Consider the following 121,635-nt stretch of genomic DNA (forward strand, 5'->3'; position numbering starts at 1 on the left):
ATTTTTTAAATGTAAATAATTAAATAAAAAGTTCATACAAAATAGACGCGTCAAAAATCATATTTCTACTGTAATAATAGACATATTTGATTAAATGAAAAACATCTACGATAGAATTATTTTCCCTGATTATCTTATCTGAATATAACTAATAACATAATTATCTGAAATTAATACGAGCAAAATTAAATTACAACAATCTCCTAGATTTTTTTGGCCTTTTGATTTTGTGACTTGACAAAATTAAATATTGGAATCAAATTAATTTTTTAAAGACAGTATTGTTTTTTTTTTAATATATGGCTTAACTCAGTCTCGATTGGCTAGTTTTAACAAAATATTTACAATTATTTACAAAATTGAAATTATATGTCACAAAAGTAGTAAATTTGTGATGGATAAAAGAATGGAAATAAGCCAAAAATGTTTAACAACATTGCTATTTTTTTTTTTATTTAAAATCCTATTTATAGTCATAACTTTTAAATTATTTTTTCATTTATAAATTTATTTGTGTAATAACTTTGAGTAACCTGTACATGTAATCAAACTTGCTATAAATAAAGAGTTAAATATTGTTTTCAAAATTACAGAATAATTTGACTACTGTTATGATGAAATTTACACCAAAGAAAGTGATTTGAAAAAAAAAAAAATGTTACTTTGTTTCCATGTACATTAATTAAATGTTTATCATTATATTTGTTGAGATAATTAATACTTAGTTAACATTACACATCACAATGGCAGACCACCATAGTATCAAAACAGGGTAGTATTTTTTTTTCCTAAATACACCTTTTTTAATTTATAAAAGTAATTTATAACAAAAGTTTATGAGATTCAAAATAAAGTGCATAGAGAATTTAAATTTCCAACGGTGATAACAACTTTATAAAACTTCAATAATATAGATAAAATTCTCTAATTTTTTTTACAACAGCAGAGGCAAACAAGTGGCGGGAACACAGAGGTGATCATCAGCCATAAACATTGGCAACACCTGAGGAACTTTAAATGGTTGCTGATCTTTTAGATGAAGATATTCTCTAATTATATTGTATATTTGACTACATCTATTATATTTATGACCTAGTCACCCCTAACTTAGGGTGGACTCCGAGCCTCTCAGTGGGCTGATGATGATGATGAACATATTTATATCCTCAAAAACACAAATTCTTCACTCATCAAACCCTAACTAGTATGTGGCTAAACTTGATGATAAAACTATCACTGTGACTGTGTGATAATATTTGTATGCAATTTTTCAAGTACAGTAGAATCCGTTTATTATGACTCCGCCTATATTGACCTACCGATTATTATGACGTAATTGCACTAGGAAGTTTGTTTTCCATATAAAATTCTTATAATCAAGTCGGATATTATGACTTTCCTTACAGTGACATGTCGCTTATTATGTCCGGTTGTCCATTATAAAATGGCCGACATAATTCTTTACACCTTCGGTAATGTTCACTGATTCCCAATGATATTCGGCACGTGGCTCATTTTTGTTTTGAATCTCAGTTTCTCAGTGAGTAATTGACACTTGAAGGTCACGCAGAGTGAAAAAAAATTCATCTAAACGGCGCGGCGTAAAGCATTTACGATTGAGGAGAAAGGTGCAATGCAGATTAGAAAATGGAGAATCAAACTCGTCTCTCGCAAATAAATTTGGCGTGGGTCATTCGACAATCTCAATGATTTTTAAAAACAAGAACCGCATTAAGCAATCCTTCAATTCAAATGTTTTGAAACCGAAGAGGCTTCGAAAATTGCGACAAGAAAATGTTGATCAAGCATTAATTCAGTAGTTTAAAATCATAAGAAACAAAGGAATACCTATCAGCTGCCCTGGGTTACATAAAAACGGTTTTTTTTCCATAAAATGCTTTGTATGACGTCCGCTTATTATGACGTGTTTGTCAATTCCTTTCGATGTCATAATAAACGAATTCTACTGTATATTTAATTTTTTACTTAACTATGTTATTTCATCTAACTATTGTAAAAAACTTAACCAACGATAAAGCTCTCCACTTGTGACTATTGTGACGTAACTATTAACATAGCCAGAAAAAAAATTTGATATTTTATGTTGATTATATCAATGGTAAATACCGGGCAAGTCTACCATGATGAACGGCAAGGTTGACACCTGCTGATGGAATGGCTATCACCGAGAACAACTGAGTCCTGATCTGGAGGTGGCCCTTCACTCTTGTCATGTTGTCTCTGAAAATAACATAACATAGCAGTTTTGATAGTTACAAGAAAGCACAGTGGGTAAGCCAATCACAAGATGGACCAACACATTGAATACTACCAACTTGCTTTGGAACTCCCAAAGCAAGTAGAAGCAAATTATAGTGGCATTGAATGTGTTAAAGACACCAGTGGCACACTTTATGAGAGTAGCATATAATATGATGACCAATATTATAGCAAATATTGTGAGAAAGCTTCCAAATATTTTAATTGTTAAGAGTGTTCCAACGGTAATTGTACATCATCAGAGCAACTTGTGTAAGGACCAAATAATTTTATAGTTAAAAGTTTTATATATTTATATGTTTCTAATATGTATAATAATAAATAAACAACTAACTGCATATATAAAAAATACTCTATTTAGTGTTTTAATAAAATAAAAAAAATATTTATTGCCTTAAGCCCATCTGGATTGTCATTTGGTTACATATCTAGTATGTATGTTATAAATAACAATAAAGATAAATTATCAGTTATTAACATTTATAACAATAAAAATTGTTATGAGTCATAACATTGCTGCACATGACCGCCTTATTGGGAACATATGTAAAGAATTGTATTTCACTAAATCATTTATTTATTTAATAAACAATAGTTACAAATTTCTTTCCTATGGTTTCCTAATTCACTGAAGAGATATTGATGGAATTTCAGTGAAGTATCTTAGACACCAGAAAATGTTTGTACCCGAAAATAATAATTTGATGTTTTGTGGTTTTTTTAGTGTAACATATATAGGTTTGTTATAAATTATTTATGAGATGTAATGAGAAATAATTACCTTTAACTCTGTAGCCAAACTGCGGAATGTATCTTCAACATTAGTGTTATCTTTAGCAGATGTTTCCATCACAAACATAATCTCTGGTACATATCGACAGAAGGATTTTGGTTCATCTGGTTCTACTTCACGCTGGTCTGTCAGATCACATTTGTTGCCAATCAGTGAGACAATAACATTGGATGAAGTGTACCTTCTCACTTCTTCAATCCATTTTTGTAATGACAAAAATGTGGACCTCTTTGTTATGTCATACACTGAAAAATGAATATATGTGTCATCAAACTTATTACAAATAAAGTAAATAATAACTGCATAAATTTGAAACAGTTATATAGTTCTTCCAGTGCAATAGTACTTATACTATTTATGTAACAATTTGTAGATGATCTCATGTTACCTAAACCACATAAATTTTACCTATTTATCAATCGCTGTTCAATATGGACTGTTTAATATTTGTCTTATTAGCTCGGAATTTATACGATTATTTCTTTTAGAAACTGCGCAATACTGACCGCAGTAGGGCGCAGTTTTGCCAGATTTGCTAAGATACTAAAACTAAACCATAATTTTTACATAATTATAATAAAAAAATTGTTTATTTCACATACCTATAATTACTCCATTTGCTGAGCGATAATAACTTTGAGTAATTGTACGAAACCGCTCTTGTCCCGCCGTATCCCATATTTGAAGCTGTTTAACATTTATTACATTTAAATATAACTCTCCTTATATTCTAAGTAATATAAACGATTAGTTCACACAAACCTTGACCCTCTTTCCGTCGACAATTAAAGTTTTCATAGAAAAGTCTACGCCTATTGTATTTCCGTGCCTTTCAATAAAATTTCCGGATTTCAATCGTTGCACAATACATGTTTTTCCTGTACCACAATCACCGATGAGTACGATTTTGAAAAGATAATCGAATTGTTCATCCGGAACACTCATTAAAGTATTTGGATTTCGGTTACTCATTATTAAAATTTGATTATTTTTTTCTAAAACTTATGTTTACGTTGTTAGCCTGACAACCATTTTTGATTTTTGACATATTGTTTTCTTGACCAATGAAAAAGTTTATCCCGTGGACACTTACAGCCATTGAAACTGATTGTTTATGAAATTATTTTATTTTAGATAACTGACTAAACAATTTGAAAAATAGGAGAAGTATTAAAACTGAAGTGATAATAGATTATTTGCAATTCTTTGAAAATTAAGCTGACCAAAAGACCAAGTATAAAATATTTGTATGAATATTTTATTGTCTATCTGTTTGACAACGACAGTTTGCCTTTTTGACAGTTAATAGATAATAAAAATTTGTGAAAAGTGATATCTTTTCAATTCAAAACTGTTTTAGTTTTATTTTAAATAAATAACAACAAATAACAAGTATTTCACAGTATTGACAATGAATATATTTTTTCTGCTTCTTTCATTCAAATTGTTGATATATTTTAGTAATGCAGTGGAGGTATACAAAACTTAAAATAAAATTATCTTGTTTAACTTTGTGTAAACTGAAAATCAAATATTTCAGATACCAGAAGAATTCCAAAAATCTAATCATACAAATAACTGGGCAGTACTAGTCGATACATCTCGTTTTTGGTTCAATTACCGTCACGTAGCGAATGTTTTATCAATTTATCGCAGCGTGAAGCGGCTTGGAATACCGGATAGTCAGATTATTTTGATGATTTCCGACGATATGGCTTGTAATCCTCGTAATCCACGGCCTGCGACAATCTTCAACAATGCTCATGGCCAGATCAGTGTCTATGGAGATGATGTAGAAGTGGACTATCGAGGGTATGAAGTAAGTCAATACTTGCCACAGAAAGATTTACTTTGAAGATGTTAACCCTTTAGTTCTATGTGATACTATCACACTTAGAGATGCTAAGTATTTGTTAGTATGAGAAATCTACAAATAAAATCTCTTAGTGACCAACTAACAATTTTGAATTTCATAGTAGTTCATTACAGGCTTATGTATACCTTGCACATTGTACCTATAATTTATGTTTGTGCTTCAGGTGACTGTGGAAAATTTTATTAGATTACTGACAGGTAGAGTTCATCATGACACACCAAGGTCTAAAAGATTGCTTACTGATGAGGGAAGTAATATACTTATATATTTAACTGGTCATGGTGGTGATGGATTTCTGAAATTTCAAGATTCAGAAGAAGTGACTAGTCAAGAACTGGCCGATGCATTGGAACAAATGTACCAGAAAAAAAGGTATGATTGTCATGTTTGGCTATTTATTATGAAATGTTATACAGTAGAAATTGGATAAGTGATACATCTATAAGCGAGAGTAATTCTCTGGTCAACAACCCCCATAAGTGAAAAACTCGGGTAAGAAAGAAACTTCTATAAAAATAATATACTATGGTCCTTTGGACTCTCGTTTATCCAGGTTCAACTGTAAACTTTTGTTATTAAAAAAATGGAAGTCCTTATTTAAAAAAAGTTTTATGTGTCAAATTCATTGCTTAGATTCCTTATCTATATGGGGCACTTAAATTATTGAAACTTTCGTGAGACATTATCATTAACTAATATAGGAAACGGATAAAACACTTAAACTCAAAACTAGTCGGTGCCGGACACTGGACAAATGTATGTCAATATTTTAGCCGTTTCTAATATTAACTATTTTTTTTTTTTTTCAGATATAATGAAATATTTTTTATAATAGATACATGCCAGGCATCGTCTATGTACGAGAAGTTTTATTCACCAAATATTTTAGCTACTGCTAGTAGTTTAGTGGGAGAGGACTCTTTATCTGTAAGTAGACAAAAATAATGTTAGATCCCATATTAAGTGTGTAAAAGAAATTGTTTTAATTTTGGTAGTTACTTAACAAATAAAACAAATTAACTATGAATTTCAATTGCTTTAAAAATCTTGTTATCTGTATGTTTTAAGATACGAAAAGGTTGTCAATATTATTTTTATAGAAGAGTTATGACAGTGGAAACACATCAGTCTTAAAAAAAAAAATAAGGATGTCTTTAAAAAGATCATTAATTTTTTTTTTTTATTATAATAATTTTCTTTTTTTTGCCCAGCATCATGTTGACTATTTGATCGGTGTGTACATAATAGATAGATATACATACTTTGTTCTGGAATTTCTGGAAAATGTACATCCCGACAGCAAGAACACTATGTCAGAGTTTGTAAGTATTTAACTTTCTTTTCTTTCATTAAACTTCCTTCTCTTCTAAATAGGATTTTACTTATAAAAATGATAATCATCTCAGTAGAAAATACATGGTAAAGGATGAAAATAAAAATTATAAAGGATAGATCTAAATTCATACTTTTATATATTTATACACTAGCTTTTACCCGCGACTCCGTCCGCGCGGAATAACAAATAGAAAACGGGGTAAAAATCCTATGTCCGTTTCCTGGTTCTAAGCTACCTGCCCACCAATTTTCAGTCAAATCGATTCAGCCGTTCTTGAGTTATAAATAGTGTAACTAACACGACTTTCTTTTATATATATAGATTTACTGGTAGTTGTGTAAGTATTGAATGTCTCAATAATGTATTTTTTTTAATTGGACAAAATTCAAAAATTAAGACAAAATATTAAGGTGTATAAAACCGTGTGAGTGTTATAAGCCCAGGGAAATCATTTATTTTCTTAAACATGAGAGTCTTGTGATATGTATTTATTACTAGTTTTTACCAGCGACTCAGTCCGCGCGAAATTAAAAAAAACATAATCCTTAAGCACACATAAGTAGCCTATGATGACTTTAAGACTATGATCTATATATACGTCAAATTTCATCAAGATCTGTTGAGTTCTTCCAAAGATACTTTAAAACTAACATCCATCCAAAATTTTATAATATTACTAGCTGTCGCCCGCGACTCCATTCTCGCGGAATTTAAAAAAACCTAATAAGTAGCCTATGTGTTTTTTCAGGCTATGTTCATCTATGCCAAATATCATCAACATCCTATGAGAAACATCCATCCATCCATCTAAATATTAGATTATATATCATTATATCAGTAAGATTAAGATCCTAAGAATTGAATATAAAAAAACTTGAATATGTTTTATAAATTTTTAGTTAGCGGTTTGCCCGCGAAGTGCCTGTCTGTCTACAGTTGGAGTCAGAAAAGATTTGTTTAACCGAGACCCGAGTAAAGTACCAATAACAGACTTCTTTGGGTCAGTAAGACCTGTTGTTATTACAAGAAAGCCAATAGAAATCCTAGAAATACCAAAGAGAAAGCAGAGCCGAGTCCCAGCAGAGTAAGTAATTTTTTTTAGTTTGTGATTTTTATTAAAACATTTAAAAAATCTTGAAAGAGGCAATAGTATTTAATAGTCGAAATTTTTAGAAGACCATGCAATTTTACATAGTTTTTCCCACATTTTCAAATTTTCAGGAACAAAACCCAGATAGAAAAGATGAGCTACCTACCTCAGTTTCCAGTGCATTTAGTACAAACTACTTAATGTAATATAATTATAAATAATAAACTTTTAATTTATTAATAAATTGTTTTCTTTAATTACCTTTAAGTTTTAGCGAACCAAGAAAAAATGTGACAATTTGGTCAAACACCCGAAAAAAAATTTTAAATGAACAAAAAAAAGTGCAGTAATCTAATAATGAGACACATTTTCACAGTATTAAACTTTTTATTTCTCTATAAGTACTAAGAATAAAATTTTCTTTAACATTATTTAAACACAACCGAACATTACAGTTGTTATTTGTAACAGAATGAATATAGCAACAAGTTCACACCGCATTCATATCACGTTCTGATATGAGATCATATTCTACAGGACTATAGCACCATCTCAGTTACTATTATAGGCCATTACTTTTTGGTCTAGTATTCGATTCATAATAACTATTTAGGTACATTTGTATCTCTAAATTTTTCATTTATTAACGATTTCCTACATCAATTGGAATAAAATAGGACACGCCTAATATTTTTACTTAAAAATTTAATAATTATACTATTAATGATTTTTTTTTCATTACTTTTTGTTTATTTGGATTAAATTTGGTTTAAAAATTTATACTCACATTCTTGAGTCATGTTTTAAAGTAATTTGATAAAATTGAATTTAAAAAAACTCAAATTCATTTGATTTCTCAGATTGTCAACTTTTTAAAAGTAAATTTTAGACTAAGATTAGGTAAAACTTTTCTAACACGTAAAACACTTATTTTTGAACTAATTGTCTACAAAGATTTTTTTTGCCATTTATTTTTTCAAGAAAAACAAAACTATTGGAATCGAATACAGTGCCATCCAAACTTTATGGCGGCTCACAATTTCGCACGGGACTTCGTACATCAGAACGTAAAAAGATGTGGGTGGGGTAAGACACGCGTGCTTTTGTGTGCTTGTCACCCACCTTCGAAGGCATATACCCAAAACAAATACGAGCCGCCATAAAGTTTGAATCTTTTAATACTTTAATCCTTTTCCAAAACAATATTCCCTTATACAAATGGTTTGCTCGAAACATTTGATTTTTTTTCAAAGGTGACTTAACCTACAAATGTATTTAAATTAGAAATACTTGATTTAAAACTACGACTAGTTCATAGAACAGTACTAAAACTTTTGTCTTTAACAACTAACCAGCTTTAAATTAATAACATTTAACATTAAGCATAACATTTAACGCGTATTAAATAATTTTCACTAGTGAATTTAAACTACCCTCATACATTCATTACATTCCAGACATACAAATTCATACATCCAATGCATTTTATTGTTTGATAAAGATAAAATTTCTTTCTTTTAGATATTTGGTAAAGTTTTGCAACATTCAAATGTCATAAGTTCCTGTCAACATGAAGGGAACCGTCGTATCGATATTTTGGTAACTTTAATACTCTAAAAAATAACTTTCTAGAGGCATAATTACCAATTTGCCTATTTACTAACACGCAAATATTTACTGTACATACTACATACATAAATATTGTATACCAATTCGTTACAATTTTGTGCGATACATACTTTGACTTAAACATTCATTTACTCGTAAAAATATATATTGGATACTTTGTTTTTACCTATTTTATATTTTGTACTTATGATTAATTGTTTATATTATGTATGAGAGAAGCCACAGATATAAAAAAAATTTAAACAATCACAGCAAAACTATAATTACAAATGACAAGAATTTTCATGAAAAAAATCAGAGATTTTGCCGCATATTTCGTGCCATTTGATGGTTCAAGTTATTTAATTTGAAGCTTTTGATGTGATTTTTTATATATTTACGAAAGCAGTCCCTGTTTTATAAGAAAAAAAACAGGTTTGTAGAATTTATTTAAATAAATGTTGTTGCCAAAATATTTTTAGCCAATAATTTTGTAGAATTCATATAACGTCCAATGATATTATAAGTGGTAACAAATTAAATAGGATTAACAGATAACAGGAACAAAAATATTTTTTAGACTAAAATATGAAAAATCTTAAACTTCTTTCTTGAAATATCTCAAACATTACTTTAATTAAAAAAATATCTTGTTACACATTTAAAAAACCAAGTTCAAAATTTTTGAATAATCCGCTAATTAAAATAACAAATAAATTTCTAAATGTAGAAAAACATCCACCATAAGACAAAAATAAGTCGAGTAAACTACATAGTATATATCAAACTTGCATATTTTATGCGGATACAATAAATTTTAACACGTTCAGTGCTACCGACTTGTCTGGCGAGGCTTCATACAAAATGTAGTGGAATGGAATGCGTTAACGTTTCTATCACAAAATACATAAACTAATCATCATGTTGACGTATGAGTTATCGTATCCAAGCCTTGACGACAGATCAATATGTCATTCACGGTGTCATTTCGGTCTAACAATCAGTCTTTCCTTTACTTATTCAGCTTTGCATCTCGCCTTTTGTTTAATGTTCAATGAAATGTTCAACGTGAAAAATGCAGAGTTCATCTTCATCCGTGGCTGCTGTTGTCGTCAGGTCGAACGATCTCATAGTACTTGTCTATGGTGTAGTTGAAGAGCTGGAAGTCGTATCTGAAACCACAAAATTTATATATTACTAGCTTTTACCCGCGACTCCGTCCGCGCGGAATAAAAAATAGAAAACCGGGTAAAAATTATCCTATGTCCGTTTCCTGGTTCTAAGCTACCTGCCCACCAATTTTCAGTCAAATCGATTCAGCCGTTCTTGAGTTATAAATAGTGTAACTAACACGACTTTCTTTTATATATATAGATTAAATGGCCATTAATAAAAGTACTAGGCTGTCATCTTATTGCTAAATAACACCACTGATAGTAGAACTGTTTGAAGTGACGGTTCTTAACAAAAAGTTCACAATCTATTGATTCAGACTACAGACCATTATTGGTTAATAATTCCAGTGAGGAAGCAATTACTCTCGTATCTATTATCTACAAAGTAGTTGGGTTAAAAATATGGACTTTGTTAAAGACATAGTTTTAAATGAGAGGTGTATATCTGTTTCAAAATAAATGTTTTTAGTATCAGTTCACAATGTTGGTATAAGAAACAAAACAGAAGTTTTACTTGTAAAGATTATAAAGTGCATCGAGCTGCGACTTCTTTAGCCTGGAGTAGAGATGGTTGATGATGTGCAACGTTTGTGAACCCTTGCCGCTGTTGCGCCACTCCGGCTTCACCACTTCCTGCAGCCGCGCCATTTGTATCAGGAACCTTTGGTCTTCCTGTAAAAAACAATTAAAAATATACTTAGTTTTAGAAAGTTCTTAATTATTAACTTATCGGTGGTTCAGTGGTAGAATGCTCGCCTACCACGCGGGCCCAGGTACGATTCCCGGTCATTAAATTTGAGGAGATTTAAGGTTTTATTGTATACTAGCTTTTAACCGCGACTCCGTCCGCGCGGAATAAAAAAAAAAAGAAAAGAAAACGGGGTAAAAATTATCCTATGTCCTATTCCTGGTTCTAAGCTACCTGCCCACCAATTTTCAGTCAAATCGATTCAGCCGTTCTTGAGTTATAAATAGTGTAACTAACACAACTTTCTTTTACATATATAGATATAGATAGATAACAATTTTTATATCGTAGCTCAATAGTCGAGAAAAATATTTCACAGCAACAGAATTTTATCTATATTAACAGCCAGTATATATTAATGCTGATATAAGCAATTTTGAATTTCGATTTCTCTTATATTAGTTAAAACAAAATATGTACACATGTGCACATAAATCGTTTTCATGTGATACGAAGCGAGTTGTATCGATCACATCGCGTGACATGAAAAATTAGTTCAATGCAGTGAGGTAACAATTACCGATGCCACTTTCTATGAAAAAGAAATGCTATGAATAATCAAGATGGTATGTTTTATACAAAGCAAAGTTTTTCATTTTTTATTCATTAAAATTAACCTCTGTTATAAAGACGACTACAAGCAACTTCAAGGCTTTGCACTGAAGTTTAGGTCTTAAGTAAGACAGGGATTGAATATATGAGTAGTGATAAACAAACCATTCTCTTTTAAAATGCAATTCTCTTTTTTAATTTTAATCATCAATTATTTTTTTTATAAAACAGCTCGTTAGTTATAAACCTTTTGTTAAGTTGTGGGACATTTTGAACAAACAATTTATTTTATTTATTACTTTATGAGGTGTCGCATTACAAACAAAAAACTGAATTAGTAGCCTATGTATTCTTCGAGAATATGCTCTACGCCAAACGTCGTGTCTGTATGTAAAAACGAGAAAAAAAACATATTTCGTATACGTGATGTATTTGCATTGCTCAAAATGAATAACCAATTTTTAGAATGTTTGCCTGTGTGTTTTTTTGGCTGTCGCGTTTGTTTCTGGTAATTTTTAGGACAGCTGAACCGATTTTGAAGAACTTTGATGGGAAGGTACGTAGCCTGCGGGTATATTATAGGCTACTTCTTTTATTCTGCGCTGACGAAGTCGCGGGTGACTATTAGTTTAGTTAGACCGTTAGTAAGATATGATTCAAATAACTTCAATCGAAGTACCTTCGAGTAATATATACGATTTTAATCGTAATATTTTAAATATTAAAACTATTCGCCTAAAAGTAAATGAAAATAAACATTCATGAACCTATTGTGTTAGTCGAAGCTAGCCCCGATAGTTATTCAGGGGAAAACATTTATTTTATTGTAAAAATCTTGTTATGTAACGGTCTAATGGTTCGGTTTCGATATGATGAAAAAATGGCACGCTTTCCTTGATTACATATACATATATGTAGTAAGAAGGCATATAAAACATATAGAACATAGCTGGCATTATTAATGAAGATCATAACAATCGATAGAGTCGTTACGTTCGATGACGCTATCATTACAAATGATTTACAATACTTCTATTTCATTATTCATATTCAGCTGTTCTAAGCAAATAATATCAATTACTTAGTAAAACTAGTCATGGGTAAATAAACTAAAATTGGGGACCTGCAGATCAGCTCAATCAGACCTTTATAGAGCTTTAACTTGAGTTTCGAGCTGCGACTGCGTGTCACCAGACAGACAAACCAACGAGACAGTATATCGCGATGAGACGTGAATTTAGCTGTTGATTCGTAGCTCAATAGTTTAAGTCTATTTTATCTGTACTTTTGAACGGGTTTAGAGATATACACGTCTACTAAAAACCATTGATAGGTCACTTAATATAACTATCAAAGTAATCTTAACGCTAGTGGGCCCAAAATTCAATTGATTTGACTCCACTTATTTAATTTCAAATTTGACCAAAACAAATAAACCCTGATTTTTAGAAGAAAGGCATTTAATAATATAAAGCCCTTTCGCCCTGAACTAAACTTTTCTGCAAAACGTACGTTAAACGTATAACATTTAAATCTCTCTGCTCTAGCTCAAGAAGTATTGATTAACTGAATAAAGTAAGATATTATACGTACATCGAGAGTTTCAAACTTGAGTATGACGTCGAAGTTGAACTTGCAGGGGGTGCAGAACGTGGTGTAGGGGGTCCAATGCATGTCGAGCGGCCGCTTAGCGCGCGCTTCGTCTACCACGTATGATACGAACTCCTCAAACATCGGGTAACGTTCCTTCGGCGGTGGCGGCTTCTCCGCTGATATCTGAACCATAAAATGCACAGTTATGATTATCATAAAAAAAAATAGTGAACCCCTTTTTAGAAATTACGCGAACATATGTACATACATGAAATTTAATGACGTTTTAGTTAATTTGGAGAAGTGCATAAAGCTATTTTTAGTAAATAAATCTTCGATTGTGAAAAATTTACACATTACCTCAGAATTATTAATGGATTATGTTTCGGCACTTGTTTTATCTCGAGTGGGTATGTCACGTGGAATATGATTCTTACATTAGAGAAAGGCTGTTGGTTGTTGGGAGGCCACATGGCAGACGTAACTCCTTGCGACATCGACTACGCATTTTATTGCTCGCACACATGAATGGTGGAAAGCGACATTCGATCGATGTTTTGTATTTTTAAATGTACTATTCAAATCATGATTAAATTAAATAATAATTGAAAGCGAAACATATGTTTTCTATATTTCACTTTAATACAACGACAAAATTAAGTAAACGAACATCAAATGACGGCGGCTATTGCGCTATTTTCTGTTATTTTGTAAAAATTGTGAGTGATAAAGTGAAGTGATTATTTAATTTAATTATGTCAGAAAAGATTCTTTTTCAAAAACCTTTTCTAATTTCAAAGTTTTATAAACAGAAAATGTGTAGATTGTCTGAGATAAATTGTTACCTTTCTATATTTTCGTATGATCCTGTGACCCATTTTATCGTGGAATGACTTGGGCCACGCGTGAACAATTTTATCGTTGTAAGCTGACGCCAACCTTTCTAGGGGATGTCGCACAATAAGGAAAGTAATAGAATCTGACTGCGCTTTCTTCAGCATTTCTACCGATGGTCTGACGTACTTCTTTCTTGCCAGTTCTAATGGAACCTCTTTAGTCTTATCCAAGAATGCAGCTGAATAATTCGCCATAAGATTGAAATTGTACATCCACGATGTTGACGCCGCCTTAAATATGTTGCACCTGAGGACAAACAGATGTTCAATATTATTCTAATATATAAAATTCTCGTGTCGCGGTGTTTGTGGTTAAACTCCTCCGAAACAGCTTGACCGATTCTCATGAAATTTTGTGAGCATATTCAGTAGGCCTGAGAATCGGCCAACATCTATTTTTCATACCCCCCCCCCCCATTTAGTTTTTTTTTAACTGCGCGCGGACGGAGTCGCGGGCGACAGCTAGTCAAAGTATAAATATTTAATGCCTAGGGTTTTATTTACTCACTGTAAAATTATTGGTCGTTTATTGGTCAACGATCTATTGTTTCCTGTTCTTTATCTTATCACTTATCTGAAAAGGTGACCCTAACGTAACATTAAAACTAACGGCTTTTTTTAAGTCTTTTACAACTTTTATCTCCCTATGCATACCAACTTGGTCAACTTCAGCCTTGGTCAACAATTTTATCAGTAGATGACGATATATATCTACTTCATTATATACCTAAATGTAAGTTCAAAATTTCTGAACCAATATAAAAAAAAAACTCTTCATAACAGATACATAATTAATAATTTCATCTTAAATTTTTCTAATGGCAAAAGATTTTTTTAATCGATTCAGTAGATTTTGACTTTAATCAAAATACCAATCTCTCCTATTAATAATTAGTATATCAGTAGGAGAATAGATTCGAAATTGAAGTGAACAAAAACTATGTTTTTTAAAATAAAAGTCATTTAATCTACAAAAACGAATTATGCAATATTGAATTAGTCTTATGTAAAACCGGGCACCAGACTAGTATGTAAATATTATTTATAAGTAAATTTAAGTCAGAGGCCATGGCATTATGCAATATGTGTCAAACCACCAAACATGTTTGTATATTAAATTGTTAAATATAATTTGAATAACTCGTTAGAGTTAACGTTGCCTTAACTTGGAACCTAGTTTTCATAACTTCTAATTGAATAAGCTTAAAGCAAAAAAGTAATTATCCCTATTATATTAAACAAAGAATCTTTTACAAGCAAATTGCTAAGACAAAAAAGCTAAAGACGTAGACACTAATTAGTAATTATTATTACAAACAGCAAACTAACTTAACAATGTTTAATATTTTTAACAAGCCACTTGTATCACAATTATGTCTCTTTTCCGTACCGTATATTCGTACCGATATGAGATTTCTATCTTATATCGGTACAAATATCAATATTTCACTACTCTATTTACACGATCCGTTTAATAATCACAGCAACAGTGAAATAACGTACCAATTCAAACATCAAAGAAGTAAACTTCACTGACATTAATTCTGAACAGCTTTCAGTTGTAAATTTTTACACACGTGTTTGCTGATCTATTCAATTGACAGCAATAAGACAATCCAACTGTGTTTACTCAAAGTTAAAATTAGGATTAACAATTCACTGATCAATCGTAAATATTGTTGCATTCCTTATAAAAATAAAAATAAAATAAAAATAATGTAATTGGGTAATTGTAAAACTGGATACATGATTCATTGTTAATTTGAATTAAAAATAACTAATCCGACTAATAGTTTAAAAATATCTTAGTTTCGATAAGTAGATGAATATATGGTTATTTAATACCACGTCACTCAAGAAAGACTGGACTGATCTGTATGAATTTTAAGGCAGAGATACTTTATAATCTGAATCTAAAATAACTATAGGCTTGTAACTCAGATTTTTGTATACAATTCCCGTTATCATCTTACCATATAACATGGTACTGTCTGTTTATGAGGTATTCCCATGAATAAGACTTGTAGCTGGAGCTATCCAGGCCTAGCTTGGAGCACTGGGCCCTGAGGGCGTCGCGGCGGGCTTCCATCCTCGCCCCGACCTCCAGAAACTTCTCTCTCGATAGCAGCTCATCGTGCGTCCCGTTTTCAAATACGTACTGGAACAAGAAAACAAAAGGGAGTAGTTAAATATTTTGATGTAAATAACCATAAGAAACAAAACTTGTTAAATGAGTAACTTGTTTCGTTGTACTCAAAATTATTTGTCAACTTTTCGAATCGTCATACTTCTTTAATTAGATTATTAGGTTATATTGACTACAATCATACCGAATGTTAAGTATTTACGTGGTCCAATTGTCCCCACTGAGGGGCTCAGTGCCTACCCTAAGTTAGGGGTGACCAGGCCATAGTCGATCACGCTAGCCGGTTGGGTGACTTCACACATATCTTTGAATTTCTTCTCAGATATGTGCAAGTTGCATCATGCTTCCTTCACCGTACGAACATCGCATATATGTACCTATACAATATACATATGTAAATCGAAAATTGAAAACACATTGGTACGTGGTGGGATTCGAACCTAGGACCTGCAGATACTAAGTCTAGTGCTTAACCGCTGATCCACTGACGCTTCATATATGTTTATTATTATGTATATCGCTAACAAAAAAAAGACAATACTTATTTTAAAATGCACGCTTGTTAAAAGTGACAGACTTTTCATTGAATAAAGTAACCGCTAATTATAAAATTGCACATAAAAGGTACAGCTAAAAAAAATATGCTTATTATTATGTTAATTAAGAGAATTGCAAATTGTTGATGAGCAATTCTTATGACCGAGTGACCAGAGAAAGTAAACGGTATGTTGAACATTTGCGCGTCGCGTCGTGCCAAGCACTTGAACATACGCGTAGAAAGTTTCGTATTCCAACCGTGAATTTGCATTTAAATCTAAGGAAAGTCCATTACAATTTGTTAAGTTGACATTTTTGTAATGATAATAATACAGATAATTTTGAAATAAATTATCCACTTAAGCCAGCCGGGTAAAGCTTAGACAGTACCGGTTTTAGCTCTACCAGAGCCCAGGGCGGGATTTCTACGGCACTCCCTATTTTAACATGCCTTTAAGAAGGCGAGGCAATGCCTTTGGGAGTGATATTATGTAATTTACCCCTTTTTGTCCAGCACCCTTGGGAGTCGCACAACCGCGCCCTACCCTAACGGCGGTACTGTGGGCCTAGCACGAATATTTGTGGCAAGCACCATCGTAACATCATCGACAAAATTTGTGTTACTTATGGTGCGTAAGTACACCAAAAATCTCACTGATTTTGACGTAATTGACCTCTGACCATAGACATCCGCAATTGCAGGTGCGTCGCCTATCTTTAATCGATGGAGGAGGAGACGCACTGAAAGATAATATTTCCCCTTCATATGCGTCTCATTTTCCATCAAATCCCTTTACCCTACCCATCCTTCCCTTGTGAAGAGAAGAAAGGGAAAAAGGATCAAATTAGGTTTCCGGAACGCAGAATTACTTTCACTTGACGCCTGTCTTCTGTATGGTCGTGGTATTGCACCGAGCGAGCCGGCCAATTTATGCAACAGATGTTGTTGTTGCTGGCATCTACCACTATTTATTTTCCTCCTGACGTCGGAATACAATCATTTTTCTTTCGTAAATGTTTCTTCTTTGCTTTATGTAGGTACAGAAGAGTTTTTTTTTTTGAGTTGTTTCATTTATTGGCGACATTGAAAAGAGAAATAACTTTAGAATGTTCCTAAGTCACTTGTTTTGCATGTTTCTGTCACGTAAGTGCAATGCTTTGAGTAAATAAGCACGCAATGTTATTGTATCAAATAGTCGCATGTCACCGAACAATATGGCTGAAATGAAGCACGAAGGTTAATTCCAGCATATGCATTTGTTACATGACAAAAGGCATTGCATAGCTCACGCTCCCTTTTTGATTTCTAGACAACTGAACAAGTTTCTTTCAATTCATTCTAGACTATTCTAATGTTATGAATCATTGTTTGTTGATAATATAATTTAATCTTTAGTTATGTAAATGTGCCAGCTGAAAACCAGCGCAGGGATAGTTAAGTCTGTCCCTGCTTCGCTGTGTTAGCTTCCTCCTGCCACACTTTTGTATCAAGTATATGTCTTGTGTGTTTTTTGTTCTTTGTGTGGTAATAAATGTTTTTTTTTTCTTTCTTTCTATTTTAAGTATTTTATCAAAACCTAAACCACAAATGAAGATTTTTGTTTGGAAAAGGTTTCGATTATTATCTTACTGGTATTATAAATGCGAATGTTTAGATGGATGGATGTTTTTGAAGGTATCTCCAGAACGGCTCAACGGAACTTGATGAAATTTGGCATAGATGTAGAACATATTCTGGAAGAACACATAGGCTACTTATTACGTTTTTTTTTTCTCTAATTCCGTGCGGACGGAGTTGCGTGTGACAACTAGTCATAAATAATTAGCACTAAACTACACACAAATAAATAATACTAAATCAAATGACCCTATAATCTTTGCAATGGTAACCAACTCTTGTAACTGGAGCAACGTAATTATTTATTACACTTTTTTAAAATAATTGAGACTATAAATAGGGGTCAGTCCTTACAAAGACTTTGTAACCTAGAGCTGTCATAAAATTTAAACTCAATAAAACTTACTGTATCTTCCGATGTTAGCGTGTTTTTTTATAGTTCATTCAATAGACATAGTTCCTTTCTACATTATCGATTGTCGTAGAAATCGCCTTTACTTAATTAACTCGTAGCGAGCGAATCGATTTACTTTCAATAGCTTTTTAACGACCATCCACGTAATTTAGTGTTTTCAAATATTAATGGGTATCGATCAATACTTCGCATACTCGTTATATCGCGTCAAAATTCCACAAATATGATCTACAATTATTTTGCAAGGTTTACCCTTCGGTTTTCATTGCCAGAAAGTACAATGTTCTAACAAAAATCGTTTGCCAGTTGTATGTTAATATCATATATCAATAGCCTATATTTCTGGCAAGGTCTTAATACATTTGGAGGTCCCACATCAATCATAACCCTGAAATGACTCGTAGCCCGATATAGTACTATACAAATTTTATGGCGGCTCGGAATTTCACACGAGCCGCACGTATCCTTAGGGAAAGATGAGATACCGGGGCGGGACACACCCATATAACTTGCTTCACCTGCAGTTAGTCATCCACCTGAACAGAAGTACGCTTGAAGTTATCTCTGAGCCTCTAAAAAGTTTGATTCTTGTTATACAACTCGTATTATTAACAGATATACAATAGCGCCACGCCTTTCATGTTGACAATATCATGCGCAAAGAACGACGGATAAGCTGTCAATGTTAACACTGTTAGCTTTTGGGCACATTACATTATATGTTACCGAGCAAGACTATTTCAATTCAGTAGGTGAGTGTTTAGTGTACATTTTGGGTGGAAAATGATGCCACTCTTTCAGCGTTATCAGTCTGAACACTTACTTAGTAATATAATTTGCAGTTTAAATGCCTATACAAATAAACCTTACAAATAACGTTACTGAACATGTGATCTGTTCGACAATATTGGTTTAATATTGTCGAAGAGATCACTTTATACTCTTTGGTAAACACAATAACTCGTAAAAGCTGTGGTGAAATCTCCATCCATCCAGACATCTTCGTGTATTGTGTATTGTACATAATACGTAAGAAATCGTACATAAGAATTTTCCCGGTTACAAGACACTTGTAAAAAGGAAAGTGGCCGAGCAACTTTACGATGCCAGTAATGAGACGAGAGTTAGAATCTTTAGTAATACTGATGTTTCTTCGGATTTCCGTGAACAAGATTTTTAATATTAATACGATCTTTCTTAGTGTCCACGAGTATAAATAACTAGCAGTCGCCCGCGATTCCGTCTTAAAATTCCGAATTAAAAAAAACTCAAAAAGAAGACAATGTGTTCTTCCAGACTATGTTCTACATAAGTGACAAATTTCATCAAGATCCGTTCAGCCGTTCCGGGGATACCTTATAACATCCATCCATCCATCTAAACATTCCCATCTATCTATCTATATATATAAATGAAAGTCGTGTTAGTTACACTATTTATAACTCAAGAACGGCTGAATCGATTTGACTAAAAATTGGTGGGCAGGTAGCTTAGAACCAGGAAACGGACATAGGATAATTTTTACCCCGTTTTCTATTTTTTGTTCCGCGCGGACGGAGTCGCGGTTAAAAGCTAGTTTATATAATATTAGTAAGATAACCATAATGATATATACATAAATATACTTTATACTTTAGCTAAGACGTAACTACTTTAAAATCACAGATCCTATTAACTGAAAAATGGAAGTTGTTATGAAATTATAATCGTGGAAGAGTTGTAGATAGCACCGATAAACATTGCCAATAAAGGTCGGTCTACTGAGGAACTATCATGAGCTTACAACATACATGAGGCAGGGAAAATCTCTAGTCCTATCTTTCTATTAATTTAGCTTATGTTCCCCACCCTTTAAAAAAATTTAGCAACACATCCATAAATTCGTAATTTGTCGATTTAAAATTTTATACAATCTAGTGACTTCAAACACATTTAACATTCTTAACACGAACAGATAATTGAATTCTGACGTGGTGTTTATGCTAGGTAATCTGTAACCAGGGATCGGTATGGAACGATCTTTCCTCAAACAAAGCCGCTGTCTATGCAGATTTCGTGACCTGAATCTTCAAACACAATGGAAGCATCGATGTCTATCGTACTTTAAAATTGATGTTAATCTTACGTTTTATGCAGAATGTGATGTCAGTTTTTAAAATAACCAGGTCATTTCATTTTACTAGGACACAAATATACTACCAGTCTAGCTTCGCACGGGTTTTTTGATAGGAGAAAATTTCAGACGAGCAGCTGATCTCTTAATCTGCAACACCAAACGCAGTGAACGATTTATTATTCAAACAAGTCAAATACAAATCTGTAATTGAGTGCATCTTTCTGATTACTTTCGCCACAAGCTTACGGAAACGCTTATGTACACTCAAATAATTCATTTGCCACTTAGGATAAAATATCGCACAGCAAACCCTCATCAATAGAATATTTTTTTTATAATTCTGCATTGATCAATGTCCGCCACATTCCGCAACCGCTAATAGCAAATAAAAAATTAAGATTATACGCATATTTTGAAAGTTTTAATTTTAAAACTGTCAACTTTACGAATCCTGTTAATATGTATATTCTACTTTATAAATACGTGGGAACCGGTCGTACACCATTAACCGCGTTTTATATTTGTGGTTTGAAGACATTTATAGAGTTGCCATTTTGGTATCTTTCACCGACGATCAACTTTTAAATAATAAATTGTTGTATATCAAAATGTTAGCTCCTTAAATTTTTTATCCAGCTTGTTTTTATTTTTTGATAACGGACTTATTTAGGGATTTGTACAGATTTATTTTTTCATTAAAATATACCTCTATCTTCACTCGATATTGTACAGATTGATAAAAAAAAAGTTTTATATCAGTTTACTTGAGTTTCACTAGGGCTGCCAATTCTCAGTTCTGTTAAGCATAGTCGGACTACGAGTTTGACATTTATATCTCCGGTTTTGCGAAAGTGTGATTTGATTGAGAAGTCTTTTTTTTTTCGCCGTCAACTAAAGGATGAAGGTTTAAGAAGTATTCACTGGTTATTTTTTTTTCGCTGCCAGTCTTCTAGTCTACTAGATAGTTGACAACCCTAAGTGTAACAGATAACCTAAGGAACCTACAAGCTACGCTAATGACGTAAGCGATGCGCCGGATGCGGGCCGCGTCGCGTTTCCGAGGCGTACGCTACTTCCTCTCCATTGTCGGGACAGTCAATACCGCCAGCACAATGTTTATTACTGTTAGCTCATTGAAATTGAAACCACACCTTTCCCTCACAATGTCACATTCAGCGTTATTTGGAGTAGAATCCAAACATTTAATAAAATGGTTTCCTCATAGTCCCGTAGCCATGGCAATAGATGCTTTTTAATCGGATTATGAAATAACAACAGGAATTATAGGTATAGGGTTACAAATAGGATAGAAAATGATTGTAAATAGCGTAACTTGAGCCAAGATGAGCTCTATACGAATATAGAATGAAATTGAAAACTTTCAGTGTTATCGAGTTCGATGGTTACAATATCGAGATAGCAACATTACTTATATCAGTCGGAATATACTGTGGCCTATTTATCACAAAATCTATCGCAGATAAAAAAAATGTGTTATATTCTAACTGAAATCGTTAAAGTGTAGTGATTTATATTTAAAAAAAACACATTGATTACGTTTTATACTAAATTTTTTATTGAACAATATCATTTTGGTGTGGTTACTTGTAACAATTGAAATAAACAATTACTGTAAACATTTTTGTAAACAGACGAACGTCAAATTCCTAACATGGCGGCTAATTATACTCTATGTTCATTGAAATTGTAATTTGAAGAAATTTTGATAGAGTGAACGATGTCGATACGTTGTTTATGATATTTTGCTTTAGCTTACTTACTGCTGCTTACTTCAAATATTTAAAAGGGTATAAAAAGTTTTTTTTTTTTCAATAATTTATTCTGTTTTCTACATGCACCTATGCACCTGCCATATTTTGAGGTTTTTTGTTTATTGCATTAAAGCATTTTTTTATTGTTAAAAGAGTAAAAGTAAGTGACAAATAAGTTATAAAATAAAATTTGCGTCTGGTAACTTTAAAATCAAGTTACTGGCTTGAAAATCCGTTACGCGTTTACCGCATGTGAACGGTGTCCCTCGGTTCCCAGGTGAATTTTCTTCTTTCCGCGAACATAATTGTTTATCTCGCAACTTTTAAAGTGAATATATTGAAAAGTTTAAAAAACTACTAACGTTGTATTCATTGTTTGATTTGTAGGCTTATAAATGGAACGTAAAATTGTTATTAATTCGTTGAGTTAACAATTTAATATAAGGTTAAATTATGTACTAGCTGTCACCCGCGACTTTGTCACCGCAGAATTTAAACAAAAAGGTAGCTTATAATATTCCCCCCGTCATGAGCTACCTTCCTGTCAAGGTTATAGGTCCGTTATTACATGCCGTTCTGAAGATTACAGGGAACAAACGCTGTTTTACGGACAGACATAGAGAGAGACAAAACTTAAAAAAAATTGTTTTTCGTTAACAGCAGTTCAGCAATTTCGTTATTACATACAGACTCACCAATTTATTTATATATGTATAGATTATAAAAAGAATTCTGTACTAGATGACATGTAAAAACTTCGCTTTGAGTCAGCTCGTTTTCGGTGCATAGACGTGTGGTTCTCTATTGTTTATTTTAGAACGAAAAAGTAATTTTAGTATGTAAGTATTTCTGCTGACCAGTTGAGTCAGTGTGTGATTGCAGAATGTGGCGCACCGCGGTAAATTCCGTCCAAACGACATTGCCATCTTACCATCGATTCACTGCCTATATCTTTGTTTTTCAAAGAGAATTAAAGAGAGATGACAATATTGGTTCTAAAAAAATTTTCGGCAATAAAAACTTACTGTTACGGAGCGAATCTTAATGTTTTAAAACAAAAACTCATTTGCCTCATCATAAAGTCTGGTTGACAACAAGATAAACAAAAATGTTCTTTGGCAGACGAATAAATGGCCAGAGAGTACAAACGATTAAGTAATCGCTCGATTATATTCAGTCGGTTAGTTTTTTTTTGGTGTGACGAACTCGCTTACTGTTCGTTGACTGCTTTTGCAAGTTAAGTTTATTCGTGTCTGTTTATTTATTTTAATGTACTTACGTTTCTGAGATCCCACAGTCAAACTGTTTGCATACCGTTTTGTGAGATAATGTGTTATCCTAAGATTACAATGTATCTTTTGTAATTCTAATAAATATTTTTATTATTATTTTAAGTCAATCATAGCGGTCAGATTTTGTTTGTAGAATACACGTTTAAAAACCTAATACTGTATGGATTATAAGGAGATTAAACATAACTTTAAAAAAAAAATTGTTGGGGTTTTAGTTTTTTAAATCTTCATCGCATTTCTTCAGTAATTTTAAGGGGACTTGGCAATATTGGTTAATAATTTATTCATTTCACAAGTTCATTAATTAACTTATAACTTAGAAAAAATTAATGGGTTAAAAAATGAACGCGCTGCCTATCAATATACGTAAACGTCATAAAGTTATAATGCAATTTTAAAAATACCTTTCTCATCAATATTACTTAATGTAAAATGCATTTATTCTTAGAATAATGAGGATATTAATACTGATTCGAAGCCATAGAACAGTTAGTTATAAGTATAGCACGATCGCAAAAAGCGACTGCGCGGAAATCTCTGAGAATCAAGGCGAGCCGTTATTCATCACAGCCCTGTAATAAGGCATCGGAGGCACCGCTTTTAACTTTATGTCGAGTCATCCGACCCATTGAAACGGCAATCACCTTTATATATCGTAAAAACTAACTATAAAAAATTACAAGGTCAATAAATAAATAGTAAGAAAATTATACTTTCAGTAACATACTGCGTTAGTGCGTTAAATTATACAATAAAATACTTAGGATAAAGTGTATTTCAAATATAAAAAAACCATATTATTCATATTATTTATGTTAAAATTTTTGCCATTGTATTGTAAGATGAATATTATTGTATTATACTTTGAATATTTAGAGCCAAATATCACTCATTTTTTCGTCTCGGATATGAATTTCGGAAAATTCGTAGTATTGACTTAAATACAGCATTTCGAAAGTACCAGTTTTCGTAGCAGTAAATACTCGTATATTAACGATACGAAAATGTACCGTAACATCAAAATACATGATTAAGAGATTTTGTATTTGTAAAAACGAATACAATTACTGAGATGTTAAATATTAAATGCTTCTTACAAATGTTTATTTGGATCAAGGCAAAATGTGGTGAACCGTAGTATTTATGGCCAAGATAAGGTTTTTTTAATGGGACATCAATTTAGAAAAAACTACTTAAACATGTTAGCAAAAATTGGTTACTAGCTGTCGCCCGTGATTCCGTCAGCGGGGAATAAAAAAAACTTAATTAGTAGCCTATGTGTTCTTCCAGACTATATTCTACATCTGTGCCTAATTTAATCAAGATCCATGCAATCGTTCTGGAGATATTTTCTAACAAACATCATTGTTAACTTAGTTAGAAAAAGGACTTTGAATTAATAAACAAAGACTATAAATAGGCCTGATACAGGTTATAAACGCTATCTGCTATCTTTCTTTGCAAATTGAAATTTATGGTTGTAACCAAAAAACGGTACACAATAATTAGATTTCGTTATCGAAATGAAGTAATTTAATTAAAGAAGCGATAATAATGATTTGTTCATTAATCAAAAAACGATAAAGATTTAGGATTAACCGTTTTCGCTTATTAAAGAAAGCTGTTTACACTATTCCTTACTTTTCATACGTTGGGATGACAATATGTTTTAAACGTACATTTTGACCCCATAAACCCAGTCAGTCCAGTGTAAACTTTAATCTAGGGACATTTTTACAGCAACGGAACATTAAGTATGGGATATCATTATTATTTATGTTTCGAAGTAACAAAAGAAAAACCCTTCTATAATCGTTATTGCTTTTAGAATAAAAATATAAAATATGGCAAAAATAACACGATTAATCCTTGGCGAATGTAAACGATCTCGAATCTAGGACATTGCAAAAATGCAAAGAAATTTCACTCTAGTCTACATACATATTTTAACGTTCAAATATCACTATTCTGAAATTATGCCAAGTGTACGAAAACGTCAACTGATATATGTTTCCGAACATAAATATTTACCCTGCGTTGAAATTTCAATGATTGAGGAAGTAATTATAAAGTGCGATTTATTTCAGTAAAACAATTCAAAACATACTCTTTTTACTTTGACTTCAAAGTTTCATCAACGTGTATAATAACCAAAGAGCAAATATTTTTGAAGATAACAGATGACCACAGTCTTAAATTAAAAAAATCTCTTAAAATATTTGAGACTACAATTTAACTAATTTTAGAACAAGCAATTTATTTAAAATACCACGTAATCCAACTGACTGAATTCTTTCTCCGTGACTCTTGAAGGTATATTACTAATTGAGTGCCAAACAACCCCTGAAAAACGATCAAACTGTTTAAACTACAAGAGCTTACAATTGCACAGATGTACAGTCAGGGCACTTCGCTGTGTACCACATTTCTATAGAAAAATTGCTTTATTCCTTACAACTAGACAAACTCTTGTCCCATCTTACAAAATAACCAATTGGGTAGCAGTGATTTGTAGCAAACAACGGCATACGAGTAATAGTAAAAAGAAATTAATCGTATAATACTGACCGACCTTTTTTCGTATAGATATAATTAACAGGTAAGTCTTATTGGTTATTGTTTCTGCGTAATTGTCCTAATACTTTCGAAACGTGCAGACGACTATCGCTTTGAAGTGGAATACTAGCAAAGAATTCAGGCAAGAAAAAAATACAATTTCATGAGCATGTCGAGCTAGATGCAATATGCAAATAGGAAACTGTACAATACGACATAACTGCATGTACCAAAGTAAAAACCACAAAATTGGTATGCAAGCCCCGGCCTTTACTCGGCGTAGTAACGGTATTTTCACTGAACATCGAAATGAAGACAATACATTGCGACCAACCTCACAATTGAATATTTAGAGCCAAATATCAATAGCCATTCAAATCATACAATAAAAAACGCTCACGATATTGTATTAAAATAGCGAGGTAATTTTACCAAGTGCCTAAAGATATTTTCACATGATTATGTGATACGGAATAATGTGGAGCAATCCAATTTAACTGTCATTATTTAATACTGATATATAACTATGAATTTACAGTAAAAAATCCTGGGTAAATTGAAATTAATCGTTCTTTACGGCGTTCTCCAATTTGATAAAGATCATAATTTTGAACTTAGAAGCAATCATTCAATCTATCTGTTGTTATTTTGTTAGTTTTAGTACTAGATTAGGTTAGTAGTTAAGCAAAGTTAATAATTTATTTGCACACTATAGCAACTACCACAGCATCTTTTAATGGTTAAATGTAGATTTTTCCTTCTTCATTCCTCACACTAATCTACTTGTTTAGAATCCCATATTTAAATATGATACCAAGCATTATCTTCATCGTATTTCGTATTCATCGTACGCTTTGCATATAATTCAAGCAAGTACCAATTCATAGACAAATGTTAGTAAATTATTTGATAAAATAAACTTTTTGTTCTCATATCAATTTATCGTGAAGATACCGAGCATAGTTCCACATCTTGAGCTGTGCAAATTTCAAAACAAGTGCCAATTCAAACACTACACATCAAAAGCAAGTCCGTGTTCGGACCGTTTGAAAATAAAATATTAAATTGTGTGCAAAGTCGTCTTTAGACCTTTGTTAGTGTTAGGAAGCACAGGTGCGTTAACATTAGTGACCTATACTCCAATGACATTTACCTGTGTCCTATAAGTAGATGTTGTTATCGTGTACGCGGGGGCGTATAGTGTTCCGTTTATTTTATAGAAGTCGCTCTGCAAAAGAAGAAATTTTGAAATTTAATCTACCTAAGAATGTTTCGATTCATTCGATTACCAGATTCCCAGTTAAGACATAAAATAAAAAGTAAAAAATACAAATCCGCAATCATCAGACCTATAGAACTATATTTGTCAGAGGAAAGGTAAGATAAAGAATAGTATAGGGGGATATTTAGTTTGTTATGTGATTTTATTAGATCATTTTGCCGCCAAAAATAACAAGGTAATGTCTAACAATATTTGAATTAAGATTTTTCTGGCAGAGCTAATCATTTGCAAATACTATTTTAAAGTGCTTGGTTGTAGTTTTAATCTTTAAATAAACAAGAATCTCAAATATAACCGTACTTTGGTTAACTTGTAATTACCAAATAATATCGTATTCTGTAAGCCTTACGAAAGTAAACATTTTATATCAAGCAATTCGTTTTGTTCGTGCTAAAAATACATTCGGTATGTTTAACCGTTGGTTTCTCATACCAAAATCTCTGTATAAAAAAATATCGTCGTAACTTTCATTAAATTAGTTAAAACAGAGATAACAATATTTTTTTGAGTTTTTGATCTCCGAAACCCATGATTCGTCACGTTTATAATTCTCACCTCGAATGAATGCTATAAAAACTACATACGATTTTTTTTTATTACTTTTCGATTTTGAGATTCGCATATGTTATCTAATGGATTGTTTATTTATTATTACTGTTAACACTTTTATATAACAAAAGGTGGTAATTGGCAAATACTATATTATCACGTTAATCATTATAATAAATATCTAACAAAAAGGCAATTATTTTTAAAAGAATTAAATTGTTTAAAAGAATTTGTGTTTTGTTAGTTTGCCTTTTAGTTGTCTTACGTATGAATTACGTAATTACAAACTATGGTGAAAAATATAATTACAATTGGTACGCAAAACAAAAAAAATATTAAAATACATTTGAATATACTCTTACCTCTTGGTAGAAGACACGTTTAGAGTTGTAGGTTAAATTGTATTGCTGGTCAAACACCATCAGGAGTATTGTGAAAGGCAAAAGAAATGCAGCCGCGGCCAGAAACGCAACGCATCTTCCTAACCTCAACATACTCATGTTTCTTCTACCCATTTTATTTTATCGACACCATCACTTTATAAACACACTCAAACACAAGTCACGTTTGAAGGAATACTTAACAGCTTACTGTCTTGCCACCTGGAACAAAATAAAACTGTTAAAGTACTCACAAGATTCGTTGACTATTATTAATAATAACTTTTATATATCTAGCACATAGTTATTATTAAACATAACATGAAATATATAATTTGTCAATCCAATTATTAAAATATAATTTTGCAATCGTATTAATTTTATAAATGCCAAATTTTAGACGGATGGATATTCCGGAACGGCTTAACAGATCTTGATGAAATTTGGCAAAGATGTCGAACATATTCTGGAAGAACACATAGACTATCTTTTAAGTTTTTTTTTTTGTTAATTCCTCGCAGACGGAGTCGCGGGTGACCGCTAATGATGCGTATAAAGAAACACAAATAAAGGCCTATCACCTTACAAAAGACATAAATTAAAATGCAAAAGAATTTCTTCTGCTGTATGTGATATCTAGGATGCTTAATTCTTTTCCTCGACTAGTAGAAGTATGAAAATGTTATCAAATCTTCTACAATTATAATTTTAATTGCAACGTAGGTCTTTGAAAGCAAATACGAATTGGGAGTAAGTGACCCGGTGACTAATATCCTGACATGATAACATGTATCGACACTGACTGTACTCTTCCGTTGCAATGGTCAATATATTCGGTTATTGCTAAGCAAGAAATGGATTTCATTATTGTATGAACCTGGATTAGTATGAACAATAGTGGCAATACTTAACTTTTTAAGTACAAACCGAACAACAGATGACTGTGTATTTATATTCAGCTTTTTTACGTACAAAATCAAAACTATTCCATCAAAAATGCATGGTTAAAGTTCACAATAGACTGACTGACGTGGGTTTCTATGCTCAAAATCTACGTTTAAAATATATTGTTATCTCTATTTTGTCAAAGATAATGACAGGGATGACGATATGTTTTATACATAGATTCTGGTCTCAGAAACCAACGGTTATAGCTTACTCACAGTATTAGGCTTTATTATTTTCCACTGAACATCAGATGGGATCGCTTGTGAGGTCATTTTATATCTCCGTCCGAAGTAGTAACTCTACAACAATGTGTCCTGTTGACAAACGCATAAGAACCGAAAAGGGGACGGAAATTGTCGAATACGATGCAGAGTTACACATAAATATTATTTAATTACGTCACCTATTTATAAACAGAGCCATCTGAAATCTCAGGCTGTGACATACATTGGTTTACATACAGATTACATATAGATGTTGTAACTCAGTACTGCTAAGATTACTTCTTATAAGTGCTATGATTGGTTGCATAACTATAAATGCATTTTTTTTATAATTATTGAAACCCTGTAAACAAATTCACTTGTTTAAATGTTAGTTTTTGAAATGTATCCACTCTTATTGGTATATCGTAACCCTAATTTTACGCTATAACTTTTTTCCGAAATTACATGTGATTAATCAGCATCATTCCCAATAAAACTTTCCATTTGTGACTTTGAAAAGTCTGACTGAGTGACTTAAAATAGTATACTCGTGTTTAGTATGTTTTGTTTTATATAAAACTCAAAAATACAGGTCGAAAATTGCAAGCAGGAAAGTAAGAAAGTACTAAAGAACGAGTAATATGTTAAAACTTTAACTGCAACGATCTATAGAGTACTTAAATATTTAATTCGAAAGCGCTGCTCGTTGTATCCGAGGAAATTGGTTTGCGGAATTGAGCCAGTCCGGTCATCCCACCGGTGAACTCCGCATTCTTACAAACCAGTTTTTGATTGTGATTTATGTATTCATCATTGTTTAAGTATCTATTTAACTTAAATATTGTCGGAAAATAAAATTTTATGAATGAAAAACATTTTTTTTCTTTTTTGTTACATAAAAACTCTATTGCTAATTGTTTAAACTTGAGATAAGATTAAACATTTCTTAATTTGAATTAAACAGTCTCTATTTTGTACAATTTAATATTTATTTTTTTACAATTATAACACATAAAAACTTACTAATGTTATAAATGCGAATTCTTAGATGGATGGATGTTTGTTTGTAAAGTATCTCCAGAACGACTCGACGGATCTGGATGAAATTTTACATGGATGTAGGATATAGCCTGGAAGAACACATAAGCTACATATTAAGTTATTTTTTTAATTCCGCACGGACAGAGTCGCCGGCGATAGCTACTTAAGTACACAATTTTAAAGGGTAAAATGGCTTCGAAAACAGCAATAAATACTAATATTTCAAAACAAATATATTATTAGGTACATCTTCTTTCTTCAGTAGTTATACAAGAATAAGTTAATTACAGCAAAATGCTATGAAATGCTAATTAAGTTTGCAGTTTGATTTAATATGACACTGTTGAGCAGGCTTCATATTCAATCCGAAACGGCGCGGTGTGGGTAGTTTCTTATTACTAACAAGACGATTGCCCCAGTTCATATGTCGTGTGATATTTGATTCGATTAGTCAGGTAGTAGTGATATGTTTAAATACGAATACGAAACGGTTATATCGTACAACTTTAAACTCGAGTGTCTGTTTCTAGAAGTATCCATTACTTGTATGAGCCAGTTCTCGTGGATTCTGCAAGCAGAGGGTCTATCGCGAATATACCTATTCATGCTAGCCCCCCAGAAATACAGACTTTATTAATTCTAAGTTCTACTTCTTGCGAATGGCGCAATTTAGAAAATATGTTTTTAACTTGCAATTGATAAATTACGAATAAGTATTTTTTTTATAAGAGAAGGGGGCAAACGAGCGGCGCGAACACCGAAGTGATCATCGACGCCCATGGACATCCGCAACACTAGAAGAATTGCAGATTTTCAATTAACTGGTGTTTTGTAAACGAAGTGTGTCAGGAAATGAAAAGAAAAATATTTAAGGAAAAATTGGAGCGTGCGCTAAAATGTCGCACATCAAACAGAAACAATATGTCACGTGCAATATGCTATTATTACTCGCTTAAAATTGTTTTACAAAACAATTTCTGTGATAGCAAACACATCTATTAGTATTATGTATTATATGTTTTTCAGTGAGAATCCACGATGAGACGGATTTTCATTTGATATCGAAGTTTTAAAAAACAATTGCGACATTTCGCAGTCCGTTTACTGTTTCGATATTTTTAAACGGAAAAATTAAAAACTTTCTAACAGATACGTCACTTTATTTAATGTTCACTTTATTTTTTTTTTATCATACGGTGGCAAACGTGCAAACATTGCCCATAGACATCCCCAAATGCAGATGCGTTGCCTACCTTTAATAAACAGAGAAGGGGACGCACAGAAAAACGATATTTTCCCTTCCTATGCGTCCCCTCTTTCGCCAAATCCACTTCCCCATCCCCTCCTTTCCTAATAAGAAAAGGGTGGGAAGGGAAAGGGTACTAACATTAGACCTTTACTAATAAATGGAATTATTTATGAGTTTAAATAAGGTAAATAATTAATTGAATTTTACGATAAAGAAAAACCAATCCCCGTGACATTGTGACAGAAATACTTTACTACCTCAAAGATGGGTTGTACCTCAAATATGTTTATATGCCAACTATTAATACATTATGATTCAGTGTCCAAATATTCTAAACGCGACCTTGATTTTATAATAGATCGTTACGTAATGTACGAAGTAACACATCCATCACTATCCGTTTTCTTCTATTCTGGTTCAGTTGGCACGTGCTTAATTGTGATAAGTGGACGCTCCTACGTACTACTGGACGAGTGCCAACCCTCTCTGACACATCACTAAGACCCAACTGAAATGTTCTTACATTTAAAAGAGAACAATTATATCTTCATCAAAAATACGCAGGATAAATTACCAAAAGATGTAGAACACTCTCTTGAAGAACACATACACATTTTTTTTAATTCGGACGGTAAAAGCTGGTTTCATAGTATACCCGAAAACATATTTTTTCGAAATATAAAACATGTTGTAATGGACTAGCAGTTACCCGCGACTTCGTTCGCGCGGTATTAAAGAATCTAGTATTAATAATAGCCTAAGTCACCCGGGGATAGTGTAGCTTTCCAAAAGCGAAACAGATATCAAATCAGTTCAGTTGTTTAGAAACATATCCAATGCAAACAAACAAATCTTTACTCTTTATAATACGAGTATTAGCATATAGATAAACCTTGGCACACATTCTAAAAGCGACACTATTAACTAATAATTACTTATGCATTAGCAAATTATTAATTTATTACAAACATGTTTTGCGAAAGTTTTAGAGGTGTTAAGAAATTATCTTATTACCATTTCACCGGTTTCGTTCGAACACAAACTAAATTAAGAAAGAAGTTATCGTTTGTGTATTTATGCATTTAATGTAATTAAATAATGTCCCGCACGTAATCAAAAGCGATAGGCAAAGGTATATAAGTTCTTTGGTCAAAGTCCTAGTAAACATCTCGTTTGTTCAATACCTATACTTGTATATTATATTCTCACATATATTATGTTACAATTTATTGTATAAATAGCATTACTTTTCACAGTAATATTTTTAACCCATCAATTAGTCAGCTAAAAAAGCATAAGATCGCGTTATTTTGCTCTCACAATGCTACGTAATGATATGGTTATGGTACATTCCGATGTCTTTGTTTTGAGATTAAGTACGTATATTTAATTACGCAGGTTGCATTTCACAAGCTGCTGGGAATTACATTTTTAATCTTTATGTACTTAGGTTTCGACTGCCTTGGAACTTTTAATGTCACATATTTTTATAAACAAGTGTACTGCAATCGAAACTGAATAAAATTCAAGATGGCGGAGGATTAAAGTGATATTAAATCGTCATAAACTTCATCTACTATTTTAGTGAGAGTACGAGTAAGTTTTCACTGACGAAATACATGTATAAAAAAAATATTTTGATTCTTCTCGTTTCCTTTAAAACATACAGAGATAGTTATTTTTGTGTTAGTTTCTTTCCGGCAGTTGAAACTCACTTTATTATTGTTATTTGATATGGAATTTCTGTGAGCTAAAGATATTTTTTCACAACTAGCACAGTTTAGTTTGTCTCGTTGACATATTTCGGTTAAGTATTCATCTATCAATCTTTTTTATCTTAAGATAAAGTCATAAAATTGTATTATCATTTTTCTTACATCAAAACGTTTGAAAAAATAGTACCATGTTTGTTCTTATTGCTATCGCCATAAAGTTGAAAATAACATTATTTTAGTTTTAATTCAGTCTTTGGAAATAATAAATGTTGGCAATGATCCAAAAAAAAAAAAAATTGAATATTCATCTTTAAAGCATCTTTGGTCATTGATTTCTAAGACTAAAATAACAATTTAAAACATATTGTTATCTCTGTTTTGTCAAAGGGATAACGATATGTTAAATACATGGATTTTGGTCTCAGAAACCAACGTTGAATGTTATGAAATATTAGCAGATATATCACATTAATCTTTAATCGCCTTTTATTATTACAGGTCTTGGGTTTTGTTTCATTTTTTTGACATGTGGAAAAAACACATTCTGTCAAAAAATGTGAAAATATAACATAAATTATAAGCCAATAGGAGTCCTTTACTCAGTAAACCAATACGATAGCTTATTTATTGTTTTTGTTATAAATCTTTTGTATTATACTTTGCCTATAGACTTAAAATTTGACAAAACAGGCAAACAAGTAAGAAAGATTAAAACTTATTTTACATATTTATTTGATTGTTTATTAAAACTCAAAGTATAGAGTTCGGACAACTGTTATACAACGTAAATCGTTATCGACAATCATTTTCAATATCCGTTGAACTTTCGCCCTTTGAATTGAAAGGGAATTGATAAAAAATGGGGTGAAACTGAACTTAACGGAACTGATAAGACGTCCCTCGAACAGAATGATTATATAACGCTTGAAGCACAGAACCGTGAAAGCGAAGTGGAAGCGAAGCTTTCATATGCAAGTACTTCTGATGTTAGTTCCTATTCTACAACTCTCTCGTCAACCGTAACAAATAAAAAAGTCTCATGAAAAACAAAAACATAGTAAATTAATCCATCATTTAATCTTAATAATTTATATCTAATGTAATGTGGTATTTTTCTTGTTCTATTATATTTTTATCCATTGACGTGGAAACGTTCCATCAAGTCTTGAAGTAGCAAATGTCAAAAGTCATACGCGATGAAACTACATGAGAAGCCACTAGGCGGCCTTGGTCATACATTGTGATTCTTGACGGAATATCTACTTAAAGTGAATTTCCACTGTCAATGCATTTGTTTCCATTGTCGTCTCTTTTACAAAACCATTGTATTATTCCTCACAATCCTGTGAAGCAATACGGTTAGAACACCATTTAAACTTTTAAAGCTGTCCGAGAACATCATTTGACAAATCCATCTCGATCTGGTAGTGATCATTTTTTATAATATAAAGTATTTTTTCAATGTCGGAAAAGTGAAAGAAGAAATTAGATATTTAAGTTAGTATCAAGAGTTATAAATGTACTGCAATGGAATTTGACCGTTATATTTAAGTAGAAGTGGGTTTAATATTGTGGGCGGACGTCACGTGCCTTGGTTAGTCTGATTGAAGAGTCTAGCTTTTCCTGTACAACCGGTGACATACAAAATTGGCGTGTCAAAGTGACGTGAATTACTAGTGCATTCATATCCGTCCAGATGGAATATTACTTTTGTTATATTAACTCGACTAACGGATACTGACAAATAAGGCAATATATTAAAATAAACGGTGTGTGTATTTTGTTTTTTGCTTTGACCCAAATAATAACTTTAATAAAAAATTGTCCATGATCACTCTTCTGATAACCTCCATCATGCTAGACGATAAGACGCAAATAAACGTAAAAAGAATCATTCTTACCAAAGACATTAAGCATCGCGAAAAAAAACGTAACGCATAAAAAAAGTTACATAAAAATAAAACAAGAAAGCGTATTAAATATAAACCGGTACTTAAAGTGATCTGACTCGGTGGGAATTAGTCAAACTAAATAATGATAGTTCACTAGCGTCCACTGCCAATGTTTAAGAACGTACCACAAGATACTCGTACTTTTCGCACTGTACCTGTTTTGTCTTGTTTTTTTCTTTAATGTCATTTCCTATATCTATATGGGTTTTACATATTCTTTGTCAGATATAACTGCGATAGCAGCGCCCCTCTTAACGGCTCAGATAAACTTGTCACAATATAACTCAACTATAGAATCTTAAATCAAAACTTACCAGAAACAAATATGCTCAATTTATCAGTGGTTGCTTGTTTTAATTGACAAATTATAAACTGTCGAACATTTAATTCTCAACTGTAAGAGAATCTCCAAAAAAGGCAACGGAAGCACAAGGCTTCTAGTGGTTTAAAAACATTGTTCTTTCTACATTAATAATATAATATATACTCATTAAAATCATGTTATTTTATTCACTAATTAGCCTTGCTCTTTATTTCTAAATATTCCAGCGAGTATGTAAGCTTTAGCATTTCAACTATGTTAGATTGAATTTAGCTTTTTTTAACGATTCGATGTATGTTAATTAATAAACAAAACTATTAACATAAGTATCGTGCTTTCAAATTAACAGCTATTTCACTTCAATTAAGAACATTCATAAAATCTTAAGCTAAATTATAAATAGAATTAAGTTGCTTAATACGACGATGTATATATGAAAAAAAAAAACATTAACAATTGATTTTGATTTCTTGATTGAGATTTAAGAGATTTGAGATGATTGATTCTGGTAACAATTATAATAACTAGTAATACTAATAGGACACAAATTTGAACCGAAAAGATATTTGTGGATTTTGATAACTCCGTAAAATAAATTTACTTTTAATTACCAATAATAAAAAATTAAGTGCAACTGCATGACGTTATCATTATTTTTAACTTCTTAAATAAAGACAATGATAATGAGAACAAGAAGCTCTACCGAGAAGACTTTTATGCTGTTACAACAGTTTTCCTTCTTATACGCCTTTCATCAATTGTTATTTAATTTACCACCCCTCATTTGTTTGTCATTATTGTAATCTAACCACTTTTACAGGCCTAAACCTGTCGAAATGTCTCCACAGTCTTCACATTTATAAACAGTGTTACATGCCATTGTTACGTCGCCAAATCATGCCCATACTTTTTCTCTCTTCCAAAAAATGCTTTACAATGAACCAGACTTCATTTCGTAATCAATCAAACTAAAATACCCATATTATAGTCGTTGACATTGGAGCCTCAATTTAGGAAAACAAACGATGAAATATTCCATTACTTTACTTTTTAAGTATAACTACGCAGAATAATAAAAGATGTTTACCTTTAAATTTACTATAAATACATAATCGGTTAATAAAATATTTATTTTTCTCATTGTTCCACTCCTCGCTCACATTTTGAACAAAAAAAGTAAAAAAAAAGCCGGTAGCAGTTAACGACAGAAAAGGCAAAATTAAAAACCGACAAAAGTAGGTACATATGTTGTAGAATATTGCCAGCTACTTCTAGCAATTTCTCTGCACCTTTGCGATTTCAATTATTAAGCCACATGAAAATACGTAGGTACTGAGATAACTTTAGCTGGCGTATTCGCTAAAAAGTTAATTTCGTGTTAAAATATACCTTCATTTAAAGAGACCTATATCCGTATATAAGCATTTAATATGGCCACTGTTTGCTTTGAGGTTTTTTACAATGGGTTTTAAAGTGATCGGACCGTAGGTAAGTTTGAACTAAAATTGTAACATCTTATATCGCAGCGAAAGATCCATAACAAACAAAATGCCACTTACATTACATATTTGAGACAAGCTTATAAATACCTACTTAAGTGTAGAGTAAAATAAACTCCGACATATTAATGACCTCCAACAGATTTAACCTCTAAATGCTGCTCTAAAAACCACGGAAAAAATTGTTTTTATTACCATCTAACTAAATATCACGTACCTGCGTCCTCAAATTATACGTACGTGATGTAACATGACCGATATTGTCACAATTAATGCGAGGAAGTTAATAATATTGGTAATTAGCTTTATTAATGTCACTGCCAACTAAACAATTTAACTTAATGTAACTTAAAAACGATATTGTCGCTCAAACAGATTCGCGCTTCCGCATTACCTCTATTTCTTAATTAATTAATTTTAATTAGTAAAATTAATGATGACATTACTGTAATGTAAAAAAAAAAAGATTAAGGCTTACCTTGCGAATATCACGCAAATTTCTGCATCGTTTAGAAAATATCCATTTAAACACTGAATGTTTCACTGAATTAAGTTTATCGAATCAAATCTCAGGTAGAAATTAAATATGAAATTAATAAAGACCACACTAGATTTGTTTATAAATATTGACAAGATTGCGCAGTCGTGTGCAATAGGATGCGAACAAGACAGAACGTCCGTCCACAGCGATGTTCGCGGCGTTACTGGTTACTGTCAGAATGTTTGGTATCGACCTACGGAATGAATGGAGGGCCAGCCAGCAGTCAGATCCGCAGTCTGCCGCTGCAAGCTCTCTACTGCACTGCAGCTTTATTTCTGGCATCGGCAACTGGCATCCACGTTACCGCACCGAAACACATCTCTCGACATGACACCGAAACGACATGTCGAAAATTGTGCCAACAATTAGTTAAATGCGTGTCACGCAAACGCCTACCCCGTTACCAACTCTCAACCCTTATTTATAGTTACGAGTATATTGAATTGTTTTAAAAAAGGATTCTGCTTTAGAAGCTTCCAGTAACGATGAAGTTGACATTGGACAGCCCATATCCATAAAGTTTTTCCATGACTACTCCCTTAACCCCTTTCTTTCCAGTTATTTGATCTTGACGCTTTTCTATTCGTCATACAATGATTATAGTAAATATTGAAAATAATTTAACTAATTGAAATTGTATGCTTTATATATGAAACTTTCAATTCATCCCTTAAATTAATTTTGTACTTCTTCTATAGACCAAAGATTTCTCATTTCAAAAGATTTTCTTGACCCGGATTGTTTTAATGCGATTTTGAGTAATCCTGCATTTTTTGTCGACTTAAGAATGAGGTTCTTATTCAAATGTGGAATAATACAGGATAATAAAAAAATAGTTAGGATACCTAATACACTGTTACATTGTGTCCTCTGCGTAGTTCACGATGAAGAGGGGACCGCGCATGTGCGAGCGGACACGGCTGGCCTTGCTCTCACATTTGTCTTCACGGCTCGGTACAGACCTCTAGAGGTTAAGAGTCCATGGCCAAATTATACATACTTCAATACTAGCTTGTATGCGAGGAAATTGTTCAAATGAATCTAGTGTGTGTATAGTTTGAAACATTGTAAAAAAGATTTACACTTACCGCAATACTTAGATTAGAGTCTGCAGATTTTGTATTTTTAAAACAGAAACTAACTTTATACACTTTTTCTTGATTCCTTTATGTCTTCAAGTTTGAAAGAACAACGAAGAATTAATATCATTGTAACGCTAGTGGGCAAAGGCTCCCAGACTCATTCCAACATACATCTTCAGTCTCCAGTCCTCCAGTCATCTAAGTACCGCCTAACCGTGGATATTCCTTGACGAAACATCCATATAAATTTCAGAGTGAAAGAGAGATACGACAACATGCTTTGCTTTGAATATCTCCACGGTTAAATATGATACTTGTAAACTGGCAGTTACGTCAAAACATGTTGAAAGATCGATGTAAAAAAAACGTGATTGAACGGTATACGTGGACGACCATGACAGCTCCATTCATTGCCAAGGGCAGATTTATTTATACCGTCGCAGTTAACTGCTGCAGATAAATGGAAATGATACGATCATTTAAATTACAGTCAAATGGAGTTATGATCATTGAAAAAAAATTAACTCAATTATTGCGTTTATTTAACTTTTGTTACGTAAGGTATTTATTTATTATAAAGTAGAGAGTTACTTTTTAAATGATGTCATTATTTCTTTAGAAACTAACATTTTAACGAATAAACTAAAGTTAATGGATACTTATTAAGTCATTTTCGTTTACGTCATCAATTCCATAATAACTTTTTAATTCGTTCGTTGTTTGATAGATATTTCTAATTATTACAATTCATTCATTGTGCTTGGCACAAAACCCACCTGTCGAGGTTGTGGACACGCTTCGGCATACGTGACTAGTTTGCTCGTAGTTTGGTTCACCGTGCCCTTATGCGTCACTACTTGTCCCTACTGAATGAATCCTTTTAATTTATTACTCTATTGTATTATTATTTTTTATCACTCGATATTAAAATTGTAATAACTGTGTAAGATTCTAAATAGTTAACAGTCAGTAGCTTTATAATACTATTGACGCGATGTACACCGTACACCATCATCACAATATACAAAATTACATCAACTCATAATAATTATATCAACCTGATTGGTGACGGACTGACGTATAATTTTTAGAGTTGCAAAGCTGTTGTGAGACCTTGGAATAAAAAAGCAGAATCAATTATTTTGGTGACAAAAAAAAGTCCATTTTCCGTATTCTATTTATTACATTAACCATTACATTATATTTTGTCTATTGTCTACTGCCCTATATGCTTTTGATATTGCTATGACGATACTGAATTGGACATTGTGACTGAGCCATCGCCATTCCAGTGACAATCAGCATCCACCTCGCTAAAGGAAGTATGCCATTTACAGCGACTATTTTAAACTGTGCAACCAACATGCGACATCTGCGTGGCCCGACGGTGAGCTCTTGTATAATTTCCATTTGTCTATGCTATTCTCGTGACTTTTAAAGAAACATGACGTAATTTGAAATTATAAAATATCGGACTTTTGTGTCAATAGTGTGGTTTTGTCCAAAAATAACTAAATTATGTTACTGAAAGGAAAATAATTATGATCAAAGAAATCCTATTCTTGGCTCTCGTTAAAAGTTAAATTTTTTTTTACTGTCCAAGTCAATTACTGATACAATTACTGATTATTTGAAGCATGAGGTTGTTTGCAAGTATAGATATTTGAACATTCAAGTTTAAACTTTTTTTATAGCAAAAGATGGCAAACGAGCAAGCGGCCATTTGAATTCGCCAAAATAGTGAAGTCACCGTTACCATAGTTACCTGCATTTGCAGATGTCTTTTCCTTTAATCTACAGATGAAGGTGCACAGAGAAAGAGGATATTTTCCATTCGCATGCGTCCTATCTTCTGCCAAATCCACCTCCCCTTCCCACCTCCCTTCCGTATAAGAAAAGAGTGCGAAGGGGAAGAGGACGGTACGAATACTCATCAGAAACTCGGAATTACTTCCACTAGATGCCTGTCTTCTGTGTGGTCGTGGCACCGATCGAGCCGGCCCATTGGTGTAAAAGATGTTATAGCGGAATCTACCACTGTTAAAATACTTTTATAACTTCCAGGATGTCATAAAAACTGTATTTCCTAAGTTGACTCATAAACATCATTTAGCAGATGCTTATTTACTTAAGTTTAATATGTTACTAGATGTGTTTCCTTCCTAAATATGTAACTACCAGACTGCCTTATTAGACTAATATTGTAATATGACTCCAAAGTGCGACGGATGAATTATAGTTAGTGCGCAAGTTTGTAATGATGACTTTGTTATGTTCATCTAAATTAGTTCTTAAAACTTCACACTAATGTGGTCTAATTTAAATCTTATTTGTATTACTTTGGAGTCAAATGTACCTAATTCAAATGACTGATGTCTTTTTCATTTAAACTTAAGAAGTTTGTCTATTATTGTTTATAAAATGTGCTGTATAGAGAAAAAAGGAGAAAAATGACGACCGCTCTTTTCCATAAGTTCTTTCTCCGTAAAGCCCTTTACAAGAACTTACAGAAGGACTTCTTTTTGTACGATAGAAAAGCGGACTAGATAATAAAAAGAGGAACGAGGAACTAGTAATGACTTTAACATCTATTGATTTTACTGACGCGATATTCGTGCCAGTTTGTAATTAACAAGTGAAAAACGTAATATAAAATTACAAATGTTTTTCGAAAACACCAAGGCATTTAACGCTTGCTCGGTCGCGGAACTACTTCATTGTTTCAAACTCAGCAGCTCTGCAAAATGCTGTAAAATTAATGTTGAAAAAAACGAGGTCACTCTCAAACATAATAACGAGAAAGAACTTTGCTAATTAAAAAAAATATAATTTTCTGCGCAGTGTAGATTAAGTAGCACAGAAACTATTTCTTTTTAATGCAACAATACGGAGAATGAGCTTTGGCTTACCAATTGCTAAACTAACTCACTTCACATTATTTTAATATTCTGTGAGTTCTGTGAGTGATTCCCGGCAATTTTTTCCGTTCCATCCATGGGTAACTACTGAAGTGACTGGCTAAACTTATAACTTTTGTGGCATAAAATTAAAAACAAAGAATATATTTGTATGTTAATGGCGAAATTTATAAATACACACATATTATTAATCTTTCTCACAAAGTTTAAGATGAAAGTGGTTAAAACACGCTCCGCACGGAAACTTAAATTTTAAAATCCATAACCAAAACTTGGATAAACTGCAATCGTTTCACGATTATAAGAAAATGTCAGTTAATGAATAGCTATGTACAATGAAAGCTTTGTGGTTTTTGCACTTTCATGTAGACCCACACAAGTTATGAAAACAGCAAAAAACACAATAGCTCCCCTTGTTCTAGCTTCTCTTTGACTAAAAGCTGAAAATTGTTCCCTCTCAGCGGAATGCAAGAACAATGCGGAAGGCAAGGGGCCCTTTGTATACGGTAGACTTTGGTAAAGGAAATGTTCATATGCGGGAAAAACTGTTCACGAATACTTACCAATACTGCATACTTCAAGTATGAGACAAACAGTAACAGTAGTAACAAAAATAGTAGTAGACAACAAGTATAAGACAATAAGAACATTAAGTTATGTTAATTATTCTACTTATTTTTATTTAAGACAAACAAAAATCTGGTATGTAGGTTCTTTGTAGTTATTTTTATAAAAGTAATAAAGGTTTTAGAACATTGTGTGACAACAACAAACAATTATAAAGCCTGTGGTCAAAAGATGGCAATATATTTTTAAATATTGTCAAAGTCAAAGTTTGGCTGTCAAACAAAATTCAAAATAACAAAATTATTTTGTTTTGTTGATATCAAGTTGAAGGTTTCTTTGTCTACAATCCAATAGTGTTTAATTTAATGCATTGTTTATTTCATTTTTCTAACAGGGTCAAACAAGATCGTTTTAAATAAAAGCATCTAGAAATGATGCAAGAAAACGTTCGTCAGGATTTACTTGCTTTTGTACCATCTTCAATTTTAGGAGAAATTAAATGTTTTGCTTTCTATGATAACCATCCAAGAGGCGATAGACAAATTGATATTTTAGTTTGTACACAACGGAACGAAGTGATAGAGTTTTACAAGAGAGAACAAATATCATCATTACTGTTAAATACTTCTCAGAATTTTCGTGAAGTTCGCGGTTTTAGAAATGAGACTTGCGAACTTTTTTATTTTGTTGCTACAGACGACGAACTTTTTATACTATCAAGTAAAAATAATTTAAATCTCATACACAGATTAACAGATGTTCATAGTTATGAAGTGTTTGATATTGGATGCAGTGGCAAAGCTTGTCTAAAAGTGATTTGCAAAGATGACGCAGTGCCTTTACTTTTTGATGATAATTTCAAAATTATTAATGAAGGAAGTATTGAATTGGATACATTACATTTAGATGATTCGGCTCCAATTATAATGCAATTGACTAGAAAACTAAAAGAAGTGGAATACAATATTAAATGCAATGAAAACAAATACAATGAATATTTAAATTTAAGAAAAATGGCCACATTTCATTTATATCAGAAGATTTCGCCAAACCTAAGTGAATCTCTATTCAATTTAAATTCTAAAGAAGTAAGTTTCATTTACAATATGAATTGAAAAAAGATCAAAATGCTTCTACTGGAATTACATGGATACATTGGCATAGACAATCATGTCTGAAATATTGTCAGCTAAATTCTGTCTAAAACTAATATTATTGTTTTTCACTGCCGACAGATTAGGTTTATTTATAGTTTCAAATTATTTCAAGTAATTAATAATAAAAATATTTTTCATTTCAGATAGCTTCTTCTATGAATTTAAAAACATGGATCCCATGGATAAAATTGTGTAATAAAAAAGTTGTTGTAGCTTTTAACTTGTTAAATAACAATAATGTGTAAGTCTTATTTGCTGTCTTTACTCTTTTTTAAAATATATTAAGTCATATTCAATTTTAAAAATCACTTTAAAGCATTATATATTAAATCAGGGTATCATCAAAATTACAGTTTTATTATATCAATTACTAATTGAATAAGAATTTAAAAAAAACATTTCAGATTACTCGAGGATGTATATGTTCTGTTAAACAGTCCTAAAAAAAGATCCTTAGTATATGTGACTAAACTTTTTCATCAAATACAAGATGATTGGATGGAAATTAAAGATCAATATGTAAAACCTAAAACTTTAGTCACAGTTGTAACTTGCTTTGATATAAAAGAATTACAAAATGATGCAACCAGTGGTTTAGAGTTTGATATGGTTTTAACTTTTAAAAAGTCTGGAGAAAATTATCTACTGCCGTTTGAAAAATGTTCAATATCAGCATCGGATATTATGGGAGAAAACTTTGATGTTCTTGCCAATAACAAAGGTAACTATTTTATTTACTAACTATGACAATTTATTTAGGATTAACTACAAAATGATAAAAAAACAACATAACTCACGCTACTAACCCAGAAGGGTAAGCAGAGACCATGGACTTCCATTGGGAAGAAAAACTAATGGAAAGAACCAAAATCACTACTCAAGGGGTTCTAGTTTTGAGGAACAACCTTTTTTATTAAACTCAAAGAATGATTTGTTTTTAATATCCAACATTTTGTAAGAAAAATATATTACTTTTGTTTATTGTAAATTCATCAAGTAGCTTAAAATTTCTGATAATATTTTCCAATATTCCAGATGAACAACAAACCTTTTTATCAATACTGGCAACATCTGAAAAGATGACTTTACTACTTCGTCATATCAAAGATCAAGGAGAGGCAATAACACTGGCTGATATATTCAGTAAACATTTGAAAATGGAACAATTTAAAACGATAAAAAATGTATTCATACATAAATCATCACCTTATCATACACTTTATGGTGTAATGGTGATGTGTCAAAATGGTGATGTAGAATATGGTGATAAGTTTACTATAGAAGTACATTCAAGGTAATCTATTATTTATTATTTTAAATTCAGTAACATTGAAAAGTAGTAAAAAACAAAAATATAGATGATATCAAATTTTTAAGCTATTTTAATTATTATAATTGTGAAATGATTCCTTATTATAGGCTTGTACTTGTGTGAGTACTGAGTTGTGTGAGTTGTATTATCTGTGCTCAACATGTCATTCAAGTGGCAATTTTTTTTTTCATTGTGCCAGTGATCGGTGAGCCAATCAACCCACACAATCAAATTAATTTTTATTCTCTGTAATTTCATAATTTCATTTCTATTAATCTCTCATTTATCTCAAATTACAGATGTCTGTCGCAAATAGTATTGTTAATTCATTACATCAATGATGTTGTGCCATTTCGAATTATAGTCACAACGCCAAATTACAAAATTACATCCAATATAACGGAATTAACCCATTATAATGAGGAAATAACACTTGACAATGAAAATAGCATAAATTACATGCAATTAGGTCCGTCTGCTTTGAATCAAACATCAATGTTACTAGAATACCTTGATATGTGCATGATTAATATGAATATGAGTAAAGATCATGTGATATTAAATAAAGTTGGCAGTGAAATTGATTTATTTGCCTGTGGATTAGACAAATTTACAGAATTCAGAAACAGATTAATAAATGAAGTATATGCTGGTATACAAAATTTTGAGAAAAGTAATAACTCAATACATGTCAGTCAGAATTCAGTGGAAATGATTATAGACGACGATGAAATGTAATATTTCTAACCGTGGGTTTCATAACAGTATGTTTTAAACAGAGATTTGACAGGGATGTGTTATATATAGAAATTACTAGCTATCGACCGGGACGCCGTCCGCGCGCAGTTAAAAAAAAATGAAAAATAGATGTTGGCCGATTCTCAGACCTACTGAATATGCTCACAAAATTTCACGAGAATCGGTCAAGCCGTTTCGGAGGAGTACGGTGACGAAAACTGTGACTCGAGAATTTTATATATTAGATGATCTCAGAAACCCACGGGAAGTGAAATAATAATTTTTGTATATACATTATGATCTCTATCAATTAAATATTTGTAGATTGTTGTCAAATTGTTTTAATTATTTAAATTAAGATAAAACTTTTTGAAATCAATGTAACAGAAGGATCTAATAGGAAACATAGGAGTTATTTTCGTAGGAATTTTACAAATAAACTGCAATCATAAACAAAATTGAACTTTTATTTTAAAATATCAGACAGATTTAAAAAAATATATTTACACTTACATTTATAGGAAATTTTTTCTTATAAATTAACTATAAACGTGGATTCTGGTTTTAATGACGCATCTTAACAGAAACATTCGAACCTGGAAAAGGGAGAGTCCAAGAGACCGCGATATTTTTCACGCACATAGAGGATTTTCTTTTACCCGAATTTCTCGCCAATGGAGGTCCACATTCGGAACCGGATAGTGACTCGCTTATAAAGGTTTTATGTTCATTCGATTACATTGTCATCCCTTACGTTCTCTTTGAAAATCCAGAGACAACTATTTGTGTCATTGCAGTATTAGATAATAAAAACATATAATTCAGTAGTTACATTAAGTCCTTAAGTGTATTGATTGCGACCCATCTGGCGAAAAGAGTCACATGTTTTAAGAGATCCCACGAGATGTAACTTTTTTCTTCGAATGGGTCGTTTTATTAAAAAGTACTATCCTAGATTTTTAAATACAATGAGGATATTTATTCATACATCGATAATTATGGTACAAAATTTATTTACTTAAGTAATAAGAATGTTTTACTTGATACAAAATTATAAGTACTTGAGCAGCACAATTAAATTAACTAAAATTATTCGTAACATTATTTTTAATATTGTATAAAATTTTAATTATAAATATATTTTCTTTTATTTACTTCTTAGTATTTTATAGCACCTTAAAGTCAGCTTTTATTGTCCTAATATTTGTTCTTATTTTTTAATTAACAAGTACATAAATAAATACTTAACTTTTTTTATAAAAAATAACCCACAACCGATATGTAACCCCTATAGTTGACAACAAATAATCTGACGGCACAAGCCAATCTTTTTTTTTGCAAATATTGCATACGAATCGTCTTAAATCATTTTTGAATCGACTTTAATCTCCGTAATTGCAGTAATACTTAGCTATTTTTCTGAATTTAAAGACAAAAAAGAAATTGGTCTAGAATTTGTAAAACAATTAGAAATAGATTATTTGTTTTCAACATTTTCATCTTAATTGTAATTAACATGCTCTCTTACAAATTATATAACAGACAGGACATGTTTAACAAAGTCCTGTCCGGAGCATAAGCCATTCGTCAGGTACTAGGAAGCAATTTATTGCCGCCTGACTCTTATTATATTTACAATTTAAAAACTAAATTCTTTACTAAAAAAAATAAGGTTATCACCCACTCATAATGTCCTCAACTAACCGTCATTGCCCCACTTCGACGTATTCGATTGAGCGAAATAAAATACACGTGTCTCGCTCGCACAAGTAGATAATATCAACCGTCAAATTAACCGTCGCACGGTGGTCTCAAATCGGATTTGAGGGACTTAGGGTCAAAGTGTTCGTTACCAGTTTTTTCTTTATGGAAATGAGTAGAGGACATCAACCCAAATAATAGTTGTCATGTACATTTTTTGCCTAAAGGTTGTAGTTTGGACAGAAAAAAATAATCATCGTTTTTTTTGTATGAAACGCATCAAAAAATGTTAAATTGTAGCTAAGCCCTGTTTGATCCCGCCTTCAAACCTTTTTTTTCTTAATCCCTGTCTAGTCTACTATCGTTACACATAGTAAACTTGCGCAACTAGCTGCTACTCTTCGAGATTAAACGATTTAAAAATTTGCAAAATCAGGATTATTTTTAAAATATTTATTTTGTATTTACATATTTTATTTGCACCTACTTTATAAAGAACTGAATAAAAATGTATTTAAACTATGATTATAATGTCAATATCAAACATAATATCAAAAACTAGTGTCTAAACTTACTCACTATTGCTATCACCATGTTGCAATTGCAATGTATCTACATCTTGAAATTTGATTTCTGACTCTCGAAAAAGGTAGCAGCTCTTTGGCTCTTGGCGATAGAACCATTGCATTTTGATTTCTCATACGAGGTCTTAGCGCTGAAATCTTCGGATCAGACGACAACCTTTATTTACTTCAACCTTTTTGAATTTTGATGGCTCCGAGTGTTTCTATTTCACCTCTTATACTAGTTCTTATAGCTGCCACTGTTGATTTTGTTTCTTTTGTAAATTTAAAAAAAAAAATAGGACGACAATAGAACGTTGAAGACGGTCGGTCATTTTCCCAAACAATACTTCCATCAGATTTCTGCAGCCTTATTGGAACTAGACTAGCCATAAAAATACTAGTCATCAAATTCTTCATCTGACTTCTGTTTGTAGTTACTTTGACGGGAAGCTCCATCTAAGCCCCATTTACTAATAAGCTGTAATTCTGCAGTAGAGTCCAAGTCAAAAGCAAGTACATCCAGAAGTCATGATACTGTCAAGTTCAGCAGGGGCTTGAAGTTTAATGGATGCTCCTTCATTAGTAATTGTCTTGTCTTCTTTGTCTGGATAACACTGTAATTTGGCTTGCTTAAGCTTAATAATATGACGGATACAGCTCAGAGCCAGTTTCGCCCACTGCCTCTCTAAAATTGATGTATTGCCACTTCGATAGTTTTAGAGAAACAAACAATGCTTAGATGGAGCTTCCCGTCAAAGTAACAGGAAACAGGAGTCAGATGAAGAATTTGATGACTAGTATTTTTATGGCTAGTCTAGTTCCAATAAGGCTGCAGAAACCTGATGGAACTATTGTTTGGGAAAATGACGGACCGTCTTCAACGTTCTATTGTCGTCCTATTTTTTTTTTAATTAACAAAAGAAACAAAATCAACAGTGGCAGCTATAAGAACTAGTATAAGAGGTGAAATAGAAACACTCGGAGCCATCAAAATTCAAAAAGGTTGAAGTAAATAAAGGTTGTCGTCTGATCCGAAGATTTCAGCGCTAAGACCTCGTATGAGAAATCAAAATGCAATGGTTCTATCGCCAAGAGCCAAAGAGCTGCTACCTTTTTCGAGAGAGTCAGAAATCAAATTTCAAGATGTAGATACATTGCAATTGCAACATGGTGATAGCAATAGTGAGTAAGTTTAGACACTAGTTTTTGATATTATGTTTGATATTGACATTATAATCATAGTTTAAATACATTTTTATTCAGTTCTTTATAAAGTAGGTGCAAATAAAATATGTAAATACAAAATAAATATTTTAAAAATAATCCTGATTTTGCAAATTTTTAAATCGTTTAATCTCGAAGAGTAGCCGCTAGTTGCGCAAGTTTACTATGTGTAACGATAGTAGACTAGACAGGGATTAAGAAAAAAAAGGTTTGAAGGCGGGATCAAACAGGGCTTAGCTACAATTTAACATTTTTTGATGCGTTTCATACAAAAAAAACGATGATTATTTTTTTCTGTCCAAACTACAACCTTTAGGCAAAAAATGTACATGACAACTATTATTTGGGTTGATGTCCTCTACTCATTTCCATAAAGAAAAAACTGGTAACGAACACTTTGACCTTAAGTCCCTCAAATCCGATTTGAGACCACCGTGCGTCGCGTCGTTATTTGCTAGAGCTTATAAGTGAGTGATAACCTTTATTACAGTATAGTACAAGAGATTATGTCACCAACTAACTTCTTTTGTAATCACCAGACTTTTTTTATTGTAAAATAATGGAACTGAATACTTACCGTGAGTTTTTGAGACCAAAAACGTCAAAGTTTTCGTCAAAGATGACGATGTGATATATAGAGATTTTGGTCTTATAAAGTCACAAATAACCTTTTTTAATTTCTAAAATAGATTTTTAAATAACAATTGAACAAAATCACACATGTGATTCCTAAAGACATATAGAAAAAGAAAATGTATGTACAAACAACAAAAATATTTAACATTGTATAATAAACTATAAACTGAAGTTTGAAAAAAGGAATTATGCTATATCATATTATGAAATATGAATATTATGTTTACTTATTCTATTATTGAATTGCACTTCCGGCCATTTATTTCTACTTAAAAATTATAACTTATTGTTAAATACAAAGCTTAACATTAAATAGAGGTATGTAATTAATTATGATTAATTAACTTATTAGTATTTATTGCACAAACTATTGCACAATTTCTTATCACTTATTGCACACAATTATTATATATTTAATTCAAAATAAATAGTTTTTACGACTATCGTTTAACATCACGTAAACTGTTTCTAAATGTCTGACTACTATTGGAATTCTCGTCACTTGATGGCAACTTTCTAAAACTACCGAAATAAACAGAATGCGTCTCAGTACTTTCCGCACCGGATTCACTTCTCGCCTCGTTTTCAGTATCGTCTGTATCACTACCGTTAACTATTTTAGCTATCACTAATTTTCTTTGAATTTGTCTGGAACTTGTAGAGTCACTGCTTAAATAACCAGAATCGTCTATATTACTACCCTTTTTTCGTCTATATTTAGTTCTACTATGACCGTCTTCTTTACCCCTAACGAAAGTACTAGTGTCTATAGTACCACTACAACAATTTCTACCAATTCTTCGATTAGAATTCCTGCAGGAAACACTCGTTTTTGGCAAAGATAAAGTAGCAGTGGCGGTAGACGGCATATGGTCATATTGACCACATTCTGAAGTTGATTGGACAGAAGCTCTCACTGGACTGCAGGAGGGTCCATTCTTTAAATCACCTCTTACACATGAATTAGGTTCAGCCAATGAGGTAGTTTGTTTCGGACTGAGGCTTCTGGTTTTCGAGTTTTTTGAATAAGTTCCTTCAGCAGTTCTATCATATTCAACTCGTCTAGCCGGAATGATTGGTTGTTCGTATAAAGACGTGCCCTCGGTTGGCGGTAATGGAGGTAAAATATCAGGCCTAGCTAAGTTTTTTAACTGTTTTATCGTGGGCGGTGTACATTGTCGTTGTCTTTTAGAATGTCTGTATTCTAGGGTTAATATTCGACCTTCTTCTGCGTTCCACCCACTATCATCCCATGTATCATCAGTATCTTCTATGGGTTTAGTTCGTGTATCGGAGGTAGCCTGACAATTTTGTTCAGGTTCTTTCCTAAGACTGTTAAATTTTGCTGTATACTCAACTTGATTCGAAGTTTTTTTAAAGGTACCGCTGCTCCTAAGTTGTATTCTTTGTGGTTGTTTTTCGATGTTTTCAATAGTTTCAACTAAATCTTTTCGACTAAACTGAATATTAGGAATAAAATCTTTATTCTTAGGATGCTTACGATCTAATGTATCCGGCTCAAAACCGTCTGATTCGTGAATTTTGATGTAGTTTTCTGGTGGATCTTTTACTTCGATGGTCAAGCAACCTGGCTTCTCTTCACCGTCTTCAATGTGAGTGAATTTTCTACTCCCCATAGAGCAGTCTGAACCGCTGGGCGTAGTTGGTGTACTGCCGAAATTATAGTTATTGTTGACATACACTTCGCTTACTAAACTGTAATCGCTTTTCTCTTTTGTACTATTTTTTACTTCGATAGGATTAGGCGAAGTAGTGGGTATTTTTTCAATAATTTCGTAATGGTTTTGATCCGTGCAAATATCTCTTTGGGGCGAAGGAGTATTACTACTACTACATGAGTTCGTTTTATAAACAGCATTTCTCATTGTTAGTTCCTCTTCTAAAGGTAAAGCATTGCTTAGGCTGGGACTTGCTTGTGAAGATGATACTTCAGGGTAGTCAGTTGGTGTCAAAATTCTCTTTTTGTTAGTCGTTCTTTCTAAACTATCAGTTTCATAATCGTTTCCATTCGGGCTATCAGATTTGTTTCTAGTGAATGTACTTTGACCATCAATGTTCAGTGATCTGGTCATAAATTTCTCTTCATCAGAACTACTCGTATTTTCAGATTTCACACAATGTTCTAAAGCGATGGCTTCATTTACCATATCTGGCAATGAATTTTTGTTATTAAGAATTTTATTCCTACGCTGGAGAGTTTTGTAACTCCTTGAACTGCCTGATCTATAATCATTAAAAGCGATATCATCACCGATCTCGTTTGTTGGACATTGATTGAAATTGTGATCGCATTCAACATTGTCAAAGTCAGGTAATGGTATATTGTAGTTCCTTAACGATGGTTCAGATCTAACAGAACGTGTCGAAGATCTATTAGAAGCATGAACATGATCGCTTGAATACATAGAGTTACATGACGAAAAGCTTCCTTGTTTCTTAAGTCGGCATCGATTTCCAATATTCGGTAATGATAAAAGTGATTCTGATAAATTTTGACTAACATCAGGTGAGATATCGTTGTACATTATTTGCTGTTTTCCATTAGGTATATTTTCTAGCCATTTGCGGATGCTAATTTGTTTATCACCTTTTGTATTGAGGCAACCGGTACATTTTATAACGTCAGTTTTCATGTGATTTTTGGGATCAGTATCAGTAGTACATCCCGGACAACCGACACAATTCACAGACTTCTTTCTACTATTCTCTCGTTTAAGACTTAGAATACTACCGCTACGCTGGCTTCCTAAACCGTGATACAAATCTAAACTGTTCCCAGAATTGTAAGTCTCTTCCTCCGGTATTTCATTTAGAACGGGATGAAAACGTTTTGCGGCCATTTTGTGTTTTGCTATCGAAATAACTTCTCTTATTTTTGTTAGAAATTCAAGAGCAGCTGGTGGTGGTTCCTGAAAGGTGATTAATTTGTGTAAATATAAAAGAATACTTTATAGTAGAGGCTATTGATTGATTATACTTACAGCCATCAAGTGTGGTTCAAAGTACGCTGGATTAAAGTACAGTTTCCGTCGTGTGGTGCCGACTGGTCGCGTTATTTCTCTATCCTCGATTGTCTCCACTATAGACACGTGTTCGTCAGGTAGTTTTTCAATTCCTGATTCATCTCGGTGAGCAACATCTGTATCATTTTGATGTCTCATTTCTCTGCTTTGGAGATGGACGACCGCTGATGTAGTTTTTTTCTAGAAATATTAAGAAAAATTAAAGTTATGGTTCATAGTATAAATGCAAAGAGCCTTTCTCCTTTACGTACTTTGCATACGTTTTCCTCGCTTCGTGAACTACTGCCGGCGAAGTCATCGGAATCTGACACATTACTGCCAGAGTCACTAGGAAAACCTCCCTTGCTATCATGGTACTGTCGACTTAACAGAGGATTTTTCTTTATAACGCCATCATCTTGTCCGAGAACATTGGGTAATTTTTGTATACGTTCATTATTAATTCGGACTATATCTCGTTCGGTTATAATTTTGCCATCTTTGCTTTTTATGCTTTTAAGTTTCCTTGCATTGTTTTCTTCGGAGGCTGCTTTTCGACGTTTTCGTATGTGTAGATATAAGAAAACGGATGCAACGTAAATGAGACCAAGTAACAGGGAACTAATTCCTATCACTACGTATTCAGTAACAGTTAGTCCGGAGGTAACGACAGTGCCCGCGGTTTGTGCATTCGGTGCGAACTGAACCTCTGTTATATCTGAAAAGGTGAGTCACATTAACTTTCAGGTTATTCTACCAAGCAATTTTATGTTACTTTACCGTATTCTCGCAGTTATTTAGTTAACAAAAGCAATATTAAAAAATGGATAGCCCAAAAATAAAATCTAGAGCTGTGGTCTGCAAGAGATCAGTTGGTATAGCTACTAGCTAAAAGTTTCGAGCAAAAGTAGTTAATAGATAACATACTAATAGGTGATCTGATGGGCGTTCCTTGTACTCTGAAGGCGACACAGGGTGTGAAGACGCCTCGTAGATCGAGCGGCGATGCTGGAGTCGCCGATACATCGCGGCACAACAGGCGCACAACTAGCACACGGCCTGACATGCGCGAGCGCAACTCGTCCTCGCCGCTCCACTGGAAATGTTAACACTTGAATAAAATCATATTGCCATTCCTTTCATTCTTTTTGAAAAAAAAAAGGAATACAATATGTGTCAATTTCTCGGCAGCAGAATTTACTGCAGAATTTACAGCAGAAGTACTGCCGCTCTCATTTGTTCAGTTACTAAGTACCCTTACTGTCTAAGGATTGTGAATACGTCAATTAGCGAAACATGATAGTTTTATAAACCACCAGCAGTCTAGTACAATGAAAGAAAGTATTTTTGCAATGTTAGGTGGATTTTTAAGATCGTTACACGATGTTCAAGTGGATCAAAATATAAAATTCGATTATGTCTTTTATAAAGATTTAACGTGTACATAATAGATTCTAAAATGTTAACAAACCTGCAAAAACGTACGACCTTCATCACGGAAAAGGCTGAAGGGAACGTCAGCGTCGAGCGTGTTCCGTAGATCCACGAAGCCTTTACGAGTGAGAAACTGAGCCCCGGACACTGCGCATATCGGAGTTTTGACATCTGAAGAGAGTAATAATAAAGTTTATATAAACAAACCAGACAGGTGTCTCCTATTCAAAATGTCCAAAACAATTGATTGTGAGAAAAATCAAAGCAAATATAATTTAATTTTGTATTTCATGTAAATAGATTAAATAAACTGGAGCGTCACCAAATACTTACTATAAAACGTGATCTCCCTGGACGGATGTATAATTTGACCCTTTAAAGGTAAATATACAAATGGTATGCGTTGCACGCCAACGCCGGTACCGAAAGTCGCCAAAGAGCATTCTGTAATCAAACAATTTATGGATGTTACAAGAATAAGAAATACAAACATTTGACAAATTTAATACCGTCGTTTATCCGCGGTCGCCATGTTTGTAAATTTTATTGAACGTCATTTGTAAAGGAATTATGAGCTTATTTTGTAAATATAGAACGTTATTAAGCGCGCTTGTTGCAAAAGCTCCCATAACTAAGGTGGTTTCGGCAATTTAGTTTGAGTACTGTGCCTAATTTGCTGATATTTCAAAGAAATAATGATAATAAATACACATGGATGCTTTCGAAAAATTTATGACGAATTAGGTTTTGTGATTTTGGGTATTAAAATTACTGTAATACCTCCGCAGCGAAATATTAATTCGGTAATAAGATACAGTTTGATGTATTTGAGATGTATAATATTATAAATCCCCAAAATACATTGTGACAATCTGCTTACGGATAAAAGGGGGTCTTTTCCAATGTGCAATTTACCTAAACGTCGCGTGTTATTATTTTTCTGTTGTTATTGATTGATCGATTCCGAAAACTTCCTTATCATGTTCAGCGTATTGTACTTTTCATAGATTTCATTTTCAATCCACAATATATGATAGTTACCTGGCAGATCATCAACGCATAGTTCTCGGTCCTCCCTGAAGAGCGGTGCGCGCTGGGGACAGGCGCAGGAGCACTGTGCACCCGGCGGACGGGGAGCTGCGCCTGCGCCGTGCTCCGCGCACTGCGCCGCACCGCACTCGCCCTCTCCTATCACAATGAAAGTGGAAAAAAGATTATGATGGTTAATGTTAATCTAATGTCAATCTAAATGTTCTAAGAAGTTGCCAGGGTTACAGGGTTGTGTTAGTAGGTGCATAAATACTTTCATGCTACGTCGTTTCTTTTCGAGAATTGACTAAGGTCTATCACATTCTGATTTTATGCGGAATATTATTATTTATGCTTTTAATTGCTTGCCATGCAATATCTGGTTCTATGTAGACTGGGAGTAGGACCAGGCCAATGATGCCCAGTTATCCGGATAGACTCTCTGGGGTATAATGGCGGGAAATAAAATTGAATGTTCACAAGTTCAGGATGAAATGATTTAACTAAAGTACTAACGAAAGGGGTGCACTGCACGGGAAAAAAAACTTTCTCTGTATTTAAGCGTTTTTTTTAAACTATGCTATGTTAGGTAGGTTTTGTAGTCTTACTTATGAGTGTGAAGACGTCGCCTGTGTCGGTGCGCGCGAGGTCGCCGAGCGCGGCGGTCGCGGCGGGCCGGCCCAACGACAGCGCTGTAAGCCAGCCTAGCAGCAGCACCGCCATGCTAGCCGCCCCCCGCACCGCCGCCTAACCATCGCATCGCACATCCCGCAACTATAATGAGAGTAATGTCAAAATATCAGTAAAATACATTTGAGATGTAAAATTAAAAACTGTGTTATAGTGGAAAAGTGTGACTTATCGTGGATTTCTAAAACCAAAATCACAGGAAAGGGATGAAGATATATTTTATATAGAGATAGTGGTTTCAAAAACCTACGATTAGTCTTGTATCGCAGTCTAAGAGAGAAATACATATCTACAACATTCACAACGGTTATTGTGACCGATAAAATACGGTTTTGATCACGTAGTTCTAACGTTACGTGTTACATTGACAGCTGCCTGACATCGGCGATTTATCACATCTCTATCCTGTTGTCACTTTACATAGGTTTTTTCCTAACATTTCGCGTACTGCAGTAAAATTTCGAGCTTTCGTGTGTCTCTGTGTGAAATTGTAAGATTGGTGTGAAAGTTCATATTTACCTATATATGTAGATATTAGGTACCAGACGAGAATCAATACTTTTATAGATATTTGTGGAATAAATTTGAAGTTTATACAAGTAGTTATAAATTATATTTAAGATGCAGTCTGCAAAACGGAACTAATTTCTGTCTTACTAATGTTATAAATGTGAAGGTTTGGATGAATAAATGGATGGATGGATGTTTGTTAGAAGGTCTCTCCAGAACGGCTGCATGGATCTCGATGAAATTTGGTAAAGATGTAGAACACAATCTAGAAGAACACAGGCTACTAATAAAGTTTTTATTTAATCCGCGCGGACTGAGTCGCAGGCGACAGCTAGAAATGTAATATTTGTTCGCAAAGCATGTTTGTTTACAAAATAAGTACAAACACAGCGATCATCTTGTCAAGTCTAGTCATTTGACATATGAATGAAAACGGCGAGCAAATTGTAACACGATCCGAGTGAAAGCTCACGAGATTTTGCAAAAATTCAACGGCATTGTGTTCACAAATAGATTTCACTTTGTTCCCAAGCCGAGCAATGAATAAAACATCTTTTTATGATCAATATAGATTCTTTTCTACTGTTTTTCCTTACGTGAAATCGATTCTTAGGTCGTACAAGTCATGAGTCACTTAAGTGTGTATTTGTTTTTAAAATCAGATGTCGACCTTTATTATAATCGCATTTATTATCTTCATCGATGTTAGTGATGTCGTCGTAGTATGCCCTGGGGCGCTAAGAGCCAGCGCGTGCTATTAACTCAATATTGATATTTCGAATCTTTTGCTTGCATCGGCTGAATGTTTGCTGTCATTGGGCAAACATGTAGAACGATGTTTAAATTGTAACGACGGTACTACAAGCGAGTCGATATGACGTAGACAAACTCGCGCCGAGGTGGGCCGGACCCCCCGGCCACTCGCATCATTTTAAGACCACTCACAATCAATCATACGTCGCACCATCGTCAAATGATGAACGAACTAATATATTTAAGCGACACGATAACGTATTGCTTCATATTTATTACATTCGTACTTGCGAATGTTTAGAGTTTGCTAAATCGTTCACTGTGATGTCAGCATTAACCCGCTTCGAAAATTAGTAGTGGGTTTTATATGCAAAAGGTAAGCAATAAACATATTTCTAGTACTTAAAGGCTAGGAGGTGGGTAAGATGGACCATTGTTACGGACGAGACTAGATATTTAGGCTCTAAGAAACAATGACCACAAAGGTTACATTTAAGCTTTACTATTTGTCATTGGTGTACCGTTCGCCGGAGTGAAGGTAATTTGTGGCGTAAAATGAATATTTTGAGGGCAAATAGATTTCTAGGCTCAACTATTATAGAATTGCAACAGAACCACAGAAATAATAACAAGGCTTCACCGTTTTTTGAAAACTGCTGTTTTTTCTACATTTATATAAATTTCTATAGAAAACTACAATATAGTTATGATTGAAGGGTGATGAAGGGTGGAGAGTTCTAGACGATTAAACTTTAACACGTATGCTAATTGTTCGATCAAAATAATTTTTCGCAAATGTAGAAGAAGCGGGAGAGGTCTCAGGACCGCACCATATGGAGGTCCTGTGTCTCTGCTCATCTCTCTGGTTTGCAGATGCGAGTTATGTTGTTGAATAACCATATTAAGAAAACTCTGTAACTTTTGGTAAAGATTGAGTTACTTTTTTTTGTTTTAAAAATGAAGCAACTACTTAGTTATTTCAAAACGGTTCTAATCATCAAATCATGTATTACGTTGCAAAAAATCTTGGCATGTGTCGACTAGTTTCAAGAGGGCTTGTGCATACTTTTCTAGAATTGATGTTTGATTTTCAATTCGAGCACGCTCTAAATACTGTATTAAACTAAGTTAAGCATAATGTGATATGGTAATATTTAACAATCTTTAAGAGAGAATGACTTGCCTGTAACGCTGGCGTTTGCGAAGCTAAAAAAAATATCATTTTTCCATAGAAAATTGTCTATATAAAAAAGTAGAGACGACTATTTTTTAAATTTAAAATTCCATGGAAATCACCGTAGAAATAGTTATGTTGTAAACCAAACAAAGAGGCTTTAAGATATATTAAGACTCTATTTTAAAGGCGGATCCTGTACTATAGTGGCAAGCAAATTGATATCAGCTTTATTTTACAAGAAACTAACTGTCGTACCGTTTTGGAGGTACCTTCTAAAAAAAAAACCATCCATCCAAACATTCGTATTTAGAACATTAGTACGATTTTGAATATACTAAGATCTTTGTTATACAGAAAAAATGTATCACCAAGGAATGCGATGGTTAAGATTAACTTAGTCTACATTGCAGCTATGTAACCCGATTCGTAATTTTTTTTGGCAAAATTATTTAGATGGCAGTAAAGTACTGTTCTTAAGTAACAAGTGCAACTTAAAAGCAGGTTTTGACTGAGTTTTATTCTCGTAATGGAGATGATATAGCGGGTAAAATGAAGGTTCTCATGTTGGTCCAAGTGTAAAAGGTAGTTGTTTCAATTCCTCTTATCGCAAGGTTTCCTCTTTAAATCCCTTTTAGAATTACTGTTTTAAATAATTGTTTTAAAAGCATTAAAAGTTGATAATGGTAAGTTCATTTTCTTATTTGGAGTATTTATAAAACCTTATAACTAAAAATTGTAAAGCATAAAAATTGCATCTATACATATAAAAAATAGAGTATCTGTATGTAATGACACGATGTATTTACGTTGCTAATAACGGAAAAGCATTTTTTTAATTCTTGTAAGTCTGTACGTCTGTCCGGAAGGCCACATTTAATCTAGGTAATCTCAGGAACTGCTGGACCTATTTAGATGGGAGTTTGACGGAAAGGTAGCTGATGCTCGCGGGCATATTAAAGTCCATTTTTTAAAATTCTGTACTGACTAAGTCGAGGGCGACCGCTAGTAAATAAATAAAATGGATACATGTCTTACTCCTTACTGATTTATTACTGTGGTTTTCATTTCTAGAAATCAATTGATTGTGTCATGTATCAAAGAAAGCATTAACTACTTGCATATGACAGCATACAAATGTACGAAGGTGCCACCAGACACGAGCGAGCAACTATCTTGTTTAGATGCATTTACAGATACCTATTGGCATACGAAAGATTATAATTGATGTATCACCAGCCACTGAATAGAACATCCCGATGGATTACAAACTCTGATAGGAAAGTAAGAGTTTTTCTTTGAAATACAACTAGTTTTACGGGACTGACTTAGCGGGATCTTCCACTCTAATTTGAAACTAATGTAACACTTTTAAGGTTTAATTTGTATTTTAATGATATAGTCGAAGATTACAGTAGCTCATATGTATTGCCTGAAGCATCGGGAATTGACACCGGTCGAACTAGTTAATTGTAGTGCATTATTTAGTTCTAATGCGGACTTTGTACACTTATGAAGATAAATGATTAGTGGGTTAAGGCATTCTGGTTTTGCTCCGTTTGCTGGGGGCTATAATTACAGGACGTTGTTGGAATATTCTCGTACTTTTAAGTCCCGTGCGTAGTTAAGGATAGTATAAGTTAATTAAATAGGTTACTGAGTGAGCTCTGTCGTGTAAACTGTTTATAGAAATAACTGTCCGTTATTATGATTCGATTTTGATTTAATATGTCTTGCAGTTTTAATAGCTGTAATACAAAATCGTAAATATATAGTAGATTTATAGCGGTATGGTCGTTAAATGGTTTTGATTTACTTTATAATTATAGTGTAAATGTTTTTAAAACAATTATCCGAGTACATTTATATGTGTTCATCTTGTTCAGTAGAGGGTTACCATGAAGTCAGTTCTTTTCAATAAAGAACCTAAGTCGCAACTTTCCGAAGCAGCCATGTTGTTATTTTAATCCTTTAATCCATTATTTTATATTTATTTTCAATTATTTAAATACATACGAGCTTACAATAACAAATTATAATGTCGAAATTATTTAATCATAAAATTAATTGAAGTATATAGCGGTAGAAAGTACGATACGTTATTAGTGAATTTAATTGTCTCATACAACTGCGTCCGCATTAACGAAACGGGTGGACAATAAAATAAATTTGTCAATATCAACCGATATCATATTAAGAACGGCTTTGTGATAATTGTTATTTTTATGTTATCGCTTATTAATTTTGATACTTTTAACTTTTATAGCATGATTCAATATAAACCACTGTAATATTTTTATATGTACAAAACCCCCAGATGGAAGGTTTGTTTGCTCCACTGGAAGATAAAGGAAAATTAAAATCTCAGACTTTACAAATTCTAAACTAAGCATTACAATGTCAATATTGTTTCACTTAATCCGGGTGCTGCGAATATTTATTTATATGGAGAATGTATTCCTAGTCATAAGATCGTATCGTCTTCTGTCAAATAAAATCCACCCTTCTTAAGTAGTATTCCTAATACTCGATGACTTGTTTAACAGTGGTTGACGCCAGCAACAACAACATCTGTTGCACGAATGGGTCGGCTCGACCGGCGAATTACCACGGCCACACAGACAGTCGTCAAGTGGAAGCCATTCCGCGATTCATCTGATGAGTCTGCGTCCCAGAGGCCTAATTATCCTTCCCACACTTTTCTTATAAAGAAAAGATGGGAAGGGGAAGAGAATTTGATGGAGGAGGGGACGCATAGGAAGGGAAAATATCCTCTTTCTTTGCGTCCACTCCTCCATAGATTATAGGTAGGCAACGCGTCTGTACTTGCGGATGTCTACGGCCAGAGATCGGTTCGCTATCACTGCAAATTCAGGTGGCCGCTATCTCGTTTATCACCTTATGATATAAAAAATAATAAAAAGTATCAATCACACACAAGTCACAAATCACTATAAAAAAGCACAAGTGATCCAAAAACTGTATTTAATCTGACTCGATACTTGGCACGTGCATGTGTGTCAACAAATACTGTTTTACCGAAGAAAAGCGTAGTCACAACCTAATATTACCAGTCATTAACATAGAAACTGAGTCGAGCAATGTAAACAAACTCTCGAGTGACAGTATACATTGAACACTAGAAACTATTTTAGAATAATTTGTAATATTTGTATATCTCTGGTTAGAGATATACTCATGGTTATGAGTACCCACTGCTAAACCTGTACGAAACAATCTGACTTCTTTCTCATTCTCTTTGAAAAAGTTGAAACACCAATATGTTTTAATACAAATGTCACGGTAGTCGATTTTTACAGGAATAATGTTAAGTTTTTGTCGGTGTCACGATACATCGCATTCATGGTATTTCGTTACGATTTTACGTCCATCGTTCGTATAGTTCTTTTCAAATATCTTGGCGTTTCAATGTCATCGGTGCGCTGTGAAGTCCCCTTCCACCACATCCCGCTACTCTTAAAATTGTGTTATGCGCAGCGACTCGCGCAAAGTTAAGAGCCGCCAAGATATCTGAAAACATTAGACGACCACCTCAGCGAAGGCACAGGGAGATGACGCTGTAATCACAATGTAATAGACTGCGCCAGTGTTGGACCTGTCCAGTAATAGCCATTATTTATTACCCGCCTTCCTGATAGGGTTTATTAGGACAGATACAAATTACATTGATTTATTCCTTTTTGGTACAAATACTTGTGATGTAAGAATTACAGTTACGAAAAGAATACTGCGTATTTAAGTTTGTTTAAAAAACTTTTAAATTAAAACAAAAATTAGTCTATTTTATGTGAGAATTGTGATGAAAATGTTTAGTATAGTAATTCAAGGTTCGGTTCGGTTCGGTTCGGAAGAAGTTGCGGGCAACAGCTAGTATTTTAATAAATTGTAGTTTCAATCTATTCACAAAAAATCCGAATGCCAACCATAGTGTAGAAAACATAAGATTCAAAATTGATAAGTGACACAAAAATTCAAATTGACAACAATGCAAAAATAATTTGCTAGCCGCGAAAGTTCTCAATTCCGAAACACTATTGGCCTGTCAATATGCACTCTACACTCCGTTACTTCATTAACATTGTATTTTATTAGCGTACTGAAATGATGGTATCTAGACATAAATATTAACTATCAACAAGATCCTAGAGCGGTAATGAATAGCGGGAGTTGATAAGAGGTGTTAAAATTTCCTGCTTTTTATAATTATATGTGCCATGAAATTGCGTACAACATACATAGTATCATCGCATAAGTTATTCAGTAATCAAGTGATCTCTGTTATTTTTATGATAAGTTTGTTGGCAATAGGTAAAGCAACGTAAAATCTTACAATTTATTCGTCACTTTTCACGATTTGTTGTCTTAAGAAATAGTAAGCTGTCCAATGTAATTTAACTAAAGTAATGAATATAAATGCAAACAACACAACTTCGCTTATAACCAAAAGGAATAGGTAGACATTATGGAAATCCATTAAGCGTAATATAAATAATTCTAAAGAAATATTCATTGATATGACTTCATATATTAAGCTACATTACTATATGATTATTATCACAATAAAAATTTATCTTTAACATAATAAGTAAATATTGTATTGAAAATTATCTCTATTGTGCGACGATTGAATATTCTTTAAATTTGGAGAACCGGTTAACGGCGCGTGCCAATGACTTATCACAATCATACATAGTGTATTATTGACCATACAAAACGACAAGCCACTTGTAATGTTGGTACGAATGTTCTTTTAAAAATTACAAGTTACATCTCGCTCAAGATAATAATATGATTCGGTACACAGATTTCATAGTGGACAACAAAAATTTTAATCTTATAATTTTATGATTTACACATCATTAGGTAAACGTTTGGGGACAATGTTTGGGGAGGGTAGCGTCTCGTTCTCGACGCCTCGGGACGGCAATTATCCTGCCGCACCCCCAGATATTAGTCAATTCAACCTACAGCAAGTTTATTATGCCTCAAATTCAGATGTTAGGACAACAGGTACACAATTGCTGTAGAATCAAGAGTGTAAGTCTCGCACAAAGTAGATGAAACGAGATCTGAACCGGCTCAAAAGTTCAGTTCAAATAAACTTGAACCGTTGAGCTGGGGTTCAACAGCTAAATAGGCAGCTCACAGCTTATTGCGATGTACTATAACTGAGTCGACAAGCCGCAAGCCGCCTGGTAACTAACAGTTCGCAGCTCACAACTCTATGTAAGTACATATTGAACTGAGCTGCGAGCCGGTTCACTGATCTGCTTCACATAAGTGAGCCGTGACCTGATCTGCAGGTCATCATTTTTAGTTAAATTTTCTCTCTTCTCTCTCATATTACCGCTAATGCAACCGTTTTGTAGTAATTAGTCCTTCCTTCTAATAGGATTACAAATAGATTATATCAGGCGTGTCTAATGATGTCTATGAGAAGAGGAGCTCGAACATAGACCGGCTGGCCAGTGCCAGGTGCGTAAACATTTGCCCACACTCCGGCCAACTCCTTGCCCAACGATCCGTACACTTTGCTCAGTGTACATCGACTTTCCGTCTTTTAGAACCGTTTATTTTTTGTTGGAGAGTTTGTTAACATCCGTAAAAACAGTAATTACATAAATAAACTTTACTATAAATGATTCTTGGCATAAAATAATTATTTCTTTATGTATGAAACAGACTCAGTAAGACGGACTATAACATTGCAGTCAAAATGTAAATTAAGAAATGTACAAAAAAATATGTATTATTCAAGTTTGTCGCGTAGCAGGTACAAGCATGCAATATTATTTCATTTTAAGAAATACTATAATAAAATTTATGTTAAAACAGTTAAGTTAAAGCGCAATGCGGTCGTAACAGGCGAATAGTTTTTTAAGTTAAAAAGAGTTATGTTCTAGTAACCGTACCATTTAGTTGGAAGTCGTCAAACAACTTGAAGAGCTCTTGTCCGTGTACGTAACAATAAACAAATTGTAGGAATCGTTAGACAATATTGTCCGTTGTTTTCTTACACAAAAAGAAAAAAAATATAATCTTACTTCTTACTAATATTATAAATACGAATGTTTAAATGGATGTATGCTTATTTAAAGTCGAAACTACTCAACGGATCTTTGATGAAATTTGGCACAGGTATAGAACATAGTCTGGAAGAACACATAGGGTTTTTAAGTTTTTTTTTAATCTGAGCGGACGGAGTCGCGGGCAACACCTAGCTTATAAACATATTTTTTCTTCCTAGCTTATTTATGTCGAGTCTTTATACCACATTAGATGATTTGGAGTGCGATAGTTCCTAAGCTAAGAGATTCAATAACAATATGCACAATAATAAAATATCCCAGCAGTAAATGTGCAATCATGAAAAAGTAATAAAATGATTGTCTTTGTTTCTCACCGATCACAACTAATTACGATACACTGTTACCTGATACTCCTCAATCCAGGCTTCTTAAAAAATCAATAAAATGGAATAGCTCCATAAAGTTTATCGACGATATAATGTCGAATTGGGAGCGGTCGGCGGACGCCCGGCGAGCGTTAATGTCACCGGATTGTATGCTGTTAAGATATTTAAAAAATCTCTTGGGAGGCGCAAGTGTCGGTCATCGCAGTCACCTGTGAGCAAATTGACGGCATAAAATTATCTAATTGAAGGAATCTTAACGCCCTTTTATGATTTCGAAGTGCGTTATTTCCGTTCGTTCGGTAAGAAAATGATAATTTTATACGCATTCAGTATTTACACGAAATATGAATGTTCATTTACATGGATAAAACCAAAGAGTTGTACGTTTCTGGTCATTGATATTGAAAAAATCATAATAAATCGAAGACATACTCGTATACTCGTAAGTATACGTTGATTAAATTGAGTGGTATAAAACTCATTAGCGTCCTTTAGCTGGTTACTAAATATGACTGATACAAATTTTTCAATAACATTGAATTAAGATAAAAAAAATCAGGCGATTTTATTTTTCAACTATAAAAGGCAAAAACTGGCTAATGTGTTGTTAAAAAAAAAAAAAACTATACTTAACGTGTTACAGTTAAACGAGCTTTTACGTCATTTATCAATGTAGAACGAGAAGTGTATTTTTATTGAGTTTAAGGATACCTACGATGTATAACGATTTAAACGCTTGTAAAAAGAAAACGTTTTCGTCCGACTATTATTATCATGTTGGTTCCCTTATGACCTCAACTTTTAAAAGTAAAATGAGCTCAAAATTTGAATTTTGCCAGAGAAAATCCTCTTTTAAACACGTAAAGCGTCAGTCACTTTTTTTAAGTTTTAAAGTTTAGATGGTTAAAACAATTTTATCTGTTACTTGATTAGCGCTCACAGTATCTGCTTAGCTCGTGCACTGCAAACAGCGGCCTCACTGGCAATCACAATCAATCATAGCAGACGTCCAATTAGTAGTGCTTAGTGGCCGCCTATTGACTACCAGTGATAAATCAGAATTAACGCTGCAACCTCTCATTTTACGCTTCATGTGACAAATTATTGAAAGCTGGGAACTTCAATAACTCAAATAAATCAGTCGATATTAAAAATGTTGTTTCCTTGATTAAATGAAAAACTCATCGTTTCATATATATCCATATTCCATTTTATAAACCAGAAATGTCTTAGCTTAGTAGTTAAGTAATAAGTTTATTAGCTACACTTCAGCTAAGTATAGCTTAATCCTCACTTGAAACCTACGTTGCTTATTTTCTTATATTTACTTCTAATACCGGCGATTTAGTTAAACTACTGCGTAAAAACTTTACATTAGTTATATAAGAATTCTAAAACTATATAAAATAATATAAATGTAAGTTATTGATAATAGAGACGGTTTACCAGAACTTTGTGAGCGAATATAAGCCAATATAACTATTAATTTTATAGAATTTATTTATGTAAACAAATATTAAACATAAGTATATCGTAAAAGTAGAAATCTACAGCTTTATTATGTTAATTTAAGCGTAAGATTTTAGGATTAAAGGATATAGCTGTAGTCTTAACATAACCAAAATATTATCATCTCTCTGGCCTTATCCCACTCAAGTGGATTCGGCGTCCCAGATTTAATAAACTTTTATGTTTTGGCTTGATTTTCACGACCGGTCTCTTGTCGCCAACCCTACACGGGACTAACCAAAATAGGTATCAATGTTTAATATTTGTGTATTTTGTAAAAATAGGTTGTAAATTGAAGTGTCAAATTCTTGTTCAATTAATTAGAGGATAAACGATATATCTTATTATCTTAGAGATATTCCGGCAAATTTAACTCGTGTTTAATAATATCTTTAAATGGGATGATCGATCGGTGGGGCGGCCCAATGGGTATTTTATTCCCAATTAAAAAAAATATCCTTTATATGTTATTATTTCATGAACATGGTACGAATATTGTAAAACAAAGCAGTTCACATTGCATTGAGTAGTAAAGTACGGTTCGATTTAACTCAATACAAACAAACTTGTCTTCTATAAGTAGGTATTGAATTAAAATAAATTCAAGTTGAATCCAGCACTTTAACAAAGCAATTCATAATTGAAGATCTCCAAAGATACCTACTCAAAACAAATACAATAAGCTAAGACTCATTGTAAGTAGGTTCTGAATATCAAATGTTATTGACCACTGATTGATATAAACTCTAATTAAAACATCAAACCTTATCTTGTTAACACATTTGATTAATGATTGTATCAACATGTAAAGAATAGAATTCGACGAGCGTTGACATCTATGTTAACAGTACTTCACACGTATTTTTAATTATTTTCCAATTGCACCATTGTGTACCACGCGATAGTGATGTTTCATTTCCTAAGACTTTAATAATTTTGTCGATTACTTTTTATAGGAAAATTATACTAAGGCAGGATTTAATAAATAAATTAGAGAGCGAATCAGAGGATTTATGTCAGTTGAGAATAATCATGTTGTTTATTATTTTGTGCGTCAATGAAAAAACTAAAATTACAGATATGAAGATGAGTGTCTTTAAACTACAAATATGGTATTTTTTTGTTACGTGCAATACTCTTAGTTCCAGTGCCGAAAAAACCTTAAAAAATTAGTGCTATTCTTCGTAAAAAAATCTAAGTTGTGACGCCACACACGAACTGAAGTATAGTTGCTTCGGTAGTCGTAATTGATAGTAAATATATTACTCAACTATTCGCTGTACGTCGATAGATTTCACATCACTAGTTAATAGTTATTAAATTCTGCCAATGAGATTGGCGTGTGAACGTATCATCGTGACATATGAAGGGGGGCAATAGTGTTGAGCCCGGACCAGAAGCGGAGTTCCCATAGCTCGATTTCGCAGGAACACGTGACTTAGCGACCCGTCACTTAATACTCGCTTATTACTTAGCACCGTATTGAAATGTTGATTACGTGAGATCAGAATATTGTTGCTGTCCATTATTTTAGAAAGTTCTTCAATTTTAATTTTTGTAATTATTTAAACTTTTGTACATAGAATTTGAATAAAAATAGGTAGAGCAGCTAGTCCCTTGATAACATAATTATTGCAATTAATTCAGTATTTTCAGATTTACTCCTTAGTTATCATACCAGTTCAAAAGATTGGCAACAGTTCAATATAATAGAGGATGTTGTGAGCGAAGTCCAGGGCATAGATAACACTACAGGAATAACACCTGGAAAATACTTATAATAAAATAAAAAAAACCCTGGACCGAAAATGAGATGTAGTTATTCTTTAGAGAGTTGTAAACCTGTTGTAAACAAAAAGATTGTATATCTAATTAATTTATGTTCGTTCCTGTATTTATTATGTTATAACGCCATTAAAATCTTTATGCGAGGCGACAGTTACCGCTCGGCGTTAAAATATTCATTAATTATTCGATTTTGTTACGTGTGTATTTTGTTTTTTTTTTATATATTTAATGTTTCGGCATAAGGAAAAAGGTTTTATAGGTTTCGCAGTAGCTGATAATTTATAACAGTACGAGCTTATGTTCTTGGGGACTGATAGAGGGAATTGAGTGTTGGCAATTGCAATAAAAGTAAGTGAAGATTGAGTTTACTGTCCGCAGAGGCTATCAATTGACACGATGAAAATGGTACATCTAAATTCGGCTGCGGCCAATTTAAGAGCTTTGACGTTTTTAAAGCAACAATAAAGTCTTGGGGACATACGAAATACTGAGGTAATGATATCTTTATCGCATGATCTAAAATAAAGAATGTTGTACAAATTTTATCATGACTAAGGCAGACAAATTTGTTAATAAAAATTGAATCTTTACTTTAAATTAATGAGATATTATGTTTATTTAAGATTATTATAGATTTTACTATATCTATATTACGTCGGGGAGAAAATTTATGAGATATAACATGACCGTGTCATAGAATTTTAAATTAAAACATACAATATTGTAAATAACATTTCGTATTTAATAAGTCATAAAAATTTCTGTCACAATTTACACAGTTGTAAAGTTGACGCGAGTAAATCCGATGAAATGTACCTTCGAAAAATGTTCTCGGAATATATTAAGTTTTATTTTTCATTAAACTTGTTAAATCAAATATTTATATTGCAGGCTAGTGATAGTGATGTCAATCATGGTCCAAAAATACCACGACTAAATAATCTGTATGTACTGCAGTTTACTTTATTAATAAAAAATGGCAAATGTTATTTTAATTCATTCTTACTAAATTTTTTTTTCTGACTGTACTCTCTACCGAATAAAAAACCTCTAAATCTATATTATATTTGTTCAATACATCGAATATACGGTACAACATAATCAAAATAAAGCGCAATAAAATCATAAATATTTTTCTTAGCCAATCTTCCCGTAGGCGTAATTTACATCAACACTTTTGGACAAAACTGTACTCATGTCATTTCAACTTAATAAATAGTACGTTGAGTTTTTGCTCTCTGTTGAACGGATTCGCCAAAAGCTCAGACTTGCAAATAAATGTACAGTATTCTTGCAATTATATTCTCATCATTTATGATCGAATATCGCACAGCAAACTGTTACCATAAGAGCTGTAATTTAGTACATATACATGTTGTTATAACAAGTTTTTAATAATTACATTGTGAGAGTCTAATGACAATTAATCAAAATGGGTTGGAAATAAAAGTCCTCAACTGTACAGTACATGTAAGTAAAAAATTATGTATAAAGACCACAAGTGGGCACTTGTGTAGTGTACAATAAACATCGTTAGCCCGCGGCACTTACGCGCAAGCCCCGGTGACCCGCGATTCTACAATTCTTTGTAAATGTTATTTATAGAACTCGATCCCGGAAACACGTTTCTTTATGTTTGATTCTTATAAAAATACAAAATTAAACTCACGCTATATATACCACTCTACTATTGTCTGATTCCATTATTTGATGGGTTGTCGAATAACATAAAGTACGAAAATATTTTCCATTAGCGGGATTAGATATTTACCGCAACTTGCTGTGTCTCACATAAATCGTTTTAATGACGGATTCGTTTCGCTTTTGAATTTAGTTACGTGTCGTTATTAGCGGGTGTTCGTGTAACGGATGGACGCGCACGAGACGGTCTCTCGCATCACTTCGATCATTCAATCCCCTACAGTAGAATAATGGCTTTGGATAGCGATTCTCAAAGTCTTATTTCAAAATTAGAAGAAACTATCTATACGTTTAAAATAAAGTAATACTAGCTGTATCATAATTGTTAACAAAACAAAACATATTCTATTAAATTAACATTGAAATTAATTGTGCAACTTCTTAACCGTTACATAAGCAAATACAGTCGAACCTGGATAAACGAGCATTCGAGGCAACGCGATATTTTTCTCGCTTAAAGAGATTTCTCGCTTATCTGGACTGCACTGTTCTATTATTTTGGAATCGATAATTTTGATTTGAATTTTTTGTAACAAAAAGTTGGTTAATTATTTGTTTAATTTTAATAAATGTTTATACCAGCTATATTTATAAATTTACCTATATATTTATAAAAGACTATGATGATATAAAAAGTTTGAGGACCAACGAGCCGTACACGCACTCTATCTAGTCAGGTGGAGGACAGCGCTTGCGAATTATGCCCGTGATTGTGGAGATCTCACTGCATATTAAAATGAGCAAAAATGAAATAATGCTTACATTTGAATAATATTTTACATTAATGTAGAATTAATAGATTCATTATTCTATACTCGAGAATAATTTAATTTTCTAGGCTGTTTTAAATTTTTATTTTAATTTGATCATAATTATTTTTAACAACATTGATTTACAATAGCATTGAAGTGAAGAAAGAAAAATATTTTCAATTGAATGGAACACTACAGAAATTGTTAACCTCACCTTTGTCTGTAGAAATGTGACAAATAAATGTCCTTATGCTATCGTCTAAAGATTAAATATGTAGCCAGCTCACAAAACGGGGTCCGAACAATCAGATATTCACTTTACAAAAGCCTATAGTTATTGGAACAGAACTAAACCATTAGGAATGTCGATCGGAAAGTTATATATATATCAATAATGTCCAATGAATAGTAAATAAAAAACTCTACTCTCTATTCTATCATTATCTTTATGTATAGCATAGCATAAGAAATCTACAATAGAGGACAGTTTTCAAAAATGTTGAATGTCCCTCAATGTACCAGTGAATAAAAACAAACGTATTTTCTATTACAAAAATACATTATTTCAGTATCGTAAATATTAAAAAAAAAAACATAAATATTGATAACATTTATTTAAGCACTAGCTTTTGACAAAGATTACGTTCGCGCTGCATTAAAAAAACCTAATTAGTAGTGTGTTCTTGCAAACTTTTCAATACATCTAAGCCAAATTTCAGTGTGATCCGTTGATCTGTTCTAGAGATACCTTTTACAAACATCGAAACTTTATCATTTTATAATAAGTAAGATTCTTATGCTCCATAAATGAATGTTCACCAAATTTTATACATAGTATAAGGTTATTAATACTACCTATATTGTTATGAGGAAGATCCGTAATTTTACAGCCTTCATAGACCATAAAATTAAGGTACCGTAGTTAAGTACCGTAAGGTTCAAGAATAAGTCGCCATAATCGATAGATAGTATATAAAATGACGAATAAAAAAGTATATCTTGACTTTGCATATTGCTGGAGGTCTTCAATTGTTATAATTCGACACTTAAATTACAAGTCAATTACTTCTAACTAAATCGTCCATATAAGGTATAACTAAACCTATACCGGATACAAACGAATTCGTCACTTACAGATCCCATTAACACTATAAAATGCGTAATGGTATGGATGCCAAATTGCTTGACCTCCGATGAACTATTCAAGATGTAACGCTATTCGTAATGAGGCTTTCAGAAATTCTTTTCATTTGACTTCACTAATGTCTATGTACAGTATGCATCGATTTAATATAAAAAATTGATTTAATAGTGGAGAATGTAGCGCGTCATATTTTACTGAACTGACAAAGTTGGAAACGAAACGCTTTTGTTGTAATGTTTAATGGAACTCTATTTTTTAAATAATGATAGCTGACACAACTAAAGTTGTTACTTTAATAATAACTTTATTTACAGACTAGCTGTTGCTATCCTCTCGGAATTAAAAAAACAATAAGTAAAATAAGTAGCATATTTGTTCTTCCAGACTATGTTCTACGTCTGTGCCCAATTTCATAGAGATCCGTTCAGCCGTTCCGGAGATACATCCATCTAAACATTCGCATCTATATCTTCTATAGGTATATGTAAAAGAAAGTCGTGTTAGTAACTCAAGAACGGCTGAATCGATTTGACTGAAAATTGGTGGGCAAGTAGCTTAGAACCAGGAAAAGGACATAGGATAATTTTTACCCCGTTATCTATTTTTTATTCCGCGCGGACGGAGTCGCGGGTAAAAGCTAGTTTATAATATTAATAAGATGTAATATGTAATATTTATCATGTTTTATACATTCTTCACCAGTTTCATAATAAAATAGTATTTTCTACATTATAACATTGCACAGGTATACAATTATACATACCTAACCGTAGGTTTCTGAGACGGAAATCTCCGTTTAAACATATTGTTTTGTCTATTTTGTCAAAAATAATGACAGGGATGATGATATGTCTTATACTAAGATTTTGAACTTAGAAACCCACTCTAAATGATGACGCGAAAACAGTTATCGTTGTATAGATTCTTACATGGCTGTCAAATATCATTATGAAAATGTACAACATTTTTAGTATTCGTAGAGTGTTTCAAGTACTTATGCAGATAAAAAAAACCTATATTGCGAGAGTTAAGAGGTAAGTTTTAAGAAAGTGGATTTTTCGTTGGCCACAAACTTTAATATTACAGTGTCAATGTAAAGGCTGTCAAGCCAGAGAAAGCGCCGGGACCTGGATAAGACTTATTCAAGCGCTTACAGCTTACAGCGTTTTGTATATTGTGCAAATACAGTGTGTTTACTAGGTGTGTTTTAGATCACGAGTAAAATAATATAGCAGATAAACCTTTTTATTAATGGATCGTCAGATAAAATAACCTACTGCCATTTTTACATAGAGAAAAATGGCAGTAGGTATCACTCAAATTTTGGGGTCGTGGGCGATCTTGGTGGGGGCCCTGTATGCCAATTTGAACGATCCCGGGAAGACGGTAACATAGAGTGGTCCTAGGTTACCGTTATAGTTTGAAGCCACAGGGAGAATTCTCTCCTGGGGAGATAAGTGCTGAGGGTTCCGGTGCGTTCCATGGAGATCCCGGAATCCTCTTCTTTTTGCACTGGAGTTTGGCCACCGAGGGGGTTTTAGTGGGTCAAATCCCACATAACCTTGTTTTTCCCCTTAAAGGCAGGGTATCTTTAGAAGATTTCCCCCCCGACCCCAAAAAAAAGGTACCACTCAAATTAAAGATGCACTCAAACGTATCATATTTGAGTAGCTACAAGTCAAAAATTTTTAAACAATAAATATGTTTTTAGTCTAGTCCTAGAGATTTTAATATAAAGGTTTAGAGAAGTCTAAATCTTATACGAAACGTGTCCTTTGGTTTTCTCAAGAAAAGGACATTAGGCCCATGAGCAAGCGAATACAAATGACGAAACGATAATCAGATCGCACGCCACTGTAGTACTGTATACCTTATGCATGATGCAGGCGACATCGGCACACGCTTTGGCGTTACATTACTTATTTATCTATTGATAGGATATACCTTTTGAAAGTAAAGAAAGTATTAACTGCTGGTCTTGAATATCGAATAGAGATTACATATTAGGAGTTAATAATGGTATGTAGAGATCAATGTCACAGTCGCAGACTTAGTACACGCAAACTGTTATTGAAAGTGACCATGTGTTAGTAGGAAATATTGTCAGTGAATAGCACAAAGAAAACTAGACAAATGCGTGAAATCTTCTGATATTAATCTCATTAATATTATAAATGCGAATATTTAGATGGATGGATGTTTGTTAGGAGGTATTTTTAAAACGGTGCCATGGATGTCACATAGATATAGAATATTGTCAGGAAGAACACATAGGCTACTAATTAATTTTGCACGGACGAAGTCGCGGGCGACAGCTAGGAATATTTTAAATGCGAAAGTATATGGATGGATGGATTATAAACCAAAACAGCTTATCTACCCTAAGCCCAAGAATACCTACTCGCCCACACAAAACATACTGCCTTCCTCGTGCCCTATAAAACATTGGCGAGTGCAGCTGGCGGTTTATCACAAATGTCCTACGAGAGACGTGGTCGGCACTCGTAAGTAAAATGAAGGCTCTTGGCAAAACAAACGACGTGTTTACATAGGGGCGGTACGTGCGAAAGAAAAATTATGACCTCATGCCTGGATTAAGTAGCATTCGCAACTTACGACGGCTTTTAGAAACCCCGTGAAATTTTTCCTTAAATAATTTAAATTAAGAGTTAAGCAGAAGAGAAAACAATGTAACAAATATGTCTTATAGGTTAGGATTTTTTTTTTATCATTCAAGTAAAATTCTACTACACAAGAGGCCAAGATTTAAATCACAAGATAAAACATCTCATCGTAAATGTTAAAATGGAATAATAAGTAAAAGAGTTTATTCATCTTTTCTATTAAAAACAAAATTGTAAATAACAGTTTTACAATATAAATAATTAAGAATAGAGGTGGATATCAAAATACTTCATTAGATAAAAAATAATCAAAAAAAAAAAAAAAAAGAAATAGCACGAAGCTGTTTGAATAGGTGCTTGATTGACAATACAGCATACTCAAACATCAAAGATTTGCAATTGAGTAAAAAACATTACATCGCTTTGTTGAGTTACTTTGAGTTTCCACTGTAAAACACTTATATAAAAATTATTACTATACATTATTATTACGCGCATTCAATTAGAAAAAATATGTACAATATGTTTTAAAACATGTTTTACAGCAGTGGAATTCCATAGTAACATTTTAAAAACAAATATTTACATAATAACTACAACGAAGTTGTATGATAATATTCTACATAATTATAAAAAATAACTGGTAAGAAACAAGGAAATTAACTTTATTATCAGATAAATATTAATTTAATGTTAACGTATTTAAATATTTAATTTATATTTGCACAGAATTTACACTAGACTACTCGTATTATATGACTATTTAAGATTAACTGATGTATTTTGACAACAATAAACAACTGTGGGCCTAGCATGAATATTTGCGGCAATCACTTTCGTATCGTCACCGTCAATTATGTAAAAATTAGAGGTATTATGAGATTTTTGGTGTACTTTACGCCCGATAACCACTGAACAAATTTTAAAACAAATTTTATCAATAACGTAACGATGACGATTGTCACAAATATTCGTACTAGGCCCACTTTAAAATAACAAGGAATCTTAACCATAGAGTTTAATTTACAATATACATATGAAGGCTTAATCTTATTAAGTCTATAAAACCTACAATCATCGCTTTCCCTTATTTATCCTTGTATGTGGGAATAGCGTAGTATATAATAATTAAGAGAAATAATCAAGAATGATCAGAAACTCATGATAAAGCTTCATAGATTACAAGACAGTATAAATTACTAAATAAATTTCAATGCAAATTACATTTGCGAGCTTGTAGTATATTAGATACGAGTGCCTTTCACTACAATTGGCTAATGTCAACGGTATACTTTAATCAAGTCGATTATGTTAACTTAAATTGGTATGTACATTAGCCTTTGGAGATCTAACCGCTGCAATCACTAAGGAGGCCACTTAGTGTAGAATTAGTATGAGAAAACAAACAGAAATGGACTCTTTAAATAAATATTGCAAGTCTCTAAGTGTGGTAGTTAAACTATGTATAAAGACTAGCTTTTACCCGCGACTCCGTCCGCGCGGAATAAAAAATAGAAAACGGGGTAAAAATTATCCTATGTCCGTTTCCTTCTAAGCTACCTGCCCACCAATTTTCAGTCAAATTGATTCAGCCGTTCTTGAGTTATAAATAGTGTAACTAACACGACTTTCTTTTATATATAGATTTTAGAATTTTAGTCTAAAAATAATATCTTTTTTTATGGTTTATATATTTTAGTTTATTATTCCATATAAAAGATTTAAACAACTTTTTTGGTTATACAAATACACGAAACAATCACTTCTTATCTATTCAAACTCTGGTAAAACTATTAGACGATGTAATTCTTTTCGTAGGTACTTTTTGATACGAATTTTAAATAATTGCGTACATGTTTGTCATCATAATATTGTAATTTTTTTTATTACATCTTTGTTAATAAAGATTACAATTTCCTATCCCTACTTGTTCGTTTTATCTTTCCTTTAAATGAATTGTATATGTATTTACTACCAAATTGTAATTCGATGATTAAGTAATGCAAGTTCTTTCGGCTATGGTACTTCTGATCTATTAAGAAACATATTTTGGACAGATTGCTATATCTTAAGTTATTTATAGCACGTGCTATATGGTTAAAAAAATCAAGCATTTGATTTAGTATCATAAGTTTAAATAAAATAATATTGTTACAAGGCAATGGAGTGGACTTTATAGTAACTATCGTAATCAATATTTTTATAAGCTGCAAGTAAATTGATGGCAGGCGTTTTTGATATTTTGATAATTCTATTATGAAAACATTCAAACATGTGTAGACAAGTATGTTACCATGCAACGCCATTGCTGCGTGACCGGTGAAGTACTACTGTGAGTTTCCATTGTTGGAAAACTTGTTTAGAAATAATTTGTCATCCCTCTCGTTCCCTTTGAAAAAACAAAGACAACTATGTCTTTTACTACACATGTTTTGACTGTGAAATTATACGGTTATAATGTTAAAATATTTGAATTTCCGAATTGCATTTTCAACGATCTGTTATTAACTGTTAGCGGATGGTAACATTGTTATGCCCGTACATTAATAATCTCAGTAAGGTTAATTTTTACTAATCTATCTTGTTTTATATACATTGTTAAAGATGTCTACTATCTATAAAATAAATTCGGGGCCTTAGAAAAAATCTATGTCAACTATTCAATATTTTTGTGCTCTTTGTTATAGTACATATACTGTATTACTTCAAAAATACAGTTGGAAATTTTTATGTTAAACACGTGTTTAAACCCTTTGACCGCTGACAATTGATATTATTGACGTTAACGTGGTTTTAAAAGACTATGTTTTACCATCCCCAAAACTGCAGCCGTTTTAAGTAATTTGTAATGTATTTCTCAATATATATTTTTCAATAATACTGATTTCTGGAATATGATTTCTGGTGATTTTTAACATCAGTGTGTGATAAAAGGGTTGATATTTGGTTAAGCTATAAGCATTACCGAAACACTGTCTACGTTGTTTTATGATTATCCCCATCCTGTTCATTTTAGTACATCAACAACACTCACGCCCTAAACTCAGTAGGGTAGACAGAGACCACGAACCATATGGCGCGGTCCTGACACTCTCGCTTCTTCTACATTCATACATCTCAGGATATATACACGGCGTTCGGGTGCTCTTTATACCGCCCTTCTTGAGTATTTAATCAATCTGGGATGGCCCCAACCGACACTGCCGCTCACTTTTGCGTCATTAATTTATTTGGTTAATATCCTTACATCCATCTTTCAACGTGTACAAACAATCTAAGCATACCTTCTAGTACTATTTCTAATCCTATAATTCACGGTCACTTATATCATACTTTTCAAGATCTAATTTCCACTGTATTTTAGTATAACGTAGTAAAAAGTGAAAAAAAGGATTTTATCGCCATCTTTTTAGCTTGATAATCAGTCAAGAGTCTCTCTTCCCGGCGAATAGACTTACAATTAATGAACTGCATAATTTAGGCATTTGTTTTTAATTCTAAAAATATCTTAAAACGAAATGTAAATAATTTAATGGAAGCCTTATCTTAAAAGCCTATTTTGTACTTCATTAATATATTATACAAATATTTTTTATTGTAATTTCATATCAAAAGAAATTTATTTAAGACAGAATACTATGTCTATCGAATAGAATGTCTTTACCTTTAGTTGTTATTTTTTATTAGTGCTTAGACTTAATGTAATAAAGTAAGAATATGACTTAGAACATGTATTTTAAGGCTAATGCAATGTGCGCAGATCATTACGATATCTCGCTTCCATTAACATTGATCGATGGACCAGTCGGGAACTTATGCTTTTGCAACTTCGATCAATTTCACAGGATTCCGTATAACGTTGGTACACGAGATTCAATTTAATCGAGTTATACAAATATGATAAAAAAACTAGTAACATTCAGAAATGATTTATTTTCTTAAATACTAGATCTTAGACCAGTATTTAACGAATTACTTAGCAACGTTCTATAAACTGAGATGATCAATCTATCACTTAGTACAACTGCTGCATGTAGAATTGAGGTTTTTATATACAGAGAACACAATATTATGTGTAGCAAGTAGATGACCTTGAGCTGCGAAGATATTTGAAATGACGTATACCTAAGCGGTTGGTTTTCCAGGTGGTGTAGATTTCCAGTGCCAAAACACCTATTTAAAAAGATACTATCATTACGGAATACGGCATACATAGGTTTAAAGTGCTAAGATTGTTTGCACATATTTAAAAAATTGTAACTGGAAAATTTTGAGATAAGTTCTCGTTACATTTAAAGAATAAACACTCATGATAATTGGAGATAAACTGTTTCTCGATGGTGCTACATAGTTTAGAGCGTGCCGTTATTTTGACTACGACATTCCGAAGATGTGGCGACCCATCCGACGAATGAGTTACATCTCTTATGGGATCTTTTATCAATACCGTGTAACTGGCGAAATAATCACACAAAACATGCCTTATCAATCTTGTAATACAATTGTCAATGCTAAAATATCGGTATTCGTTGACATCTTTATTACAAACATCATTTTCGAAAATAATAACCAAAACCGCGACAGATTATTTTGAATTCTATTGATGTACAGTATAAAATCTATTATAAACAAGTTAATAATTTAACATCACTTTATGCATTTCCTTGCACGTCCAGTCTGTTTATAATAAAAGCGATAACTCTTCATGAATTGTATGATAACTATAAGAATACCAACTTTGACGCGTATGAAAGATATGCAAAACAGTTGTTAACATTATTGACTCTATTAATTTACATCAAGCATGTAAAAGCAGTATTTACTTAATACAATATAATCAATAAGTATTATTCACCTATTGTCGGGTCTGTAACCTTTGTTGACTAGCAGCTTTTAACTGTAAAGGTGGGTACAAACTGTCAAATCGCGTCGCATAGGAAGCAAAACACTTACATACAGTTCTATTAGATACTAATGATTAAGGCTTGACAACACTATTACTACGCAATATCTGAAACAGATACGCTTACCTCGATATAACTGAACACAGTAGTGTGTTGCTACCTTAAGGTTATGTCAAAGTATGGCGGAGGTATTCAACAATAGAGACATCGTTAGACGCGCGTCTGACGTTTTAATAACGCGCGCAAACCTGGCCACTAGCCGCTCATTAGAGTAACGACTATCGAATCATTAGTCTATGTACATCATTAATCGTAATTGCTCACTATGGAAAGTTGTTGGCGGCTCACCTTAACTTTCATAATCCAAGCACTAAACAAAATATTAATTCCTATGCTACTATGTACCTTAATTATACTTTAAATCCGATAACGGTGACTTCAAAAGAATAACAATTTAAATAATTAATCTGTTACTATGTATTTTATGTATGTATTTTAGGGACAGATATATAAACTATCATTTACTTTACTATATAAATATAGAAATATGAGTACTTCAGTTGTACTTACTTAGGGTTTATTAAATAATGAAACCTTGTTTACCAATAAGTCATTCATCACTTTAATGCTTTATCTATAAGAGGTAGATTTAGTGTGGTACCTAGAATTTTCAAGAATCGATGATTAAGTTACAAATAAAAATATCGTTAAATAACAGAGAAATGACTGGAAAAGTAATGTAAATAAAAATCATAAAGGATGTAAAAAAATATATAATTTTGATTTTTATAATAACTAACATGAAATTTACAGCTAGTACACAATGGATATAGACAGCTGACACCAATGTATGTGTTTGAATTCATGACTTTTCAACGGCATGTTTGAAAGTCATGAATTTAAAAAAGGAAATAAGAAGAATTATTCTCTGAGGAATAAATGATATCAGTCATTACCATTGTCATAAAATCATAGCTAATTTCTAATATCATCACTTATTGGTGAGTAAGGAAGGAAAAGTGGAAGAAAAGAATGTGGCAAGTCGCTAACCAATCAAAACATAGAAGTAAGTGATCGTGAAAATTCCCTTATTATACATGGCCTAAGTTTGCTGCACAAAATAGTATGAACTTTGATTTAAAAATAATCATTGTCTGGTAAGGTAACAACAATGTGGTAGCTTAAAAAAATGCTGACAAATGGTAATCCTGCGAGTTGACAGTGACAGCTTTCTCCGTTAAAAACTCGATCGAGTCGCAAACTTGGCACCGTGACTCTTGACGTTCTGACTTTCCTAATGGAAACGAGGATACTTTCTCGGCAGCTCGTTTACATAGCTCGACTTTTTATTGAGTAAACAGAGAATGGGTAACTTGCGTAATTTTTTTGGTTAATGTAACTGATTGTGTTTCCTTAAAACGCGAGAATGGTCTACAGGCAAGAGTTCTTTCGTGAATAATTTTATGAAAACTGTAAAGCATGCAATAGTTAACATAAGTAGTATGTAGTTTTTCATTTCTTGTTATATCTAATTATATAAATGAGGATCAGCATATGTAAAACCATGTGGGATTGAAAATTCTCCATCATTACTACGTTTATCTTTAAAGTGACGCATCAGGCGAGCTACGATTTTGTCGTCAATTTGCCGCATTCCCTAGCCTCATGTGGCTCGCCGGTAATCGACTGCGTTTGCCAGATGACGCCGATTCGATACCGCGTGCACATCATTCTAATATCGATAATTCAACGATTATTTAAATCGATTCTGACTTCGATTTAGTTGTGTAAGGAAATATTGAAATAAGCAAAGGCGTCGACATGACAGAAAATTGAGATTAAAAAAATTAAAATCAATTCACGACGTAAGTACTTATTTGTATGAGTCTTTTATTTATTTCTTAAAAATCATTATGGTTGACTGTGTACTTTTTAAAGGGCTATACATTCCCTAAGCAATAAGATTGTCATTAATCACCGAGAAATCTATGTCAGTGCCTATTGAATTCTGTACTTTAATAAAATATATGAGTGTTAATTAAAAAATAACAAAATAATTAGTTACAACCATCTAATCGAAATTTAATTTGTAATATTGTAAATCAGAATGCAATCAAAATAGCATTAGACGAATTAATTTTTGGCTAACAATTATATTAACAAGAAAGTGTTGTGCGGTGACTTATAGATTAACTTTTGACCTCCATTTATCTCTGAATAACTGATCCATAGACCCGACGACTTAGATGTGATTAGATAGTTGCAAATCATGCTGGAACGCGATGATAATATCCGCTAGCAGTAAGCCAGTAATACGAATTCCGATGAACATAGAATGTGTATTATCCAAGTCGATTATTGAACACGTATGACGGTATGAAGCTAGTATGTAATCATACTGAGTGCTGTAACAGCAAGCTACCGGTGGCATTTCCTCGTAAAAGGTTTCATGTACACATCTGTCACGTCACAATATATCTGTAGCATGTAAAATTAGCAAGTAAAAGAAGAATATATAATAAACGTTGAAATATTTGTTGCGAAGATTACCTCATTTTTTTAAATTCGTTATCTATATATATAAAAGAAAGTGGTGTTAGTTACACTATTTATAACTCAAGAACGGCTGAATCGATTTGACTGAAAATTGGTGGGCAGGTAGCTTAGAACCAGGAAAGGGACATAGGATAATTTTTACCCCGTTTTCTATTTTTTATTCCGCGCGGACGGCGTCGCGGGTAAAAGCTAGTTTTAAGTAAAAAGAAGGTCCTCTTTTATTTTCACTAAGACTTTCCTATAACTGACTGCATAAACCTATGTTTTTTCATTAACATTAATACAAAAGGATATTATTATCTCTCTAATTTTCTAGACAAGGAACATACACATATAAACAAATTTTATAGTAATGCTTCGGCAGTGGAAATGGTGAATATGTACATATTATAGGCGTTGTATAGTCCGGTCTATTATTCCATCCTGTAAAAACCGCAAGATGAAACGCTGCGCATGATTGCCATCCGCGACAGATTCCCTCGTCATCCGTCGCGTGCGCACCGCCGCCGCGTGTCTAATGCCATACTATTTGCGGTTGGCTACTCTGCTCTATTAACCGCAGTGTGTCTCATACGCGATATAGGATAAAATATTCATCTTACATTACCTATTACCTATTAGTATATCGATTTTTATAAGTTATTTTGTGTTTGGAATGCAACAAAAAAGTAATAACATGAATGCAGCTTTGGAGTAAATAATAACCCCAAAAGCTATTTTCAGATCATTCAGTAATTGTAACACTACATATTGTTTAATATTATCATCGTAACAAAATACACGGGAATCTTAAAAAAAGATTTAAACGTGTTTAGAAAATCTTTAATCTCGTACAAGTAATATTAGTATTTAGTTTTTTTTAAATATCTTGGCGGCCCAAATTCATTGGCGCGCTGCGCATTGTCCTCCTCCCATATCCCGGTACGCTCTTCTACTTCTACTCCTAAAATTATCACGCAAACTTAATAGCCAAGATATCTGAAATCATTTATTTGTAATTTATGTTAAATCTCTACAAATACACAGTGGCATGTAGACATATCGTTCACCATAGACTATCTTAGTCAGGAAGTAAACTAATAGGCATATCAATAGCCAAGTTGAAACATATTAAATGACTCTATAATAAACTGATGTATTTAAATAAGCTAAGATGTTCTTGAAAGTGGCCGCAAGAAAATGATTACAAGAGGTTGACCGTATCCCGGCGTAACATACAATTTGCCGCTCGTTGCAAACCACTTAATGCGTACGTAGTAGCCAGTGGATAAACAGGGGGATATGAAACGTTATTTTTTTCAAATACCATGAGTATGGTTACATTTCTTTTTATATGGCATTGATTTACCAAGAATGGTACTTAATAAATGATGTTTTCTATTTGAAAATGATGTTTTACTTCTCCATTTTAACTGAAATCTTATTAGGCTTATTTAAAAGTGGCAGAGCCAACAGAATTAATTGGGACTAGGTCAACTATTTCATTTAATCGCTAACGTGGATCACATCATAAGGTGATCCGTTACTCCTCGGATTGTAGATTTTATCAATAAAATCAGATGAAAGCTCATACAATTAAATAGACATTGTAACCAGCGCTGTTAGGGTAGGGCAAGATGGGGCGACAGCACAGGGCGCAGGGCATAAGTGGGCACCGCAGGTGCCAAATTCGGATATAAAGGGGCGCCTGCGTTGCCTTCTAAGATACCCTATTATTAACGAGGCTATAAAAACGGGCGCCCTAAAAATTGCAACCAGGACGCCGGAAATGCAAAATTCGGCTCTTATTGTAACTTCATGCTCTCTTTAACTGTGCCAGTTAATGCAACATTTCTCCAGAGATTTTCCTAGTCGCTGGCAATTAACTTTTTGCAATACAATTACGTAATAGACTGTGTAAGATAATCCCCGCGGCCGTCAGTTTCATGTGATGTGATGAAATTAATGAATAACTTAATGATATCGTGTGATTACATTGCCTGATGGATGATATAGTTGTAAAAAGTACACCGTATATACTAAGCAATGTTGGATGAGCTTATGATTAAAGTCGTCAGCATAGCATGAAGCATGCACCTGTGGAAAGATGGGTAATATCGCACTATAATGGCTGTGTTTTATTCATAGTTAATTCTCTATAAGTAGGTTTTTTATAACTAAGATTATTTTACCTTTTTATTTATTTTATCAATATAGTAATTATTCCATGTGCTTTATTTTATGTATTAATATTTTTGTACAAAGCAAGCTACGTCGAAATTCCGTAACACTTTCATTATAGATCCGTCGGTTCTCAATTTTAAAAAAGAACACTCTCTACAATCCATTGTGTTAAAATACTTGTAAGTTTATGTTATTCACCATTCTGTTATACGATGATAGGAAACAAACTTATAAATTCAAAGAATAAGATCTCAAATTACGATAGGGCATTGTTGTTTAAGGTTAAATTGAAGGTCATAGTGTACGGATAATTTTTATTGGGATGTTATCGAGACGGCATATCTTGAATTCTCTCGAATTGATCTGTCATAGAGTGTCGATGGGAACGTGTATATTGAAGCATCAATTACATTTGGTCACTGTTAACGAAGGCGAGATGCGCCCAATTTGTTTGGCCAACTGGTCGAACGTTGGCCCACTCGATGTGCAGTTGAGTTCGTCTCAAGATGTTTGCTCACAGCTAGTCTTATATTGTCGCTCGTTTAATTCCACAATTCATATCCCGTTTGACGAACAGAATTTTTTGTATTATTCGTTTTATAATTTACTTTTAATATATTTCATTTCAAAATTGATTTAAGCAAATAAAGAAATATAAATAATTTTAAAATTATAAGCGCAACTCGGAAAAAATCTACATGTGATGACTTGCCATTTAAGTGTGGTTGAATATAAAAATCTTACCTTACAACTTCATTGCTCTACTAAATTTCTCTTTTAATCTGTAAAAATACAAAATATATTATTACTTTCCCGATCATTTTTAATGTTTATACTAAGATACTTTGGATTTTTTGTTAAACTCAGAATTTAGGCTTTAAATAAAATTTATTTATTCTGCACTTAGAACAACAAAGCTTCGTTCCATAAGCACAACTATGATATTGGCATTTTCGGACACGTTTCATAATACGGATGAAAACACTAAGAATTCAGGTGTCCACTTGGTTTTCCGCCTTATAATAAAAAAAAGTTGCCCTAGAAAGCAATATTAAAATTGAATAAAAAAGGTCAAAGTGATAGAGGTCACAACCGATGCAAAGCCGTTGCAAATCGCCTAAATATTTGCCATTCAATGTCAATATTAAATCAAGCAAAGAGGTTATTATAGACTCAGATTACATGCATTACCTACATTTATTTGCACGCAACTGCAAAAAACTGTTGCACCATCATTTGTTTTATAAAAACAGAAATTTTCAGAATTCAAAAACCTAAATGCTTTCTTAAGTATGGGAACCCAAATAAAATTTTATTCGTTTTCCTGTGTATGAAGTACTGTTACATTTTATTATCTGAAACACTGAAGTAGGTAATTCTGCTCTGAAGCTTAGTGCATTAGTAACTTGCCGGCTTGACACAAAGCAATGCACGAATTTAGGGTCTATGAAAAGACTAGTAAAGTTAGCAAAAAATAATTTAACCCATACGCATATATTAAAATGCGTGTAGTTCATTCACTTAAAGCGCAACAACCGGTGAAGATATGATTGATGCTTACTTATGAATTTATTACAAAAACAATAAGCCTTATACTAATTAAAATAAAGGTGAAAATCAAAATCTCGTTATACCTTGTGCGATATGGTAGGATGACCATCGCTGAAGCGTGACGAATTAATGCCCAGAGAAATGAAGTTCATATAGCAAGGCTTCCTGGTTTCTTTATTCGGAAGTAAAGTGTTACAAAAAATTGACTCTTCAAGTGGAACTCTCTATGATCTTTTTGTAATTAAACTAGCTGTCGTCCGCGACTCCTTCCGCGCGCAGTTAAAAAAAACTTAATAGGGGTATGAAAAATAGATGTTGGCCGATTCTCAGACCTACTCAATATGCTCACAAAATTTCATGAGAATCGGTCAAGCCGTTTCGGAAGAGTAAGCATTTGCAATGCGTTATAATTATAAGATACTAGCTATCGCCCGCGACTCCGTGAGCGCGGAATTAAAAAAAAAATTACCAGGAAGCCTATGTGTTCTCCTAGACTATGTTCTACATCTGTACAAGTTTCATCAAGATCCGTTGAGCCGTTCCGTAGATATCTTCAAATCCATCCTCCATAATCATCCATCCATCCATCAATGCATTAAAACATTCGCATTTATAAAATAAGTAAGATAGTGAAACTACAAAAGTACCAAGATAGTATTACCAAATAAACTATTCAATACAGGTATTACGATGTGAATAGCTTTGAATAATACTAATACATCTGATAAAATGTAAATTTTATCTGCAAGTTAGATCATTCCGTCGGCCATCAGTCTCTGAGGAGTCACAGTTTCCCACAGCCGTATGAATTTGAAAACCGCAGACTGTTGATGCAAAAGACGATGTAAAGCCGCTAAAACACGCGTACCTTTATTTATTATGAACTACGTCAATTTATAATCGCAATAGCTACAACATAAACTGATGGCAAATTGAGAATTGATCAATTCATTGACGATTTGATAGTGCCTCAATTGACTAAAGCATTAAAATATTACTATCATCGGTTACTTAAGCGTTGCCTTACTCTGAGTATAGTTTTGGAACATTAAATTCTTTACCAATTCTAAATTAAATTATATGTATAAGGTTAGACAGAATGTCTGACATACTAACTAGATCTAACAAGTTTTTATCTAAGTTTCAACCTACTTTTATCACATCTTACTAATATTATAATTACGAAAGTTTAGATGAATGGATGGATGGATGGATGGAGGGCTGGATAAATGTTTGTGTGAAAGCATCTCCGAAACAACTCAACGGAACTTAATGAAATTTGGCACAGATGTAGAACATAGTCTGGAAGGATACATAGGCTACATATTACGTTTTTTTTACTCAGTTCGGACGGAGTCGCGGGCGATAGCTAGTTAAATAATGTAAGGATAGAAAGAGTTCATTTGTTTTTACAATATTCACGTATTAAGTAATGCAAGTATACAAAGTGCTGGGTACACAAGGGCCTGTGCATAATGAGAATGCTGATCGCGTCTGTGATGTGAATTTATATCCCGAACAGTTCCCTTCACTGACGGGATCTTGGCACACAGTCTTACGCTTGTTTATATGGTGACGTAACAAGTAGACACATTGTTGACAAGTTTTTTATTACTTCTGATTTATGATACCCTAGTACAAAATATGCAACTGGTCACTAAGCATGGTATTTGTAAGGGACATGATATGCAAAGAAATGTAAGCAAAACACTACAATACCTAAGGGCCTAGTACAAATATTAGCGACACGGGCTTTCGTAACATCGACAAAGTATGTCAAAATTTGTATGAGATTTGTTGGTGTATTTTAAGCCCGATAAAAATGTTGATAGAACGTTCTCACAAATATTCGTGCTAGGCACTGTTTCCTACGTGCCACGTGCGAGAAAACAGGTTATGAAAAAAGGTAAGTAATTGACTGGTTGGAGATAAAGACAATAACGACGAATAAAAACGAATTTCATAAGACCTCTTTGTATAAAAAAACGGTAGGGCTTAATATATGGTCATATTAGTAGAGCTATCGGACAACTCTATTAAATAAAATATTTTTCAAGTATAGTTGCATTCTCCGCATTGTGACTAAACTAAAAGTCAAGATGTTTTTGATTATTTACACGTGTATTTCTACACACATTAGGCTGTCTGCATCAGCGGTGTGTGTGAACAACACTAGCGAATTTTATGATAATTTAACGCAGGTCACGTAAGAGCTGATTAGGTAGGTAGGTGAAATATTTCCAGCCTTTTGGTATGCGCATCGAATGCTCCAATAAAAATATCTAAGCTATCTGCCTAGACTGGTGATGTCACCTTAAAATCGTATGTAACAACAAATGCTGAATAACCGCCATTTGAGTGAACCAAGGAAGTTAACGGAACGGTATTTGTTCAAATAAAATTTATTACAAATCTTATGCTCTACAATTCTTTTATAGTTTTTTTTTTTAAACACGGGGTTCATTTGTAATGTACTAGGTCCTTCATGTACATGGCGATGTAAATTTTTGAAGCCTAGCGATTTTAGTCGCTAAGCGACTAAATAACGCAACGAAACAATTTTAAAAAAGATTTAATTTTCTTTATATACGAGCGCCATACAAACAGCTTCATCTGACTGAATTTTGGAACTACCGACTTATGATGTTAACATTTACATATTTTACATACATATTTTTTTTAATATAACTTTATAAAAATTATCATACTCGTTTTATTTATTGAAAAAGATGCTATTTTATAATACTTCTAGGTCATAAAAATAGTACTACTGTAAGCATTATTCTAGACATAATTACTGCATAGTCAATCGTGCCGAGACTCCGTCTGCATATCAATGTGAGGTCATATGCGACAGAGATCTACTTTTACTTCACTAAATTCTTATAACAATTGTTAATCTTGTTGCCTATTTATAATTGTTATTACAAAGAATCTTTGAAGTGTTTCTTCTATTTTGATGTAACGAGTTTAACCCTATGACAATGCATAAATACATACTGTGCTGGCCCTCCGTAGGGGTCAGATTGGTGACGAAAACCACAACTTCGTATGTATGTGATGACACATAATTTTTTTTTAATCTTGCCTGTTACAACACTTCGATTAACATCATTATGTTTATGTTCATCATATCTGTACAAAGTAGACCATAATATTATGCAAGATGCGTGCGTCCGAGTGTACATTATGACTCTCTTAACTCTCCTAATGCGAACGTGATCACATATTAGTGTTGCCACTAAATAAACATTCTAAACAATTATTACCAATACTGTATTAGTTACTGTTATTAGTTTACTTAAAAGGAATATAAACGATACTAGTTATAAAAGTTGCCATACCTTTATACTTTTTTTGAGCCTTTTACATTTAAATCAAATCAAAATAAATACCGTACTTAAGTTCTTTCGTATTCTTTTACTTAATAAATTACAAATTATACATTATATGTATATATATTACACATATATCATCTACTGTATAATTTGTACATCATGTACATGTATCATGTACATGTATTTGTCATAAAAAGACCATTTCAATCTTTATATAAAGTCATAAAAGTTATAATAAGTTTGCTGACATGTTTAAAACAAAAAGAGAGATAGTTTATAGTTTATCGGTTATAAAATTTAATGCGTTATAAAACCTATTTGTTAAGTCTTCAAATAAATACGAGATAATGATTTCAAAATGTTTTATATCAAATACAATAAAGAAACGCAAGTACGTTCCTAAGATGGCAATGCATTGTCTATTCTTCGCGTTGAGCGCTTTTGAAACTTTCATAGCAATGGTTCTCATACGATTTTAATCAATGAATGTTGCCATTACTCAATCCATAAACTAGATATTATCAAAGAAATAAAAAAATATTCTCACGTGTATTAAAATAATGTCAAAATAACCTACTAATAAGTTAGCATTAACCTACTTTCCCAATATTTTTTTTCCATCGTGGCAATTATTCTGTCAACCATAAATATGTTAAAATCTTATTACTGTTATAAGGTATAATAATTAATTAAAATAATTATTGTAAGACATTATTTAATATTTCAAAACTAGAAATTCGTAATGTAATTTGTTTCTCTACTTCATCGGCTTTTGACTTCATCTGTCTTATATATTTAATTATTTAAATCAGAATTTATTATTACAATTACCTTTACCTCCATGTTTTAAAAACATTCTCTAGTCGTGCATATCACTCCAGTAGGAATTAACCTTTTTTTTTAAACAAGATTAGAGTTTGCCGACTAACCAAATCTAATTGTTCGGTACGTGAAATTTTTTAATATGTAAAATCGCGTGTACATATTCCTCCGTTATGCTAGTTGCCGTTACAGAATTGACCATAACAGTTGGCTTTGAGTAACGGACGACGCGTGCGGAACGCTCGTAATAATTATTTCACGATCATTTAAATAAATCTACGGGATTAAAGCGCTCCACAAATTAACCATGCTAACTATCGTATTCAGAGTTCCCTTAGTGAGAAAAATGTACACTTAGGGTCTCCATTAGTGACCAATTAAAGGCAGAGTATTTTTCAAATTTATCGGCCTATCTATGTAAAAGGATTTGTATAAGATTTAAATTTCGTTTAAGGTCTGGCTGGATTAATGGGATCGGAGACTTATCGTCGCAGGCTGATATGTTTGATAAAGCTAGAGTACTTTGTTATTTATCTATACAATAAATAAAATTGACTTATCTGTATGTAATATCGAAAAAAAAATCATATTTCGTGAACACGATGTATTTTCGCTACTTTTAACAATTTTCAAAACTTTGGTATGACTCGTTTCGCGTTTGTTCCTGGTAATCTCTGAAACGGCTGGACCGAGATTGACGGAACTTTTACTAGAAGGTACTTTTATGAAACTGATGTGTGAGGGAGTAACATAGGCTATTTTTTTAATAACGCACTGACAAAGTCGCCGGCGACCGCTAGTTTGTAAATAAATAACTAAAGTAGCTCCAACTGAAATTTTTGTTGGCGGCGGAAAACTAGCCTATATGATGAACTATCTTTACAATAACTATTATAATATATTCTTCAATAAAAACAATAGTTAAGACTAAAATTAAAAACTGGTTTCAATAAATAACATCTATCTAATTTAAAGTCTATTAATTTACTCAAAATAAATTATGCATTTCAAAAAAACTATCTTAATTGGCGCCAAATTTAATGTGTGTGTATGTTTTTTTTTGTAATAAAAATTTCAAAGACATTATTCATTTATTCATTCGACTACAGAATAAAATCAATTAATTAAACTTTTAACTACAATTGAGAGATCAGGCAGAATACCGCTAAATTTCAATGACAATAAACGAGTTTAATTAATTATCAATTATGGATTCGCCTTTTAAATAAGTAAAAAACTATAAACCTAACATCTACAATTCTAGCGCCAATAAATATGCAATTTCTGTGTCAAAGATATATGATGTCTAAAAGGCTATTCAAATTCATATGCAATCAACACTACTGTATTAACAGCACTGACAAATTAATAAGAATTAAAAAGTAGCGAAATTGCTATTCATGTCTAGACAATTTTATTTGAGTTATAGCCGCTAACATAGTATAGAAAATAACTTTATAATAAACTAGCTTTTACCCGCGACTCCGTCCGCGCGGAATAAAAAATAGAAAACGGGGTAAAAATTATCCTATGTCCGTTTCCTGGTTCTAAGCTACCTGCCCACCAATTTTCAGTCAAATCGATTCAGCCGTTCTTGAGTTATAAATAGAAACACGACTTTCTTTCATATATATAGATTTTATCACATTTGTGGAACTGGCGATATTAAATTATGTAGAAAGTTTTAAAATAAATAACACTGAAGGGGTCCAAATGTAAAGTACAAGTATGCATAATATAAAACTAATAGTTTTTAATTTTTAATCGCAGTCTAAAAAAATTAACTCGTTATCTTTGCGTATATTTGAAAAACCCAACAAGTCCATTAAAAAGCATATTGTTTATCTTTGTTTTTCAAATAGAATGGAATGAAAATATCTTTTATACATGTATTTCGGCAATGTAAACTCACGGTTATTCAGCATCCACCCCGTGGTCATTTGTCGTGGCTAGTCGAGTGGGGCGTGCGTCACACCGTTATGTCGGCCACATTGGTCGCTGTACTAAGAAGGCGGCAACGTTATATCAAATGAACGGTTACCGCTCTTATGATTATAAATATTTACTTACAGCTATTATAGACACATTTTGTTTTAAACACTGCAAATACAACAAATTGTACAAGTTGTCTGTGATGGAAATTTAGCACTGTCAATGATTATAAACTAATTTAAGATTTGAAAGGATACGAAAGTCGATACCAAATTAATGGTAAGGTTATTTTGGCCACTAATGGGCCAAAAAAGCTTAACAAACATAAATAAACCTATACCAACATAATAAATAAAATTTTCATAGACACAATCATAAATTTATTTAGGTAGTTCGAAGTTCGAAGAAGGACCTTTTGAATGCAATTTCAAGAGGAAATAAACTTAATTTATTTGTTAATTATGTTGACTTTATCGCTATAAAATGATTTTCAAATGTCCCCCTGAATCCATTCTGTCACATAAAGTATTTTAATTATATATAAAAAAATTAATCTCGACGTTAACATGTACATTTATAATTTTATATCACTATAAATAACAGTTAGATACATTAAATTTATAACAAACATTTTATATTTGTTAACCGTTTTGTATTCAATAATTAATGTAAGACTTTAAGTATACTTTGAAAAATACAATCTTATATTACAAAGTATTATAAAAGCAAATGTTTGTATGGATGGATGGATGAATGGATGTTTTTAAGGTATCTTCGGAACGGATTTTGATGAAATTTGGCACAGATGTAGAATATAGGCTAGACGAACATAGACTACTTATTAAGTTTTTTATTAACGCCGCGCGGACAGAGTCGCGGGCGACACCTAGTAAGATAATAAAATTCACATCAAATTGAAATACAGTTTTGTTAAGTATATCGAAAAGTAAGATAAGCGTAAAAATTACCATAGAAATAATCTGTTAAGGCTTTTTTTCTTTTAACAAGGAATTAATTTTTGTGTTTAATTATTACAGAAACGAACTCCAGGCAAAGTTAACGTTTTAGAATTTTTAATAGCCAATAACACTAAATGGAATTTGGGCATTTTCTAGTTATACGTAACTCACTGAAGCTACACTTTCAAGAGATTCATGCTAAAAGTCAACTACTTGACGCTTTAGATGAAAATAAGTAATTAAAAAATAAATTCTTATAGGGCTAAGTTAGATGACCATTAACTGGCATGGTTACTTTTGTGCTAGAAAGATGGTTTAAGACAACGGATTGAAGCCGAGTATGTTATGCTTGCGTCCTTAGACTATACTAATTAAGCAATAGGCGCTTAACCTAATTAATGATAATTCATTATAATTAAATAGCCTATAATTATGTTAAAAGAGAGGACATCGTCTCCGTTATTATTAGCAGTTAGTAAACGAGCGACGTTTATCTTTAAAAATAGGTATTTTAAATTAATTTTTTTTTAAGAAATTTACCAAAATGTAAGTTAAATTTTGATAAAAATAAAATTTATTACATTAATTTAACAAAGTAAGCGATAAGTGAGTGATTGTTATAAGAAGTTAAAATTCACAATCACTAGCGAATTCTGTTGTGCCGCGTCAATTATCTCTACTTATTATAGAGAGTTCTTTTTATTACGGCCGTTGTGGGAAATCACTGGAACAATATTATCTGAAGAGTTCCCAAGTATCTCATATACGAGAGTGGGACATGCACTTAACAATTATTTGTGTATTGTTAAGGGCTTGCACAGAGATTGTAATGTTTTTTTTAATTCATAGAACCCTTTAAAATTTTTAGGGGAACCTCCTGCTCCTACTTCTTCAACTTGTTAACGCCAAATTTTATTAACCGACCATATACTACTCCATCGAGTATGAGACCATAGAAGGTCCTCCTGGAAACACACGGCTAACAAATGCCTATACCTATTAGGGTCCTTCTAAGCATCTTTGAAATAAAAAAGCAATGTCTACACATATGTATGTATATAACAATAACTTTAGTAATAACTTTTGTTATTAAAAATATAAATATGCAAATTATTAGTGTTAAAATTTCAATGATATTTCTTTTTATTGCCTAACTAAATTCAACGAAGTGCTACTTTCTTTTTCGCATGTAATTCGTAATTACATAAATCTGAATTTTAAATCACGTGTAATGCAATAAACCACAAAATGTACAGTTATTTTCTAAATGAAAGTGATTGTTTAATATTTTAAAGTGATATAAATAAGATGAATATAATATAAAATTCATGATAATGAAAAAAATAAAAAAAATCTTACCTATAAAATGAATGTTGAGGTGTTGATCTTGAATTGATAATAATATGCGAAAAGGTTTAGTGAAAAAAAAATAAACATTGTTTATAAAATGTCACAAATGTCCACTATAATTAAATTACACTATATTACTTTATAGACACAAATTAAAAAAAAAATCGGTTATTTTAAATGCAATGTCATAATGCCGCGCATTTTTTCGTGTACGCGCGGGCGGGAGAGGGTAGCGTGAGTGCGCCCGTCGTCACGCGTGTCGTAGCAATGGCGTCGGGCACTGCGAACACCTGTTACACAGAGCGCATATCGCACGGGGATATCGGCACAGGCATTAAATTCAATTCAACGCACGCGGCAAATTAAAAAAATATATCTACCTACGAATTGATGGAGATTGATGGCCTCGTCATATCAATTTATCCGCCTAGCTGTATTTGCAGGGAAATTAAAAGTCAGCTGTAAAAAAGTTTCATGGTGCTAAGTGCCTAGTGTTGAACTACATTTGAATGTGATGATGCCGATCCTTAACTTCTTTATAAAGTAGGTAGCCTAACTACTCGTATAGTAAATAAGAAAATGTAAAAATCACGACGATCGTCTCTATTTGACAAAGTAAAAATTTATATTTTTCAAATTTTAAATAATAATCCCGAGAAAAATCAAATAATGAAACATGAGACAATTTTAACTCTGTATAAAATTAACCAGCAATAATGAAAGTTAAAAATATAACTATATAGACCAAAAAGTATTGGCAGCGGTGGGATTCGAACCCACGCCTCCGAAGAGACTGGTGCCTTAAACCAGCGCCTTAGACCGCTCGGCCACGCTACCGTTTCAAGAGAGGTTGAAATTAACCAACAAGAAGTTTTACATTTATTTCACGATAAATATCACGTTACTCTAATAAAAATAGATACAATTCAAAGAAGTAAAAATACCTCTTTTTTTTACAAAAGTATTAATCATTGATTTAATGAAATCCTCTACACTGGGACTCTACCATACTAGGAAATTGAATTGTTAATGATTTCTATGAAATGACGTAAGTTGGTGCATTTTCCAAAGAAAGCTGTAAACGTTAGGTGTTAGTTTACGACCATGAGACGACGTGTGTGGTGACCAAGCGGTAACTATAACTTGGTTATTTATTATGTATGAGCAAATAAGAAATATTACAAAGCAATGTTAAACCACGTAATATGCAGATACCATTATATGTTCAAAGTGACGGTGTTGAGTTCTGTAATTTATTTCTTTGTTCTAACATTTACATAGCATGATATTTTATAGTTTTTATTTAATTATATTCAAATATTATAGAATAATTTCAAATAAACAAAAGAAGGAAAGGCATTCGTTATTAAAATTTTTATTCCAGACTTTTAGATACAGAGACATCTAGTGTCGATTTTATACGTTTTTTATTTTATTTAAACAACAAGTTTGTACTGCATACGATATAAGATATTTTTAAACGAGGAAATTATTTTTTATACTATTAAATATTGTTACAAGTAAATATATGAACCACAAAGTAGAGCAACATAGACGTGGTCTTCCACTACTGACGAAATACTCTGAAAAACGAAGTCTCTCTCAATTCCTTAAAAAAATAGATAACAATATAGGATGGTATGAATAGATTAAAAACCTGGTCATTAAATAATAAAGCTTACAAAGTTAAAAATTATTAGCCTTATAAATAAAAACATTTATCCAGGAAATTACTGCAATAGAGTGAATGAAGCTACCATACCGTAATTATTTGAGACAATCCACTACAATGTAAAAACTAAGCCAATGCAGTCTCATTAATGATAGTATAAGGAAACGGAAAGCAATCTTGTTTCAATCCAATCCCTTACTCAGAGACGATAATGTAAACGATTTGGAGTTATAAAATGAAGAATCTACATTTAGTAAATATGTCAAACTTTTTTGATATAATTTCGAGCTAGCAGACAACGGCCCATTAGCTCAGTTGGTTAGAGCGTCGTGCTAATAACGCGAAGGTCGCGGGTTCGATCCCCTCATGGGCCACAAGCTTTTTTGTAATTCTTGATGAATGCAGTTAAACATTTTTATGTCATTTAATTCTTCAAGAGCTTTTATCATATTCTAGCTAAGTCAAGCGTGTTTCAAAAGTTTGACTTCGAACTTTCCAATCGAAAATTCCAAAACCTCAGTAGAGACGGTAAGCAAAAGATGTTATACAGATGTTCTCTCAGTATAAAGGCACTGTAAGAAAATCTCGCTCTACCTAGCAATGCTAGGTGACAGAATATGTTACAAAGTGAATTCAAATGGCTATTTAGAAAATCGTAAAAATATCTTGAAATCAAGTATGACACGACCCAATTAACATCACCACTGAAATAACTGCTCGGAATGGTTTACCGACGTCGGCAAGTTCACACGTTTCCGCTGATTTGGCATCAAAATTGTTTAAAACATTGGAATTACTAAAGTATTTTAACATTTCATGCGACAAACAAAATCTTTTCCATCCTACAATGTTCATTGCTTAGCACGGAGATCATAATATTTTCGCATATAAAATAATATTATAAATACAAAACTATTGATGTATGGATAGTTGGATGGATAGATGTTTGTTTGAAGGTATCTCCAAAATTTAAAGAGCACATAGTCTACTAATTAAGTATTTTTTAATTCCGCGCGAACGAATTTGCGGGCGACAGCTAGTAATTTATAAAATTAGATGCATTTCTTATTCATAATTGTTTTTTACTAGCATATACCAAAAATTAGAGGTATTTGAATTAATAAAAAATCCTCGCAGTGTGTTCATAATTAATCTTAAAACAAAAAAAAATTAAAAAAATTGTAAAAACACTTTATTCATATAAATATCTTTCAAATGAACATATACATTAACAAGTAATATACTTTGACACACACACTTATACCTTAATTAAATTTATAAGTACAAGTATTAAATAAAAAAATAAAACATTAAAAAAAAAGATTAATAAATAGATAGAGCCTCTTTGTTAGTTAAATTTTTTAGCCAAGAAATTATAAAATATCATTAATTGCACAACCGGCCGCACTTTAATGTACAAAAATATTTAATAGCAAAGTTTAATTATTCAAAATTATTTACATTTTATTTGCTAAAATAATGATAAAATTATAATTAACGGATCAAACTGAATTTTAAAAAGAACATTTATTTGTTATATTTAAGGTGGGGTTAGCTTACAGTAGTTATTTTAATATTAGATGAGTATACATAATAATGGAAAAAATAATTTATTATGTCCTATATATACCTGTTAAAAATATATTACGAGTAAAAGAAACTTTATCATAATTTATCAATATTGCCCGTTTTGTTAAAACGTGTTTTACTTAAGTTAATGAAAAATAATAAATATGTTGTTAAATATGATATTATTTTTTTATCTTTGAGTACCCTTTTAAAAAAAATGTTAATAAATCACAATAAAATCTATACCATTGACAAAGCATATTAGAATTTATAAATATATAAAATATTAGAAGACTTATAGTAACCCCTAATATAAATACATCAATGGATTCTGTGGATTTAATAATGATTTTAAATTTTTAACTAAACTTAAATTATATTTTGGCAGATACTTATATTTAATTACATCAACTCTTGAGCATTCAATATTTCTTGGAAAAGACATTGTTTTAAACAAGCTGACGAAGATCATAACGACAGCGACAATGGAATCGGTTCATTGAAATATGACTTATGCCTTTCTTTTTACATACAAAACTATAATCAGTTACTTACATTATTTTTTTATTTTACAATCTCTTAACGTATTAAATCTTATAGTATCACTATAGAATAAAAATTAATCTAACATTCGACGGAATGTACATATGGCGTATCATCTAAATTAGTTATAGATGCAACAGATGAACGGCCATCGCGACCAGTTACAATGGATATGACGCTTCTATGTTCAGAGTCGCTGTCGCCGCTTAGCGTTATATTCGTCTCGCCGGCGAAGCCCGAGTCTATTTGGTCTTGACTCGCTGCCAAAATGTCCCGTGTTTCGACACACATCCCTAATTCTGTAAACATCTCCTTCGATTCATCGAAATTACCGAAGAATACAGAATCAGTCTCGACGCTTTCACCTCCCGATTCGCTTCGTCCGTCGCATAAAGATTCCATTTCATCCGTATCCGATTCTATTTGTATTCCCAATGTCCTAACTACGGGTGGAACCGGTTTCGGGGCGGGTTCTGGTGGTAAAAATTTTGGCCTTAACATCATATATCTGGCTCTGCATTTTGATTCGTTGGAATCCGTACTGAGGTAACCCGAATCTTCTGTACGACATAGTTTCTTTAGATCGACTCTTCGGGATCGTGTCCTCGAAGATCGACGGCCGGACCTACGGGCGTTCAAATTCTCGCTTCTAATGTACTGTGCGACTCTTTCCTTCTCCTCTGATCGTTGTCTCTCACTAGGAGGACTATATTTCTCTGATCCTCGCCGCTGTTTCGGAGGTATGGGTGGTTTTGGATCATTTTGGCCTTCAGCCTTACGAAAATCTGACGGTCGTACAGATTTAATAAATTTGGCTATATCGTGGTTTGCGTAAGGTAAGCTACCCCGCCTTTCATATAATCGCGACTCCTGTTGTGCTTTCGCTTTAGCTTCGTAAATTTGCCTCAGGCTACCGATTTTTCTTGTAAATACAGGTTCAGGCGGTGTCCTCCTTTCTCCTTCGTTTCCTAAATCATTATTAGCATTATGTGAAACAGTTTTATGTTTAAAGCTTCCACCGGATTTCAAGAGAATTTTCTCCACAGATTTCTTCATTTCTCGTCTAGGTTTTCTGTCCAAAGTATCAGGATCAAAATCATCGTGAATCTTTTGTCTGATATCAACGGGTGATCCTCGGACTTCTATAGTTAGCGGGCCTGGCGTTTCAATATTATTGTACAACGGTTCGGTAGGATTAATAAATAAGTCATTAACGCGACAAGTACTTATGTTGGGTACTAGGGAATTAATCTGTTCCCTTGGAGTAGCCTCCACAGCTTTCTTTATATCACGCCAGCTCCTAGATAATCTCTCCATCGGAATCTCTGAAATTTTATGAAGGGTTTGTTGTTTTTGTATAATTTCTGAGCCGAAGTCAAGAGAAAATCTACGACGTTTTAACATATTTCTGTCTAAGCTATCAAATTCCATAGACATTTCACTTAAATGAGTGGCTTTATGATCGTGAGATAACGTATCATCACTATAATATTGTGAATCTGCTGAAACGACTGGTATCACTAATTTAGGTCCACTTGCTAATACGGCCAGTTGTTGTAACTCCTCCAATTCATTTTCTTCTGATCGCTTGCATTTATTCAATTGCTTTATTACAGCTTCCATTTTAACTTTAACTTCCGGTAAAACTGGTTCCTTTTTGTCGGGTGTAACAGGTTCTTGTGGATTAACCGGAGGTGGCGGTGGAGGTGGTAATTTCTTTCTGACAACTCTTCTCGTAGCGTTACTCGAGGGACTTCTCTTCTCCTGTGGCTTCTTGTTCGAGGGAGGCGATGTCAACTTTTTCTCATTTCGATTATTGTCTTGATTAGAATTTATTGTTTTAGGTTTCTCTAACTCTCGTTTGATATCATCGGTTTCTTTAACGCGCAAGTTACTTATTTTTTGTCTTACGCCTAGTTCTGGTTGCTTCCCGATTTCTTGTTTATTTACGTTTAATTCTTCGCGTCTTATTGGTATCACTGGACTAACACGAACGTTATCTTTCTTTTTAGTATCGACGATTCTTGGTGTTCCGCTGACTTTAGCTACTGATTTTGTGGGTCTAATTGTCTGTGGCGGTGATGGAACTTCGTCTAGCCACTTTTGTACTATTCTTTGCTTGTAGTCGTCGCTGACGCAAGTTTTACACGAGTTGGATCGGATTAATCCGGGCGCTTTTTGAGATTTACTATCGCTGCTATCACATCCGGGACACCCGCCGCAATGTACAGCCCTTCTACTATTTTCCCTCTTTAGACTTATTGCACTAAATCGTCTTCCTCGTCGTGCACAAGGTATGTTCCAGCCGAGGTCTAAGTTGTGATATAAATCTTCTTCAGGTATGTCAGATAGCATGGGAATAAATCTCTTTGACAACATCTTCTCTTTTGCGATCGCCATGATTTCACGAATTTTTATCAGAAATTCGATGGCTGCCGGCGGTGGATTCTATAGCAAAAATATGTTGTTTTAATGTTTATTAACAACACAATCAGTTAAACTGTAAAAATTACAAAAAAATAAAATATTAATTAGTATAGTAAAAATAGTTTACCTTAAGATATTCAACTTCGAAAAACACCGGATTGAAGTAAAGTTTTCTTCGTATGACCGGCTCCACGTTTGTTGGTGGTTTGAGATTCGTCATGGAATTTGTTTCTACGCTGCAGTCGATGATGGACAAGTCGGATTGCGGAGCTTTTTCTATTTCAGGCGACGCCGATCGCCTTTGCAAGCGTTCCGTTAGTCTTTCTGGGGTGGATGTACGTAACGATGGACGAGACGGTTTTTTCCGATGCGAGTGTATCATTGCCGAGACAATATTTGGATTAATTCTCTGGAACTGCTAAAAATTATTATTTATGTAATGTATTTACGGAACAGCAATACAGACGAGTGAAATATAATATCGACTTCTACACCTTTTTCATTATAATGCATACTTACTTTGTGAAAATTGTGTGAAGAATCCACAGTATCCTCCGTACGTTCACTGACGTCAGACAAGCCGGAATCATTTAAGAAATCGTTGCGCATATTGTCTAAGTTTAATAATGGATTCTTTTTCAATCTCTGTTGATAAAAAATATTTGTTAATGCAAATAATGCGTACATCTGTGTGCAGAACACAAATATAAATAACAAATGTCAATTGGAAATAAGTTTCGCTATGTTGGAAAAAATCTGATGAATGAATTTATTCTTACCACATTATCCATATCAATAGTGGAAATATTTTCAGTGGAGGTATTGCTTGACCTGGTTAACTCTGGGTCCATTGCCTTACGCTTTTGTTTTTGCTTGTAATGTATATAGAAGATGATTCCAGCTGCGTAGATGAACACAACCATGAGAACACACACACCGATCGCTAAGGATTCCAGTACGCTCAGACCTTTGTTTTGGCTAACTTGTTCGGTGTTGACAATTTCACCAGCGTGGAAAGGTATCGAGCGAACGTCTGGAAGTAACATATTACATTACAATAAAAGAACAAAGACAGAAAATGATCATAGTATAGTAATATAGTCATTTCACCTTAGGATAGACGAAGTTAGAAGGAAACTTTGAACCCCATGTAATGTTAAATACATAGAGAGGATTAATTACCTAACCACGTATGAAATTTATAGCTGTATCTTAACCAATAAACCTCATCGCAAATAACGTCACTGTTACTAACCTAGCACAGTGTTGTATGTGGCGCCAGCGACTCTAAAGGCCGCGCAGGAGGCGGCAAGGCGCGCGGGTGCGGGTGCAGAGCAAAGCACGTGCACCATGACCAGCCGGCCCTCTAGACGCCCATGCAGCGCCGACGACCCCCGCCACTAATCAAGTCACAAATGTTAAGATAAAAAGAGAAAAGAGGAACCTGGTCGAAATCGTAGAGCATAATGACGAGTGATTTACCAAAAAAGACTGCCAATGAAACAAAACTTTTACAATGTTACACTTTAATTTGTGAATGAATTCGTTCGATTTCCAATTTGCCGAGTCTTTACAATTTACTGATGACATCTAACAATAGTAGAGATATTTCTAAATGGCATCATAATAACATCAGTAAATCAAGACTCGAGATATGTGGAATTAAACAAATTGCGACTTTTACGCCTCCGAGTTTATCTGGCGGTTAATCTGTGCCGCGTCGGATTTCAACAGTCCGACCGCTTGACTTGACTTGTGGCATTTTTCACACATCACGATTATATCTCGACTTTAATCTTACCCGTTCTTTGATAACAAGGATTAAGATAATTCAATTGCTAGTTTAACGATAGATAACGATTTTTTATATCATCATAAGTTGGCAAACGAGCAAGCGGCCACCTGAATTTGCTGCAAGATCGTGGCGAACGCTGTCCGGATAAATCTGCAATTGCAGCTGCGTTGCTTACCTTTATATGAAGGAGAAAGAGAGGCACAGAAATAGGATATTTTCTCTTACAATAAGTCCCTTCCTCGGCAAAACCGTTTTCTTTTAAGGAAAGGATGGAAAAGGGAAGTATTCCTTCCCATCCTTTCCTCAAAAGAAAACGTCGGGAAGGGAAAGGGGACTAGAATTAGCCCTCTGACATGCATACCCATCAAACAAAATCTCCGTTTAAAACATATTGCTATCACTGTGTTGTCAAAGATAATGACCGATATTACAATATCGAGGGGTGAAAGGCTGTTTGTTTTAAGCGACATTTTTTGCAATATTAACTTATATATATATATATATATATATATATATATATATATGTCGCAATCAGAAGAAGAAATCAACTTTAATAAATCGAAATTAGAACACGAGCTGTGTTCGAAGAGACTTCTTGTACGATGCGCGTCTGACATTAGTCATTCTGGAAATATGGTTCGTAGCTAAAGCATTGTTCGTTGTACATGAGCCTGTGAATCCATTATAACGAGTTGAGAAGTGATAAGCAGTGTATTCCTTGAATCCGATATTACCCATAGCCGAAATCCACCTCAACCAATCTTAAGGACAAGTATCAAAATAATTCAATGCGGGTTAACACGGAAGTCCAAAATGATCATCAACAATTAAGAAACGATATTTTAGAACAGAATGAAACGAATTGAAATTGGAAAGAAAGAATGAAGGCTTTAAGAGCAAGATAGACGCAAGGGGTCTAGAGGTCTCCTAAAAGTAATTGGGTCGTGCAACCTATTGAATGCTTTGAATGCATTCTGCGTAAATGTGTTCTTTCATATTAATAGTTCAAAATCATCCTACAGCTGGTGTCAACTTAATCATCCGGTGAGCTCGTTTCTGTACTATTTTGTGTTTTAGCTGTTATGCTATTGGGCACTAGTCGTGACGTATTCTAGTAAAATTCGATAATTTAAAACTATTGGTTTAATGTGTGGCACCAAAATAATAGTTCCATTAGTATTTCGGTTATTTGTGCAATACAGTTATGTTCGGAGTTATTTAGTGAGTCGGTTATTTTACATTTTGGGATTTTTATTTCTCATTAATCAATAATGTCATGTCAATTTTGTAATTAAAGGATGTTGTTTTCAATGATTGACGTTTCAGAAAAATAAAACTGATTGTCAAAATTTAAAAATATAGCGATTTCTTAGAATGTCAACTGACATAACCTGACAGTTTTAATGAAAATTATTTAAACAGAAATGAATTAAATCGTGTAGCTGTTTCTTAAAAGCGAAAATGTGTTTAGACGTGATTAGATTTAACAGATAGTAAACTCTTCTCGGTAAACGGTAAACTTAAGAAAGTTCAATTAAATTCATTTTCTTGTTTATGGCTTTCCCTTAGCGGATCGGGCCTTCGGTCTTAAGTTACTATTGCAAGTAAACAAATGAGACATTGACTACTTCAAACGGTTCTGTGTCTAAGAGTTAATGTGGGTGTCGCAAAGATGTTAGAATTAACGAGTACAATTCAGTAAAATCGATAAAAACGGGTTGGCATTGATATTAAATCTTTGGGTTTTAACGTAATCATAAATACGCTTACGAGAATTTGAATCTGGTGCCTAGGAGCTATGCTTGCTAAGAAAAAAAAAAAAGGACTTAGAGTTTGCTACTAACTGAATGAAAATATGGCATGTAATGACAGGATGTTTTCATTACGAATATTATTGTTGTTTCTTTACTGGTTATTTTTCCTTTACTTAACGTCAAAACTTTAAAATCTGTAAATTGGGAATAAGGAAGTTTGACTTCTACTAAATTTAAGAAGTAAATCTTTGAAATGATGTTGTCGACGTTATCGTACGAAATGACATTTGGTGCAGATGGTTTGATTGTTTGAGCCATGTTGCCATGAGTTAGTAACGGAGAGAATTTTGTATTGGAGTTATTAATGTCCTTAAGGTCAAACATTCTTACAGTTAATTGATATGATTATTAACTATTCGTAAATCGTAATGATACGTATGATGTCAGAATAAGACGAGCGGTGTGACACAGTAATCTCTGCGGTTTCGTTTTGTTTTTGCAGATGTACAATATGAAGGAAGTCTGTTATGAGGATAGCACGGGGACGTGCTAATGTCAGTATGGCCGAGACTGGTGGGTTTAAGCCACTGCAGCAGCGTCTGCGTGGCAGCGGTTGGTGGATACCAGCGACGTTTGCAGGATTGCAAAGCTTGATGCAAGATAAGTCGAGTTGATAATGAATTTGGTGATATTTAGTAAAGCTAATTTGTAACAGAAACTCGGGTAAAGATCTCTATCGGCCGTATTGTGTTCGACCGTACCAGTAGTTATTACGTCGTAACCGTAGCCCTGTGGAAATCGGTATCTCTTGGGGCAGCTCAAGTAGTCCGTGGGTGAGCGGTGCGCGTTCTACTCTGGCGGAGGTCGGGGTCAGGAGGACCGGTTTGTGACTGTCATGTCACAGGGTGACAGGCAGGGGTCTCAAGGACCATGGTGTGGAGCTGTCACATCACAGGGTGACGGGCAGAGGTCTCGAGGACCGGATGTGGAACTGCCACGTCACAGGGTGACGGGCAGAGATCGAGGTCTGGAGGACCGCAGTGTGTGTGATGCACTGACCTATATAAATGTACAGGCTGAAAGACGTGGTGTTTTGTGTATTTGATTTTTGATTTTCGCTATTTTGGCGTTGACTGTATTTTTGGTTGGTAGCGGTGGTGATGATTCAAACTAATAATAGAAATAATAAACGTGAACATGCACTTTTAGGGCAGAACTAAGCAAAAGCTATCATTTCCAAGCAAATAGCCTATCCATTTGTACAGATCGGTGGTGTGATATCACGGTAACACAGGTGTTTGGTCGGCCGGAGAGCCGTGGAGAGAGATTCGGCGGGAGAGCCGTGGTGAAAGATTCGGCTAGAGAGCCGTTGAGTGAAATTCGGTCGAGAGGCCGTGGCGTTAGAGATCTTACTCGGTGGGTTTCTGGGAGATTGGGAGTAACTAACGTTGTAGAGTATTTAAGTTGATTTTTACGGCGGTGTCCCGTTAGATAACAGAAGTTGGGCCAGGAGTGGCCGAGCGTAACAAAATATTTCCTTGAGTTAATGTTCACATGCTAAGAGCACACTGAGACCGGTGTTTGCAATCTAACATCACCCGAGGACGGGTGTTCGCAGGACGGCCGTGTCGCAATCAGAAGAAGAAATCAACTTTAATAAATCGAAATTAGAACACGAGCTGTGTTCGAAGAGACTTCTTGTACGATGCGCGTCTGACATTAGTCATTCTGGAAATATGGTTCGTAGCTAAAGCATTGTTCGTTGTACATGAGCCTGTGAATCCATTATAACGAGTTGAGAAGTGATAAGCAGTGTATTCCTTGAATCCGATATTACCCATAGCCGCCCACAAGTGATCTCAATCAATAATAATTCTGATAGCGAGCCACCCCGGCCGTTATATATATATATAATATCGCAAAAAATGTCGCTTAAAACAAATAGCCTTTCACCCCTCGACATGTTTTATACATAGATTTTGTACTCAGAAACCCACAGTACATCTTTTTATCTTGAACAGTGGCATTTAAATACATTAAAACATCGAATGAAGAGAAATAAAAAGTAATCTTTTAGAATTTCGTATATTAGCATATCGTACGTACGATTATTTGAATAACTAAAAGTGGATCGAATAACCTGATTAATAAATAAAACAAGTTCATTCACGGGTGGCACGATCCGTTCAAAATCTTTATGCTTTGACTGTTTTAAATATTGTATCAGAGAGCATAATGGCGCTTGTCTTAAATAAATTGTTGGCTCCTATGTAAATAAGGATATCTCACAATTTTACCATTTGCACAATGATTAAACATTTTAAAATTTATCTTGATAGTATTATAAATAAGAATTGAATATTTCAGCCTTCTGTTGTTTTTTACTGTTGCAGTTTATTTAATCATTAATATTCAAAGGACAATCGAATAATTTGTTTTCATTGACGTTAAAAAAACTACCATTATCGTGTACTATTTAAAACCAGCACCTTGTGTATTATAGAATTCAAAAACTACCATAAAAATTAAGTTACATTACAAAATGGTTAGACAGCGTCAGTTCCGAGTAGTAAAGTAATTTCTTTACAGTGATTACATCAAGCCGTATTCCTCCGAGACGGATCTTTGTCTAGTGGTACTAGAATTTCAGGAATAACCAGTGGCCGCTCTAGGAAACTAAAAAGATGGCACATAGATACAGAAATGTTCGTTCCACTTCTAACGCCATTACGCCGACGTATCTTTAAAAAAAAACTACGGTTTAAAAATTGTATAGTAAATAAAAAGACATTATCGTTGATTTCTAAGACCAAAATTTCTGCATAAACTATATTGTTATTTCTATTTTGTCAAAGATAATGACAGGGATATGTTTTATTCGAGGATTTTGGTCTCAAAAACCAACAATTAGAAATTGTAGTGACTTTAAAGATGTTAAGAATTATGTTATTTTTATAAGGTTTTTTTTAAAGTTTGAGATATTTTTCAGAAGTATTATGTACTATTAAAATTGTCTGGATTAGAGTAATGTTGCAAATGTAATTTCAAGTTGTTCAAGTTAACTAAGCTATGGCTATTAAGAATATTATGTTAGGAAGCTTTTACGTTTTATTTGCTGTTTATTGAGTCAAGTTTTTACGACACCCATTAAATTTGTGATCGCTCTGTATTATTTTAAAAATAAATAACATATCTGTACCGCTTTAAAAAGAAATGGAATGAATTTTTGAAGTCTTTATTTTCATTATTTATTATTTAAATATTTCAGTTGGAAATGACTTGACAGTTTTAATTTAATTTTAATGTCTTCTTTGATATGCTTTAGTATTTTTCGGTGTTCTGTAAATTTATTATTTTTTCATACAATTTTTTAATCGATATATTTTTTTACATAACACTTAATAAACATTGCATACATAAATGCTACGGTAATTTCATACAGACAATAAAATCGTATTTGTTTAATTATATTTCAAAGTAATATTTTCAATGTCAATTTAATATAATAATTCCGTATTCATACTCAGCTCGAATAAATTTATGAGGCAAATCGTACTCCCATTTGGATTTGACATAGTAGCTCGCAGATGTAAATAATCCACTAATAATCCACTCCATAAGATGTGTCTTATTGAACTGTCCACATCAATCTATTAGATTGATGGCTGACAACAAACGTCTTTGTCATGTAATGAAACGAAAGCGTATTTAATAAGCGAATTCGAATTCGCCGTTTAAGGATGTATTTGAACATTGCCGTTTATAGGATTGGCTCCCGAACGTAAAGTTAAGAAATAACTTTCTATGTATGGACATATAGGCTTATTATCTTATATCGTAGTCCATGATCATTCGCATATGTTCCATTACTTGCCACTTTCTACAAACTCTTAAAAATGAAACATGATTAAACGGAAAAGCTTTATGCTGTTTACGTACCACATGTAATTTAATTTCTACCACGTATAATAACTTGACTTATAAGTACCTACAGTGAGCTAACCAATTGCGCCACTTGAGAGCGTTGGTGGCTCAGTGGTTAAGCACTTGACTTGCAATCTGCACGGCATAGGTTCGAATCCCGCCATGTACTAATGTGTTACATATGTACATTTATCCGATGTTCTTACGGTAAAGGAAAACATCGTGATACAACCTGCATATATCTCAGAAGAAATTCAATGATATGTGTGAAGTCAACCAACCCGCACTGGGCCAGCGTGGTTGACTATGGCCTAGTCACCCCTAACTTGTTGTAGGCTCCGAGCCGCTCATTGGAGACGTATAGTGAGCTGATGATGATGATGATGATAATAACTTGCATGTGCATTTTCATTTCTTTTAGATGTCTTCTCCAGTGCTTACATACCCGCGTAATTAACATCAACTTGAAGAGGCCTTCATCGATAATAATCTCGTTAACGTCCTGTATTACCAACTTGTATATTATTACAATTTAATTGCCTATTCTCTGGGACAGAACGATCAATAAATATGTGAAAATAATTATCGCATTTCGATAAACATTAAATTCTGATAACGAAATTATCGGAAAATTATAAAACTCTTCTTGGGTGGCTGTTGTTGCAATCGATAAGTTGGAACAAATGTCCGACAGTATTCTAATTGTGGCCGTAATATAAACATTTAATTTAAATATCCTCGTTTTAAATACATACGCAAAAATTAAAAGGAACTTGTTTAAATGCTTATTTAAAAACACAGTCCTCTGCGTCTGTCTATTCGTCTGTACGCGGTAAACTCAAAAACTACTGAGAGTTATACGGTTATGATTAACTGTGGGGCTAACACGCATATTTGCGACAATGGCCTTCATATCGTCAACGTCAATTACGCTATACAAATGTTGTCGATGCCATTTGTATTGAAACATATTGTCATCCCTTACATAATCTTTGAAAAAACGGAAACAACAATATATGTTAATACAATTCGAAAACCATAGTAACCTGTAAAAGTTTTAACAATGGTAGACGCCAGGAACAACACGATGGTGCCGCCCGCTGCGATACCACGACCACACAGAAGACGGACGTGAAGACTTAGTGGAAGTAATTCCGCGTAAAGTCTGATGAGTTTGCGTACAGAAGACCTAATTTTAGTCCCATAGGAAGGGTATATATCCTTTTTCTCTACGTCCCCTCCTCCTTTAATTAAAGGTAGGCGACCCATCTGCAATTGCGGATATCTATGGGCAAAGGTTGCTTCGCTATTTCGGCATATTCAGGTGCCCGATTGCTCATTTGCCACCATGATATAAAAACCTAAAAAAATATACTATTAATATTGTGAGCTGACCTGTAGGTAAGTGCTGCCCTCGTCTCTGTATAGAGCGAAGGGAACATCGTTGTCTACGAGATCCCTGAGAGCGAGCCAGCCCGACGGCGACAGGTACTGAGCGCTGGTCACCGCACACACAGCATCTTCCACGTCTGAAATACCAATAGTACATTTTATATTTATACAATAAGGGCCGAGCTACAAGGTTTACTTGACAAAGTCGGTATTGAGTTCTTTCAGCGGTCGACTTAACATTAGACAAGTTCGTGTATGGCAACTTTTAGACTACTTTTAAATAGACACAAGATTTTCTTATACACTTTGGCTTCGCTCACAAGATCCGGTATGGTCTAGTGGCTAGGATACCTGGCTCTCACCCAGGAGGCTCGGGTTCGATTCCCGGTACCGGAAACCTTTTAAATTTTGTAACAAAAGTCTAAAATTTGATCTAATTTTCATTTTGGAACTTCTTAAATATTTTTAGTATCTTAATTTTTACCTGTGAATATAATTTCCTTAGATGGATATACAATTTGTCCCTTGAGTGGAAGAAAGACGAAAGGAATTTGCGGTTTGGTCGCGCCTCGTCCGTAACTCGCCATTCGACACTCTGAAATAATTACGTTTGAGTTAGTACAAATTTTGAATATGTAATTGTAACGATGGGCCTCCATTATCAGATACACTTCTAAAAATATATTACCATCCCTCTCAGAAAGAAAGATCCTCTCTCCCTTTGAAAGAATAGAGATATCAATATGCTTTTCGACATATATCCACAGTGAAAGGCACAGTAAATGGTCATACCAAGCTCAGTGTAACTCAAAATAAATAGCAACTTGTGAGTCAAAGAACAATTTCTTTCAATTCATGCGCCCTCTGTATGGCTTTGTTCAATTCAAATGTGAACTATCACAGTTATTAAGCTAATGGAGACCAAATACAATGGTTGGACTAACAATAGCTTATAATAGTAGATATATTAATTAAACATGTGGCGTACAAGCTACCCAAAGGTCGAGGGAGCGTTACATCAGAGGTTACGGTTCATAATTTAATGCGGGGAATTAAAATACCGTTGTAAATTACATACGGAACTTTATAAGTAAAGATTTGTATCCAATAGCTGACATTACGAAATGATTATTCAATTATTCACTCGTATTTTGAAAAGTTTAAAAAAACAGAAAGGTAAATGAAATAGTAGATCATATATTTTCTTTCTCTGAAAAAATTAAAATTTAATACAAAACTGTGTCACTTAAACATAGCTATTACAACATAACATAGTCTTACCGTCAATATGATTGACGCAAATCTTCTGATCTTCTCGGAAAGCAGGTGTGTCACGCGCGCATTGGCATGAGCAGCCTGAGACGCCCATTGCGGCCAGGGCTGTGCCGTGGGATACCTCCATACACCTCGTTAACCCACATTCTGGACCTTTAATACAAAGAAAGATATTTGTTACGGTTAAAAAATACAATAATCCTATTTACAAATAAAATTTGGCCCATATTTTTTTTATTTACCCCCCCGAAAATGGAAAACTGTTGCCCACTGCCCACAATCCAAGAACCGGAAACTTTTCATTTCACTGATGTTTACATAAGATCTACCTAACTCTCTGTACATAAAGAGAAAATATAAATAAATAATAAATAATATTTCAATCTTACCAAGGAGTGAAAACAAATCCCCAGAAGCAAATCTTGTCACGTTCGCCAACGCCATCTCTTCTCTGTTATTTGATAAACTTGGTCGTATCATTGCCATCAAAATAAGTAGAAGCGACATCTTTAGTTTAGTTTGAGTAACCATTGTTAAAACTTTTATTGTCATTTCGATTCAAGCCTCGAGATGTCGCTGTTAAAAATTGTTCTTATGACAAAATCTGATTTTTTTGAAGACATTTTTAGCTTTCTTACACAAAGATTTTCTTCGATTAAAATTAAGCCTGGAACAAAAAAAAATAGAGTTTAGTTATAAACTTAATTTTATAATGTAGTCATGTTATTAATTTAATCTGATAGTTAGGTACTTTTAGACAAACCCTTAATTGCAATTTTCCGGTAGTAAAATAATAGGAAAAAACATAGAGACCCTACCTATAATTTTACGATTATGTTGTACAGAAAGTTCCGCACTGTACGCTGAGTTATTTTATTAAAAGAACTACTTGTACAAAAGTTTTCAATATGGTGTTAGTAGTATGCAGACATTTTTTTTAAAGTAACCGTAGTGCTGTCAGACGTTTGTTAAATAATGCAAATGGCCGGTCGTATAATAAAATCGAATTGGCTACCACAAATTTATCTTGTCTACAAAATATCGATGTTTTATTTTATCTCTACGTCGTATCGAATATCAAAGCGAGTTTGAAAAATATTATTCAAATATTTATTGGCTTTCGATATGACACCTGCCATTATTTATTGATCCTATTTTATTTTTCTATTTTAATTTTGTTTTTGGAATAAGAAACAATTTATAACGGGTTTTAAACATATTTCCATACTTAAAAAAAAGTCTTACTCAAAAAATAAGCTTAAAATATCGATGTAACGTACTGGCCACATCATAGTGTCAGATTTTATACACTTTGTAATAAAAAATGAAAACAGAAACGAAGGAATAGATATTTTTAATTTTAAATATTCATCATTTGTTTTATCTACCTTCATTTGTTTTTATATTCTTATACCTAAAGTGTGTTAGCAGCAAGTGTATCACCAAAAATGTATTAAAACCTAGGACCAAGTACATATTCTTTATCTGAGACTATAACTTTACAAGTGATTAGCGTTAACTTGGGAAGAGACTAATATTCTATAATTCTATAGTATTTTCAAACTTTCTATTGCTTGTTTTTAACCTGTTGGTAACTTAGCGTTTACATTTAACGGGAATCATTTTTATGTCGAGTCATTTTGTTGTAATCCATACTTTATGAGATGTAAAATTTTATAATCGGATTATTTCGGAACAAATTATAAAACAAGCCTAACCCTTTATGTATACCTACAAATTATTTCATGTGTCTTAACTTTTAACTAAATAATAAGTAGACTAAGATCTACACCTATGCCAAATTTCATCGAAATCCGTTGAGCCGTTCTAGAGATACCTTCAAACAAACATCTATCCATCCATCCATCCAAATATTCTCATTAATATACTAGCAGTCCGCGCGAAGTTAAAAAACTTAATTATTAGTCTATATGTCCTTCTATACTATGCTATTTCTATGTCAAATTTCAGAGATATCCGTTTAACAGTTCTAGAGATACTTTGTAACAAACATCCATCCATCCATCCAAATATTCACATTTATAATATTAGTAAGATCGATTTATAAGTTATAACATTTATTAACAACAAAGTATTAGCTGGTAATAGACATTTATCACAAAGAGGTGACATAACAATAAAACCGTCAAACTATAGTAGCGCCAGACATACATATGACCTCCGTTTAGAGGTGTCATGACATAACTAACTCCTTTATCGTTTTAACAACGTACATCGGCAGTGGTGATGATAAATGATAGGCCATTATAATGTTTAATAGCCAACTAACATGTTATTATTGTGAATCCGTAAATTTTATACATTGTTGTCGCTATTATTTTTAAAGAGTCGCGACCATATATTTTTTGACATTTGAATAAACTTTTTCTACTTGAATCTTACTAATATTATAAATTAGCTTTTACCCGCGACTCCGTCCGCGCGGAATAAAAAAAAATAGAAAACGGGGTAACAATTATCCTATGTCCGTTTCCTGGTTCTAAGCTACCTGCCCACCAATTTTCAGTCAAATCGATACAGCCGTTCTTGAGTTATAAATGGTGTAACTAACACAACTTTCTTATATATATATAGATAAAGATGTGAATATTTGGATGGATGTTTGTTTGAAGGTATCTCCAGCACGGCTCAACAGATCTTTATGAAATTCGGCACAAATATAGATCATAGTCTGGAAGAACACATAAGCTGCTTATTATGTTTTTTTTTAATTCCGAAAATTATTGTTGACAACTAGTCAACAATAATTTTTAATTCATGAACATAAAAAGTTTTAATTCTATTTTGTTTTAATTTGACTAAAATATATAAAACAGATTAGTTAAGAAATATGATAAAAATGTAACGAAAGTTACAAATTGTGTAGCAATTTAAAAAATAATACTTTTAGAATACGAAATAAAGTAATAGCTACTTGTAATTTATAAAAAAAACTTATCTTCGCGCGTAATTAAGTGTGCGAGATACGAAATTGGATTCTGAAATGAATTATGAGTGAGTTAGTCAGTTTTGTTTTTAATTTAACGCGGTCAAAGGCTACGCGACATGACTAATAAATATAGAGAACCCGTTACAAATATATTTTATAAACATGCATATTGAAGAAAAAAAAGAAACGCGGTCCGAAAATTTTGTTCGTTATTTAACTGTAGAGTACCGGTTTGTATTAGAAAACATGTAAATAACTCGAGTTTCGATACAGCAACTTAGCATTCTGTCATCTAATATACTCGTAAATGTATTCTTAATAAAAAGTGACACTGTCATAAATGTCCACTTTTATGCCTCTATTTTCATAAACATGAGAAATGTCGCCGATATAGGAAATTCATTTTAAAAGTGACAAATATTATGTTATACAAACTGATAAATCTTGATAAATTTATTTTAAAAGGTCCAATTTATGCTGTTGATAATATATTTTAGGTCATTGTCTGTCCGACCAGCGAATCGACCTGCGAATTATTTGTATAACTTCGATCTTGTCACATAAACCACCCATGAAGTGACTAACCGTGGGTTTCTGAGATTAAAATCTCAGTTTCAAACTTATTGTTATCTTTGTTTTGTCAAAGATGAACTCAGAAACCCACGATAAATGGTAAAAATTACAACGTTCAATAAATTACACTGTTAGCTTCATACTGACTTTACAAATTTTTCTGTTATATTTAAATAAATATAATAAATAATATTTTTCGTATGTAAATTACATAATTTTAAAAATACATGCAAAATCTTTAAAATGAATTTTACATTTATTATGCGAAATAATTCAAAGTTAATTTCAAATCACAGCCTCTACAATCTATTGCTGGACATTCCTCTCATTATAATCCGTTCTTACGCAACCAATCATTTTCTATCTGATTAGACCCTTCAGTCCCCTTGCAAAGGAAACAACGTGTATACACAGCGAAGGCTGTACGATAATTCAGCTTTCAAAAGTAGCTTTCGTTGTCATTATAGGCTCATATACAACAAATTAAATTTACAGAACCTTTATTCTAACGACCAAATATTTTAATTCATCAAAAACATCGTCATAATACACCTTTGCCTTATAACATAATATATGAAAAACTAATTTAAATTAAACACAGACGAAAGAAATATTTAATTATACGATGAACAGAATCATAATCGAAGTATAATTATTAATTTTAGAAATTGGCAGCCATTCCTAACGAATTAGAAATTAGAATTATGTTAAATAGCAAATTGGACAGATTAATGAAATTGTATAATATCTCAAAATGAAATCAAAAATTTTCGTCATCAAAGAAAATTTATAAATATAATAATTTTTTGGCTATCACTTATATATGGGTAGCGTTTTTAATTTAAAATTAGCTGAGGTGATAAAAAGATTAATCCAGACAGATAGCATAACTTTTAAACTTAGAAATTCCATACTAAGACGCATTGTTTGGGATGACAGTAACATTAGGGATGTCCAAGCTAAACTATCTGCCACATTATAAAGAGAAACGATTTCATTCTTTGATTGTTTGCAATGTATAGGCTCTGAAAGTACTGTATCGACTTGACTATACTATCCCCGGTTGACATAGCATATATTTATTACTGGATTTTTTTAGTCTGCAACGGAAAACTTTACTAATTCAATTGTATCCATAACCAAGGAAGATTTTTTTTCTTAAAAGTATTAACGAGGAAGTCGGTATTAGTAAGAAGATGAGAAAAGTAAGTCGGCATCGTGCCAAATGGTAATTTAAAAATAAAAATAAATAAAATAAAATAACTTTTATTTCGGACAAGTTACATCCATAAAGTGTTAGTAGAAAATAAAAATAGAACAACAGATCCTACGACTATGTTAGTAAAATAAAACAGTTCATATTTAAATTATTTTGTTACTAGGTTATTGTTCGAAATGCATCTACGAACAATTCCTAGTAACAGCGGAGAGTCAAATCTCCATGCTATGGTGCCCAGGATGGAGTTGGAGCTAGCTCTCAGTCTGCAGAGCAGCGAAGCAGACTTTTTTCTTATGATGGCATGGCATCCATCAACTCCTGCCTGAGCAAGCATACCAGATGCACTGCAGAAACGAGGCAGCCCCATCAGCATCCTGAATCCATTATTGTATTGGACGCGCAAAGCACTGACAGCCCGCTGCGTATAGTTGGTCCAAAGGCTGCACGTATAGAACACTTGACAGTAGGCTTTGAAAAGCGTTACTTTTACTTGCTTGCTACAACGAGCAAACCTTCGCGCCACCATATTACATCGGACTGCCAGCGCCCTACGCTCCCTCTCTATATCCACTTGATCCTTAAGGTCGGCAGTCACATAATGACCTAGATATTTAAATTGATAGACGCGTTTTAGTTCAGTACCATTCAGTTTAATTACAGGTACGACCTCTGGATATTTACCACCACCTGCCCCAAAGACCAAGTATTCACTTTTTGCCACATTATATACTAGGCCATGCGTCAGAGCGTATGACTCACAACAAGCTAGTAAGTTTCTCATTGCCCTGATTGTTGGACTCAGCAGCACCATGTCATCAGCATAGCTGATGTTATTGATACTCACGATTTAACCTTTTCTTTGCGTAACATAAATAGAAAGTAATATAAAAGTGTAAGGCTATAAGTAATAAGGTATATCAATAGCATTCCTAGACCGGTCTAGGGATGTTATTGCGCTCCCGTAAGCGGAATAACTCTTTCATTACCAGCCACTCATTATACCGTGTTTGTCGATTACGTCACTTTAATGATTAATTACATTTTCAACAACCTATGTGGTTTTCGCTCCCGTATCTAATTTTATCTGTTGCTAATTTAGTTTTGTAATTGTAGAATATCAAAATATGTAAATATTAACGTACATAATCGTTTAATCTTTTTGTATCGGTTGGTGAACGAGAAAGTAAGTTTTCGTAACTCCGTTATTTTTTAAATATCTAACTGTGGTGAATTTAAAAACATAGTCCTGTATTTGCGTTTAATTTCAACCCTACGTTAAGTACATTAGTTTTATTTATTTTGAAGATATTTTGTTTATAAGTTAAAATTTAACAAGAGCACATGAAAGGTTAAAAAGTTTTTGCTATATTACATTGCTTTATTATTTAATTTTTAGTTTTAGGATAGTATAATCTGGCTGCTTGTCTACGAAATTTCCTAGAAATATTTGAAAGAAAACGTTATGGATGGTACAGACGTTAGTTTTAAGTAGTTGCAGTTATTTTGAAGTAAAAAAACGCACATTGTATCGTAACGTAAACTTTAACTGTTATGTTAACAACAACTAGTATTAAGATAATAGGTAAAGAGGTTTATAGTATACTGGAAACTACAATATCATGGTTTAATACTCTGTGATGTTAATAATATAACAAATCATTTTTTTTGTCTAAAACTTGAGGATTCTACAATCGACGTTTAATTCACAACTTTTTGGTCTAGGACCTAGACTCTAGGTATACGTGTTTTAAGTTTTTTAATTTGACAATTACTTTCAATGCCAAAACAATTATGATAGGACTTGACCTATTATATTGAGGATTAGTAGATATTTTTTTCTTATTTGAAATTATAGGATCTCACAAATAAATTACTTGAAGCAACACTGTGAATGTAAAATGAATTTATTCATCGATGTTTTCATCTTTTTCCTAAGACAACGCAAATAAATAATTTTAGTAAGATTAGGTAAGTAGCTAGTATTTTTTTGTAGAGTGTGACGTAGTAGAATTCGACCGACCGTACTAGGAAACTATTATTAATATTTCTATTATACCAAAGAAATATATAAATACATGACAATTTGTAACAACTGTGACGGCAATGGATAGTGGTGTCCATAAATAACTTGTTTTTGTATCTTCTAAGGTTAACTTACAAGTGACACTAACGCACCTTCTGTCCTCAATAATATAAAATCTATAAACCCTTCAGGTTTCTACTTTCGCTATGATAATGAATGTGTGTACCTTTAAAGGTCTAAATGCGACCTGAGGTTCCTTCGCCGAACTCGTTGTGAGATGCTGCTTATCGATACAAACCTTTACACTCAGTAATGAGTCATCCGTATATTATTTTCTATCTTGTTCGATTGCTTAGAATTTAAATTTTAATTAAGTATGTTTAACAACGCTACTAAGCAAACCTTAAACAACCACACATTTAATTTATTTATATCGGTACCAAATACATATACAATTGTTAAAATTACTGATTATTTAACAAAACCTATCGGTTATTGTTGGTATTTTTAAAGTTTCATCTTTATTTATTATCTGTATTTCTTGTTTTCTCTGTAAAATAGACTAAAATTCAAGTTGAACTCTATGACTCTTATCATTCTATCAAAATACGGTACACGAGATTCTTCGTAGGAAAGTGCTCCAGTTGTTTGCATCGAGTTTTTTAAGGATCAGTTACGTTAGATACGATCGGTGTGACATTATTGTCTCGAACATGTTAAGCAGGTGTACTAGGTAACGCTCTATAAAACTGTTCAAGTAGAACAACAACAGTTTGCACAACACAATTATGTAACGGTTATAAAACAAAAGAAAAATAGTAGCTTTATTGATCCGTATCTATACTTCTGCTCTATCACAGTAGTAAGGTTGGGTTGTCAAATATATATGAAAACCTTTTTGAAGTATCTGACTTCTTGTCGTCCTGGTGGCTCAAGTTATACGATTTGTTGTCACATTTATATTCACTATAATAAAAGGAAAGTCCCCCAGTATAATAGCTAATCATAAACGATTTCTAAATGTAAATAAATTGTACATTATATTAAATCACCACCCATCTTCATTTATGACACGAGTATCGGCCCCTGTAAAATTAACATATAATGAGACGGTTATGTCTAAGAGATAGCCACCGCCCACACGGTATTGGTAACACTAGCCGCTTGTACCAAGCATCACCCAGCCTACTCCTTAATAATGTAGTATGGCTTAACATCTTCTACACCGTGAAAAATGTTTTTATTTCAAATTTCATGTTAATCGGTTTAATTGTTTTAGAAATTTTGGTTGTACTCCTAACATAAACTGATGAATTCGAAGAAGTGTGAATATTGATATGATGTTTTGACGTTCGGAATCATCATCATCAACCTGCCCTTATCTCTATGGAGAGTCGGCACAGTATACTACTCCTCCATACATCTCTTCAGCCATCATATCTGAATTCACCCCATTCTTACGTATATCCTCTTTCACACAATCCATCCATACTTTCTTTGGTCTTCTCCAATCTCATTACTTTTCTGTTTATGTGATCATCATCTCTCCGCATAACATGTCCATGTTTTAACTTTAGTAATACGTCACTTTTTTAGATTACAGTCGTATTTAGTACGTGGTGATGAGTATATCAGTTAGAATTTATGTAGACATTACTGTGATCGATAATTATGTCGACATATCAACATAATATGGACGTAGAGCAAATGGTAGGCCGAAGCTAAGATAGCTAGATGACGTCAAGGGTATTTCAAAAATATCGAAGTTTAGAGCTGGACGGAAAAAGTAAACCGGAGTGGTGAATTTTACTTGACCAGGTACAGGTCCTCCCGTAGCTGTAGCGCCTCAGATGATGATTATTATAATATGATCAACAGCAGGCGATGATTTAACGAGACTACGACAGGCAACGTAAGTCTATATGCATCTAAGATTTCACTATTTAAATAATGCGGAGGCGATCCGTTATGCACACAGGTTTTGAATTAGTATGCATAGTTTATTGGTGATTTTATCTTTTATTATTACTCGACTGACACAAAAGCGTTATGTTTTTAGAGTTTTACATGTAAGTTCCGTATTGACCGAATAGAGAATAAATGACTGAACTAATTTTGGTGAATTTTATTATTCGATTCGTCTTCATCCCTGAAGTGTATTACAGTTAATGTTATTGGTTATTAAATAATTAAATTGCACTAATATTTTTATAATTTAAATCATTTTATTGATTCAATGTAACGACGGTCCCTTCGAACAGTATCGTAAGTGTTAAATACGTGATTTTATATTTATGTTATCATAAACTTCAGAGCCCTTAAAAGTATAAATTTATACGTACAATATATACGTAGATACTATGCTCAGTGAAAATTAGGGTCATGGGTTCGAATCGAGTAACACATAATATAAATAAAGCCGATACTTACAGTTAAAATATGTCAATTCAAATATTAATGTGTTTACACGACATTTATTTGCAATATTAATTACTTTTATTGCTGCTATTTCTCTAGAACTGTATTAATTTGATTCTAATATTTATTTTAATGAAAATGTATTTTAATTTCTCCTGTCAAGATTATTTATTTTTTATCGATATAAGAGAACAGGATATGGATAAAAAAAAAATCTGATTATATTCGAAATTACTGTATGACAAAATAACTATGGTGATTATTTTTTTGGCTAGTGGTTAAATGTATAAAAAATGTTACTAAAACACAATTTTTTATCCTATCGTAATACGTGGCTCCGAATTTTGAACCGCTAGCACTTATAATGCATAAAATGTAGATAATATATTCGAATTGAAACAATAATTTAACAATAGCTATCAATTCCATTAGATTTTACGATGCAATCAAAATTCAAATGTGCAACGAAAACAGTTTATCCACTTAGAAAAAACAACTGACTTCTCGCTTTTAAAGTCCTGTTACATAGAATAAGGCAAAAAAAAAAACAGATACAGAAGTCATTTGCATAATCGATTATAATTGCCATGAAACAATATTAGAAATTGCAATAAATTTTTGCATTTTATATCAATTATCATGTGGAAGTTTTACTGCGGTTATAGTAAACTAGTATTCCGTGTTTGGTGTCGTGTAGTAAAAAAAAAAGCAGAATTTTAGCTAGATAATATTTCATCAGTGCAGTAAAATAGTGACGCAGACAAATTGTTGGATATAAAGATGGGCTTCCATTCCGACACAGGTATATATCAAGGTTAGTCTAGATTAGGCTATTCACTAGTTCGAAATGGCTAAAAGTACCTATAAATTGATTCAATAATAATCTGTTATTATTTTTATAATAAAAAAGTGAATTATAAATCTTCGCGTACTCCTAATAAAATATTAAGATATAAACATGATAGTTAGTACTAAAATAAGCCAGGCAGTTTGAAGGCAGTAAGAAAGATATTGTAAACTTAACAAAAAGCACCATTAAAGTATTAATGAATACTTTAGCTACGATGTATTTATAACGACTACTCTGTAATAGAAATAAGTCCCAATAGCCTTAATGATGTGTTCAGCCATAGATGTGCATTCGACATTTATATTTCGTACTACCAATTGCCTACGACTTCATCGGCGTGAAAGAATAAAAAAAAAATAGTCTAAGTTACTCCCGCATACGTAAGTTACTTTCCCGTCAAAAACGGTTCATCCGTTTCAGTCAGTAAGGAGACCCTTAATGTAGATTTATTTTGAGAAATTCGCTAAAAGCTTCTTAAGTAACGAAGTAATTCCTGTCCATGTCTGTAACAAAACGTATAAAGCCGCTTTTTCTAAATATTGCAAATGTTGGTAGATTATTCTATCGTAAAATGAAGTTAATTTATTAATTCTATTGACCTGGTTTGAGTGTTGGGATTATATTACGCAAAATGTGTTAAGTTTCAAATTAAATTGACATCCTTACTTCGGTAAATGTCAATATATACTGTTACATAAATATCACAAATATAATAAATATGCATGAAAATATGTTGCTGTTTTCTAAATGTAAAGAACTAGCTGTAGCCAGCGACTCCGTCCGTGCGGAAGTTAATAAAAACGAAATAGTTAGCTTATGTGTTCTTCTAGACTATGTTTTAAATCCGTGCCATATTTCACTGAGATCCATTGAGCCGTTGCGGAGATACCTTCAAACAAACATCCATCCATTCATCTATCCATACATCCATCTAAACATTCGCATTTATAACATTAGTAAGATGGTTTATCTATAGAGGTTTAGAGGTAAAGCAAACTTTTATGCGTACGGATTTATGGTATTTAATAAAAATATTCCATAAGTGAAAAAGCAACAAAAATTGGTAAAGAAATTCAGAGAAAAATCTAGTAGAAACAATAGTAACTCAAAACAAGTAGGTAAAAT

The 121,635-nt window shown here is 32.9% G+C and overlaps 7 protein-coding genes and 3 non-coding genes across 11 annotated transcripts; 4 read left to right on the forward strand and 6 right to left on the reverse strand.

Moving 5' to 3' along the window:
• Nucleotides 1–1,982: 1,982 nt before the first annotated feature.
• Nucleotides 1,983–4,136, reverse strand: LOC106716575 (ras-related protein Rab-43). Its single transcript, XM_014510107.2, has 4 exons — nt 3,836–4,136; nt 3,676–3,760; nt 3,062–3,318; nt 1,983–2,241 (listed from the first exon to the last, which is right to left on the reverse strand). Exons 1-4 carry the CDS (start codon nt 4,043–4,045, stop codon nt 2,137–2,139), a joined length of 657 nt encoding a protein of 218 aa, XP_014365593.2. The 5' UTR covers nt 4,046–4,136; the 3' UTR covers nt 1,983–2,136.
• Nucleotides 4,137–4,394: 258 nt separating this feature from the next.
• LOC106716506 (putative GPI-anchor transamidase) lies at nt 4,395–7,576 on the forward strand. Its single transcript, XM_014510025.2, has 7 exons — nt 4,395–4,547; nt 4,614–4,892; nt 5,113–5,321; nt 5,759–5,876; nt 6,161–6,271; nt 7,185–7,369; nt 7,507–7,576. Exons 1-7 carry the CDS (start codon nt 4,485–4,487, stop codon nt 7,574–7,576), a joined length of 1,035 nt encoding a protein of 344 aa, XP_014365511.2. The 5' UTR covers nt 4,395–4,484.
• Nucleotides 7,577–9,682: 2,106 nt separating this feature from the next.
• Nucleotides 9,683–28,810, reverse strand: LOC106716820 (carbohydrate sulfotransferase 11). Of its 2 annotated transcripts, XM_045681532.1 has the most exons (7): nt 28,593–28,810; nt 27,553–27,627; nt 15,921–16,105; nt 13,897–14,194; nt 13,052–13,234; nt 10,673–10,830; nt 9,683–10,155 (listed from the first exon to the last, which is right to left on the reverse strand). In XM_045681532.1, the coding sequence occupies exons 1-7, from the start codon at nt 28,743–28,745 to the stop codon at nt 10,074–10,076; spliced, it is 1,134 nt and encodes a 377-aa protein (XP_045537488.1). In that variant the 5' UTR covers nt 28,746–28,810; the 3' UTR covers nt 9,683–10,073. The 2 variants fall into 2 exon arrangements, with proteins under 2 accessions (XP_045537488.1, XP_045537489.1); XM_045681533.1 differs by lacking the exon at nt 27,553–27,627.
• Nucleotides 28,811–43,011: 14,201 nt separating this feature from the next.
• Nucleotides 43,012–45,857, forward strand: LOC106716507. The gene is made up of 5 exons (XM_014510027.2): nt 43,012–43,738; nt 43,951–44,048; nt 44,212–44,528; nt 44,843–45,101; nt 45,419–45,857. Exons 1-5 carry the CDS (start codon nt 43,082–43,084, stop codon nt 45,855–45,857), a joined length of 1,770 nt encoding a protein of 589 aa, XP_014365513.2. The 5' UTR covers nt 43,012–43,081.
• Nucleotides 45,858–50,334: 4,477 nt separating this feature from the next.
• On the reverse strand, nt 50,335–94,188 carry LOC106716814. Its single transcript, XM_014510435.2, has 9 exons — nt 94,136–94,188; nt 56,079–56,244; nt 55,483–55,629; nt 54,775–54,885; nt 54,479–54,612; nt 53,935–54,103; nt 53,280–53,725; nt 52,987–53,208; nt 50,335–52,914 (listed from the first exon to the last, which is right to left on the reverse strand). The coding sequence occupies exons 2-9, from the start codon at nt 56,191–56,193 to the stop codon at nt 50,425–50,427; spliced, it is 3,834 nt and encodes a 1,277-aa protein (XP_014365921.2). The 5' UTR covers nt 56,194–56,244; nt 94,136–94,188; the 3' UTR covers nt 50,335–50,424.
• A 693-nt stretch (nt 94,189–94,881) lies between these two features.
• On the reverse strand, nt 94,882–94,963 carry Trnal-aag. Its single transcript has one exon. It is a non-coding gene; the product is annotated as a tRNA-Leu (tRNA).
• Nucleotides 94,964–96,098: 1,135 nt separating this feature from the next.
• Nucleotides 96,099–96,172, forward strand: Trnai-aau. The gene has a single exon. It is a non-coding gene; the product is annotated as a tRNA-Ile (tRNA).
• Nucleotides 96,173–97,949: 1,777 nt separating this feature from the next.
• LOC106716821 lies at nt 97,950–111,138 on the reverse strand. The gene is made up of 9 exons (XM_045681460.1): nt 110,867–111,138; nt 110,484–110,630; nt 109,687–109,797; nt 109,206–109,339; nt 101,593–101,737; nt 101,117–101,370; nt 100,857–100,982; nt 100,465–100,755; nt 97,950–100,358 (listed from the first exon to the last, which is right to left on the reverse strand). The coding sequence occupies exons 1-9, from the start codon at nt 111,027–111,029 to the stop codon at nt 97,992–97,994; spliced, it is 3,738 nt and encodes a 1,245-aa protein (XP_045537416.1). The 5' UTR covers nt 111,030–111,138; the 3' UTR covers nt 97,950–97,991.
• Nucleotides 109,527–109,598, forward strand: Trnae-cuc. The gene has a single exon. It is a non-coding gene; the product is annotated as a tRNA-Glu (tRNA).
• A 4,229-nt stretch (nt 111,139–115,367) lies between the features above and the next one.
• On the reverse strand, nt 115,368–116,030 carry LOC123721800. The gene has a single exon (XM_045681641.1). The coding sequence runs from the start codon at nt 116,028–116,030 to the stop codon at nt 115,368–115,370; it is 663 nt and encodes a 220-aa protein (XP_045537597.1).
• Between the last annotated feature and the right edge of the window lie 5,605 nt (nt 116,031–121,635).

Source organism: Papilio machaon, chromosome 16, assembly GCF_912999745.1.
Source record: "Papilio machaon chromosome 16, ilPapMach1.1, whole genome shotgun sequence".
NCBI lineage: Eukaryota > Metazoa > Arthropoda > Insecta > Lepidoptera > Papilionidae > Papilio > Papilio machaon.

What these genes read in the sequence shown, in the direction of transcription:
- LOC106716575 (XM_014510107.2), bottom strand. Translation starts at nt 4,045, where the DNA reads ATGAGTAACCGAAATCCAAATACTTTAATGAGTGTTCCGGATGAACAA. An exon ending in AGCAAATGGAGTAATTATAG is followed by an intron (nt 3,319 to 3,675) that starts GTATGTGAAATA and finishes TTCATTTTTCAG; the next exon opens with TGTATGACATAACAAAGAGG. An exon ending in GTTTGGCTACAGAGTTAAAG is followed by an intron (nt 2,242 to 3,061) that starts GTAATTATTTCT and finishes TGTTATTTTCAG; the next exon opens with AGACAACATGACAAGAGTGA.
- LOC106716506 (XM_014510025.2), top strand. Translation starts at nt 4,485, where the DNA reads ATGAATATATTTTTTCTGCTTCTTTCATTCAAATTGTTGATATATTTT. An exon ending in ATTTTAGTAATGCAGTGGAG is followed by an intron (nt 4,548 to 4,613) that starts GTATACAAAACT and finishes CAAATATTTCAG; the next exon opens with ATACCAGAAGAATTCCAAAA. An exon ending in TGGACTATCGAGGGTATGAA is followed by an intron (nt 4,893 to 5,112) that starts GTAAGTCAATAC and finishes TTTGTGCTTCAG; the next exon opens with GTGACTGTGGAAAATTTTAT.
- LOC106716820 (XM_045681532.1), bottom strand. Translation starts at nt 28,745, where the DNA reads ATGGGTAGAAGAAACATGAGTATGTTGAGGTTAGGAAGATGCGTTGCG. An exon ending in CATCTACTTATAGGACACAG is followed by an intron (nt 16,106 to 27,552) that starts GTAAATGTCATT and finishes TTCTTGTTCCAG; the next exon opens with TACGTATTTGAAAACGGGAC. An exon ending in TCAAGTTTGAAACTCTCGAT is followed by an intron (nt 10,831 to 13,051) that starts GTACGTATAATA and finishes TGTTTTTTACAG; the next exon opens with GAAGACCAAAGGTTCCTGAT.
- LOC106716507 (XM_014510027.2), top strand. Translation starts at nt 43,082, where the DNA reads ATGATGCAAGAAAACGTTCGTCAGGATTTACTTGCTTTTGTACCATCT. An exon ending in TGTTCTTGCCAATAACAAAG is followed by an intron (nt 44,529 to 44,842) that starts GTAACTATTTTA and finishes CCAATATTCCAG; the next exon opens with ATGAACAACAAACCTTTTTA. An exon ending in ACTATAGAAGTACATTCAAG is followed by an intron (nt 45,102 to 45,418) that starts GTAATCTATTAT and finishes CTCAAATTACAG; the next exon opens with ATGTCTGTCGCAAATAGTAT.
- LOC106716814 (XM_014510435.2), bottom strand. Translation starts at nt 56,193, where the DNA reads ATGGCGGTGCTGCTGCTAGGCTGGCTTACAGCGCTGTCGTTGGGCCGG. An exon ending in AAGGTCGTACGTTTTTGCAG is followed by an intron (nt 54,104 to 54,478) that starts GTTTGTTAACAT and finishes TAACATTTCCAG; the next exon opens with TGGAGCGGCGAGGACGAGTT. An exon ending in TTGAACCACACTTGATGGCT is followed by an intron (nt 52,915 to 52,986) that starts GTAAGTATAATC and finishes ATCACCTTTCAG; the next exon opens with GAACCACCACCAGCTGCTCT.
- LOC106716821 (XM_045681460.1), bottom strand. Translation starts at nt 111,029, where the DNA reads ATGACAATAAAAGTTTTAACAATGGTTACTCAAACTAAACTAAAGATG. An exon ending in TAAGGAAATTATATTCACAG is followed by an intron (nt 109,340 to 109,686) that starts GTAAAAATTAAG and finishes TTGGTATTTCAG; the next exon opens with ACGTGGAAGATGCTGTGTGT. An exon ending in CTTCACACAATTTTCACAAA is followed by an intron (nt 100,756 to 100,856) that starts GTAAGTATGCAT and finishes AATAATTTTTAG; the next exon opens with CAGTTCCAGAGAATTAATCC.
- LOC123721800 (XM_045681641.1), bottom strand. Translation starts at nt 116,030, where the DNA reads ATGGTGCTGCTGAGTCCAACAATCAGGGCAATGAGAAACTTACTAGCT.